This window comes from Mytilus trossulus, chromosome 5 (assembly GCF_036588685.1).
Source record: "Mytilus trossulus isolate FHL-02 chromosome 5, PNRI_Mtr1.1.1.hap1, whole genome shotgun sequence".
NCBI lineage: Eukaryota > Metazoa > Mollusca > Bivalvia > Mytilida > Mytilidae > Mytilus > Mytilus trossulus.
Genome location: NC_086377.1, coordinates 56,752,193 through 56,881,278, shown reverse-complemented (window position 1 = coordinate 56,881,278; position 129,086 = coordinate 56,752,193). Strand labels below are relative to the sequence as shown.

At 32.2% G+C, this 129,086-nt stretch overlaps 5 protein-coding genes across 6 annotated transcripts; 3 read left to right on the top strand and 2 right to left on the bottom strand.

The window, feature by feature from the left end:
- The first annotated feature begins 2,467 nt into the window (after positions 1 to 2,467).
- Positions 2,468 to 41,975, top strand: LOC134718949 (zinc finger protein ZFP2-like). 2 transcript variants are annotated; one of them, XM_063581819.1, is made up of 9 exons: positions 2,468 to 2,555; positions 21,031 to 21,129; positions 22,216 to 22,425; positions 23,506 to 23,646; positions 25,945 to 26,259; positions 33,858 to 33,951; positions 34,290 to 34,534; positions 37,591 to 38,148; positions 40,100 to 41,975. In XM_063581819.1, the coding sequence occupies exons 2-9, from the start codon at positions 21,061 to 21,063 to the stop codon at positions 40,643 to 40,645; spliced, it is 2,178 nt and encodes a 725-aa protein (XP_063437889.1). In that variant the 5' UTR covers positions 2,468 to 2,555; positions 21,031 to 21,060; the 3' UTR covers positions 40,646 to 41,975. The 2 variants fall into 2 exon arrangements, with proteins under 2 accessions (XP_063437889.1, XP_063437888.1); XM_063581818.1 differs by lacking the exon at positions 2,468 to 2,555 and adding an exon at positions 14,729 to 14,814.
- Positions 41,976 to 58,193: 16,218 nt separating this feature from the next.
- Positions 58,194 to 61,511, top strand: LOC134718109 (zinc finger protein 418-like). The gene is made up of 3 exons (XM_063580602.1): positions 58,194 to 58,222; positions 59,997 to 60,665; positions 60,715 to 61,511. The coding sequence occupies exons 1-3, from the start codon at positions 58,194 to 58,196 to the stop codon at positions 61,433 to 61,435; spliced, it is 1,419 nt and encodes a 472-aa protein (XP_063436672.1). The 3' UTR covers positions 61,436 to 61,511.
- LOC134719740 (zinc finger protein 239-like) lies at positions 61,511 to 62,241 on the top strand. Its single transcript, XM_063582701.1, has one exon. The coding sequence runs from the start codon at positions 61,675 to 61,677 to the stop codon at positions 62,116 to 62,118; it is 444 nt and encodes a 147-aa protein (XP_063438771.1). The 5' UTR covers positions 61,511 to 61,674; the 3' UTR covers positions 62,119 to 62,241.
- A 1,439-nt stretch (positions 62,242 to 63,680) lies between these two features.
- Positions 63,681 to 67,833, bottom strand: LOC134719739 (uncharacterized). The gene is made up of 5 exons (XM_063582700.1): positions 67,530 to 67,833; positions 66,918 to 67,016; positions 66,057 to 66,179; positions 65,486 to 65,513; positions 63,681 to 64,688 (listed from the first exon to the last, which is right to left on the bottom strand). The coding sequence occupies exons 1-5, from the start codon at positions 67,819 to 67,821 to the stop codon at positions 63,767 to 63,769; spliced, it is 1,464 nt and encodes a 487-aa protein (XP_063438770.1). The 5' UTR covers positions 67,822 to 67,833; the 3' UTR covers positions 63,681 to 63,766.
- A 7,914-nt stretch (positions 67,834 to 75,747) lies between these two features.
- LOC134718108 (ZP domain-containing protein-like) lies at positions 75,748 to 125,204 on the bottom strand. The gene is made up of 13 exons (XM_063580601.1): positions 125,123 to 125,204; positions 108,066 to 108,104; positions 107,640 to 107,669; positions 107,382 to 107,411; positions 106,866 to 106,895; positions 106,334 to 106,363; positions 95,276 to 95,389; positions 93,799 to 93,825; positions 88,335 to 88,388; positions 85,171 to 85,373; positions 80,588 to 80,988; positions 79,268 to 79,539; positions 75,748 to 75,926 (listed from the first exon to the last, which is right to left on the bottom strand). Exons 1-13 carry the CDS (start codon positions 125,202 to 125,204, stop codon positions 75,748 to 75,750), a joined length of 1,491 nt encoding a protein of 496 aa, XP_063436671.1.
- Positions 125,205 to 129,086: the final 3,882 nt, after the last annotated feature.

The following is a 129,086-nucleotide window of genomic DNA, read 5'->3' as shown; positions in this document are numbered from 1 at the left end:
TGTGCTTTATAAAGAATATTTCCATAAAAAATTGGATGTGAAATACCTGAACGTATAAAAAGTCTGCATGTTGAGCTATATTTACGAATGATGTCTTTATACCGATGATAAAATTTAGTAAAAGTTTTGACTAGTTTGTGATATCGAAAACCCTGGTGTAATAATTTTTCAGTAATACATAAATTTCTCTCGTTAAAATCTAAAACATTGTTACAAACACGAGCGAATCGTACAAGTTGGGATATATAAACACCGTAAGATGGTGACAAGGGAACGTCACCATCTAAAAACGGATAATTAACGATAGGAAATGAAAAATCATCCCTTTTATCATAAATTTTAGTATTCAGCTTTCCGTTAGTGATATAGATATCAAGATCGAGGAAAGGGTAGTGGTCATTATTAGTATTAGCTTTATTTATTTAAAGTAAGTTCAGCAGGATAAATTTCATGCTTTAAATGAGTTGCTGCAAATAAATCTTTATTCAGCTTTATCAAACGACCATTTAATTAAATAGGAAAACTTTTGTTTAATAAATGAGTGTGGACGTGTAGTGTAAAGAGTAGAAAAATCAAAACTATTAAAAAAATCAAAAGGACCATCAAAAGCCCTTAATTTATCTAAAACATCCAAAGAATTTTCAACACTCCAAAAATAGGTTGTACAGTAGTTGTCGTTTGTTTATGTAATATATACGTGTTTCTCGTTTCTCGTTTTGTTTATATAGATTAGAGTAGACCGTTGGTTTTCCCGTTTGAATGGTTTTACACTAGTAATTTTGGGGCCCTTTATAGCTTGTTGTTCGATGTGAGCCAAGGCTCCGTGTTGAAGGCCGTACTTTAACCTATAATGGTTTACTTTTTAAATTGTTATTTGGATGGAGAGTTGTCTCATTGGCACTCACACATCTTCCTATATCTATATACCACTATGTTCATATATTTTATTACAATAGTTTACGATAAGCTCTTTAATAGTACTGTAGCTAATGAACTAGTTAAGAGCACTGACAGATTATTTAAAGGTTGAGGATGAAAACGGATGTGGCCACTTTCATTTTTGACAAGAACCATCTGAAAAGTGACGTTTTTGGTATATTTGATAGATTTTTCATATTTAAGCTTGAATTGGAGCGTTTTTGTCGAGCCTGCAACTTTTGTTCCAGAAAGCTCGACATAGGGATAGTGATCCGGAGGCGGCTACGGCGGCGACGGCGTTAGCTAACTTCGTAAAAGGTTTGTATTTTAGAAGGTGAAAGAGCTGGATGCTTTATACTTTGTATATAGATGCCCCATTTTACGAAGATTCCGTCAGTTACATGTCCAATGTCCTTGACCTCATTTTCGTTGTTCAGTGACCACTTGAAAAAAAGTTCAGAATTTTTGTAATGTTGAATTCTCTCTTATTATAAGTAATAGGATAACTATATTTTGTATGTGCGTACCTTGCAAGGTCCTCATGGCCATCAGACAGTTTTCATTTGACCTCGACCTCATTTCATGGATCAGTGAACAAGGTTAAGTTTTGGTGGTCAAGTCCATATCTCAGATACTATTAGCAATAGGGCTATTAATTTTGTGTATGGAAGGACTGGAAGGTGTACATCTCCAACTGGCAAGTGTCATCTGACCTTGACCTCATTTTCATGGTACAGTGGTTATAGTTAAGTTTGTGAGTTTTGGTCTGTTTTTCTCAGTCATACTTTATGCAATATGTCTACTATATTTGTTGTATGGAATGATTGTGAGGTGTACATGTCTAGCGTACAGATGTTATCTGACCTTGACCTCATTTTCATGGTTCATGCAGTGGTCAAAGTTAAGTTTTTAAGTTTTGGTCTTTTTATCTTATATTATATGCCAACGGTCAACTATATTTGGTGTATGGAAATATATTATCTATATGTCAGTCCCGCAGGTTTTATTTGACCATGACCTCAATTTCACGGTTCATTGCACAGTGTTAAGTTTTTGTGTTTTGGCCTATTTTTCTTAAACTATAAGTAATAGGTCAACCATATTTGTTGTATGGAAGCATTGCTAGCTGAATATGTCTGCCTGGCATTGTTCATTTGAACTTGACCCCATTTTCATGGTTCATTGGTCCTTGTTTAGCTATCTTGGTTAATGTTAAATTTATGTGAAAGTTGTCATAAAGCTTTATATCTAGGACTATCAACATAATGTCAATGATTAGTAAAGAAGGCGAGACATTTCAGTGCGTGCACTCTTGGTAATGATCATGAGTATATCAGTTAAAATCTTTCAAGTAAAATAATTGAATCAATTGAAAAAGACACTTAACATGCTTAAGAGTTAAAAAGTGTTCAAAATCTTTTGTTTGATAAACCTGAAATTATCTGAAATTTGAGGCCAAAATCGGCCCTTACCGGACCTACTCCTTTATTGGTTTTCAAGACACGCGAGACTTGAATAATAACAAGGGAGACAATACAGCATTGTATAATGTCAACCGCGACACCTACAGAATACAGAATTTTCAAGAGCCAAATTGGCATCGCGTTATCCCTACAATGGCTCCTGTTTCTACGATTGTGAGTATGAACTTGTGTAATTGGGAGATAATGTTGACGATGTAGAACCCTGAATATATGTCTCTGAATGTATGTACAACAAGTCAATACAGTAAATGATAAAATTGCGTTCCATAGGTACGGTTTCACTAATTAGCGATATAATAAACTTGCAAAATGCATTATGTGTTTGCATCCGCATTGTCCAGAAAATGCATGCACAAATTGTGAAATACACAAGAACTGAAATCAAACAAGAGGAACACATAATTAAAATGTGATCTTTTTCATCATTTTATATAGTGTATTGTCTTATCTAACGATATTTATCATGTTTATGCATATTGATTGAAGCACATTTTAAAGGAAATTAATGACAATCTTGAGTTTTCAACAGGCGTTCACTATTTACAATGATTGTATATTCTGGCGCGTCTAATTGTATAGTCTGACGCGTGAACAAAGTTGTTGTGCCGAGAGCATACCTGTCAATTAGTGTACTGTATATACTCGTATAATGTGGAAATTATTTTAAACATTGCTAATTCAATGATGCATAGAGGATAATATGAAACATTGATATATCTCCGTACTCAAGTGTATTATATAATTACCGATAATGTGTGTAAAATAGTGTACATAGATGTGGTGGTGGAATATCGACTACTCAAATGAGGTTGTCCCGAAGTGGACGGAGAAAGATTTCCTGGCAGGCAGAAGGTGTTAATTGGATGTTATTGTAACAAGGGACACGCGCCTCGTTAATCTCATTTGATGTTCTACATTGTTTATTACCTTATAAGGGTGCAGCCACAGCTAACGTTGGTATCCGGGGAAAATTAATTGTACAGTTAAAAAGGAAATTATATTATATGTTTTTGTTTCAATAAATCCTTCAAACTTTTGAAAGTAAATAAAAAATACACAATCCCTTCCTGATTTCTTTCCTCACAAATGTTTAATTTCTTCATCTATCAATACATTAACAATGAAAATTATCAATTCATTGCCCGCATATTAAAAAAAACTAAATGCATATTTATTTTATATTTAATCAAAAAGAATATTTTTCTTGTCGCTAAATAGCTTCTTTTTTCTTTTCTTTCTTGTGTATAAGCTTCTTATCTTATTATTAAAAGTTAATTACAATATGAGTTAGAAAAAAAGAAGACAAAAGATAAAGGTAAAAATAATCGATAAAATAAAATAGTGTAAAGAAAAAAGGTCCAGTAGACATGCCGCTCTGTACATATGGTGGAAAGGTTAAGAGATAAAAATACCATTTAATTGGGGATGGAAAAATATTCACAGGATGAAAAAATGTACATGTTTGGAGACATAAAATCAACTTATCCAACATAAGTAAAAAATAAATACTTGATTAGGTACAAAAGTCACTAAAAGTACATTGTCTATACTATTTATTCCTTGAATTCACATACTTCCGTTTGAATTTCACTTGATTTTTAAGTTCTTTAGAAGCTGTAAGCGGCAGATATGTATTTTATAACAGAAGTCTCTAGTCAGTGACTCGACATTCATCTTCTGGGTTTTACTGATCGAGGTTTTGCAGATTGTGGAAAACTGAAAAATCTAGCAAAAGTGCTACAATGTTTTGGTTGATCCTCCCTATAATAATAAGACACAGCAGGCAAGTTGCATTTATCTTGTATTGGCTAAATTTCAACGTTATTTGTCGGCCTGTACCAAGTACTATGTACCAGTTAGCATACGAGCTTTAATCATGCTTTTCCGTACATCTAATAAGCTCTGTGATGCAAATTTCCAGACTGGGTGGACAATACCTATCTCTAAGATGGTTGTGTTGAGTAAACTCAATGAGGCTTCTTGTCGCAAAAATTATTCTTCTCGTCGCTTCTTGACGCTTCTTGTTGCTAATTAGTGAGACCCTAAAACGCGGAAGTGAAAAATGGGTGTATTATTACTAATATCTCTGGAACCGCTTAAGCTAAATCGATAAATAAAACTGATTTTGGAAGCTATTTCAATAGTCTATTAGATAAAATTAACAATATATATATTTGAAAATGATTTTTAACCGAAAAGTTGACCGGAAGTCATTCTTAGTGTGACTCTGGCAACACATTTTTGAACATTAAAACTTAAATTCACGAAAAAGCATATAACCCGGTCAAAGTCTGTAAATTGATTCTTGAAGACATTTAAATGACAAATAATATGATATAAAGGAAAAAATTAATATATTTCTATAAAAGGGCAAAAAGTTGACCGGAAGTCCCCCTTGTACCCAAATGTTGAAGTGAAATTTCCAACTTTGAATGAAAATTCACAAAAATATAAAAAGCCCGGTCAAAGTCTGTAAATTGATTCTTAAAGACATTTAAATGACAAATAATATGATATAAAGAAAAAAATAAATATATTACTATAAAAGGGCAAAAATTTGACCGGAAGTCACCCTTGTATATAAATGATGAAGTCAAATTATCAACTTTGAACTAAAATTCACAAAAAAATAAAACGCCCGGTCAAAATCAAGAACATGATTCTGAAAGACAATTTAATAACATATAATATGGTATAACGAAAAATATAAATACATTACGTAAAAGGGGTAAAAAGTTGACCGGAAGTCACCCTTATATATAAATGATATAGTAAAATTTTCCACTGTGAACTAAAATTCATAAAAAACATAAAAAGCACGGCCGGGATATTTTTCAGTTAACCATTTACCAGAGTGATTTTGTATTGCCGGAGTTATATATCTATTGAAATGTTCGTTAACTACGGGTGCGTCGACTCCAGTGTTCCTTAGTGTTTTTAACAGAAAGTAAATGTACTAATTTATAAGTTGACGGTCTAGTCCAATTACATTTATATAACTCCGGCAATACAAAATCACTCTGGTAAATGGTTAACTGAAAAATATCCCGGCATGTTTGATCCTTATTTTGAGTAACAAGCTAGAGTTCTGAAAGTATGTATGCCGTTTTAAAAAGAGAAAATAATTGGAAAGAGCTACCAGTAGATTTGGGCTGGCTTTGTTTTTTTGTGACATTGTTTTTATTTTTTATCATTATGAAATATACGTTGACGTTTTGTAAGTCATTTAAGAAGTACTTGAATACTTAAAAAAACGATAAGCCATTTTTTCAGTCTAATTCTTTCCAATCTTGGATACTGATCCTTAAGGCAATCTTATTTCACAGGAAATTATAAAACAAACAAACTCTGATGAAAACACTAATCATGCCTTATTAGATAAAAATGAGGTAGTAGTTAATCAACAACCTGTCATAAATTACCCGACAATTAATACTAATTGCAGTCAACAAAGTTTGGCAGGGTTTATTGTTGACAATACCCCTAGAATTAATTAAAGAAAAATGTCATATTGAATTACATGTACTTTTAGAAATTTTAGAAGAATGAATGAATGATCTTTATTCTCATAAACCAAATACATAGTTACAGAGAAGATATTACAATAATATATATAACATATATAAGACATAGACGTCGCGTACGGTGTTGGTGATAATACGGGTTTTGCAAATCCAGTTCGCCTTTATTGCATTTGTTAGAAGTTTCGGAATTGATAACTATATAAATGTATATATCAAAATGTGCGTAATTAAAAGTAGAAATGGAATATGCCTTAAAATCAATACTTTTATTCATTTTGTTACTCGAATGATCCCTAATAACACTGATTTTGAGCGTGTGGACAAGTAACACCGCGACATATGATCAGCCTTGCTTTGAAGTTATTTTTGCCATTTTTTAAACTTATTAAAAAAAAAGTTGTACTCCTAGCAAGAGTAGTCATTGGGGTTAATGGTGTATGTTTTATTTATGACGTCATCGTTAACTGGACGCATCTGACCAGGACGAAAAGTGCACTTTGTTTGGTGGTCAAGCCGAAAATTGAAAAAAAATATAGATGGGGGTGAAGTTAAGAGTGATTTTCAAAGGTAATTCAAATAGATTATCCCAAAATTGATATGTCTTTTCATTCCGTATATAATTAGGAAAAAATAAATAAAAAATTTTGTTACAACATTTCAAAAGATCGTGGCATAATTAATGATTTTATTGAAATTTGTATTTCTGTCACTTTGTCAAAAAAACATGGCGGGCTAGACAGAAGTGGGTAATGGGCGCTCTCACATGAATGTCTTATATTGTGTACTTAATGCAAATTCATAAGGAATGGAGTACCTGAAGTTGAATTATATTGATACAGATATAATATTTCACCTGTAAATAGCAAGTATATACAAAAACGTGATAAATATTGATGAACTGACACTCTCTATTTTGTCACAAAATGGCGGAGACACCAAATCATGATGTAAACAATAGACCTGCCACATGTCATACACCTGTTGGGAATAGTATTCAACAGGCCCGACAAGTATTATATGGTCATACATCACAATATAACGTCCCGTGTAACACACCAGCAGTCGTGGCTTCAAATGTTCAACAAAAACTGTCCTTTTCTGACCAGCCCTCCCCCCTCGACCCAAGACAGATGACCAATCTCGAGGCGGTATTAAATGATATTTATTCAAAATTGCAAAACATTGACACTCTACCAAACTTACTGCAAGCATTATCTTCGATTGACGCAAGACTTGGCGGCATAGAAAATAGATTTTCCAGAATGGAGAATGAAATAGTACAGATGAGAAATGATGTAAACAGACTGGAAAATAGGGTTAAGGGAACGGAAGGTAATAACTCGGAATTAAATGAAAGGTTGAACTATATCGAAATGGAACGAGATCAAATTAAACAAGAAAATTATGATTTAAGAGAAAGGGTTGTGGAGATGCAAGCAAGGTCTATGAGGGAGAATCTTTTATTCGGGGGTATAGAGGAGGATACATGTGAAAAAGAGGACCGTGACAATATCCAAACTGAGAAAGTTCTCCAAAAATTCATAAAGGAAAAGCTTAATATCCTTGACAATATCAAATTTCATGTGGTACATCGTCTACGTCCACGACAAGATGGTAAACCACGCACCATTGTTGCAAAGTTTGAGCGTAGGAAGGATCGTGATAGGGTATTAAAGGCTGCACGCGACAATTTGAAAGACACTCATTACAGCATTTATGAGCAATTTCCGAATGAAATTATGGAGCGTAGAAATATATTATGGCCCATATTTAAGAGGGAACAACGAGCAGGTAGACGAGTCCGATTCAAGGAGGACAAGCTTTATGTGGACGGACGTAGGATTTTTCCACAAGATGTAACCTATCAAAACAACCGTCAAAATCATTCAGCCCCTAACAAACAGATGGACAGAAATGATCAGCAAGACCCCCCTTTTCTGCTAAAACACTTTGGACCTCCTACTGGTGTAAATCAGCAACCAATTGTACAGAATATGTAGGACAGGCATACAAGAGGACAGTCATCTCAGATTAAATTATCTTGTCTAAATGTATGTGGACTTAAAAAAAAGCTTAATTACCCTGAATTTCAGGAACTCATTAAATCTTATGATATTTGTGTATTCTGTGAATCAAAAACTGATGATTTAGATATCTTAAATGTTCCGAAAGGGTATGAATATTTTTCCAAAAACCGCAAAAAATTTGACAGAAAATCTGGGGGGATAGTTGTTGTGTTTAAAAATTTATTAAAATCACACTTAAGTTACCTGTCTAGTGATTCGGAGTATGTTCTTTGGCTGAAATTTAACCTAAGACATGAACCAAAGTTTTTACTTGGTTGTGTCTATATACCCCCTGAAAACTCGAGGTATTCCTCTGTAGAGGCATTTGATGAAGTAGAAAATGAGCTCATTTTTTTTCAAGAGGAAAATATTCATACTATCCTTATTGGTGACCTAAATGCCAGATGCGGCACAGGTAGAGACTTTATATATCCTAATGATGATTTAGCACAAATTTTGAACTTTGATGGTGCAGATGTAATAGATAATTATTTTCATAGCTTCCAAAAATTGATATTGTATGATATCCCATTAGCCAGAGCTAATGAGGATACAGGTAGATGTAATACATTTGGATCAAAGCTATTAAGTTTCTGCAAAAATAATAACATGTTTATTTGCAATGGACGAGTGGGTTCAGATAAGGGGGTTGGTCGTGTTACGAGTAGTCAGACGAGTCTTATTGATTATTGTATTGTATCGCCAGATCTATTTCCACTTTTGTCGGAATTCGAGGTCATTGACTTTGACCCTTTATACTCAGATGTTCATTGCAGGTTACATGTTATATTCTCAACAGGTGTTACTACTGATTTGCATAACAATGATTCTACTCCAAACACGGTAAATATACCTGTTCGGTGGAACAATGAGATGAAAGATCACTTTGTTAACATGGTTGAGGACAAAATTTCGACTGAAGATTTGTTCAAAAAACTTGTCACATTAAATGTTGAAAGTGACACGTTTCAATCAGATATTGACAATTTTGTAGATTTTTTTAACAGCATATTTATTGATTCAGCGCATAATTGTTTTGGTGAAAAGGTAGTTCGAAATAACCAGCCGAATAGGCAAAACAAGGTGTTTCAACCCTGGTTTGATAAAATTTGTCATCAAAAGAGATCTGAATTCCACAAGTCAAAGAGAAAACATTATCTCTCTAAAACAGACGATTCTCGAGCTGATTTGAAGTATCGCGCGAAGGCTTATAAGATTGCAATGAGCAAGGCTTTTAATGACTTCCAGTTTAAGGCAGAGAAAGACTTGCGCAGTGCATCTGAAGGTGAACCACGAGAGCTCTGGAATATTCTAAATAATTTGAATAAATCTACTTCAAAAAGAGATGAAATTGATCTCGATAACTTGTATGAGTATTTTAAGAATTTGAATATTGATAAACATCCAGATGATGATGATGACGAATTTATCTTGCCAAACTGTGATGATGATTTTGTAAATAATATACTCAATGGTGAAGTTTCAAACGAAGAAATTTTGAATGCTGTGAAAAATTTAAAAAACAGCAAGGCCCCTGGGTTTGATAAGGTCATTAATGAGTATATTAAATCAACCATTAATGCTACTTTGCCTATGTATAAAGAGATTTTTAATATGATTTTGAATACTGGTGTAGTTCCTCAAATCTGGACGGTTGGAATAATTATTGCTATATACAAAAACAAGGGCGATATGAACAACCCAGATTCGTATAGAGGCATTACATTAGTGTCCTCACTTGGTAAACTTTTTACAGCAGTACTTAATAGTAGGTTGACAAAGTATGCTGAACTGATAGAAACTATACCAAAGGCACAAGCCGGATTTAGAAAAGGATATAGTACAAATGACAATATATTTATACTACATGTTTTGATAGAATTATACTTTTATAATAATAAGAAACTTTTCTGTACTTTTGTAGATTTCAAGAAAGCTTTTGATACTGTTTGGAGGGTGGGGCTTTGGAAAAAACTTATAAATTGTAATATCACGGGAAAGATATTTAAAGTTATTTATAATATGTATGGCAATATCAAGTCTTGCATCAAAAAGGGGGGTGAGTTATCAGGATTTTTTCCTTGTGAAGTTGGTGTTCGTCAAGGGGAAAATTTATCTCCTTTCTTATTTTCTGTATTTCTCTCGGACCTTGAGACTTTTTTCAGTGAAAATGGTATATCTGGACTCCAAACCGTATCACAAAAAGCTCTTGAACACTTAAATACGTTTTTGTTGTTATTTATACTATTGTATGCTGATGATACAATAATTTTAGCTGAATCAGCAGCTGCATTGCAAAAGTGTTTAAATGTATTCGAACAATATTGTAATATATGGAAACTGTCAGTAAATGTTGAAAAAACTAAAGTAATGGTATTCTCCAAAAGAAAGTACACTATGCGTGATAATTTTAAACTATATGGTTCAATTATTGAAAGAGTGGAGTCGTACCCGTATCTTGGTTTGCTTTTAAACCAAAACGGGAAATTTGTTATAACAAAAAAGAAGTTAGCAGAACAAGGACAGAAAGCACTTTATGCTCTATATAGAAAGATTAGGAATATATCTATTCCAGTAGATCTACAGCTTCAGCTATTTGATTCTTTGATTGATCCTATACTTTTATACGGGAGTGAAATCTGGGGATATGAAAAATTAGACATATTGGAAACTGTGCACTTGCAATTTCTAAAAAAAGTGCTCTCTGTCCGTAGATCAACGCCAAACTTCATGGTGTACGGCGAAACAGGTAGATATCCACTAGACATACATGTAAAATTACGTATACTTAATTTTTGGGTAAAGCTACTTTCGAATGATTCTAAACTGTCTAGTATTATGTATAAGTTATTGTATGAAATGCATTGTTCAGCAAATATGCAATCAAAATGGTTATTGAATGTGAAATCTATACTGAATGATGTTGGCTTATCGTTTGTATGGGATAGCCAAGAAATTCTTAGTAAAAATTGTATAAAATATTATGTTAAACAAATCTTACAAGACCAATTTGTACAAAAATGGCACAGTATGGCTGAAAGTGCCTCAAGAGGGGAACTTTATTTATCATTTAAAAGGGATTTCTGTCTTGAAGGCTACTTGGTAAAACTAAATAAACAACGCAGAGTACAATTGAGTAAACTGCGATGTTCAAATTTAAAATTCCCTATAGAAACCGGTAGATGGTTAAATATACCTCGTGAGGACAGAATATGCACATTATGTGACATGGGGGTGATAGGAAATGAATTTCATTATCTGCTAGTATGTTGTAACCCTAATATTGCAAGAATTAGAAAAATGCATATACCAAGATATTATTTTTTTAATCCAACAGAGGACAAGCTCTTTGGTTTGCTATACTATTGTAATATAAAAGTACTCAATAATGTCGCATTATTTTTGCAAAAAATCATGAAGTATTTTTGATCAAAGAAACTGTCTAGTACTTACCTAATTCAAGTTGTGTGTTATAATCCAATTGATCATATTAAATATATATATATGTATGTATGTCATGATATGTGTATTTGTTTTGATCGTTTAAATCACGTGTCAAACAACCGTATGTTACGGTGTGTTTGATGACCTATATTCAATTGACCTGTATATATGTTTATTTCAATTTTATTCTGTTATTATACAAATCTTATACCACTTCTGTCAAGCTGTATATTATGTATATCTGCCTCTTGTAACAGTGTAAACTGTCAGAGTGTACAATAAAATCTTGAAAATCTTGAAATCTTGTCACAAAACCCAAATCTCGCATATTTTTTGGAGCTCTTCAAAATTCGAATGAATGCTGCAGATCAAAACCACAATTTACATATCCACCCTTCCTGTGTCAAAATTATACAATAAATATACAAATTTTTATGTCTTCACTTAGTTGGTATTGTTTAAATTATGTCCTAAATTGTTCATTTTATTAAATCCGTTGAAATGTCACACTCGCCGTTTTCTGACGTTTTGGCGTATTTGTTAAGTGTCTTATGAAAAGTAATAGGCAGTTGCAGTCTTTTCCACGATATGAAATTTTATTCAAACGTGGAACTTTTTTTTTAAGTGTATGAAAAAAAATTGTGTCAAAATTTTTATGAGAAAATATTGAAGAAAAAACAAATGCGATCTTTTTGTTTTTGTCTAGTCAAAATGTCACAAAACGCCGTTTTTTACATTTTTGTTACAAGTATGATAAGTCATATTATACAGTTTTGGAGGGGGGAATTTTGAAATTATAATAGCACAAAAAATACTATATAATATAAAAATCTACTGTTCAGGGATTTTTTTGCACCCATTACATTCAATACAGGCGATGAAACAAACGATTCAACTAATAAAAAATTTATTCGGAAATTATCAAAAGCGGATAAAAGAATAAGCCCTTGACACCATTTGCGAGTATGATGGTCTTGTGAAACAATGAAAGTCCGTCGGAAGGGGGCGATAAATGACTGACCTGTGTTAATAGCGAGCAATATCTCTTGCACATAAAAGTCAACCTTTTAGATTTCGAAAAGAGCAGGCTAAGGCTACAAGGAAGAAATCGAACCCTCAAAGTGGAATCGGATTGATATAACATGTATAGGTAGCAATACACAGTTAGGAAAAAAACTTAAAATTGACACTCATAATTTTTAAACACCCTCTTTCCCCTCCTGTCTAACAAAGAAGGCTTTATATGTGTGTTATGCATGTATATACTTGTAGAAAGAGAATCTTCCATAGATTTGATTTCTAATGGTCATAAGGGTGAAATATAATCCCTTTTGGGTGTAACCATGGCACCAATCTGCATTTCTTAGATACAAAATATAGCAAAAAAGGGGGGTGAACATGTCACAAAAGTCTCCAAAATTTGGTCTAAAGGAAAATTTCAATGAATTACAGTGATACCTTTCCTGAATCCATAGGTTTATATCTATCAAGTGGTCCCAAAAAAATCATATGTCTTCCTGCTCGTTTTTCCATAAAATTGAATTGAAAAGATCGAGCTCAAAATCTTTGTTGATAAACACTACAATAATTTATTTAATTATGCTGTATGATTGAGCTGCACGAAATAAAAAAAAAAGTACGACGTTATTTATACAATGCATGAAAAATAACGTCAAAATAACGTTACCAAAACTAACACCAACACCGTACGCGACGTGATAGCATGTGTGAAATACAAAATTAATATGATAAATATTTACACAAATGATAAATAAACATATAGTTGTATTAACCAGGAGAGGATAGACTTTCACAGAAATAGATTTAATAAATCTACAAAGTTTCTCAAGTTCAAAAACGGAGAAAAATTCATTTTTCCAGAATTTATTTTCACATCGAAATTTGTTCAAGGCTTGTATTACTGGACAAGAACGACTTTTATGAGAAATAAAATCTTACTAAATGCGGATTTGTTCAAACATTCGTATCACTCGGGAATTAAATTACTGGACAAGTTCGATAAAAATGAGAAATAGTATCTAACTTTATGAGAATTTTATTGTTTGAAAAATTTATTTTGGTCAGTACGGTTTCTATACTTAAAAAGGGGCTCTATATACAAAAGCAATTAACTTCCTGAAAAGTACATTTATTTCCCTTTTTAACCTCGTTCAAGGAATTTATAACTTGACAAGAACGACTTTCTATAGGGGAATAAATCTTACAAAATGAATATATATTAAAGATGAGAAATTTAAAAAAAAATCGACCGAAATTAATAAATCACTCCCTGTGAATAAAAGAAAAATCGGTGATATCAACTTAGATGAAATGGAAACTAAAAGAAACAAAAACTTTATCAGATCAGATATTTAAATGGAATACATGAAATATCAGGAATGTTAAGTATGTTGATACTATTGAAATTGAATAAAATAAGATAAAATAATCATGTTCTTGATTTTGACCGTGCTTTTTATGTTTTTTTTATGAATTTTAGTTCACAGTGGAAAATTTTACTATATCATTTATATATAAGGGTGACTTCCGGTCAACTTTTTACCCCTTTTACGTAATGTATTTATATTTTTCGTTATACCATATTATATGTTATTAAATTGTCTTTCAGAATCATGTTCTTGATTTTGACCGGGCGTTTTATTTTTTGTGAATTTTAGTTCAAAGTTGAAAATTTGACTTCATCATTTATATACAAGGGTAACTTCCGGTCAACTTTTTGCCCTTTTATAGTAATATATTTATTTTTTTCTTTATATAATATTATTTGTCATTTAAATGTCTTTAAGAATCAATTTACAGACTTTGACCGGGCTTTTTATATTTTTGTGAATTTTCATTCAAAGTTGGAAATTTCACTTCAACATTTGTGTACAAGGGGGACTTCCGGTCAACTTTTTGCCCTTTTATAGAAATATATTAATTTTTTCCTTTATATCATATTATTTGTCATTTAAATGTCTTCAAGAATCAATTTACAGACTTTGACCGGGTTATATGCTTTTTCGTGAATTTAAGTTTTAATGTTCAAAAATGTGTTGCCAGAGTCACACTAAGAATGACTTCCGGTCAACTTTTCGGTTAAAAAGCATTTTCAAATATATATATTTTTAATTTTATCTAATAGACTATGAAATAGCTTCCAAAATCAGTTTTATTTATCGATTTAGCTTAAGCGGTTCCAGAGATATTAGTAATAATACACCCATTTTTCACTTCCGCGTTTTCCACTTCCGCGTTTTAGACCCTCCCCCCACAGGTATTTATTCGGGAATAACTCCCTTTGATTGGTTCTATTATCTTTTCCGGTTTTCAGACTTGGCCTGAGTGTAAACATTTGTTGTCAGTGTTGATTAATTGGTAAGTAGAGGAACTAGAATCATGTCCATTTTACAAAATGAACCTCAAAAATCTATTCCTGTTGGAACAAATATTCTATACCATTTATTCCGTTAGGAACATTCACTGTAATATTTATTCCAGTCCCTACTTTAACCTGGAGATTACTCTTCTGATATCTCTCTGGTTTGTCTGTTTCAACCGAGTGACCCGGTGGTTCTCTCCGAGTACTTCGGCTTCCTCCACCATAATTACAGACTTCCCGGTGTCCTACACGCTCCCTTGGGTAGTGTTGGGTGGGGATTGTTCTGGTGGTGGGATAATATTGTAAAGGAGTGGACACATCTCCATTAATCCTCAGGGAGTGGATATCCTCAGTACATGTATCCGCTGTACATTCAATGTACAGCGGATACATGTACTGAGGATAATGATTCACTTGCGTTCTGCAGAGCTCCAGATAAGCTGCGTATTTGCGTGATCACGCAATACAAATAATAAAAAAAACAATGCAATTGCCCATTGTTGGGTTCCAGTGGCGGATTTACCGGGGGGGAGGAACGGGGCACCAGTTCAGGTCAACAAATTTTTTTTCTGACATAATTTTAACGCTACTGAATCTTCTTATCTAGTGCGGAAATTGTCACAGCTTGATTGGACTTCTTAAACTGGCGGTTAATTAATACCAGCGTCCCCATGCGTGATTTATGACAACTTATCGGTGGGTGTGTAAACATTGACACATATGTGTGTAATGTCTCTATGCAAATGCTTTTATGTAAAATACATTTACATTATGATTGGAATAGTACGGAAGCGTATTAGCGCCACACATTTTTTTTTTTTTTTTTTCCTATGTTTGCGTTATAATGCAAAGGTTTGCGTTATAACAAAATGTTTGCGTTACAACGCAAAGGTTTGCGTTATAACAAAATGTTTGCGTTATAACGCAAAGGTTTGGTTTGCGTTGTAACGCAAGAGTTTGCGTTATAACGCAAACAAAGGAAAAAAAAAAAAAAAAAAAAAAGGCGCTAATACGCTTCCGTAGAATAGTACAAATTTGTATTGGTTTATAATACAATACCAATTAAGATCGATTACCAGGTTCTGATCTGTGTATTTTGAGAATAGGTACAAACATTTCCTTTAAATGTACGTTTTTTTCCTAAACTTTCTTTTTGTGAATTTATTCAGCAACAAATTAAACTATTTATTTTTTGATAACTTAGAAGATATGGTTTTTTTAAAAGGAATGTAAAATTTCATTCCCCTCTTATTTTCAAGGGTAATCAACATTTGTTTTACTCCCCCTCCCCTTTCCCCTAATGCATCTAAAAGACAAAGCATGCAGTTATATTTGTTTTTATTGTTCTTGTTTCAATTACCATGTACATATGTGAGACTATGCAAAAGGTCACCAGTTGTAAAGATATGAAGGTGTTTTGCAGATATTTAAATAATGTGCAAAAAAGTAAGTCTGGAAGCGTGGCCAAAAAATATAGATAAAAGAATATAGAGGTGATGAAATATAAAGAATGTTATGTATTGTTTGATTGTTGCATGGTTGTTAAACGGTCAGTGGCAAATATTTGATGCATGTATAGGTCGAATAAAGATCAATTGGCAGTAAAGTGAAAAAGTAAAAAAACTTAAAACATATCGAAATACAGCAACAATGATTTAACCCCCCCCCCAAAAAAAAACAAAAAAACCCAAAAAACAAACAAAAACAAACAAACAAAACAAACCTTGCACCCACTCACACCTTCATATATATATTTATAAAAAAAAAAATTGGTTCATGGTGCCCCCCCAGACATCGAGGTCCTGGATCCGCCCCTGGGTTCTATAACCCAATTAATTCAAAGGGAAACCAAATTATATGCCAAAAACATTAGTTCTCAACCCTTTTATTGGCTACAGTTTACGTTATTTACCCTTATCTGTTTACAGTCGTTGCGTAAATCTTTTTTTATAATATTCATAATTGGAAATTTCCTTTCATCCTAAAAATAGATCCCTGCATCAAGTAGCTGAAATGGGTCCCTGTTGGAGTTTTCCATTGCTCAATATTAAAGTATACACATGTTTTTGAAAACATATCAATCTTCTCAGCGTTTATCCATAATAAATGTAGCATGTGTCATGAAGTCATATTTGTTTCAATTGCTCGGGATTTATCATAACATACATTCAATTCAAACGAAAGTGAATGTCCGATAAAAATATTGAATAAAATCATGTTTTCTGCTTCTTTTGAAAAGCTGAGGGAAAGTTCTGATGATAACAAGACCCAACCAGTTTTATTAGGAAGCGTCCATCGAACGCACGGGCGTGTATGCATACCTTAAAAAGAACATTGCAATCAAACATCGGGTTTTCGTCAAAAACAAAATCAGTTGGAAAAAGTGAAAGGCCAAATCAATTATGACATGATAAAGCACCAGAAACCTAAAGTTCTAATAAAAGACAACTAAACCTAGATTTATGTAAATTGAATAAAACAAAAACATTCATGTATAATTAGAGTTCTTATACTATTTTTATTTCATTTTACAGTTAATTTATGAATACACATACAGGCACTGTCACTGGTCTCAGAATTTATTATATAAAGGTACAAGACGAGTGCCTGTGAATACACATATCCATTTTTGTGAGAAAACACAAAACTGGCAGAAGGTTTAAAACGGGACACAAATTGAACCTACTATTGCTCCTCAGTGAATAAACCAAATAAAACAGCTAGCAAATAACCCTAAACCAAATAAATAGCTAAACAAAGAAAGAAACATATTTAAGATGGAAAAAAATCTAGGGTTGATATTGCCTAAATATTCAATATTGTGTTGATGAAAACACCCAATACATTAAGGAGCTTGGTGGTGAAAAACCCAATTTGATATTAACATGAGGGGTGAACTGGAATTGATAATGCAATAAAAAAACTTTATCACCCAATTATATAAGAAAATGGTGGGTAAAAACCCCAATTTGTGAATCCTTATCTGGAGCTCTGATTCTGTATTCTTTTCAATAAGGACTATATTCCACCTTTTTTGATTGACTTGCAGTCAATCGAGGCGTGCGTCTAAATTGGCGGAATCTCGAGTACATACATACATTATGACAGTTAGCCACTTTTAAGGTCTAATTAAACATTCACTGTATATAGTTATTTCCAAATTCCACGGTTTTACAGCAAAATTTAATAACTTGGATGTCTTCTCTTGCAAATGGAAATGTTAAATTGTGGTCTCATTTTGGGGTTTCGATCCTGGATCCCGCTTACTGTTTTGTCAGATTCCTGTATCCCGCTTACACTATATATATGTATGTAAGCAATTCTCATTTTTTGTCATTTCCCAGATTCCGCCAGACATTTCCCGTTTTCACACCACAAAAATTTGACTTTCACGTGTCACGCTAACAAAAAAATCGGTAATCCCACGTCACACTTAGACCCCAATGAGACCCACTTTCAATGTCAATACCAAAAGTACATGTACATTGTAGAAGGTTGGGTTTCATTTTCGGGTTACATGTGTATGGTGCCAACAGTTTGGGAATTAAAGACCAAAAACAGGCATTTTTGTAGTTTAAAGACGATACTTATAAGAGGGGGATAGGACCTTTATCGGGACTTCAGGGTTGAGTGTTCTTAAGCTCAGGATTTTTGAATTGACTCCTTAGGGATGCAAGAATTCAAATTCCAGTTTCTGGATGTCAGGATTTAAATTTATTTAAACATTTAGGATTTCATATTTTAAGCCATGGATTTCAGGATCAGAACCCATCCTCAGATTTCTTCAAAACTACCTCTACCCTGTTTTTTTGGGAAAATATGCCCATTTTTATCAAATTGGGAAATTTATAATTATCCATGAATTTGACTGGAACTTCAATTTGCAGACCCCTCATTTGAAATAGGACCCCTTATTGTCAGTAATGATTCATAGATACAATGTAGAGTCTCAAATCTGCTCATTATTCATTTTAGGCATGAAAAATGTTTAAATTACTGTTTTGATACAACGATTTTTTTTTGCATGATATAATGCTATCATGTCGTCTGTGTCGTCGTCTGAAGACACATTTAGTTTCCGGACAATAACTTTAGCTTTGTGAATGGATCTCTATAAATTTTTACCAGAAGGTTCAATACAACTTAAGAGGAAGGTTGGGATCGATTTTGGGGGTTATGGTCCCAATAGTTCAGTAAGTAGGGACCAAAAGGGGGCTAAAATGAGCATTTTTGCATTTTTCAAACAATAATTTGAGTTTAGTGTACCGTTATGAATCTCTCTGAAATTATTCCACAAGTTTCCATACCATGATGGGATTGATTAGTATTGATTTTGGGGGTTATGGCTCAAAATATTTGGAATAAGGGCAAAAAATGGGGAAAACTAGGTTTTACTGGTCAATGGACAATTAAGACAATTTAAAAGCATACCTGTCAACCTGTGACGATGAAAATTCAGGTCATGACCTGCATTGAAGAATAAAATCTCAGGTCATAACGCGTACAAACTTTTTGAGCTGAATTTTAGTATTTATGGTACATTTTCTTACAATGTATATCAAAGATACCAAAACATCAATGCATGTTCACTTGGTTAATCATTTTAAATCTTATTAATTATTTTTTCATTGCACTTTTAAAGATTTTTATAAATTTGTGTAACAGAGTTTTGTGTTCTTTACTTTTTGTAATCATCAAACACTAAGTTGAGTGTACTGCCTATGTAGCTTTTAAGCACTCCACCTTATAAATGATAAGGAAATTAGACTATGATAAAATATAGAAATACAGTCATTGAAAGTTTAAAAAAGGTAGTATATATCATGTATATGTAAAAAATAATTTTCAACTTTTTAAAAGAAAATTGTATAAACAATGATAAAGGTATAAAAATAATGGAAAGTTATTTTTCAACATGTTCAATATGTATTTGAATTTTATATTTTTATGATTTTATCTTTTTCACCCTTGAATGGTGACAAATAAGGGGAAGTAACTCTTAGTTGAAATATATGTTTGTAAACCAATAGTGAAATTTATTTACAACCTAAAGCTAAGGTAATTGGTGTTAATTAACAGTGTGTTTGATACCAAAGCTGTCAAGTGAAGCCATGCACTTAATGGGTCATTTAATTTGACAGTTTACATAGCTAGATGAACTTCCTGTTCAAGGAAGAATTACGAATTTGTAGGTTTTTCAAAGGAATATTACTTATAAAATCAATCTCAAGGCATTTTCAGAATTCCCGGGTTATTTCAATGACCCGGCGGGTGTTCCTGGTGATCCCTCAGAATTGTGAAAATCTCGGGTGTGACCCATAGAATAAGGGTCAGTTGACAGTTATGTTAAACGTGGTGTAAGGGAGGTAATTCAAAAACATTAAAGTACAATTTTTGATATTTTCATATATACCTCCCTTACACTTCTTGTAAATTATGTATAAAGGAATGTCAGGATTTGGACTTATTGCAAAGAAAGGGGGTGGTAGTAGTTTTCAATTTTCAATTCATTCAAATTCAAATTTTTTTAAAAGCTACATTTGTAGAAGAAGAAATCTTTAATTGCGCAATAGATTTGTAAGATCTTGACATTATTTTTTTGTCAGAAACTCATACATGTACTATGTCAAAAATTTGATCACAATCATAATTCAGAGCAACTGGTTCAGTTTGTATTGATGCACAATTACTGCTGAGATTGCACTGAGATTGAGTTTCGGGGGTATTAGCACCGAGGGTGTTTCAGAAAGTTGAAAGGGGGGGGGGAATTTTTTCTCAGATCTTTTTTAAGGAGTCAAAATTTTTCATATTTTTTATAAGTTTCAAGATCTTTAATTGCACAGTATTGTGCAATAGATTTGTAAGATCCTTGACCACATGTGATTTATTTTGTGTCACAAACCTATATTATGTCAAAATTTTTATCACAATCCAAATTGAGGCAGTATCAAACATGAAAATTGTGTCCAAATTTGCCAACACTGATCAGGGTTAGAGTAAGATATCTGTGGTCGTATCAGGCTGTGCTCAGCGAAGCATTTTATTAAAATTACATTTGTTATGGTTTTTGGTGACCTGCCTACAGTGCTTACAATGCTTTGATACAAGTTATGTTTGTTGTTCTTCAAAATTGTACTTCACGAATCACCAATATAAATTCATTTTGAAATTGTTCAATGTAAAGATTGAAATATAACTGGTTTATTTTTTAGGAAATAAAAAAAAGTCTTAACAGTTGAAAGATGCCACGAAGAAAGAAAAAATCTGCTGATGTTATAAGGAGGGAGGACAGAGAAAGAAAAAGAAAAAAGGTAAGAATAGACCACTTTTGAGTTTTTCCTTCACTGGAAAAATTATCAATTATGAGTGTATGAAGTCACTTACCAGATAGAGAGGAATGCCTGTATTCCTGCACTATTGACATTCATCAAGCATCTAAGTGATGTCATTGTGCTGGATAAACTATAATGATAATGAATGAAAGATACCAGAGGGACAAACAAACTCATAAATCAAAAAATAAATTGACAAAACAAAGGCTTAAAAAGGAAAAAGACAAACAGACAAACAATAGAACACATGACACAACATAGAAAACTAAAGAATAAAGAACATGAACCCTACCAAAAACTACATGTAGGGATGATCTCAGGTGCTCTGGGAGTGTAAGCAGATCCTGCTCCCGTCGTGTTGCTGACATGTATGTGATAATAAACAATGTTTTTCCTTAATCACAATTCCCCATTGACACCACTGATGATTGTCAATTATGAGAATCCAACTTGCAAAATAATTTGTGATAGATAGACAGTTTATTCTCAAAAAATATAACAAGTACGAATGTTACCATGGTTACAGAGAAGGTAAAAGATAATAAACATAATAATAAAAAAGCATTAAATATAAAAAAACCTCAATATCATGATACAAGTAATAGCATCATAGTTTTCAAGTGACGATGCCCCTAACGGATGAATGATCTTCACTAAAACCAAAGTTTTTGACTTAAATGTATCAAACTCCAAAGTTGTTTATTGTGTCAGCATAAGTCACACATATTGTAAATACAAAGAGAATAATTGGAAATAAAAAAGGATAAAAACATATATGGCTTAAACAATGGGTAAAAAGAAAAAAAATATTTTTACAATAGCTTGTGTGTCAAAACATAAATTTGTTATAAATATACAGTGAAACCTGGCTAAACTGAATCTCTTTTGGACTAAAGATTTTGTTTTCTTTTGGCCGATGTTTCAAGTTTATCAGGTTCACAAGGCACATTATTTGATAGTCGACAGTGCTTACAAACATGTTTGGCTTATACAGGTTTTCCGTTTATAAAGGATTCGGTATAGTTAGTTTTCACTGTAATATGAAATTGTTTCCTTTATTTGCAGAGTTGCAGCACATATGAAATTTCTAATTCCTGTATAAGTACTGATACTGGGAAAGCATTTCATCAAAGTGAACAATTAGTGACAGCAAAAATAAAAAGAATGTGTCGCAAAACTTCAGAAACAAAAGATTCCTTTCATCAAATTGAAAATTCGTTAGCTGTTAAAAGGTTAAACATTTTGTTAAAGGACAGAGAAAGTCAAAGAAAATTGGTAAGATTTTTTTTTTAATTGTTTTAGCATATATACATGTATGTCAAACATATTGTAAATTACAAAGAGAAGTTTTGGAAATAAACATTTATTTTACCTCCTATACATTTCTAAGAATATGATTGGTTAAGAGCAACCACATGGAGACTGTGTGTATTCCATATCAGGTTCTCACACCATATGTTTCATCTCATTAATTCAACAAAGAATCGAATTATGCAAAGACCCTAAGTATTTGCATCTTTGTGCAAAGCCTTCAAAAATTGCCCCTTGGGAGCTTGTAAATGAGCATTGTTCTGAAGATAACACACAATGAGATTTTCATTATCCATGAAGTTACACTTAAAGGATTAATAAAGAAATCTTCAAAGGACAGACAATATACATTCTATTAGAGCAAATTTAAAGGAATTCTAAGAATTCAAGAAAAGAAAGATAACTTTTTTACTTGTATAAGTAACAATATTTGAATGTCTAAGCCCAATTTGTTGTTACCTATACAAGTTGATGAAATACATTTTGTATAAGTATCCTACAAATACTTTAGAATGTTGGTATTTACTTCTTTAAGTACATAAAAATTACTTGGGCTAATAAAATATACAGTGAAACCTGTTTAAACCGAACCTCTTCAGGACTTAAGATCTTGTTCAGTTTTGGCCAATGTTTGGTTTAATCAGGTTCACAATTCACATTGTTTGATATGACAGTGCTTACAAACATGTTTGGTTTATACAAGTTTTTGGTTTATATAGGATTCAGTTAGCCAGGTTTCACTGTAGTTTAAAAAAGGAAGTAAAACATCAACGACTTAATCAATGAATGACAGGCAAAAATTAAAAATATTTTTATGATAGCAGATTTTCAGTACACATGAAATCTCTAATTTTGTATCTAAGTACAGATACTCGTGAAAGAATTTGATCAAATTTAACAATTAGCAAAAGCAAAAAAAAAATTGTTGCGAAACTTCAGAATCAGAAGATTCCTTTAACAATATTGATAACCTATCAGCTTCAAAGATGCATTGAGAGAACATTTAAAACAACGCATAGTGTAACATCCAATATGTTTAAACAGGGTATAGAAAACTGGCCTGAAATCCAAACCAATCCAATAAGACAAAGAAACAGTGACACAAGAATTAAAGACAGTATAGCAATAATACCACAACAAAATAATGAATCAATTAAAGAGGAAAAGTTGGAGGAAGACGTAGAGGTAAGAATCATTTAACATTGTAAACATAAAGTACATGCAAGAAACTAAGATAAACATGATAGACACATGTGATAAACATGATAAGCATGATAAATATGATTAACCTGATAACATACAACATCTTTATTTACATGATATAATTTAAAAAGGTTAAGTTCAAATGTTTGTGCATGTTTCTTTTTGTTAACTTCATGAAAAGTTATAGAACATGTTAGCATTTTGTTCCAGTATAATGTAGTTTTTATCTGGTGCAGTACTCTCAAATTGCTTGTTAATCCTTATGATAACTTTCCAAAATGATTTTTTTGTCAATTTTCACTTAAGCAATGTTTAAATCCAAAAGGTTCTCCTATAGACTTCTAATTATGTTGCACTGTTATACCACTGTCCCAGGTTAGTGGGAGAGTTGGGATCCAACTAACATGTTTAACCTTGCCACGTTCTGTATGTATGTGCCTCTATAAAGTCAGGAGCCTGTAATTCAATGGTTGTTTGTTTATGTGTACAACCTTTGGAATTTAGGTTCTCAATTGCTTTTCAACTTTGTACTTATTAAGCTTTATAACTATTTTGATCTGAGCGTCACTAATGAGTCTTTATAAAAATGAAATGTGCGTCTAGAGTGTTTAATTATTATCCTGATACCTTTGATGACTATTTGTTTTTCATTCATTTTGATACGACTGCCAAAATATAATGGTATGATGTCATTGTCCTTTGAGTCTTTGTCTACTTTGTCCTGTCAGAAACACATTTGGTGTTGGGACAATAACTTTAGTTTACACTAATCAGTCAAGGGACTTACTGAAATAAGTGATTTTTAAATCACTTATTTAAGTAGCAAATTCGAGGTTTTGTCACAAATTGGGATTTTGTAGTTTTTTCAAAATTTTAAACACATAGGTTTAAATAATATCTTTTAATTAGTGAAATTAAAAAATATGAACTTTTTGCTTCTTTTAAGTAGTAAGATTTATGCCTGTGATGCTATCATTTAGCTAAAAATTCTATTTTAGTTGAAAAAATGCTATAATAATGGCTTTACATAATGAACTGATACTTTCTTAATAGATTTTTCACAGCAGTGGGAGTATTTTTCCTGTGAAGTTTAAGGTTTCATCTTTCAGATTATGTAATAAAATTGTACTGTTTGCGAAAAAAAATTTCACTGTTCAGGGGTGTTGAAATTAGTGGGGGTTATTAAAAGAAGTGATTTTTGGGAAGGAAATTGAGGTCTGATACTTAAACAAGTGATTTTTATGTCATTATCCTAGATTCAGTACAAGGTCATCACCTGAGATGACCTAGTCATCCTAGACAACACAGATGTTGGTTCTGATAAGTTTAGAAACATAATTAGTCCCTGGATCATTAGTATTCTATATTTAAAGCTACAATAGAATTAAATCACTTCTTCTAGTGATTAATTTGTACTACTTAAATAGGTGATTATTAAAGAAAGACAACTCTAACTTCCAACCTTTATGGAAATAATGTTACTTGAATCAGTGATTTAGAAAACCACTTGTTTAAGTAAGTACCCTGACTGCTAATGGATCTCTTTGAAATTAAATAAGAAGGTTCAAAACCACAAAAGGAAGGTTGGGATGGATTTTGCGTATGATGGTTTTGATAGTTTAGGAATAAGGGCCCAAAAGGGGCCTGATATAAGAATTTTCTACTTTTGCTCTGAAATTGTACTACACTGTTTGAAACCACATGTAGAAGGTTTGGATTCATTTAAGTGGTTATTGTGCCAGCAGTCTAGGAATCCAGGGCCAAAAACAAGCAGTTTTGTAGTTTCTGGACAATAACTTGGGCGTAAGTGTATGGATTTCTCCGACATGATTTCAGAAAGTTCAAAATCACAAAAGCAAGGCTGGGATCATTTATGCAGGATTTAGGGGATACAAAAGGGACAAAAACAAGCATTTTTCTAGTTTCCACACAATAACTTGTGTTCAAGTGTATGGATCTTCCTGAAATTGTACTACACGGTTTCACTTTATACTACAATGGAAAGGCTTGGATCAAGTTTTGGGGAGAATTGCTCCCAGGGGGATTAAAAAAGTTTGGTGAATAATGTGTCCATACTTGCCCTAAGTCTTCAGGATTCAACCTCTGCAGTCATATAAAGCTGCGCCCTGTGGAACATCTGGTTATATCTTGTAATGTTAAAAAATCAAAAGCCATTAAATGAGAAAAAATCCTTACCCAATTTACATTTTGTTTAAAATGAACTGGAACCACATAGTCACATATTTTAAAATGTTGATGTATACATATTTTGTGTTACAGATGTACATAAAAACAGATGCGGAAGATGAACAAAGTAACTATGTGAAAGGTAGTAATGAGTTTACTCAGTTTAATCACCCACGGGAACAGACAAGAACACACATAAGAACACACACTGGAGAAATGTTCCACAACTGTGATTTATGTGGGAAGGAGTTTCTAAACAGATATGACTTACAGATACACAGGAGATCCCACACTGGATTTAAACCTTTTAAATGTTTAATATGTGGTGAAGAATTCAGTGTAAAAAGTAGCTTTATCTTACACACACGGAGGCACCAAGGGAAGAAATATAAGTCTTTAGATTTGAAGGTATGATTTTCATTATTGATTTTTCTATTCTTGTGGGACGTGATTTAAAGGAGGGGGATCTCATCACTATTCACAAGTTGATTTTTTTGTCAATCAAGATTCACAGAAAATAAATTTCCATAATCACGGATCACGAAATATAAAAAAAAATCTGCAGAAAAACAGATCACGATAGCAAAAATGCGAGGATCACAAAGAATGAAAATAACCACTCAGGCCCCTCATTCTGTGGTAAATTGTTTGAAGGATTTTATGTTGTGTTAGTTATTCTATAAAAACTAATTTACTGAGTGATATATAAATGTACATATTTTGTTGTGTCTGGTGAATTTTACCTGATCCTGTTTAGTGTTCCAGATTTGAAAATTCATTTAAGGAATGACTGTAATATTTTTTCTGTCTATGAGGAAATAACATAAAAAATTTGGTGCACACTGAATAACGCGCGTAGCGGGTTATTTAACAGTGTGCACCATATGTTTGATGTTATTTAGAATATTAGACAGAAAAAATATTACAGCCATTTCTTATAATTTAATTCCTAAATTCCATTTTAAACGGTAGAAAAGCATGAAAAAACATTGATGACGTCATGGTCACATATACATACAAATAATGTCTATGGGCTTATAACAAAATAATGTCAGCCAATCAGAAGACGTGTTATGTCCAAAATTAAATTATTAGATCATAATCTATTATTTTTAAACTAAAAATTAAAAATGTATATAAGACATGTAAGATAAGTTGCAGATCTACAATAGTATTAAAGAAATGAAAGAAGAAATATTAGAAATCAATTTTTGTTTCATCTTGACGGAGTCAAAAAGTGAGACATCGGTATGCTGTTTCCAACGTTAGTTATTAGGTCTAGTTTATGGTGAACCCAAGTGGTAGGGCAATCATATTTGGTATGCAGTTGTATAAGCATGAGCACATCTCATTTCCAGGGAGATTATTTGGCCCTGTCCTCTCAGTCATGGTCTATTGACTTCAAAAATTTGCTTATTTTACATGTATTAGTTTGTGATTAGATCAGTTTGTTGGGAACCACAAGTGGTAGGTCAATAATATTTGGTATGCAGTTGTGTAAGCATTAGCATGTCTTATTTCCATGGAGAGACTGATAATTTGGCTCCGCCCCCTTAGTCATGGTCTATTGACTTTGATTTTTTTTCTGAGTTACCATGTATACGTAAGTTTGTGATTTGGTCAATTCAAGGGAAACAATAAGTGTTTGGCTAATGTTAATTGGTATTCAGTTGTATAAGCCATATTCTAACAACTTTAAAACTTATCTTAGTTTACATGTATAAGTTTGTGATTAGATCAGTTTAAGATGTACTGCTTATGTTAAGTCAATGATATTTGGTATGCAAATTTATTGGCATTTGTAAGTATCATTTCCATGAAGATTACCGGTATATAGCATCACCCCTTCTTATTGACTTTAAAACTTTTCTATAGTTTACTTGTTAATTTTTGTATTCAGATTTGGGAACGACTTATAATAAATCAATGGTCATGATGGTATTTGGTATGCAGTTAACAGGCTATTATTTGAACTTGGAATTATTTTTAATTATGGAATTTGCAAACTTTCTTGAGTTTTAATAAATTCCATGTTTATTTGGTATTATGATCTTTTGAGCAGTTAATAACACTTTCCTTACAATGTATTTTGGTTAGATAGTGTCGTGCACAGCACTATACATTCTATTGAAAATATACTATTTTCTTTGTATTATAGAAAGTGTTGTGCGCAACACAGAACATTTCAGTACAGAATAAACATGGAATTTATTAAAAATTTCAATAACAAGAAATAAAGCAAATTCCATAATTAAAAATAATTCCAAGTTCAAATAATAGCCTTATAGTTGTATAAGCATTGGCAAATCTCATTTACATGGAGATTGTTTAGCCATGTAACTCAGTCATGGACTCGTGGTTCATTGACTTTATAATATAAAAAAGAAGATGTGGTATTATTGCCAATGAGACAACTATCCACAAAAGATCAAAATGACACAAACATTAACAACTATAGGTAACTATAACTTGTGTAATATCTTTTGATTTCAACATTTGCATAATCAAAATTACAAAAAGGCGAGACATATCTCTGTGATAACAGTTTATATAAATAAAGTTTGATTTTGATTTATACACTAATTGATAAGATTACACACACCTGGTAAGTGTCAATGCAATCACCCAATTTGAATTATAATTGGAGTGACAGATATATAAACGACCCCAATTTTTTGGGGGATCGTATAATGTCGTTGTCTGCGTCGTGGTCGTCCAAAGACACATTAGTTTTGGGATAATAACTTTAGTTTAAGTGAAGAGATCTTTATGAATTTTTTTCCGAAGGTTCAATACCACAAAATGAAGGTTGGGATTAATTTTGGGGATGATGGTCCCAACCGTTTAGGAATTAGGGGCCCAAAAGAGGCCCACAACAAGCATTTTTTCTAGTTTCTGGATAATAACTTGTGTACAAGTATTTCAATCGCTCTGAAATTATATCGCAATGTTTTTTTTTTTGGTTTTTTTTTAAATTGATACTTGTTTATTCCAAATATTTCCTGTTTACAATTTCCTCAGTTGCCCAGGATGCAAACTGTGGATTCCCGTTTACATTTAAACCAACTGTCCGGGAAGCAGGAGGTTGAAAAATGTGCACTATATTATCCGAAAAAAATAGTATACATGTAATAATACTTATATTCTTTTATATGACAATGAGTGAAAAAGGAATATCTTTATAGAATGTACTAGTAGTGGTAAATAATATAACATTATAAAATCATAAACAAGTGCACCTATAAACCAGATTCACATAATATTTTAACATAATCAAGTGCATCTTTAAACCATGGATTACCGTAATCAATATAAATTAAAGAGATATAAAAAAAGACAGACAACATGACTGCTATCTCCTGCAAGGTATGTACTTATAGTATGAAATTAATTAATGTGTTTATTTTCTCTTTGTCTAATGTATTATTTGATAAGTAACAGGGTACAGATTTCAGATGTGTTACCATGTATGATTTCCAAAGATTTAAAATATATGTAGAGGACATTTTTATCCCATCATATTTAATTATATCGCAATGTTTAAAACCACAAGTAGAAGGTTTGGATTCATTTTCAGGGATATGGGACCAAAAATTAGGAATGAAGGGCCAAAAAGGGGCCAAAACCAGCATTTTTCTAGTTTCAAGACAATAACTTGTATGTAATTGTATGGATATCTCTGAAATTGTACCACAACGTACCATATAACAAAGGGTAGGCTGGGATTAAGTTTTGGGTTAATTGCCGGAAATATGTAGGATTAAGGGGCTTAAAAAGGGCCAAAAAGAAGCATGTTTCTAGTTTCCAAACAATCATGACAATAACTTGTTTTTAAGTGTATAGATCTCTCTGAAATTGTACTACAAGGTTCAATACTACAAACGAAAGCATGGGATTGAGTTTAAGGGTAATTGCTCCAATGGGGGTTTCAAAAAGGGGGAGGAGGTTTGTTTACCATTTTTTTAAGGGATTCTTATTTTAGCTCACCTGGCCTAAAAGGCCAAGTGAGCTTTTCTCATCACATGGCGTCCGTCGTCCTCCGTCGTCCGGTGTTAACTTTTACAAAAATCTTCTCCTCTGAAACTACTGAACCAATTCAAACCAAACTTCATCTGATTGATTCCTAGGGTATCTAGAATAAAGTTTGTGTTTTAATTCCCATTTCATAAAAAACATGGCCGCCATGGCTAAAAATAGAACATAGGGGTAAAATGCAGTTTTAAGCTTATAACTCAAAAACCAAAGCATTTAGAGCAAATCTGACATGGGGGTTAAATTGTTTATCAGGTCAAGATCTATCTGCCCTAAAATTTTCAGATAAATCAGACAACCCATTGTTGGGTTGCTGCCCCTAAATTGGTAATTTTAAGGAAATTTTACTGTTTTTGGTTATTATCTTGAATATTATTATAGATGGAGATAAACTGTAAACAGCAATAATATTCAGCAAAGTAAGATTTACAAATAAGTCATCATGACCAAAATGGTCAGTTGACCCCTTTAGGAGTTATTGCCCTTAATAGTCAATTTTTAACCATTTTTTGGTAAATCTTAGTTAACTTTTACAAAAACTTTCTCCTCTGAAACTACTGGGCCAAATTTTACCAAACATTGTTAGAATCATTATTAGGCTATCTAATTTAAAAATTGTGTTTTGTGACTGGGCAAACCAACCAAGATGGCCGCCATGGCTTAAAATAGAACATAGGTGTAAAATGCTGTTTTTGGCTTATAACTCAAAAACCAAAGCATTTAAAGCAGATCTGACACGACTAAAATTGTTTATCAGGACAAGATCTATTTGCCCTTAAATTTTCAGATGAATCAGACAACCCATTGTTGGGTTGCTGCCCCTAAATTGGTAATTTTAAGGAAATTTTACTGCTTTTGGTTATTATCTTGAATATTATTATGGATGTAGATAAACTGTAAACAGCAATAATGTTCAGCAAAGTAAGATTCAAAAATAATTCAGCATGAACAAAATGGTTAGTTGACCCCTTTAGGAGTTATTGCCCTTTATAGTCAATTTTTAACCATTTTTCATAAATCTTAGTTAACTTTTACAAAAATCTTCTCCTCTGAAACTACTTGGCCAAATTTTACCAAACATAGCCAGAATCATTATTAGGCTATCTAATTTAAAAATTGTGTTTTATGACCAGGCAAACCAACCAAGATGGCCGCAACGGCTAAAAATAGAACATAGTGGTAATTTGCAGTTTTTGGCTTATAACTCAAAAACCAAAGCATTTAGAGCAATTCTGACAAGGGGTAAAATTATTTATCAAGGTCTATCTGCCCTGAAATTTTTAGATGAATCGGACAAGTTGTTGTTAGGTTGGTGCCCCTAAATTGGTAATTTTAAGGAAATTTTGCTGTTTTGGGTTATTATCTTGAATATTATTATAGATAGAGATAAACTGTTAACAGCAATAATGTACAGCAATTTAAGACTCAAAAATAAGTCCAAATGACCAAAATGGTCAATTGAATCCCTAAGAAGTTATTGTCCTTTATAATCAATTTTTAACAATTTTCATAAAATTTGTAAATTTTTAATAACATTTTCCACTGAAACTACACGGACAAGTTCATTATAGATAGAGATAATTGTAAGCAGCAAGAATGTTCAGTAAAGTAAGATGTACAAACACATCACAATCACCTAAACACAATTTTGCCATGAACTGTCTGCTTCCTTTGTTTAATTCACATATACCAAGGTGAGCGACACAGACTCTTTAGAGACTCTAGTTTTCAAAATTTTTCAAATTTAAAATTTTGAAAAGTTTCAAGAAAAAATATTTAATTGCACAGTATTGTGCAATAGATTTGTAAGATCTTTGACCACAATAATTTTGTGACAAAAACCCAAATTATGTAATTTTTTTTATCACAATCCAAATTGAGACAGTATCAAGCTTGAATATTGTGACCAAATTTGCCCCGACTGTTCAGGGTTTGACCACTGGGGTCGTATATAGCTGCGCAATGCGGAGCACCTGGTTTATTTTCTTCTTCAAATAGATTCTAAAAATAGAACATAGGGGTAAAATGCAGTTTTAAGCTTATAACTCAAAAACCAAAGCATTTAGAGCAAATCTGACATGGGGGTTAAATTGTTTATCAGGTCAAGATCTATCTGCCATAAAATTTTCAGATAAATCAGACAACCCATTGTTGGGTTGCTGCCCCTAAATTGGTAATTTTAAGGAAATTTTACTGTTTTTGGTTATTATCTTGAATATTATTATAGATGGAGATAAACTGTAAACAGCAATAATATTCAGCAAAGTAAGATTTACAAATAAGTCATCATGACCAAAATGGTCAGTTGACCCCTTTAGGAGTTATTGCCCTTAATAGTCAATTTTTAACCATTTTTTGGTAAATCTTAGTTAACTTTTACAAAAATTTTCTCCTCTGAAACTACTGGGCCAAATTTTACCAAACATTGTTAGAATCATTATTAGGCTATCTAATTTAAAAATTGTGTTTTGTGACTGGGCAAACCAACCAAGATGGCCGCCATGGCTTAAAATAGAACATAGGTGTAAAATGCTGTTTTTGGCTTATAACTCAAAAACTAAAGCATTTAAAGCAGATCTGACACGACTAAAATTGTTTATCAGGACAAGATCTATCTGCCCTGAAATTTTCAGATGAATCAGACAACCCATTGTTGGGTTGCTGCCCCTAAATTGGTAATTTTAAGGAAATTTTACTGCTTTTGGTTATTATCTTGAATATTATTATGGATGGAGATAAACTGTAAACAGCAATAATGTTCAGCAAAGTAAGATTCAAAAATAAGTCAGCATGAACAAAATGGTTAGTTGACCCCTTTAGGAGTTATTGCCCTTTATAGTCAATTTTTAACCATTTTTCATAAATCTTAGTTAACTTTTACAAAAATCTTCTCCTCTGAAACTACTTGGCCAAATTTTACCAAACATAGCCAGAATCATTATTAGGCTATCTAATTTAAAAATTGTGTTTTATGACCAGGCAAACCAACCAAGATGGCCGCAACGGCTAAAAATAGAACATAGTGGTAATTTGCAGTTTTTGGCTTATAACTCAAAAACCAAAGCATTTAGAGCAATTCTGACAAGGGGTAAAATTATTTATCAAGGTCTATCTGCCCTGAAATTTTTAGATGAATCGGACAAGTTGTTGTTAGGTTGGTGCCCCTAAATTGGTAATTTTAAGGAAATTTTGCTGTTTTGGGTTATTATCTTGAATATTATTATAGATAGAGATAAACTGTTAACAGCAATAATGTACAGCAATTTAAGACTCAAAAATAAGTCCAAATGACCAAAATGGTCAATTGAATCCCTAAGAAGTTATTGTCCTTTATAATCAATTTTTAACAATTTTCATAAAATTTGTAAATTTTTAATAACATTTTCCACTGAAACTACACGGACAAGTTCATTATAGATAGAGATAATTGTAAGCAGCAAGAATGTTCAGTAAAGTAAGATGTACAAACACATCACAATCACCTAAACACAATTTTGCCATGAACTGTCTGCTTCCTTTGTTTAATTCACATATACCAAGGTGAGCGACACAGACTCTTTAGAGCCTCTAGTTTTCAAAATTTTTCAAATTTAAAATTTTGAAAAGTTTCAAGAAAAAACATTTAATTGCACAGTATTGTGCAATAGATTTGTAAGATCTTTGACCACAATAATTTTGTGACAAAAACCCAAAGTATGTAATTTTTTTTATCACAATCCAAATTGAGACAGTATCAAGCTTGAATATTGTGACCAAATTTTCCCCGACTGTTCAGGGTTTGACCACTGGGGTCGTATATAGCTGCGCAATGTGGAGCACCTGGTTTATTTTCTTCTTCAAATAGATTCAACATGCTCCATACAAAAAAAACAACACTCATAAAAAATCCCTCTCTTAACATTTTGTTTTTAGATGTTACTGGAACCACACATGCTTGGTTTAAGGAAAATTTTGATATATAACTTGTGTTACAGATGCACATAACAACACATGCTGTAGATGAAGAAAGTGACTATGATGGATGTAGTAATGAGTTTAGTCAGTTCAATCAGCCACAGGAACAGACAAAAAGGGAGAAGGTTTGGGCCCATTAAAACGTTTAATCCCGCTGCAAATGTTTGCACCTGTCCTAAGTCAGGAATCTGATGTACAGTAGTTGTCGTTTGTTTATGTAATATATACGTGTTTCTCGTTTCTCGTTTTGTTTATATAGATTAGACCGTTGGTTTTCCCGTTTGAATGGTTTTACACTAGTAATTTTGGGGCCCTTTATAGCTTGTTGTTCGGTGTGAGCCAAGGCTCCGTGTTGAAGGCCGTACTTTAACCTATAATGGTTTAATTTTTAAATTGTTATTTGGATGGAGAGTTGTCTCATTGGCACTCACACCACATCTTCCTATATCTAAGAATGCTTCCAATATTAAAAACTGGAGAAATGTTCCACAACTGTGATATATGTGGCAAGGAGTTTTGTAGTAAAGATGACTTTCAGAAACACAAGAGAATACACACTGGGTTCAAACCTTTTAAATGTTTGATATGTGCTGAAGACTTCAGTGTGATAAGTAACTTTAAAATACACATGAAGAGACATAAAGAGAAGGAAAATAACTCTTCAGGAGATAAGGGAAATAACCCTTCAAATTTGCAGGTATGATTTGTATACTACTGCAAAAATAAATACTTTTTTTTGGTCATACTTTGGTAACAAGTCGGCGTCATCAGCTTCATCCGAAGACAGTTTGTTTCCGGAAGTAACTTTTGAAAAAGTAAATAGTTACCAATAAAAATTTTAACACAATGTTAATAACCACAATAGAAAGCTTGGATTGATTTGGGGGTTCTGGTCCCAAAAGGTTTAGGAATTAAGGGCCCAAAACAGCATTTATCTAGTTGCAGGATAATAAGTTGTGTATTAGTATTTCAATTGTTCTGAAACTGTACCACACAGTTTAATACCATCAGTAGAAGGTTGGGATTTATTTTAAGGGGTTATAGGGGCAAACAGTCTAGAAATATAGGGGGCCAAAACAAGCATTTTTCTAATTTCCAGAGAATAACTTGTGTGTAACTGTATGGATCTCTCTGACTTTCAACTACAAGATTACATATAGCACAGGGAAGGCTGGGATTCAGTTTGTCTAAATTGGGGTTAATTTTTCCAAATATGTAGGAATAAGGGGCCCAAAAAGGGCCAGAAAGAAACATTTTTCTAGTTTACAGACAATTACTTGTGTTTAAGTGTATGGATCTCTATAAATTTTTACCAGATGATTCAATACTACTAAAGGAAGGTTTGGGTTAATTTGGGGGGTATCTCTGAAAATAAACCACCAAGTTTTCATAGCATGAAGGGATGGTAAGTATTGACCTTTGGGGGTTAAGGCTCACAATGTTCCAGAATTTGGTGCTAAAAAGGGGAAAAACTAGGTATTTCTGGTCAATGGACAATTAAGACAATTTAAAAGCAGTGTAAGGGAGGTTATTATAAACCATTTAACATACATTAGGTTAGGTATGGTCCGATTTGCCTCCCTTACACTACTTGTATATTATGCATAAAGAATTGTCAGGTTTTGAACTAATTGCAAAAGAACCGAGGTGGTACATTGTAGTAGTTTTCAATTCATTTTTTTTCAAATTTCTCAAAATTTTTGAAAGGTTAAAAAAGAAGAAATCTTTAATTGCATTTTATTGCTTAATACATTTTTAAGATCTGGACATTTGTTTTGTGTCAGAAACTTAAATTAAGTTTGATTCCAATCCAAATACATATCTGTATCAAGCTTTAATTCTGTGTCCATACTTGCCCGAACTGTTCAGGGTTCAACTTCTGTGGTTGTATAAAGCTTCACCCTGCTGAGCATCTGGTTTATTATTTTAGGTAAAGATTGTATGAATTGCAATCAAAACCTTATGGGACTGACTTCATATCTAAATCTTCCAAGCCTTATCACTATCTTTTTGATACACAAAATAAAGTGCATTGATCAAAACATTCCATACATCCTATCCATGAACATATTAAATTTACTACAACAAACATTCTATGCACCCTATTCACATTTCAAGAAATTTATGGATGTAATATATGCTCAAATATTCAAGGCACAGACTATTGATAAACTTGTCAAGAACATTGCATTACTTTTGCAAGGTGCAGGAATCCAATATCTTGTTCTTAAAATCGAATGATTTCAGAGTTAACATCCTCTTTATAAAATGAGATTTATCTTCCTTTTTCTAGAATTGCTGTTAAAGCTACTACAACTAACATGGCCAATGCAATAATGAATTTTACTTCCCATTGATAAATTGAATCAACTATTGCTTTCAAGCACTTTGATTTTTTTCTTTTGTTAATTGTTTGAACAATTGCATGTTGTGTTTGTCATTTTAAATAAAAAAGCTTAATTTTGAGTGATATATACATTTATCCTGCAATTGAGTGTCCTACTATACAGATACATCCCTACAGATATCGCTATGCTGTATCTGTATACTATACAGGTAGGCTATAAAGCTCTGCCCACTGCCTAACTGAGTATTGTTTGAACCTGTGTGACCTTAGAATGTGTATTCCAGTTGCATTCCAATGACAATCACAATTGTCGATTTCAAATCAAGAATATGTGATTGTGTTACAAAATCAACCATGTCAATTTCAGCATGCATGTTTAGTGAATGTCAAGTCTGACGCGTAGGACAACTTGTACACTTCTGTTCCAAATTTGACAATGTTTTGTTATTTGTTTTTACTGTTGAAACTAGTTGTTATGTTAAAATAGATAATTATTCACCTTGAGCGATGTATTATTGTTGACCATTCAAGATTCTTTTTGAGCAAACCCGTCTTCAGCATAATGTGTGATTTTGATATTACTACGCAGGCCTTAAAGGATCATGTTTGGGGTTCCAGATTTGAAAATTAGATAATAATCTATTATTCATAAGCTAAAAAGTTAAAATTATGATAAGATATTCTACAGATATATACCAGTATGATACAAACAAAAGATAAAATATATGAAATCTATAAACAATATATATTAAGTTTTATTTTAATTCATGCACTTAGAGAAAATATCACACACACCTGGTACATGTAATTGTCAATGCAATCACCAAATTATAATTGGAGTGAAAGATTTATGAAAAAACTGTTAATTGTATATGATGAAATCATATTTTATTTAATATTTACATTTGAACTAAAATGGTTAGACTGAGAAGTATTTCAATGAAAATTGAATTCTTGGAGATCTTAGATATATGCAGATGCACTTAGATTTTGGATATATGACCATTATAGGTTATTTCAATTTCAAATTTTTCAGTACTTTGATCACACATATTTTGGGTTACAAACTGATGCTGTATCAAATTTTCAATCACAATTTAAATTCAGAGTTGTTGTAAGCTTACATGTTGTGTCCATACTTGCTCAACTGTTCAGGATTTGACCTCTGCAGAAGAATTAGGTTTCTGTCTGTCCTACTTTTCAATCCTAATAATAACCATGCCTTAATAATACTTTTAGTCATTTTTCATTATCAGGAAAACAATGTTTAAGTCCAAATGTTTCACCTATACACTCAATGTAAAAAAACAACACCAATAAAATAAAAAAAAAATCCCTACCTTAACATTTACTGGAAGTGATATACTTTACCTTATGAAAATTTTGATAAATAATTTGTGTTACAGATGCACATAAGAACACATCCTGAAGATGAACAAACTAACAACTATGTGGAATACAGTAATGAGTTTAGTCAGTTCGATCACTCACAGAAACAGACAAGAATGCTCCCAATATTAAAAACTGAAGAAATGTTCCCTGAATGTGATTTATGTGGCAAGGAGTTTCTAAACAAATATGACTTACAAATACACAGGAGATCCCACACTGGATTTAAACCTTTTAAATGTTTGATATGTGGTGAAGACTTCAGTGTGATAAGTAACTTTAAAATACACATGAAGAGACATAAAGAGAAGGAAAATAACTCTTCAGAAAATAAGGGAGATAACTCATCAGGATATAAGGGAAATAACTCTTTTGGACATAAGGGAGATAACCCTTCAGGACATAAGGGAGATAACTCATCAGAATATGAGAGAAATAACTCTTTAGGACATAAGGGAAATAACTCTTCAGGAGATAAGGGAGATAACCCTTCAGGAGAGAAGGCGAATAACTCCTCAGGACATACAGGAAATAATTCTCCAGGACATAAGAGAAATAACCCTTCAGATCTGCAGGTATGATTCTCATTATTGATTATTAGGGTAAAGATTGTATGAAATTCAATCAAAATCTTTTTTTGGGACTGACTTGATATCTAAATTTTTCAAGTCTTATCACTACCCTTTTTGATACACAAGATAAAGTGCATTGATCAAATCCTTCTACACACCTTATCCATGACCATTTTAAGAAATTTATGTATGTAATGAATGCTCAGATATTCAAGGCACAAAGTAATGATAAACTTGCAAATAAAATTGCATAACATTTGCAAGGTGTAGGATTCTTATATTTTTCTAAAAATAGAATGATTTCATTGTTAAAATCCTCTTTATAAAATGGGATGTATCTTACTTGGTCTAGAATTGCTGATAAATCAACTACAACCAAGATGACCAATACAATAATTATTTTTTCTTCCCATTGACAAACTGAATCCAACTTTACCATTCAATACTTTCAAGCACTTTGCTTCTTTTCTTTGGTAAATTGTTTGAAGAATTTTATGGTATGTTTGTCATTTTATATAACACTGGACATTAAGCAACCAACAATCAATTAATCAATCATCATTTACAAGACTTAGTTATTGAGTGATGTATGAATTGAGGAGGTAGACCTAGGTTAAGGGAAGTAACTCTTCAAATCATCAGTTCGTTTATGTCAACCATTTTCATCAAAATATTCTAAGCTTCTAGGTTACATAGATTATTTCCAATCTGTTTCAGGTAAATGCTTAAAATACATTGATGAAACTTGCCTTTTACAAACCCATCACTGAATTAAAGAGTTATCTCCCTGAAGCCAGGTCTACCCCCTTAAAACGTTTTGTTGTGTCTGTTAATTCCAATTTTTACTTGATCATGTTTGGGGTTCTAGATTTGAAAACTCATTAGATATTAATCATCTTTTATTTATAAGCTAAAAAGTTAAAATTAAGATAAGATTAGTTGGAGGATTAAACTAGTATGTTATAAATGAAAGAAAAAATATTGGTAACTATAAGGCCATTGTTATAATATTGTTCGTTTCTGTGTGTGTTGCATTTCAATGTTGAGGCGTTTGTGTTTTCTCTTATTTTTGAGATATTGAGATATTGAGATAAGACGTAGCACGGTACTTGTCTATCCCAAATTCATGTATTTGGTTTTGATGTTATACTTGTTATTCTCGTGGTGTTTTGTCTGTTGCTTGGTCCGTTTCTGTGTGTGTGTTGCGTTTCGGTGTTTTGTCGTTGTTCTCCTCTTATATTTAATGCGTTTCCCTCGGTTTTAGTTTGTTACCCCGATTTTGTTTTTTGTCCATGGATTTATGAGTTTTGAACAGCGGTATACTACTGTTGCCTTTATTTATGATATATGAAATAAAGTTTGATTTTGATTTATACACTAATTTATAAGATTACACACACACCTGGTAATGATCAATGTAATACCCGAATTACAATTGGAGTGACAAATTTAGAAAACTATAAATTATATTTTATTATAATTTTAAAATAAAATTTACATCATAAATTATTTTAGAGTCTATGGTTTATTGTATTTAATTTTATATTTACATTTTTAATTTCAAAATCTTCACTTTGACCACATTTATTTTGTGTTTCAAACCAATGCTGTATTTAAAAATATTCAATCACAATCCAAATTCAGAGCTTTAAATGTTGTGTCCATACTTGCTCAACTGTTCAGGATTTGATATCTGCAAAAAAAATCAGTTTACTGTTGACCCTACTTATTAATCCTCATAACAGTCATGCCTATTTTAGTTATTTTTTAGTCATTTTTCATAAGCACTGATATAGTCCAAATGTTTCTCCTATAGGCTCAATACACAAAAAACCCCAACACCCATAAAATAAAAAAAAACATCTCTACCGTAATATTTTGTTTTTAGATGTAATTGGAACCCCACATACTTTACCATATGAAAATTTTGATGTTTACATAATTTGTGTTACAGATGAACATAAGCACACATGCTGAAGATGATCAAAGTAGTGATGGGGAATGTAGTAATGAGTTCAGTCAAGTAGATCACCCACATGGACAGAGAAAAATGCTCATAACACACACAAAAACACACCCAATAACACACATAAGAACACACCCAATAACACACATAAGAACAATCACAAGAACACACCCACTACTAAAAACTGGAGAACTGTTCCATGACTGTGATATATGTGGCAAGGAGTTTATTAGCAAATCTAGCTTACGGGACCACATTAGATCACACACTGGATTCAAACCTTATAAATGTGGGATATGCGGTAGAGACTTCAGAGTGAAAAGTAGCATAAACAGTCACATGAAAATACATGAAAGGAAACCATACAGATGTGATGTATGTCGTAAAGGATTTACATCAAGTCAGGCTTTAGACAAACACATTAGAACTCATACTGGTGGTGATAACAAACCTTACACGTGTGATGTATGTGGTAACAGTTTTAGTTCAAGTCAGGCTTTAGACAAACACATGAGAATTCATACTGGTGATTGATACGTATAAAAACCTTACTCATGTGATGTATGTGAAGAGAGGATCTAGATTAAGTCAGGCTTTAGACTAGACAAACACATGAGCATGATGAGAATTAATACTGGTGATTGATACATATACAAACCTTACACGTGTGATGTATATGGGGGAGGGTTTCTATTAAGTCAAAGTTTAGACAAACACATGAGAACTCATACTGGTAATGATTTCAAACCTTACACATGTGATGTATGTGGTAGAGGGTCTAGATTAAGTCAGGGTTTAGACAAACACTTAAAATCATATACTGGTAATTTATACAAACCTTCCTCGTGTGATGTATGTAGGAGAGGGTTATTAATTCAGGCTTTTGCCAACCACATGGGAACTCATACTATTACTGGTGATTGACAAATATACAAAACAAACACATTAGAACATATACTGTGAATCTAAAATATAAAGCTGGAATAAACATTTATACAAACAAAGCAAGCAAACCAACCACAGTTTAACTCTACAAGCATTATAGTTATACATTCATACTTCATATTACTTCGAATTTTCAGCTCGATAAACACATAACTTCTAAGATTTATAGATACTGTTTAAAAGAGAATAATCCTTTCACAAATTATTGATTGCCTCTCATATTAACTATTATTATTTTTCTGTTTGTGTTTTCCTTTTTTTTTTATCCATGGTGTTGTCAGTTATTTTCATATCACAAGTTTGACTGACCATCTGGTATTTTTCGTCATTATTTTCATACCACCGCAAAAAAAAAAACCAAACTGCACCATAAACATTGTTATGATATTGTCGTTGGCGTCGTCCGAAGACACACATGGTTTCTGGATAACGATTTTTTTATACGACCGCAAAAATTGAGAATTTTTTCGTCGTATATTGGTATCACATTTGCGTCGTCGTCGTTGTCTTTGGCGTCCGAATACTTTTAGTTTTCGCACTCTAATGTTTGTTTTAGTCAATAGAAATCTATGAAATTTGAACACATGATTTATGACCACAAAGGGAAGGTTGGGATTGATTGTGGAAGTTTTGGTCCCAACAGTTTAGAAATTAGGGCCCAAAAAGGGCCCAATTTGGCATTTTCTTGGTTTTCGCACAATAACTTTAGTATAAGTCAATTGAAATCAATGAAATTTAAACACAAGGTTTATGACTACAAAAGGAAGGCTGGGATTGATTTTGGGAATTGAAGTCCCAACATTTTAGGAATAAGGGCCTAAATTAAGGCCCAAATAAACATTTGTCTTGGTTTTCAGATTTCATAAATAAAAAGAAAATTTCTTCAAACATTTTTTGAGAGGATCAATATTCAACAGCAAAGTAAATTGCTCAAAGGCAAATTTTTTTTAAAGTTCATTAGACCACATTTATTCTGTGTCAGAAACCTATGCTGTGTAAACTTTTTAATCACAATCCAAATTCAGAGCTGAATCCAGCTTGAATGTTGTGTCCATACTTTCCCCACCCATTCAGGGTTCAACCTCTGCGGTCGTATAAAGCTGCGCCCTGCGGAGCATCTGGTTGATATTTATGACCGGTTATCAAATTGGTTCACATTAAGGTCTAAAGGGTCCAAAATTGAACCTTAATTTGATTTCATCAAAAATTGAATTCTTGGGGTTCTTTGATATGATGAATCTAACCATGTATTTAGATTTTCATGATTTTGGATATTGGAATACCACAAAGGGATGGTAAGAATTGTCTTTGGGAAATAAAGGCAGCAGTAGTATACAACTGTTCAAAACTCATAAATCGATGGACACAAAAATAATCGGGGTAACAAACTAAAACGGAGGAAAACGCATGAAATATAAGAGGAGAACAACGACACAACACCAAACGCAACACACACAGAAACGGACCAAGCATAAGACAAAATCCCACGAGAATAACAAATATAACATCAAAACCAAATACATGAATTTGGGATAGACAAGTACCGTGGCACGTCTTATCTCAATATCTCAAAAAGAAGAGAAAACAAACGACACAACGTTAAAATGCAACACACACAGAAACGAACAATAATACAACAATAGCCATCTTCCCTGACTTGGTACAGGACATTTTTAAAGGAGAAAAAAATGGTGGGTTGAACCTGGTTTTGTTGCATGCCAAACCTCGCACTTTAATGGCAAAGTTAAATATAAAATTGAAATGACAACATAATATTACAGGACTACAATACAAATAAATAGGAGAACATATTAGACAAAGAAACACATGATTGATACATTAAAAAAAGCATCAGGTTTAAAATTCAATACGCCAAAAACGCGCCTCGTCCACACAAGACTCACCAGTGACGCCCAGATATAAAAGATCGAAAGGGAAAAAAAAGTACAAAGTTGTACAGCACTGAAGATCAAAAGTTGAAAAGGTTGTACCAAATACGGCTTTGTTTGTATGCTTTGGATAAGAACATCCTTATTATTTAGAACAACTAATGCTATTGCAAACAGTTAATTTTATCAAATGAATATGAAAGAGATATACATAATGAAACTGAAGTATTAACTAATTACAGAAAACTAAACCCGAAAACATAATGCTAAGACCAACAAAGAATAGACACACGCGACTCAGTCCAGGCCTCAACGCAATAAAGCATAAGTTATGGCTTTAACCGTTAAGGGATTAGGTGCAAAAAAAGGGGGGAAAAGGGTTTCCAGGTTAATGGACAATTACAAAACATTACTTGAAAGCAGTGTAATTGAATCTTATTTTAATATCTCGCATAAACTGCTCTTTAATAAATTATGTTTATTGGAAATTGGCCAAAAACTTTATAATGAATAAATTCTATTTGAAATTTGCCAAAAACTTTAGATTAATGAACTTCATTGAAAATTTGCCAATATAAAATTTGCATTGGAGTTATCTTTCTTTGTCCAGAATAGTAGTTAAATAAACTTAAATCATGACTTTGACATTTTATGTTTATGATGTATTTAAATGAGTAGTTATTGTTGAAAACTTCATAAGAAATTTGGATTGAGATCATCTTTGGAATAAGGGAAAGGGGGAGGTGAAAAAATTGTTGGTGTTCAATTTCTTATTTTAGATTTCAGAAATGAAAAAGAAAATTTCTTCAAATATAAAAGGATTTATATTCAACAGCATACTGAATTCCTCAAAAGCAAAAAAGGGAGTAGTACATTGTTGCACAATATCACAGTATTGCGCATTGCATGAAATCTTTAATTGAAAGGTAATGCAAATATTTTAACCCTTATAAAAATTTTAACATCTTTTATGACATTTATTTTGTATCAGAAATCTATATTATATTAACAAAAATGATCACTATCTAGATTCAGACCGTATCAATCATGAATATTGTGTCCAAACATGCACCAGCTGTTTAGGGTTCTACCTCTTCAGTTGTGCTCTGCAAATTATTTTTTCAAGTTTATCTTTCAAAGAAATATTCTTGCAATAAATGTTCAGTGTTCTATTGAGTTATATTTGAGGGAAAACGTTTGTTACCCGGATATGTTTTTATCTCTATCAGTTTATGAACTGTGAACATTGGTATACTACTGTTGCCTTTATTTATGTTCTGTTGTGTTGTATTTTATTTTATTATTATTTGATTGTTATTACAAAAATCATTGTACATTGGATTAATAGAGTATTCTTAATCTTCTTATTCTTAGATGGTTGACCGTTATGGAATAATCGTTTCCAAAATGATATTGGATGTGTTCTTTACGTCGTAACTACAATCCCCTTCCATTTCATGAATGTGACCTACCGAATTAGACTATTTACCAGATTTGTTATAACATGAACAACACAACGGGTGCCAAATGTGGAACAGGATCTGCTTACCATCCGGAGCACCTGAGATCACCCCTGGGTTTTGGAGGGGTTCGTGTTATTCTTTAGTTTTTGTCGAGCCTGCGACTATAAGGTAGCAATACACAGTTAGGAAAAAAACTTAAAATTGACACTCATAATTTTTAAACACCCCCTTTCCCCTCCTGTCTAACAAAGAAGGCTTTATATGTGTGTTATGCATGTATATACTTGTAGAAAGAGAATCTTCCATAGATTTGATTTCTAATGGTCATAAGGGTGAAATATAATCCCTTTTGGGTGTAACCATGGCAACAATCTGCATTTCTTAGATACAAAATATAGCAAAAAAGGGGGGTGAACATGTCACAAAAGTCTCCAAAATTTGGTCTAAAGGAAAATTTCAATGAATTACAGTGATACCTTTCCTGAATCCATAGGTTTATATCTATCAAGTGGTCCAAAAAAAATCATATGTCTTCCTGCTCGTTTTTCCATAAAATTGAATTGAAAAGATCGAGCGCAAAATCTTTGTTGATAAACACTACAATAATTTATGGACCTATGAACGGTACGGATAGGAAAATACGGACTGTCAATCATTGAAATGGCCTATAAAATATGTTAAAATCAATCTAAATGTTCATATAAACCCACTAAGAAGGCTATATTATTCTTCAATTACCTAAAAATCTATTTTATTGTACAAAAACTTTCATATTTAAAAAATTCACAGGGGCCATAATGCGAAACTAAACTTCTAACTGTGTATTGCTACCTTTGTCGCAGAAAGCTCGACATAGGGAAAGTGATCCGGCGGCTACGGTGGCGGCGGCGGTGTTAGCTCACTTCTTGAAAGCTTTATATTTTAGAAGATGGGAGACCTGGATGCTCCATACTTACATATTAATGCCTTATGTTACGAAGTTTCTGTTAGTCACACGTCCAATGTCCTTGACCTCAATTTCATGGTTCAGTGACTACTTGAAAAAAAAAGTTAAGATTTTTTGTAATGTTAAATTCTCTCTTATTATAAGTAATATGATGACTATATTTGGTATGTGCGTAGCTTGCAAGGTCTTCTGTCCGTCAGACAGTTTTCACCTGACCTTGACCTCATTTCATGGATCAGTGAACAAGGTTAAGTTTTGGTAGTCAAGTCCATATCTGAGATACTATAAGCAATAGGTCTAGTATATTTGGTGTATGGAAGCACTGTAAGATGTACATGTCCAACTGGCAGGTGTCATCTGACCTTGACCTCATTTTCATGGTTCAGTGGTTATAGTTAAGTTTTTGAGTTTTGGTCTGTTTTTCTTATGCTGTATGCAATAGGTCTTCTATATTTTGTGTATGGAATGGTTGTAAGGTATACAGGTCTACCTGGCAGGTGTCATATGACCTTGACCTCATTTTCATGGGTCAGTGGTCAAAGTTAAGTTTTTGAGTTTTGACCTTTTTTTCTAATACTATATGCAATAGGTCAACTATATTTGGTGTATAGAAATATTTCATGATCTACATGTCAGTCGCGCAGGTTTTATTTGACCTTGACCTCATTTTTTACGTTCATTGCTCAGTGTTAAGCTTTTGTGTTTTGGTCTGTTTTTCTTAAACTATAAGCAATAAGTCAATTTTATTTGTTGTATGGAAGAATTGTTACTGTACATGCCAACCTGGCATGGTTCATCTGACCTTGACCTCATTTTCATGGTTCGAAGGTCAATGTTTAGTTTTCTTGGTTTATGTTAAGTTTATGTGACAGTTGTAATAAAGCTTTAATATTAGGACTATCAACATAATATCAATGATTAGTAAAGAAGGCGAGACATTTCAAAGTGTGCACTCTTGTCTTTAATTGTTGTGTCATGTTTACTACTTTTTGTCTTTTTCATTTTTAGCCATGATGTTGTCAGTTTATATTCGAATGATGAGTTTAACTGTCCCTCTGGTATCTTTCGTCAATCCTTTAAACCGATTTATTTAAAGAGGATTGGGAAACAAGTTATTGCAACTTATATACCATTTCCACTTTGCGGATACGAGTACTGCCTTGTAGTGGCATTAGCCTGCTTTTTCGAAATCTGAAAGGGTGTCTTTTACGTGAAGGAGGTATGTCTCTCTCTCAACACTGGTCAGCCATTAATCGTCCCCTTCCGATGGACTATCATCGTTTCTCATGACCATACCCGCAATTTCAGTCCCTGATTATTTCTCCACGGAGCGGAGATTGAACCAGGATCTTTTGGTCTGGTAATATATAATAAAATTCATAAATGTGTTGTTTATGATAGAGACTAAAGTATGAGTCAAATCATGTGATACATGTTTCAGAGACACAATAAATGTGTTATTTGCGATAGGGACTAAATGAAGGGCAACAGTGTTGTACCGCTGTTTGAAATTCATAAATCGATTAGAGAAAAAACAAGTCCGGGTTACAAACTAAAACTGAGGGAAACGTTAAACTACGACACAACAAAAAAACAACATAAACATTTAACACACACAAACGAACTATAATATAACAATGGCAATTATCCTGACTTTGCACAGGACATTTTCAGAAAAAAAAATTATAAGTTGAACAGTCCATTAGATTATGTAAAGGCAAATTGTCCAACTTTACAAACATGAATGAGAACATTCACCGATATTTGTTTTTTTTTAAATCTAAAAAAAAACTGAACTCCGGGGAAAATTCAAAACTGAAAGTCCCTAATCAAATTGCAAAATCAAAAGATAAAATACTTCAAGCAATATATGAAAACAACTGTCATATTCATGACTTGATATATACAGACATGTAGAAAATGGTGGAGAAACCCTGGTTTTATAGCGACAAATAAAAAGGTAACCAGCCATGTGTTTTCTTGCGGTTCCTCGAATGACCGAATAACATATTTTTTTTATGAAATTTGATTATTAGCAAATATTTGTGACATTTAAACATTATTTTTGAATATTAATATAGTTTAAATGTTTTTATAACTTAAAAATGATATATAAAAAGCAGATAAATTCATACCGATAAAGATCTTTATAAATATAGTGTTTACATCCAATATGGTGACCAAGGATAGTAACGCAAAAATACCATATGACATGTACATGGTCGCCATGTTGGATGTACACACTTATTGACACTATCTTATACGCTGACATCATCAATAATATCTTCTTTCACAATAAACAACGACGTTTGCCACATGTGGAACAGGATATACCTACCCTTCCGGAACACCTGAGATCACCTTTAGTTTGTGGTGGGATTGTGTTGCTTATTCTTTAGTTTTCTATGTTGTGTCATGTGTACTATTATTTTTGTGTTTGTCTTTTTTATTTTAAGCCATGGCATTGTCAGTTCATTTTTATTTATGAGTTTGACTATCCCTCTGGTATCTTTCGTCCCTCTTTTACAACATACGAATTCAAAGAGACAATATTGTATAAATGTATTCATGCCAATGAGACAAATCATGAACAATTTCATCAAGTTTATGCATTTTTGCGATATATATGTCATATATATATCTGTTATTTTCATGAATTTTGTTGTTTTTTTATAGCCGTTATATTATGGTTACACATGAAATTACCCAAATATTTTGATGGGTTCGTGCTGCTAAGTCTTTATGTTTTGTTTCCGTACTCACACTTTAGTATGCCTCAACCAATTGAAATGTTTTGAAACTTACAACATATTAAGTTTGAATTTTAGTGGCCTCACTTTAACGGTGTTGGAGTTATGCCTTTTGTAAATGCAAAATTTGCAGGAAACTAATATTTGTTCCAAAGTATCAATAATGGAACTGTGAAAAGTAATTTTTATATGACTGCAAAAACATATTGCGTTCGTATATTGGTATTGCATTGTCTCCGTCGTCGTCTCCGTCGTCAGCGTCGTCCGAAGGCACTTAAGTTCCGGACAATAACTTGTATGTTAGTGTATGGCTCTTTCTGCAATTGTACCACAAGGGTTCTATACCAAAAAAGAAGGTAGGGATATATTTTGGGGATTATGGCCCAAATGTTTTAGAAATAAGGGGTCAAAAACAATACTCTTCTAAAACTATGTATACATTGCTTATTTCTTGACCAATTTCAATGTGGTTTTATTCTTGAATTCTTACGTTCTTTAATTTGCTGGATCTAACGGTGTATTAAGTTTTTTGTCTCGCCTTAACGGAGTAAAAAAGCGAGACATAGGTATGCTGTTTCCGGCGTCGTCGACGGCGACGGCGTCAACAATGTATTAGTTTGTGATTCGCTCAGTTTTATGGGGAACCACTAGTGGTATGTCAATGATAATTGGTATGCACATGTATTACTATTGCCACATCTCATTGCCCTGGAGATTATTTGGCTCCGCCCCCTCAGTCATGGTCTATTGACTTTGAATGGTTTGCTTACTTTCCATGTATTAGTTTGTGATTAGGTCAGTTTATGGAGATCCACTTGTGGTACGTCAATGATAATTGGTATGCAGATGTATTACCATTGCCACATCTCATTGCCATGGAGATTTGTTGGCTCCGCCCCCTCAGTCATGGTCTATTGACTTTGAATGGTTTGCTTACTTTACATGTATTACTTTGTGATTAGGTCAGTTTATAGAGATCCACTTGTGGTACATCAATGATAATTGGTATGCAGATGTATTAGCATTGTCACAACTCATTGCCATGGAGATTATTTGGCTCCACCCCCTCAGTCATGGTCTATTGACTTTTAAATGGTTTGCTTACTTTACAATCAAAATTACTAAAAAGCGAGACATATCTCTGTGATAACAGTTTATGGAATATTGTCCATGTTTTTAAATTGTTCAACATGAGGTCCAAAGGGTTCAAAATTAAACTTTGTATGATTTCATCAAAAATAAATATTTTATTAATTAATATGTGAGGTTCTTTGATATACCTAATCTAACCATGTATTAAGATTTTGATTTTTTGGGCCCGGTTATCAATTGCAAATTGGTCAATATTGAGGTCGAAAGGGTCAAAAATTTGAATTCTTGGGTTCTTTGATATGCCGAATCTAGGGCCTCGGTCACACCTTACCGGATAGCTCGAACGGACGCCTAATGGAGAACTTTGTTTCAATCCGTTCATGTCCGTAAGATGTCCGTTCTTATCCATTAGGCGTCCGTTCTTATCCGTTAGTCGTCCGTACATATCCGTTCCATGTCCGTTAAGCGTACGTTTTATCCGTCGACGTCAGTTCTGTCCGATGGAAAATTTTGAGCATGTTCAAAACTTTGAACGGACGTCCGTTAGGCATCCGTTTTGTACGGTACTCGTCCGTTTCGTTTCCATTTTATATCCGTAACGTCTCCGTTATACATCCGTTTGAGGTCGGGCAGATAAATTTACCAAGAACATACTTCTAACGGACGTCTAACGGATAAAACGGATGTTGAATGAATGTGAAACGGACTTCTACCGGACGTAGAACGGATAAAACAGATGACGAACGGATTTGAAACGGATAAATGCCAATTGAAAACTTCTCGTAAGAAATGCCAATTAGATTTCTTAAAAGGTTCATGAATTCTTATTATTCATAATCGATCTTAGAATAAGTGCACATCTTCACAATCAAGTAGCTGTTATTCAGGTCAGACATTGCCCTTTAGCGGCATTTTGAAGATCAAACCAAAACCAGTTACACAGAACATGTTCAATATTAATGCGATTTACATGTATTATTATTGTCGCCTTTAATTTTTTCGTATATCTTGTTTATCCATTTTATACTGTACGCTTCCGTTAGGTGTCCGTTTTATGCGGTACTCGCGATCGTCCGTTGGATGTACGTTCGCCATCCGTCTCCGTTTCTCGTCCGTTACATGTCCGTTATGCATTCGTTAGGCGTCCGTTTAAGTTGGTCAGTACATCAACGGACTCTCAACGGATAACAATTTTGTCAACGGACAACTTTTATTTTCATCCGTTAGGCTTCAGTTCGTCTTATCCGGTAAGGTGTGACCGAGGCTTAAAAATGTACAATGATTTTTTATTATTGGCCTAGTTTTGAAGTTTGTCCTAATTGGGGCCCAAAATTTAACTTTATTTGATTTCAACAAATAATTAATGTATGAGGTTCTTTGATAAGCTAAATCTAACCATGCATTTAGATTTTAGATTTTCGGGCCCTGTTATTAAATTGGTCCACATTGAGGTCAACAGAGTTCAAAAATTAAAATTTGTTTAATTCCTAAAAAAAATGATATCTTGGGATTCCTTGATACGCAGGATCAATATTTAGATGTTGGATATTGGGCTATAACAGGTATTTTAGTCAGAAACCTATGCTATGTCATATATTTAATCACAATCCAAATGCAGAGATGTGTCAAGCATGAATGTTGTGTCTATACTGTGTTTGTACCAATTGTTCAAAGAAAAGTTAATTCCCCAAAATACTGAACTCAGAGGAAAATCAAATCGAAAAGTTCCTAATCACATGGCAAAATCAAATGAAAAAAAACATCTAAAATGAATAGATAACTGTCAAAGTTCTATCTTGCGGTCGTATCAAGCTGTGCCCTGCGGAGGATTTTATTACACTTGGAGTTATGTTTGTCCATAATTGTACTTAGTCAAATGAAACGAGTGACTTGTGAAATATAATATTTAACCAATTCTGGAACCAATGTAAGACAGTGAAGTTTTGTAAAAAGTAGGGACCTTTTTTTATTGTATTATTATAGTTACAATTTCAATACAGTTGTTTAGGTGATTTACGGTATCGTGTGTATCCTGCGAGATGCATCGGGATTTATCATTATATTGCTGATAAGCCGACATACCACTTATAATGAAAATGTATTTTTGATTTTTTATTCTTTCCCAGGTAAGAAGCTTAATTTTATTATATTTTTCATTTAAAGAAAGTTATAATTACTTTTAAACTTTTTGGATATTTTTGAAATTTTAGTTAATTTTAATTGATTAACTGATTAATTTAACTGGTAACATCTTTTTGTGTTTTTTTAATTATTTTTCATATTAATTATTTTCACTATTATTATCAACATATATCTTTTAAAGCATTAAGTATTTACTATGAACCAGTTTAAACTGTCGGTAGAAAGTATTAGTTTTGTTGATAAGTGTATTATTGTTTGTCTCATGAAATGTTTGGGAATGTAAGAAGTTTGTACCAATTGTTCAAAGAAAAGTTAATTCCCCAAAATACTGAACTCAGAGGAAAATCAAATCGAAAAATTCCTAATCACATGGCAAAATCAAATGAAAAAAAACATCTAAAATGAATGGATAACTGTCAAAGTTCTATCTTGCGGTCGTATCAAGCTGTGCCCTGCGGAGGATTTTATTACACTTGGAGTTATGTTTGTCCATAATTGTACTTAGTCAAATGAAACGAGTGACTTGTGAAATATAATATTTAACCAATTCTGGAACCAATGTAAGACAGTGAAGTTTTGTAAAAAGTAGGGACCTTTTTTATTGTATTATTATAGTTACAATTTCAATACAGTTGTTTAGGTGATTTACGGTATCGTGTGTATCCTGCGAGATGCATCGGGATTTATCATTATATTGCTGATAAGCCGACATACCACTTATAATGAAAATGTATTTTTGATTTTTTATTCTTTCCCAGGTAAGAAGCTTAATTTTATTATATTTTTCATTTAAAGAAAGTTATAATTACTTTGTAAACTTTTTGGATATTTTTGAAATTTTAGTTAATTTTAATTGATTAACTGATTAATTTAACTGGTAACATCTTTTTGTGTTTTTTTAATTATTTTTAATATTAATTATTTTCACTATTATTATCAACATATATCTTTTAAAGCATTAAGTATTTACTATGAACCAGTTTAAACTGTCGGTAGAAAGTATTAGTTTTGTTGATAAGTGTATTATTGTTTGTCTCATGAAATGTTTGGGAATGTAAGAATGACACGTGTCCTCAGAGAACAAATGAATTCACGTGACATCTCGATATAGAGCTCTGCTCTAGTAGAAAATACATTGAATGCTTTATTACATTTATATTTGTGTTATTAGATTAGTTTTTATTTATTTTTATGTAGCCCTATACCCGTCATTACTCAATAAGTTATCATTTTGTATTATTTTTCCCTAATTGACCCTCATGTTCACTACGAATTGGTATCAGTGAATGTACGTTCTGAGAAATAGAAGCATAAATATGATTTACTGAAATCAAGACGTTTTTCGACTATATGACGGATATTTGTAAGTAACAAATGTTTTCCCGAGTACAATGAATAATTCGGACATTTTCATTTGTTGATAAAGTAGGCGGTTCTTGATAATCAAGATGTTTTTTAGAAAAAAATTGCCGATATCCTGCATGTTTGACCTAATTCCTGAAACTGGTATCGAAGTGTTTGCAAAATTGAGATAACCAATGATATTGAGCGATGGCTCATTTATTTGCCCTCTTTATATAGTCTTTGGTAGACTATTTTGTATAATCATAACCCTCATATAACTGGCATAATAAATAAGATTCTTACCTTGAAGCGACAAGATGGTGGTCCAATTTCAATCGCCGACACCCTGCGCGATGACGTAGATTCCCCTCCTTGGAAATACATATATTGTTTTGATGAAAGATAGATTAGTTAATTAAATAAATGTTATATCAAGTTATTTAAAATAATTAATGAAGTTCGTGATTATATGGGGCTAATTGATTCCTAGACATAACAGAGAACCGAGTTTAAGAAATGTATTAAGTAAATTATTCACCAAGTACAAGCATATGGTCAGATATTATGTTATTTGTAAAACCTATGAACAGTATGTTAAATGTATTTATAATTCTTTATTCTGGTACCAACCAGAACCGGGTAACACCAATACATATATATCACAAACTCAGTCTTTTGTTGTCTCATTGACAATCATTCCACATCTTCTTTTTTATATTTTGTGCACGATATGTTATCATTATTATTTACTCAAACATTTATTATCGTTTTTTCACTTTGTCAGTTATAATGTGAAAATATTGCAGCTATTCAGTTGTCGTGTTTTGGCCGTAGTTTACCGATTGTCACATTATTTTAAACAAGCAAGGTTATTGGGAATATTAATAACTTATTCGATCAGATAACATTTTATTCAAATGACAGATCTGTGCGTATTGCGATCACCGGATTTTTACGAGAACGGTCCGCTTAGATCATTTGCATACGGAAAATATGTCGGTGAATTACTTCCTGGACATGCTGGAAGCAAGCAATTAAACTTGATTAAATTGAATTATACTTCTTCTATCTAAATGGGGACAAATGAAATAATTGTTTTCGAAAAACTTTATTTACATAAGTTTTATAATGAAAACAATCCATTTAGTTATAAAAAAACATATGCATATTATTTTTTTTTTAAATTGAGGTTTTATATGACTTTATGTCAACTACAACCAATGCTTATACGTGTTATAAAATGCAATGTTCACTATAAAATCAATCTTTACCATTCAGTGCTTACATGTATTGGGATACCCATATCGACGCATTGCTGCAAAAGCAAATAAGATCTTAAGCTTTCTTAAAAGAAACTTAAAAAAAATCAGAATGAAACAAAAAGTTTATGTTGAGTCTTATTTAGACGAAACGCGCGTCTGGCGTACTAAATTATAATCCTGGTACCTTTGATAACTAATAACCATACAAATCAATACTACGAACAAAGGAGTAGGTCCGGTAAGGACTCATTTTGGCCTCAAATTTCAATTTCATCTGACGAAAGATTTTGACCACTTTTTAAACACTAAAGTGTCTATTTCAATTGATTCAATTAGTATAAGTGAACGATTTTAACTGATTTAGTCATTAAAAACGATCCGAATCAAGCTCAAATATGAAAAATCTCTCAAATATGCCAAAAAACGTCACTTTTTAGATGTTTTTTGTCAAAAATGAAAGTGGCCGCATACGTGTTCATCCACAACCTTTATATATATTATGTTTTATCATAAATACAACTTACATTTCAATATTAAGGATGAACACGAATGCGGCCACTTTCGTTTTACAGGGAAACCGTCTTAAATTTAACTAAAATGATAGAATTTTGAAGATTTCAGTAACTTAGCATGACTTAATGGTGCCACAACCCGATATATGTGTATTGTATTGTCAAAAACAGCCCATATTTATGTTGCTGAAGCATTCAACTGTCCAATAAATAACTAAAAGTTCACATTTTAACAATTTTGTAAAACTGTTATATTTTTGGGCCAAAAAGGGGTCTTATCGGACCTACTCCTTTTGAATACTGCTCTTCAGTTTGGTCACTGCACATCGATTTAAAAACCAAAAAACAATATCATTGAAAAATTACAAGGAAGGGAAGAACACTATATAACCAACAGGTATCAATACTAGAAGTGTCACTTCCATGATTGGCCATCTTCAATGGAAGTCACTCAATGGTAATTGGCCGTTTCAGAATCTGAAGCATCATGGGTAATTTCATTGTTCGTACCCCAAAGTGAAAATAACGTTACGTCATTGGTTGAATTTCCATTGTTTATAACGTTTTAAACCAATCAAAACGCTTTGGTGAACGCTTTTGAAAATATTACCCAGGATGCATTAGATTCTGAAACGGCAAATTGGGTTATGATACAGTACTAGTATGATTGACAACTGTGATTATCAACAAAGTAGACCATGAATTACAATGCCCTACCTCCTAAACTGTCAATCAAATTGACCACATTACATTGTACCTTTCAACCTCTGTCTAACATTATAATACATACCCATAAATATACAATTTTATATACAAATATTTGACCTTATAATTGAATACACAAATGTATATATTAGATGTAGATGCTAGATGTAGATGTTGATATAGATAAGGATGATAAATTTATTTTTTGCCTATTTCTTTTGATCTACATTACTTAAAGTGATTCTGTAAATTATGTCTGAAAGATAAATGATTAATGGATTAACAATGCAAGATCATAAAAAAAAAATGAAGTATGAATATAAACATGATAAATATGAATATGAATATATAAATGGTATTCAAGTAAGCCCTATAATTTACTTAATAAATTTCCAATAGTCGTATGTAATTAATCAACAGTTCAGATTTGTTCACTTATTGTTTATCAAGATTTGGCTTGAAACAGTTTTCAAATGTTAAGACTTTTAATTATAAGGTCACACCAATTTAATTCGTTGTTCGACGGACCCGCCCCATCCTATTTTTTTTCAAAACATATTTTTTTTTAATTTTTATTATGTTCCCGCTTCCCGCATCCGGAAATGAAATCATGTCAATTTCCCGCACGGTATTTTGTAACTTTTAAAAAGATCTCAACATTTGTTTTTAAAATCACAGTCTAGCCTTTATATAACGAATTTAAACCTATCAGCACCCCACACCACTGTAAATATCTACGAGAATATTTGTTTCAGCATGAAACCAATTTATTCCAAGTGGGAGTGCTCCGAAATTACATAAATAAAGGCAACAGTAGTATACCGCTGTTCAAAACTCATAAATCCATGGACAAAAAACAAAATCGGGGTATCAAACTAAAACCGAGGGAAACGCATTAAATATAAGAGGAGAACAACGACATAACACCGAAACGTAACACACACAGAAACGGACCAAGCATCAGACAAAACACCAAGAGAATAACAAATATAACATAAAAACCAAATACATGAATTTGGGATAGACAAGTACCGTGCCACGTCTTATCTCAATATCTCAAAAATAAGAGAAAACACAAACGACTGAACGTTAAAATGCAACACACACATAAACGAACAATAATATAACAATGGCCATCTTCCTGACTTGGTACAGGTTACAATACACCATTAGATTTTATGGGCGCAGCCATTTTATGAGCATAACATGGTATTCAGAATTAAGAGTATGGCGAATCCTGATTGGTCGATATGTTGCCCGTTATTTTTTATTATTAGAGACTTCGTGCACTCTGCTTTATACAAAAGGCAAAATAAAAATTATTCCGTAGCCCTAAAGGCACTGAGATGACTTTTCAACGCTACGACAAGACCCGTATTTTTAAGGGTAAAATTGATAGGCATGGGAGATAAGTACAAAATACGCTAAGAAAAGCAACGCGAACCTCTATTTTTTGGACCAAAAAATACTGTCCTAATAACTTTTCTTTGATTCTAGCAAGGTTTCGTTAAGAAAATCAACTTTCTAAAGTCTGTATCTCGAAAAAGGCTACCATTGTCGCCTATGGGGAAATTAATTGTTTATTTTAACCTATACAGCATCGACATTTCTTTATCATAGTGCTCAAAAAGTGTCAAAAACAGTCATTTTACTTGACATTTGATGTGAAACCGTATTTTTTGGTGACAAATGAAATATTGATTATCTAGTTTTTAAGCTATAGTCTGTTTCATATTGGTATTGCGTTTTACCTTAGAAACAAGGGTGGGCTCGACTTTTGACTTACTGTGGAACGAATATGTCATTTTCTGAAGTTCTGCTGATTTGTTCGAAAAGAGCAAGTACACGTCTAGAGTTTGTGAATATAAATCGATTTTTAAATATAACAATCTCGACCCAAGTGCTGTTATCGAGATTACCAAATTCAGCGAAAATGTACGGAAATGATCTCCTTCGAACATTGAAATGTTCACACGAATAACAAACTAAAAGAATAAAAAAAGCACGCCATTTTGTAGTTAACAAACAATTATCGATGTCAAAACACAAATATTAACACATATTCTATATTTTGAAATGCTATAGTCTGTTTCAAAAATGTACTTTTATACGAAAATGGTTTCATTTAAAACTGTTATTCAAAATTCACCATAGTAGTAATATATTGGATTGGTTTTGTTATCAATATAATCAGTACTTAATGATATATAAAGAATCATCGGAGAAAGTGGGCATAATCTTCAGTCCTTTTTTGACAGAACCGCATTTACTCAAAAAAACAGATTTTTTTTCTTCACATTTTTCGACTGGGGTCACCTCCGATAAAAAATTGTGAAAATTCAGAGAGTAAAGCCAGAACGGTTTGAAGATGATTTATTTGTGGCATATATATTTGTGCATCTAACGCACTATGAATTGCACGATACAAGAAAGTATTAAATACCGTATAGGTTACAATACACCATTAGATTTTATGGGAGCAGCCATTTTATGAGCATAACATGGTATTCAGAATTAAGAGTATGGCGAATCCTGATTGGTCGATATGTGCGCCCGTTATTTTTTATTATTAGAGACTTCGTGCACTCTGCTTTATACAAAAGGCAAAATAAAAATTATTCCGTAGCCCTAAAGGCACTGAGATGACTTTTCAACGCTACGACAAGACCCGTATTTTTAAGGGTAAAATTGATAGGCATGGGATATAAGTACAAAATACGCTAAGAAAAGCAACGCGAACCTCTATTTTTTGGACCAAAAAATACTGTCCTAATAACTTTTCTTTGATTCTAGCAAGGTTTCGTTAAGAAAATCAACTTTCTAAAGTCTGTATCTCGAAAAAGGCTACCATTGTCGCCTATGGGGAAATTAATTGTTTATTTTAACCTACAGGACACTTAAAAGCGGAAATACCAGTACAGAACAAAACGTTAGTTTCTTTCCCCCTTACTTACATTCCCTATAAAAAAATGTTCGTTGTTAAAATAAAGTACAAAGAACTTCTGAAGGATTTGCCTTCAACTGTAATTATAATGTATGGTGACGGTCATACCTGCTGCAGGTTTGTTCACCTGTCCTGGTTGATTCAGGGACATGCAGTTCAGCAGTTATCGTTTGTTGACATGGTTCATTGTTTTTTTCCTGTTTGGAAATATAATTTAGATCGTTGGTTTTCCTGTTTGAATTGTGTACACTACTAGGTTGTTGTCCCTTATAGCTTGCTGGTTGGTCTTGATCAAAGCAAAAGCAAATGTTATGAATTTCATGATATTGTGTAAAATTTTATTCAGGCATTAACTGTAGTATTTTTTTCTGTCTGATAAACATAAAAAAAAAGTGCATGTTAAATAACGGGCGAAGCGGGTTATTTAACAGCGTGCACCTCATTTTTATGTTAATTCGAATAGACAGAACAAATATTACAGTCATTTCTTATCATTTGATTCTAAATTCCATTTCAAACCGTAGAAACCACAAAAAAAAGTTGATGTCGTCACGGTCACATGACTAAATTATGTATAAAGGCTGATAAAAAAATATGGGCAGCCAATCAGAAGACGCGTTACATCCAAAATTAAATTAAAAAAAATATCTATGATCGTTTTCAACAACCATGGTCAACCATGCTTCCTACAATCTTCAACATGTCTTATTATCTTGAAATAGATCATCTACTTGTTTAACTTTTCTTCCTTTCTATTTTTTGAATTACAGATTTGCATGAAACTCTGTTAAGCTATCCAGACAGATTTGTTCATCCACAAAAGCAGTTTCAAGCTGCAAGAACATAGACTTTTCAATAAAGAATAAATAGCTCCTGATTTTTGTAAACATATTGAGACCAATTTTAAGGATCACTAAATTTTATTTTATTTGATCATTGTTGTTTTTATTTTACAAATTTTACAAATTTTCAATACAAAATAGAACACACCCGCGAAATCGCGGGCATTCAGAACGTAGTGTAAAGTAGTTTAAAGTATGTTAAGGGTTGTTGGAAGAATTTTGTAAAATATTGAATGACTGGAGAAATTCAGCAAAAGTATCATAAGTCATAGGTTATTTGGGACAGGAAAATGCTTTTTTTTTTTTTATCCCTCCTCCTTTATTTCCAATATTCCCATTGTTTGGTTTTCTATCAATTTTATATGATGTCTCAACATGGCAATCATACCACATCTTCTTTCTTTTGTAATCAATGAATTTGGTAAAATATTTAATGACTGGAGAATTTCGGAAAAGGTATCAAAAGTTCACATGAATATTTTTAGCGCTTATTTGTATATTATGAACATTCATTACTAATATAAATATGGTGTATTTACTTTCAATTCTAAGTTTACTAATCGATCCATAGTGGTCATTAATATAGTATACAGACCCTCTCTATTTAATAAACTCTGTATCTGCCGTGGTTAGTAAACTTGAAAATGATAACAGATAGGATTCTGAAAATATACTTTATTCTTTGTATATGTATGTTCAACGTATACAGTAAAACGCAAACCGGAAGTCTAATATGACTTAAAATTTCGTCCAATGACGGGACAATATCCGGATGACTTTTTTTCCGTTTTTCTCCAAAAATAAATCAATCTGAATAATCATATGAATGGATGACAAATGGCACTATGCACTGTCTTCTCGTTTAATAGTATAGATATTAAAATCATTATACACGTCATAGAGATATTTCTGACATCATGACACATTATTGTCGTGGGGATAACCTGCGGATTAACGTTTTTTTTTCTGCTTACATAAATTATTCGTGTTTATCTGATACACTGATGCAAACAAATGTTTTCTTTTCATATTTTTTTTCTTTTTATCAGAACCAGGCTACTCGAAGAAAACAGTGAAGAGATTGATAAAGTGTCTTACAACAACAACTCTGTAACACCAATGATGGTCTCCCTTGATCAGAGTAGGAATTCTCACAACAACAACACGGTTACGCCAATGGTGGACTCCCTTGATCAAAGTAAAATGCCTCACAACAACAACATTGTTACACCAATGATGGACTCCCTTGATCAGAGTAAAATGCCTCACAACAACAACATTGTTACACCAATGGTGGACTCCCTTGATCAGAGTAAAATGCCTCACAACAACAACATTGTTACACCAATGGTGGACTCCCTTGATCAGAGTAAAATGCCTTACAACAACAACATTGTTACACCAATAGTGGACTCCCTTGATCAGAGTAAAATGCCTCACAACAACAACATTGTTCCACCAATGGTGGACTCCCTTGATCAGAGTAAAATGCCTCACAACAACAACATTGTTACACCAATGATTGACTCCCTTGATCAAAATAAAATGCCTCACAACAACAACCATGTTACACCAATGACGGTCTCCCTTCATCAGAGTGAAATGCCTCACAACAACAACACTGTTACACCAAGGATGGTCTCCCTTCATCAGAGTAAAATGTCTCACAACAACAACACTGTTACACCAAGAATGGTCTCCCTTCATCAGAGTAAAATGTCTCACAACAACAACACGGTTACACCAATGATGGTCTCCCTTCATCAGAGTAAAATACCTAACAACAACAATGGACTCCCTTGATCAGAGTAAAATGCCTCACAACAACAACACTGTTTCCCTAATGGTGGACTCCCTTGATCAGAGTAAAATGCCTCACAACAACAACACTGTTACACCAATGATGGTCTCCCTTGATCAGAGTAAAATGTCTTATAACAACAACACGGTTACACCCATGATGGTCGCCCTTGATCATATTACAGGTCAGTCAATGGAAGAACCCGACAGATTTCATGTTGAAGGAAATAATAGTTATGCAAAGTTAGAGGATCAGATGGGAATACATTGTGGAGATATATCTTACAAAGGGATAAGAACATGTAATGCTTTAAAGACAAACTCAAATATACAAATCGGACTTGTTGAAGATAAATCTTACAAATTTGATGTCTGTGGTAAGGGTTTCGGTGACAACAATGCTTATCATATACATAGGAAATCACATACGGGTATTAAACAATATACATGTGATGTATGTGGTAAAGGTTTTAGCCACAACCATTCTTACAAAAGACACAATAGAATACATACAGGAGAAAAACCATATAAATGTGAGGTTTGTGGTAAAGAATTTAGTAGCAACGATACTTGTCTCAAACACATAAGAACACATACTGGTGATAAACCTTATGAATGTGATGTATGTGGTAAAGCGTTTACTGACAGCAGTGCCTATAAAAAAACACGCAAGAACTCATACTGGTGATAAACCTCATAAATGTGAGGTTTGTGGTCAAGAATTTAGTGACAACAATACTTGTATTAAACACATGAGAACACATACAGTTGAAAAGCAACAATGAACATTCGTGTGATGTATGTGGTAAAAGGTTTGGTCAGAACCGTCAATTACTCACACACGTGAGAATACATACTGGTGATAAACCATATAAATGTGATGTATGTGGTAAAGGGTTTGGGGAAAACGGTAATTGTCGTAGATACATGAGAACTCATACTGGTGATAGGCCACATACGTGTGAAGTATGTGGTAAAATGTTTGGGCTGAACCATCAATTACTCATACACATGAGAACACACACTGGCGATAAACCATATAAATGTGATGTATGTGGTAAAGCGTTTAGTGACAGCAGTGCCTGCCGCACACACATGAGAATACACACTGGCGATAAACCTGACAAATGTGATGTTTGTGGTAAATCGTTTAGTGATAGAAATAGCTTACAGAAACACATAAGAACACATACTGGCGATAAACCTTACACATGTGATGTATGTGGTAAAGGGTTTAGTCAGAATCAACACTTACAGGGACACTTGAGAACACACACTGGTGATAAACCTTATAAATGTGATGTATGTGGTAAAGGGTTTAGTCAGAGTCAACACTTACGGACACACATGAGAACACACACTGGAGATTAACCTTATAAATGTGATGTTTGTGGTAAAGGGTTTAGTCAAGAGTCAACACTTACAGACACACATGAGAACACATACTAGTTAAGATTCTCATACATGTGATCAATGGTTGTGAACTTGGATATGATGAATGTGCGTAAAGGTATTGTAAGAATTGAAACATTCAGGAACACATCTAACAACTAACTTTTGAATTACCAATGTGTACTGTATAAAAAAATGTCTGACAGGGTTCATCAGGTGTTGACCTCATTTATAGTGATAATTAATTATGTAAAGCTTATTTTGAAAGTTTTCCTGGTTACATCGATTTCTTGAATACGGTAAGAAATAACGCCAACTTTATTTGATGTATGGGATGATTGTATTAAGGTGTTTATCCCAGGAATAGATAACCTTAACCGTATGTGGCACAACTTTTTGGAATTTTGGGTCCTCGAAGCTTTACAACTTTGTACTTGGTTTTCTAACTATTTTGATCTGAGCGTCACTTATCAAATTATAATCCTGGTACCTTTGATAACTATTTGACTGGTTTCATCTGACTGTGACCTTATATTCATGGTGTATTGATCAGTTGTAAATTCTATGATTTAGTCTGTTTCTTCTATACCATAAGAAATAAAAGCAGCCATTTTTTGTGGATGTAATGGTTGTGTTTTTGGCTTGATTTATTATCTGACCGTAACCTCATTGTCTGGGAACATCGACAAGGTTGAGTTTATGTGATTCTTTAAACAAACTTTATATTTTGGTCTATTAAACATAGCATACATCATGGAAGCAGCCGAGACATTTCAACGTGTGCACTGTAGTAAGTGGACTTCCGCTTTTCGGTGCCGACCTCATTAATTCCTCTCTCTTTTTTGCTGTCACATGTTGAATTAAATAAGAGGACGTCAGAAGTGATTGGGTTTGTTTTGTTTTACTTTTTTATGAGCTAATTTGGATGATATTGTGGTAAAAAAAGAAGAAAAGGCGTTACAATATGACTGGTCGGAAAACAATGAACACATATACTTGTATTATTGCGACCAGGTTTGTCAATATGGAGAAAAGCAGTTTACTGTCTGAAATGTATGTGATAAAGAATTAATTTGCACTTAAACCTGAGTTTCAAGCATTGAAACACATAATGGCATTACAATTGATAGATATGATTTGTGTAGTATACAAAAGGGACTTTCAACTGAAAAGGTGTAATCGAATTGATAATGCCATGACAAAAATACAAACAATTATCAACAAAACACAACAAACAAAATTAAAGACTGAACAACATGAACCCCAGCTCAACATATATGATTCGAGCCTTTTCGGAAGGATAAACAAGTGGCGAAGGATTCAGTAAGAATATTAAGTCATCCCTGGAAAGAGCAACATACATCCAAAAGAAACTTTTCGATTGTAAAGGCAACAGTAGTATACAGCTGTACAGTGATTAGAAAGGCAAAAAAAAAAAACCATTACAACGTAAAACGTTAAATTTACAGGCACATCAAACTTTAATTTTATTTGTTTTTAAGTCTAAAATATGTATATATATAAAAAGAAGATGTGGTGTGACCAAAATAACACAAACATTAACAACTATAGGGCACCGTAATGTTTTCTTTGTTAAAAATGTTTTCTATTTTAAATTTGTTTTTAATTACTGTCTTGTAAAAACTACAAATTTATTTCCCCTTCCTATAATTATAGATCCTGAAATATTTTCACAGCATATATATGCACTAGATCTAGTTGCTTTAATATATGATGGAAAACTGAACAAAACTGTGCGTTCATTACCATCAGTGCTTATTCTATGCACGTTTTTAGACTTATTACACACGATTAAAACGCCATCGTTGTCGTCAAATGTCATACCCCAAGGGCCCCGCATATTGTCTTCCTCTACGTCAAATATCGTACTTCCGGTTTCTTCAGTGCATATGCACTTGTTTCCATAATAAGTAAAGTACATACGAGAGTCTACTCCTACGAGCATGTTTTCTGGAGTGAAATCGCCGAGGTTAATTTTATAATGTACTACTCCGGTGTGTATGCTTATAACATGAACGGTATGTTCACTGTCACTTATAACTTTGGTTTTCTCTTGACAACTCACGAACAACTGCATATTATTATATGCTATTGCAAAACATGACGCATATAGGTCAAATTCATCTATTGATTCTCCTGATGTGACGTTTATAAGTCCCACTTTCATTTCGGAGCCAAACGAAACAGCAATTGTTTCTACGTCCGTGGCTGCCATTCGGAACGGTTTCATATGTAACATTGTTTCCATTCGGTCGCTTCCATCTATTCGGCACGTGATTAATTTGTTTCCTTTGCCATCAGCAATAACCAGTAGTTCATCATTTATCATTTTTATGTCTTGAATTTTAATTCCCCTGATTTTATATGTATCTTTCACTTTATATTTAAGTGGATCAATGTATTTGGTTTTATGGTCTATAAAAGCTGAATCAGTGTTGTGTTTTGCATTACACAGTTCACACATGTACTTATCGCATTCTTTACAACCGTAAAAGGCAGGTATCTCCTTATCCAGACAAGATTGACAACTGAAATGTAAATGTATTGCTATGAGGCATGATTGTTACACTATATCAAAACGAATCAACATTTAAAGCTAACGGTTGAAAGGTGTAATTTAAAAGTCGACCGATAAACCTTAGCAAAATCTATTTCGATGATTATTATTGATATAAATAAGAAGATTTTGGTATGGAGGCAGAGGATGACAATGCATAGTGTTAAATGATTTTCCATCATTGTTATGTATTAAAAGTACATGCTTTTAGGCGATCAACCGTCTGGCTAATAGAACAGCATGAATAGAAAAGTCGGAAGAAAAAAGTTTGAAATAAGTGTAACCTTACCAATTGCATAATGAATAAAGACACACCATTGGGGTCTTAAAATAGTGATGTCTACTTCATTTTTATCTTAAACTAAAAGTCAACATATCTTTGTGTTGTGGTAAATAAAGTGAATAAATCATTAACGCAGACTTTCATCTTTAAATAATTATATAAGATGTATGTTTCATTATAATATGTAATACGTTATTCTGAATGTCTAACTGCACATCACGTGTTATTCCTTAAACAATGGCATTACACAATAAAACTTATCATTCATGATCACACGAGGTCCCAGGTGAATTAAACAAAATGATAAAATTCGTCTTTGCAAGATCCTATCTTACAAATGTAATTATTAGTAATGAATTCTGCTTTTTGTTACTTCATAGGGTTGTAAAAGCGTTGACCGCTACAAAGTGTACTTCGGTCAATGCTTTCACACCCCTATGAATCTACAAAAAGAACCATTCAATTCTTTATTGTTAAATGCTCACCAAATTAGTGACTCTTGTCTTCTTAGTCCTGCAAAGGAACAAAGCAATGAAATGATACAAATTTTGCCAGATTGCTATCACTTATTCGGACTTTATATTCAGTTACCAAATTTTTATTTCAAATGAATTATCCTCACCAATTTTTCCCAATAGTTTTGATACAGACTGCAAGTTTGGATTTTACAAGATAATAAATAAGATAATTCGGCCAAGGGGTACATATTGAATGATAAATATCAGTCTACATTGTAGTGTGAGCAATTGATTCATCTTGTTTCACAAATACTTATATTTAAAAAAATCAGTAATTCTTTACTACATAGAGTTATAATAAATGAAATGTTAGGACCATAACTCTTGCTCGATAAAAGTTCGAATCGTCAATATCGATATAGTAACAACATATATAAATTTGGAAAAGCATTTGTCATTTTTTTCAACTTAATTTACTTAACCCATGCTTTGACTTTGTTGAAAACCACGATTTAAAATAAAATCAATGTATTGAAATAGTAGGTCTTGTGTATATTTTTTTCATGATCTTCACAGTTCTGTTTTGTGAACTACTTACTAGGTCTCAAGAATGATATCTCCTTCTCCAATGATGCTATTTTCAAGTCTTTTGAACTACAGCTTTGACATGTTAAAAGAGGATCAAAGTTTACAGATGATGCCACATCCTCTTCAAGGTCACCTGTTTAACTCAAAGTTATGTCAAATAAAGTAGTATTTTCGTTATTCTACTGTTTTCGATACTATGATAAAGATATCCCGTAATTTCACTAGTATAGAAGTTTGGAAAGATAACTTTAAGCATTAACATTTTTTTTATAATTCATCGTTTATCTTTTTTTTATTGAAAGTGTTACCCCAAAGTATATTTCAGAACATTAGATAAAGTTATGATTTTGAAAACACTTTGAACATCAAATTGTTTTATATCTCTTTCTGTGTGACGTTTACACTCTCATGTCAAACACGCGACTGTACCATAGAGTTGATATGAACATTTCCTTTCAGTCACAGTACTTCAAATATTTCAATTCTTTATAAGTTGATTTAAAATACATGTTTAAGTCAGGACTGAATGTGGTTGTAAAATTTGATAGTTGCTTTTTTGTGCTTCTTTGTAGAATATTTGTTTGTTTTTGTTTTAATTGATATATTGTGTCACGGTGATGACTGCTATACCCCTATTTTGACAATTTTACCTATCATGTCTGGTTTTTCACGCCTCGTTGTAAATATAATGAAATTTGATGTGATTGTCATAAAAGTAAGAGGTTTGGCGCTATAAAACCAGGCTCATTCTACTATTTCCTACATTTTAAAATGTCTGTACGAAGTCAGGAATATGACAGTTGTTTTCAATTTGCTTGATGGTTTTTTTCATTTCATTTTGACATTTGATCAGTATTTGTGCGATTTTTACCTCTTTTCGATCTTCTTGTATGCACATCAAAGTGATTAAGAACCGTTTCCTGTCTTTCCCAGTCCGGTGATAGCACAGAAGATATAACTAGCAACTCCTCTACAATTTAATTCCAAAATATACACATGTCACATGCATTAAACACGCTGACATATTATCAACCAATTCTAAATTTTTAATTACTGTTTAATAATATGATTTATGTTTTTTTTTTAATATACAAACCAAATATTTTCTTTATTTGCCGTGGTTTTCAAAAATTAAAACCAAAAAAAAAAAACTGGTTACAAATTTTATTTTTCTGAAAAGAAATGTTTCTTGAAATGACATTAATGCCACTATTCGTGTTTACATTTGATGACGTCACGGTCACATGCCGAATTATGTTTATGAGCTTGTTGACAAAAATTTTTGTTAATCATAAGAAGTGTTACCTATAAAAGTAAGTTATATTTTTTTATCTAAAAAATAATTGCCAAAGGATAACGTTGATGATTGTACTCTAGTTGACGTTTAGTCTGCAGTAAATCAACAACCAAGTTGATAGAAATCTTATGTCACCAAAAATGATTTGAATAATCATAGGTCATTAATGTGATAGTTGTCCTATACCTTTTGTAATCTGGCCTTTAATGATCAATTCCATTTTAACTGTTCTTTTAATTTTTGTATCAATATTTCCAGTCTTAATTATCTTTTTAATCAGCCTATTTACTGCAAACTCTAGTGCTTCTTTACTAGTCAGTACTAGTCTTGAAACCTCGAGAGCTAGAAATACACATTTGTTCTCAATAGATTTTATCGCAAATTCTTCACTGGTACTTGTTGGTTGGTTTAGATTATTTGCTGCCATAATTTCTGCATCGAATTCTGGGTCATCTACTCGACAGTTCGCATTCACCATGTCTGTGATACCTTTATCTACATTTAGAAAATATTAGTACAACATAAATATCTTTACACACTTGTTTTCTGAAAGGGTTATTGTTCAAATTATTGAGACTCATATTTCATAGAATAAATTTTAACTTGAATATTAGCAAGATTCACATTAATATCTTTATTTCGATATTGTTTCATTCAAAATTACACAGAGTACCACATAAAACATATACATCTGTTTATATAGCCAATGTTAGCTAATAACAATCCTAGACAGTAATAAATGAAATGTTCACTTTCGAGAAACTATAAAATCTGTGTATCCATCAAAAGCATGATCTATCATTTAAAACTACTGTGGATTCATTTGTTTTCGTGGGTACCAATTTTCGTGGTTTGAGGAAAACTTACATATTCGTGGATATTTAATTTCGTGGTTTTGGCAAAGTCTACACTCATTCCTTTACAAAATGTGCATTTCGTTGAACCTTTGAATTCGTGGTTCTCCGGTACCCACGAAATCCACGAAAATTGGTATCCAACGAATATAAATGAATCCACAGTAGTTTAAAAGGGTGAAATTAATAGACCTACCTTTAATTTGCGGAATTTGCACAAACGTATTCAACATTACTTTTATTTCTTGCAAATTTCTTTCTACTCTACCTGGATAAAAATTATAAATGTTATTATCCAATTCGCCGTTTCAGAATCTAATGCATCCTGGGTAATATTTTCAAAGGGTACACCAAAGCGTTTTGATTGGTTTAAAACATAATAAACAATGCAAATTCAACCAATGACGTAACGTTATTTTCACTTTAGGGTACGAACAATGAAATTACCCATGATGCTTTAGATTCTGAAGAGGCCAATTAGTTCAGCAACATCAAAAATATAATTTTGATTTATTAGCAATTCATTTCAATATGTTGTATTTCATTTTACAAGTCATTACACTAAATCCGTGTTCTTTTATGCATATTAATTGTGAATGCTTTCTTTCAAACCTACTACTTCAACAGGTCATGTTAAATGGATATCATTTAAGCAAATGATTCGAGAAATTGCATACTTCCTAAGATATTTAGGTAGGAGAATTTATAAGCCCTCTTTGATATGTATGCAGTGCAAAGCACAATTTTGAAAAAAATCTTATATTGTTCTGTTATCATTTTTTATCTCTTGTTATTTCTTGATATTTCTCATTTACATAATTATACAGTTGTCCGTCTCTCGTTCAAGAATGGTGTGTTTTGAATATTCATAACACTATCAAAAATTCTTCTGTTTTAGAAACAGGTAAATGGTTTGATACCATTAAAATGTTTAATCCCGCTGCAATTGTTTATACATGTCCTTAGTCAGGAATCTGATGTTCAGGTAGGGTAGGTGTTGCATCAGGGTTTCCGCTGGCAATAATAATTGTGTCGATAAAAATTCGTCATTTGCGAAAGAATTTGGCGAAATAAATAAATAGAATGATTTATTTTCCTCCATCTTGTTTGTTTACTTTTTTCGAGTTTCTCGGACTTTACTTGATAAGACAATACTCGGAATTCACCTTGACCTCACTAAGATTTGGACAGAAAATCAATAATCAGCTGATTGCATTTTATAGCTATCGACAACAAAGGACTAATAAATAAAGGTGTTGATTGAATTGTTTGACAAAATGATATGGTTAAATTGCTTCTGCTAAAAGTCACATACAGAATTTATTTACCACTTTGCCACGCACGTGTTTGAATATTTCTTTTGACGTCTCCTGACCTCTTCTTGTAAAGATAGTTTAGAAAAGAAAGCTGACGTTGTGACGAAAAAGGTTCAAAAGCAAGAAAAATCTCCGATTTAAAACTTTAATTATCCTTTGACTTAAATATAGGTAATTGACCAGGGAGACTACTTTAAAGTCGTTTGAATGACACGCGTGTTTCAAGCATAGTTTTACGTCTCAACATTTTCATTTACGATGGTCAAGAAAAGAAAACTGTTGTTATGAAGAAATCTATCCAAAAGGTTGGGAACAACCCCTCGAATGAGAGTAGCCCTTCAACGTTATGACAACACATGAAATGAGGGATCAATTTCATGTGATAAAAGCTTTTCTTTTGTTGTAAAAACCACTTCTTAGTACATAACGGTACATCAGTATTTTTCTTTTAAAGAAACTTTCCCTACGAACTATACTGGTATTATATAATCAAATCATGGATATAAATTTTGTTATATTCTAGGACTTCTATTTTCCTTATTATTAAGAGAGAATAATCATAGACACAATTGTGCAAAATCACCTTATTTAAGGAAAAGGGTGGTGGGGTAAGAAAAAAAGGTAAATTTTAAACGAAAAGTATAGTTATGTTACTTGGCGAAAAAAAAATAATAAAGTGGCGAAAAATATATTGTTTTGGCGAAAGAGGTGGCGAAAAAAATAATTGACCCATTTTTTTATATTGTTTAATGCATCGATATTTGGCTTTGTTTTTCTTCCATTCATTCTACGCCGTAGCTTCATGTATTACTACTTCAACCCCCACCCCCCGAATGCCCCGAATTATTAAATAAATAAAGAAATACAATACCTAAATCTATTGAGTATTGGTTTTTTGTCTGTTCTAGTTTAGATAAAAGAACCTGAAAAAAATTATTAAACAACATATAATACCCCTAATAAACGTATCCATGTGTGAAAAAATAAAATCAAACCGAAGAATAACGAATATTTTAAAGAAAGGAGATACATCATATATTCATTAAACAGATATTAAAAGCAGATGAGAGCCGTTATGTGTCAGAGGACAATGTGAATTATGTTAGTTGGAAGCGACAGGGATCATTGACGGTATTTAATATTGTAGATTAAATTATATTCAAGGTGCTATTTATATTTATTTCATTTCGATAACATTTCACCGAGAAAAGGGGTTATTACTTACATATATTTAGAAAGTAAAAGCGCAACAGTACTGAATCCAAGGAAATTTTAAAACGGAAAGTCCCGTATCAAATCGCAAATTCAAAACTTTAAACTTACCAAATGAACGGATAACACATGCCACATTAACGACTTGGTGCAGGTATTTTCCAAAGAAGAAAATGGTAGATTAAATCTAACTTTATAGCTAGCTAAACTTCTCATTTATATTAAAGTCGCATCAAATTCCATCAAATATTGCATTTTAATTAACCCTAAAATATTTCAATCGATATTGGGCAACATTAGTGTAATACCTCTTGTATATTTTCACTGGAATGTTTAACGACTTCTTTCAAATGCTCAAATGACGTTTCTTCTTTTAGTTTTTGTATCTCTGTCTTTACTTTCTTTTTGTGTGTTGAAGCTACAACACCGGCATAATTTAGTACATTATCCTCTAGAGCTTTCCATAGATCTTCAAATTCATTCAGGTCCATACTACAGGTACCATGATGGACGAGAGCATTTCTAATATCTTTTATTTTTGTCAGCCAATTTGGGTCTCCTGGAATGCTGCCAACTGGACAACACGTCCTAATTACAACAAACATCAATGAAACATCCATACAATCCACGCTCATTTGCTGTTTAACAGTATACTGACAAAGACAGTATTCTTTAATATCGCCTTTACAATCTTTGTGCTCATGTGCAGTTGCTATCTGGCCTTTGGATTCGTATAGTGTATTGAATTGACTGTTATTCATGTTTCCACGTTTATTTGACGCTGCTAGAGATATATTTTTACATTCGCAACACGGTATTTTCGGGATGAATTGATGAAATAAAACATGCTTGTGTTGATTTAAAAACATATAAAATTCCAAACCATTTAGAACTTTCGTTTCGAAATATAAATGAAGAACGTCCATTGCTGGCCCAAGTGATAATGTCAACAGCCGAAAATATAACTTTCTTCCCTCTATATCCATCTGAAAAACTTCGGAATAAATACAATGTACCTTGTATGATAAATTCCACAAATAATTTAGGTAAAGGCAACAGTAGTATTCCGCTGTTGGAAATTAATAAATCGATTGAAAAAAAACTAAATCCGGATCTTGTTTTTTCGTCACTTGACGGGCTTAAAACCTGGTCGTTGTTAAATATATATATATTTGGTAATTTAACTATAAGTGACTTCATACTTTAAAGGGAGTTAACTCGTGATAGTTGAGGTACGACAAGGGATATTTACTGGGAAATAGTCAGTTAGTTCGATAGGGGTTTCAATCTACCGGGGTTATTCCCTTTGGGGAATAATATAATTATTCGTTGGAAGCACGATTTGTCGGGGTACCTGTTATTGTTCGTTCCTGTTAATTTTTGAAAATAAAACATTGAAAATAAAATATGACACGTGACTCGGTATAAGTCAATCAAATAATTCAAAAATAATATAAGATAAAATAAAAGCAGATATTAGTTTTCCATAGAATATTATTCAATTTTGATGACTTACTTGCTATCAATTTATGTGTCCGTATATTCTTGTATAGATTTACAGCATCGAACATTTCATGTATCAAGTGAGGCATTTAAATTGTAAATCTGTTCTTTTAATATGAATTGATTACCTTAAATTAAGTATACAGTTTCATTTAAGATATTAAAAGACGTGCATTGTATGTTATCGTACTTCCTATACATATCTGATCTTCATAATGTTAAACGTACCTTTAAAAAGAAATAATATGTATATCGGTAAAGTTAAATTCTAATACTTTACGGTTTGATGCATAAATCATTTGATATTGGGTTATCAGTTTTAACAAAACAGGTCTTCTTTTGTTGTTACTATTTAAAATTTGACAAGTAATATTTTGAATATAAATAATAACAGTGCGTATGTCAACAAATTCAATATAATATTCATCGCGACCTAAGAAGAGGAAAGGAAATTAAAAAAAAATTGAATTTCGTATCCTTCCCAACTATGGTCTGAGTCGGTTCGCTAATTTTAATATTTCGAAAAGCACATATCAATTAGCCTATGTGACTTATTAGCAAACCAGCGACAAGCAAAGTTATTGAACGCGGTTTTAATGCAAACAATTAGATACTCATGATCAACTTTTGATTAAAATAAATAGAGAAACATCCTTTAATAAAATAGATAGTGTTCGATAAATCATGTGATAAGTTCTTTTTGAAGCAGTCAAGTAAACATACGGATCCAAGATACACACTGGATTTTCAAATAACATAGAAAAATGCCCGAAAGACAAACGACAGTGCACAAAAACACAACAACTTTAAGATATCGAGACTGCGTTACATGAACCCCACCCAAACAACGATGACGATGTACAGACTTGTTTTTACTGTTACGAATCACAGTTTATGACTGAACTCAGTAAAGTTTAAGATCCGTCGAAATTGCATGTAATTGATAATTGATAAATTCAACAACACTTACCGTTATCTTGATGATATTTTTTCGTTAAATTTTCTTGATATACTGCTGAAATTTACCCCCAAGGAACTTACTTTGAATAATCAAATGTATTCGGTAATAACTGTCCTTTCCTGGATTTAGATATTTCGGTTTTAAACAGGAAACTACACACTAAAATTTACGACAAAAGAGACGATTTTTTGTTCCCTATTGTTAATTTTCCATTTTTAGATGGTGATGTTCCTTTGGCACCATCCTACGGTGTTTATATTTCACAACTTGTTCGCTATGCCCGTGTCTGTTATGACGTTTTTGATTTTAACGAACGCAACCCATGTTTTACTGGTAAATTATGAAACCAGGAATATCGTTACCATAAATTACTTAAGACCTTTACAATTTTTTTTCATAGATATAAAGATTTGGTTTTGAAGTGTGGTTGTACCTGTGGAAAACTTATTTCAAACGGGATAGTACATCCTCTTGTTTACGGAAATGTTTTTAATCGTGCCCGGAAGTTTTAGAAATGATCCATGTAAACTTGTTGCTCCTTAAAATAAACTTATTCTAAAAGGTAACCTATTCAAAATTGTAATAAGATTATTGAATATTGTTTTCATTGGTATAAGTATTGATTTTGTTATCAGTAGATTAAAAGCTTGCTGAATATTACTAGTATGTTATGTACATAAACATTTTCATGGATCAACAATAGGTCGATACCTGTAACTTGGCATTGCACAAGGTCATATTTTTCTCTTGCTGTTTATATGACGACGTCTTTACACTAAATCCATTGTATGTTGGATATGTACGGATTAATTGTTTAGTCTTACATTTCGTAGAGGCATGATTTTTTTATTAGTTGTTAGTAACTTTGAACTAGCTGTCAGATAAATGCGAGTACGCTCAGATCTGTACATTGTGCCTTTTGTGTCGAGATGTATAAGTACCCGGCCACGTCCACTTGTATTTTTGTCTTTCTGATGAGTTAAGCCTTTTTCAACTGATTTTAACAGATCGTTCTTATGTTGTACTGTTATACCAGTGTACCAGGTTAGGATCCCTCTAACATGTTTAACCCCGTCACATTATTTATGTATGTGCCTGTCTCAAGCCAAAAAGCCTGTAATTCAGTGGTTGTCGCTTGTTAATGTGTTACATATTTGTTTTTCGTTCAATTTTTTTCATAAATAAGGCCGTTAGTTTTCTCGTTTGAATTATTTTACACTGTCCTATCGGGACCCTTTCTAGCTGATTATGCGATATGGGCTTTCCTCATTGTTGAAGGCCGTACAGGTACCTATAGTTGTTAATGTTTTTTGTCATTTTGGTCTGTTGTGGATAGTTGTCTCATTGGCAATCATACCACATCTTCTTTTTATATTAGGTGCTCCTCGATGCTAAGCATAGCTAACTTTAAAACTATCCATTTAGTCATAAATATTTTTATAAGATGTGTCGATTATTATTAATCTAGAATTTATGATACATCTGGTGATTTGAAATTTGAAATTTTCAACTTTTCAACATTCCTCATCCATAACACACCCTCTGTTCCATCGTATTGAACTGAACTTTAAATTGTCAAATACTTAACATGCATTAATGTTCAGACTGTACGAACTATATAATAATTAACAGTAAAATGGACCTAATACAGACGCTACTTCAACAAACAAGTTTTACAGAAGGCATTACAAAAAAAGAAAGAACTCTCCATGATGTTGGAAAGCTCATCAACAATTGTTTTAGCAACGTGGCGGATCCAAACTGTTGCATAGAAACCGGAGAATGAACTTAGATCTCAGAGATCAGCACTCATCTAATAGAAGAAAATAATATAAACTAATACACTTCGAACAGTACAACTACAAAAATATATTTAACTATCGAAAATCATACCAACATCACAATCGACACAGTACATAAAAAAATTCTATTGCATAGTAACACCCAATGATGAGCATTTATAAAACACAGTTAGTCTACGAGTTCTGAAAGACATTCAACGTAAAGTATACCATTTTTGAAAAAACCTCCAAACTGAAAGTCAAAAACTAATTGTTTCTCCATAAATGTAAATAACAAAAAAATGTTTTTGTTTATTTACACATACGTTTAATTGATAATAAAGAACATAACATTTGACTTAGTTTGATGAATTTATGCCATAGATTAATTAAAGGGTAAATTGAAAATATTCGAGTTCTGCAGACAACAACATGATGAATACTTTACTTTAAATCAATATAATTTTAATGGATACACGACATTAAATAATTACAATAAATTTATTGAAGAATTAAATAATGAGTATTATTGTAATTTAATGGTGCAATTCTAACATTTTTCGAATTATTCTATTTTTTACACAGACATCAATACAATTTCAATAAGTACATTAGGTTTGATTTATCAAACGTTCTAAATAGTGAGTATTTAAAATTGATTAATTTATATTATATTTCGAATATATGCTAAATGACGATTGTAATAAAACAAATCATTCTTTTGAAAAGATTAAGCATGTATACATTACACATAAAATATTAAGAAACTGTCAAGTTTCAAACAATTCTGGATGTATGTCGAATCTTCTTTCTTCTGAAATAAATCGATAAAGCAACCAGGACACATATCATTGATAAAGCAATAATAATTACTCCAGCTACATACAGGGGCCTAAATGTCGACGAAGATTCATTTAATGAATCATTGTTTAGGCGATATTCCTTTGCAGTAGAATCTGAAAGTAAATCATAAAGGTATTGACTGTTTTGAATATAAATAATATGGTCATTTTTTTTTCCTGTTTACAAAATTTTGAATTTTTCGAAAAACTAAAGCTTTTCTTATCTCAGACATAATTTAGACACATCGAAAATAGTGGGATAAATTACTTTTGGAGTGTCAAGAACTCGTTGGAAGTACTTGATAAATTGCATGCTCATATTGGTGATTTTGAATCTGTTCAAAGTTTTGATTTTTCTACCCTGTATACCACATTGCCTCACATTCTCATTAAGAAAAAAATTCACACACCTAATTAAATGGGCATTCAAAACATCAGAATGTGAATATATATGTTCAAACTCTTTTAGGTCATTCTTTAGTAGCAATAAACAAAAAAACTATGTTAATTGGACATGCTTTGATACTATATATGCCCTTGAATTTCTACTAGATAACATTTTTGTTCGCTTTGGGGATTCCGTATATCGTCAGATTATCGGAATTCCAATGGGGACTAACTGTGCACCACTTATTGCGGACCTCTTTTTGTATTGTTATGAGTTACAATTTATGACAAAAATAAGCAAAGACCCATCAAAACAACATCTGATAAACAAATTTAATAATACTTTTAGATATTTGGATGATATTTTGGCTCTCAATAATGACGACTTCAGTATGTATATTAATGAAATTTATCCTGCTGAACTTACTTTAAATAAAGCTAATACTAATAATGACCACTGCCCTTTCCTCGATCTTGATATCTTTATCACTAACGGAAAGCTGAATACTAAAATTTATGATAAAAGGGATGATTTTTCATTTCCTATCGTTAATTATCCGTTTTTAGATGGTGACGTTCCCTTGTCACCATCTTACGGTGTTTATATATCTCAACTTGTACGATTCGCTCGTGTTTGTAACAATGTTTTAGATTTTAACGAGAGAAATTTATGTATTACTGAAAAATTATTACACCAGGGTTTTCGATATCACAAACTAGTCAAAACTTTTACTAAATTTTATCATCGGTATAAAGACATCATTCGTAAATATAGCTCAACATGCAGACTTTTTATACGTTCAGGTATTTCACATCTAATTTTTTATGGAAATATTCTTTATAAAGCACAAAGGTGTCAGTATTCACCTCAGAAACTTACAAAACCTTTAAATAGACTGATTAAGAAGGGATATAATTACGATACTGTTGTCAAGTCATTAAAGATTGCATATTTTGGCGTTAATATTGAGTCACTGATAAGGTCTTTGCGTCGGAACAAAAGACATTTATTCTAAAAACAGTTGTTGGCATGACACGGGTTATTTTCTTCTCATATATGTTATGATGGTATGATACTAAACCCCTAACGGGAAGGATTGTGCCTGATGTTCATATGATGAAATCATAATCTTTCAGTCAGTTTAATTGAAGTCTGGAGCTGGCATGTCAGTTAACTGCTAGTAGTCTGTTGTTAGTTATGTATTATTGTCATTTTGTTTATTTTCTTTGGTTACATCTTCTGACATCAGACTCGGACTTCTCTTGAACTGAATTTTAATGTGCGTATTGTTATGCGTTTATTTTTCTACATTGGTTAGAGGTATAGGGGGAGGGTTGAGATCTCACAAACATGTTTAACCCCGCCGCATTTTTGCGCCTGTCCCAAGTCAGGAGCCTCTGGCCTTTGTTAGTCTTGTATTATTTTTATATAAGTTTCTTGTGTACAATTTGGAACTTAGTATGGCGTTCATTATCACTGAACTAGTATATATTTGTTTAGGGGCCAGCTGAAGGACGCCTCCGGGTGCGGGATTTTCTCGCTACATTGAAGACCTGTTGGTGACCTTCTGCTGTTGTTTTTTATTTGGTCGGGTTGTTGTCTCTTTGACACATTCCCCATTTCCATTCTCAATTTTATTAACCTTAGCCGTATTCAGCACAACTTTATTGGAATTTTGTATCCTCAATGCTCTTCAACTTTGTACTTTTTTGGATTTATGAATATTTTGATATGAGCGTCACTAATGAGTCTTATGAGACGACACGCGCGTCTGGCGTACTAAATTATAACCCTGGTACCTTTGATAACTATTAACACTACTGGGTCGATGCCACTGCTGGTGGACGTTTCGTCCCCAGGGTATCACCAGCCAAGTAGTCAACACTTCGGTGTAGACATGAATATCAATAATGTGGTCATTTTTATAAATTTCCTGTTTACAAAACTTTGAATTTTAGAACAGCATATGCGAAATAATAAACCACAGGAAGAAATACTAAACAAGGATACAATAACCTATGTGAAAATGAGGGTAGCTTCTAAACACTAAGTATGTATATATGTTTCATCAAATACAAATAATTTAAATGTCTAAACGTAAAATATTTTTGGGGAAAAATAGCTATTTATTTTTTTTGTACCCTTTTGATGTTTCATTGCTATAACTTCGACGAAAAAATATTCATACTTTTCCTTAACAATTTTAGTATTACTGAATGCAGTGCTAGCAATAATTTCCTCGTTTTCAAAAAAGATATACATATATTATTTAAGACAAGTACAAAATTCACCTATTCAACACACTTCCTAAGGTGTGCTCGTTTAAGGTGACAAAGAAAGGGGTTATCGCGATTCTAACGGTTGTTTTTTATGCTTTCTAAAAAGCATTGCAAGCACTTAATTAACAAACATTTCAGTCATCTTTTTAACTAGATAAAATAAGGTGGTGGTGTGATTGTCAATGAGACAACTCTACATCCTAATAACAATTTATAAAAATAAACTGTTATAGGTCAATGTACGGCCTTCAACACGGAGCCTTCGCTCACACCAAACAATAAGCTATAAAGGGCCCCAAAATTACAAGTGTAAAACCATTAAAACGGCAAAACCAACGGTCTGATCTGTATTAAAAACGAGAAAAGAGAAACACGTTTAACAATGTTTAAACTACAAAAATAACTACTGTACATCAGAAATAACGTCAATTTTGTGTTAAAATGGTTCAATTTTCTGTAATTTTCTTGATTAGCCGAATAACCCAGTTTCTATTTTAAGTTATAGAAATCAAAATAGTGTGGCTTTTAACGATGTTTGATGGCACGTCTCGCTATCATGACGTACATAATCACTGAACTTGTATAGATATTTGTTAAGGAGCCAGCTGAAAGACGCCTCCGGGTGCGGGAGTTTCTCGCTGCATTGAAGACCTATTGGTGACTTTCTGCTCTTGTCTGTTATATGGTTTGGTTGTTGTTTCTTTGACACATTCCCATTTCCATTTTATCTTATATAGATAATATTTTTTTGTTTTTATATTGCACATATAAATGATACAGAAACTTACTTCTTTTCTCAGTAAATAGTATTTTTGTTTCGACGTCAGAGATCTCAATAGGCCCATTCAAGTTCGGGACTGCACTTCTATGATGCCCTATCCGTTTACTATGTTTGCACTGTGGTTCACATTCAGACGAATAGTCATTAGATTTACAGAATGTAGCGTTACAATGAACAAACATTGAATCAGGATGTCCAGCATACTCAAAATCCTGGAAATGGAATCGGGTTTCGTGGGTTGACTGAGATGTAATATACGTATTCCGATCCACAGGACATCTGAAAGGCAAAGTAAAAATATCAATTAATACTGAGATGTCACGAATGTACTCCGATCCACAGAACATCTGAAAGGAAATAGTTAAAGTATCAAAGAATATTGAAATCTCACGAATGTACTCCGATCCACAGGACACCTGAAATGCAAAATTTAAATTATCAATGAATACTGAGATGTCACGAATTTACTCCGATCCACAAGTCATCTAAAAGGCAATTGTAATGTTACAACGTTTTTCAGTGGCTGAAAGCTAAAGTGAAATCTACGGTTAAGCATTCGTAACTAAAGTGGGACCCACCATTTTGAGTTGATTGAATCAACTTGTTTTTGATTGCTTCAATGTAATCGGAAATAAAACAACAGCCACACGTCGCCAATAAAACTGCATTTGCGACCGTCAATTTGCCAATTGACGGTGGCAACTATACAGTACTCTTATTCCTTAAATATTTCTATGAAGGTTATGTTTATTTCAGGTACAAAAGGCAATTTAGTAAATTTTCCGAACTTTAATCATTTTCTGATGTTGAAAAACCAACTGTATTAATTCACATGTTTTATTGTAAATCAATCTTCATGGAAGTAATGAATGTTCTTTTTTTAATATCTCGAAACACTGTTTTATATGGTATATTAACTAGCCAACTAAAGTAACGGTACACAAATTTGAACTCCAATTTTTCATAAATAAAGCTAATAGGAAAACTGTTGAATTATCCATTGTCATTGACAATATTCATTTGAAAAGCATATGCATATAATGAAAATACCTTGTCATTGAACAAAGGGGTCAAATGTATTTTGTAAAAAATTATGACATCAGCGCAGTAGTCAGTATTTCGGTACTGACATGATAAAACAAACTTTACTAAAATCGTCCGTTTACAAATTTTGAAATTATTCAGAAACTAAGGTTTCAACTCTATCAAGCAAAAATGGCTTTAGATAAATTTGGCTTTGTTTTAGGCATTTTTGACATAAAACTCTTCAACGTGTTCGGTACTTATACATATTCGGATAATAAATGTTTGGCTTTGCGGTACTTACCCATTTTGTATTAAGTAGTATGTGTAGACTGTACTGGCGTGCTCAGAGGGCTTTGTATAGCAATCTGACAATCGCATCTTAATGTCGTAATCATGCATGCTTGTTTGAACTTTAACATAGACAACATTGCCAACTTCATATGATGGCGGAAAACCATTAAACCGATTTTGATAATTTGAATCACTGTAAAAGTTCAGATGGATCGAAAAATGCCCAGTGCCGGCGGCAGTGTGGTCTTCTTGTCCATGATTATGTTTAATGGTGTCTACGCCATGCTCTCGTTTTGACATATCGCATTCTACCTTAACTTTAAACCTGTAGTCTCGGATTAAAAATCGATGGTCAGGATCATGAAGTGCATACACAAGTGTGTTTGTGTAAATAACTGCGTCGCTGGATGCCTAAAAATAAAACAACATTACATGTATATTGATATGACACTTTTAACCGTAATGTTAAACCTGTAGTTACGGATAATAAACCGATGGTGAGGCTTATGAAGTGAACACACAAGAGTGTTATTGTAAATAGCGACATTGCTGGAAGTCTAAACAGTTATAACTTTTCACATGTTACATTCAATACCAATTGTTAACCTGTAGTCTCGTATAAAAAAACGATGGTTAGGATTACGGATTGGTAAACAAATGTGTTTGTGTTCATCACTTCGTCCTTTTTAGTAAGGAAAATGTAAGTTTGAATTAGAAGCTGAGCAAGCTTATGAAATACACATCCAAGTGTCTGTGCAAACACGTCTCTCTTTCTTTTTGTTTTATTTTTTACCTTTTTTGGTTTTCATGCTGTTCCTTCATATTTTCCGTACATTAATGGTTGATTTTTCAAATTTGATCTTAGTTTAAACGATTTCGCCTTGTACTTGTATTGAGCTACAAAGAATATAATCGGCAAATACTATCTATTTGCTACTATGTTGATATGTATACTCTAAGATTTGTAATAAAAGCGAAATATATCCTTATAAAAATCAAAATCATTTAATGTGTCATCTAGAGTTAGTTTGAAAGTTAACATTACATGCGTTTTGTAAGTTATTATTTTCTACTAATTACTGTAATATAATTGGGAACAGAAATTGGGAATGCTTCAATGTGACAACTTAGCCACCAGAAAGCGCAGAAAACAACTGAAAGCCACCAATGGTTCTACAACACGGCGAGAAAATTAGGTTCCCGGGGGAGAGCATCAGATATCCCCCACTCAATAGTGTGTACTACTTTATAGATGCATCCAAGTAATTTCCGAAATATATAAACGAACCAACAATTAGTAAAAGCATTTAAGACTAACAAAAGCCGGAGAAACCTGACTTAGTACAAGCGCACAAATGCAGCAAGTTCAAATACATTTTGTGAGTTTAAAATAGAGTACAGTAAATTCAGAAATTATTTCGAGGTTTTTATTATTGCAAAAAAAAGCCACTGGATGGGTATCGCAATAAAAAGAACACGCATTCTGATAACTGAAACATAGATCTGAACGCAGTCATTTCTAAATCGCGATAATTAAACTCGCATTGTTGTCCATTTTTGAAAAATCGCAATAATAAATGCAAACATGAAATGCACTCAATAAGTTCTGAATTTACAGTATATAAAAATAAGAAGACGTGGTATGATTGCCAAGAGACAAAAATCCACCATCATTCAAGTGAAGTGTATTTAAGCAATAGTATGCAACCGTACGGCCTTTTACATTGAGAAGACCCCATACCATATAGTCTGTCATAAAAGTCTCTGACAAGAAAAAATTAGCAATTCGTCAATAGAGAAAACTAACGACATAATTATAACAAAACAAACTACGAGAAACACATACAACAGACCTGGATCAGCGAAAACCACTGAACTACAGGCTTTTTATTTGGGACACACAAATGTTTAATGATCCAGTGACAAACATGTATATGAACGCTCAATAACTTCATACTGGTATAGTGACGTAACAGCTCAAACCATTAAAATCAGTAGAAAAGGGTTTAACTCATCACTTTGACACAGAGAATAAATCAAACAAAATCACTGAAAAGACATCAATGGGATGTTTGCTGGTCTTTTGTTTGTTTCCTTTTCAAATTCTTGCAATCTTTTGGTTGAATTCATGCGGTCAACTGATGCCGTCTTTTCTTTTTGTAATTTATAACATATAGTGAAAAAAAAAGCTTATCAGGTGCCAATTTCATAGATGGGTAATTTTAAAAAAATGTCGAATTTTCAGTACACCCATGCTATTTTTTTTTTTAATTTCTAATGGAAATTTCAGTTGTCATGGTTAAAATGAAAGAATGTCTGATTTATGATTTAGAACATTGATAATAAACACGATTTACATCTATTTTGAAAATATTAAAATATATTTAAGGAGGTACCTAACACTACAGTGAGATGTAGAATCAGTTAAACGTTTAAATTACGTCGTGTTGTCAATGTAATATTAAGCTTCTAAATGATCAAAATCGGTGTTTGTCAAATTGCTATATAACCAGTGTAATTTTCCTTAAAAAATGATTGGTTTAGTATTTTAGAAATTTTCATATTTTTGTCACAGGACCAAAGTTAATACTTTGTCAAAATTTTAAGAAAATTAAACGAGCCAAATTAGTTTCAGTTAATGTGTTGGGTACCACCTTAAGTTCGATTTGGAAGTGGGGTATTTGAGAGCGTACAATGTCAGAAAAACTCATTCATTTGACAAATGATTTTTTTTCCGATTTTCTGATCGCCTTGATAGCTGCAAAAGGGACTTTTAAAGAGCGTTAATAATTACTTTAACGAAAAAATGTAGCTTCTTAATCATTATATGTAACATATTATCCGCAAACTTAATTCAATCAGCGAACGGGAGGTTCGTGTCCATCCTGATATAGCTACTTAAATCAGCCATGATATTATTCTCCCTTTGAATATCGAATCATCAGTCAAAAAAGGCCGTTAGTTTTCTCGCTTGAATTGTTTTACATTGTCTTATCGGGGCCTTTTATAGCTGACTATATGCAGTATGGGCTTTGCTCATTGTTGAAGGCCGTACGGTGACCTATAATTGATAATGTTTGTGTCATTCTGGTCTTTTGTTGATAGTTGTCTCATTGGCAATCATACCACATCTCCTTTTTTATATTTACATTTAAAACACCACGTTTCTTGAACGACAATGTAGAGAAAAGAAATTTTGAGACATTTAGTGAAAAAAATAAAGAGTTCTTTTTTTCATGTCTATGCTGGTACCAACAATTTTCATTAATTACACCAACAGTATACTTGTAAAAAGTGCAATAGTGCAATAACGTGTTGATAATCATCAGCAAATAATCTATTATTTTACAGAATGAATATATATAGAAGTTTATTCGCTTGAAAACCATCTAATTGGCTACATAAAACAAGATTATTTTTTTTTCTAAACCTTTTTGCAATAACCCAAAATTTGTTTTAAAATTGGCATCAGGAGAGACAAAATTGTGTACCATCTATCAAAAAAATGTTTCAAGATATTCTTGTATGACATTATTAAGATTGCTTTTTTTATATGATATTCTGTAAGTACTGTTTGTTTTGATTTGCTTTTGTAGAGGGTTGTTTGAATAAGTAACTTTTAATAAAAAAAAAAAAAAATTCTACTTTATTTGAAATTTGACCCATATAAGACAATTTTAGAGAGAAATATTTCCACCTAATTGCCATTGGCCAATATTTTAAAAGTAGGATATATACTTTTCCATTTTTTTCTGTTATTTTAGTTCCCGTTTTCTATAAATTATCAATGTAATCCTTTCTGTTAAGAAGCGTCATTTGAATTCCAGGTATACTCTATAATATTGTTTGCAGAGACACTGTTTCAAAAATAACTATTAATGACGTTTTTGTTTGCCATTTAGTGCAGTAATAACGGGTAAGTCTGTGTTTTTTAAACCAAGTACCAACGATAGCGAGCAGTACATATAAACTGCAGTCCTTTGATGGTGTAAAATTAAAAAAATATTGTATGGTGTAAAGGTGTATGGCATATAGTGCAATGGTAGATGGTGTTTGGTGTAAGGAGATCGATGTAATCGTGTATGAAGAATGGTTTGATTGTGTAACGTGTATACAAAGTATGATTATAAAAGTTGTAAACTATGCAAAATATTCATCAGAAGTAATCTTTAATGTTATACATTTATTTACAATATTGTGATCAAAATTCGTCCATTAGAATACAAAAAATTATTTAGTAGTCTCACATATATCTTTGAAAATGAATTGCATGATGAGTAATTTCGTAAGATGTAGATAAAATGTTTAAGGTGTATAGTGCAAAAATGTTACGTGTATGGTGTAATGTCACAAGGTTTATGATGAAATGGTTTATGGTGAACGGTGTAATGGTGAATGGTGTAATGGTGAATGGTGTAATGGTGAATGGTGAATGGTGTAATGAAAATGATGAATGGTGTAATGGTGAATGGTGTAATGGTGTATGGTGTTAGTAATAAGTTTACACCATCAATGAATACACGTATACATGAAGTGGTGTTATGACAATAAAAAAATATATATCATTTGCTGTATTTAGACACACATACGTACCGCCTTATCAGTTAAGCATGAATTGTATTCCTCGCTGAAAATAATATAATCACCAGATTCATACCCGGTACACGTATCACGTCCTAGATAAACATCTCTTGCATTAAAATCTCTGAATTGCTGCTTCAAAGGTCGTGTATGAAGTCGTATGTACCAATTGCTTTCTTGACAGTTAACATCAACATAATTTTCATAAGAAGTATCTGTAATATAAATTATAATCTATATTTTTTCCTTCTTATCGTACCAATTAATGTTTGAATTAGTGTTGTTGTATATTGCTTGTAATAACACTTTTTATTTTGTAATTAATAACTTTTTCCGAATATAATTTAAATTATATAACGCTATTTTCGTTCTCGGATTTTTTTTCCGGAGCAATTAATGGTGGGGATCTAAATTCAAATCCATACAATGTTTTAAATTACTTTTCAAAATATTGTTAGTTCATGCTTTTTCAAAAATGTTATAAAAAGTAAGGGTCATAAGGCTTTTTCAGGCTTCTAGTTTTCAGATTTTACATTATATTATACCTTTTGATGTCTATTACTCGTTTGTTTCTCTGTCCTATATTTTCCCCATTAATCTGTTTATTTATTTTAATCTTGTCGTGTGATGTTGTCATTTTAATGTAATAGTAAACACTGTCATGAAAGCGAGAGGTTTTGGATGCCAAAAAACAAGTTTAACCCACCATTTTGTCATAAAATGCCCTGTACCAAGTCAGGAAAATGAACATTGTTACATTATAGTTCGTTTCTGTATGAGTTATGTTTCGGTGATGTGTCGTAGTTCTTTTATATTTGGTACGTTTCCCTCAGTTTTCGTTTGTAACCCGGATTTGTTTTTTCTCTATCGATTTATGGATTTTGAACAGCAGTATACTTTTTTTGTCCTTATTCATGGAGAACCCTATAATGTGTGATATAAAGAAAACTACACTATATAGTTTAAGATTCAATATAGAAAACTAGCTCTTATAATATTCTTTTAGATAAGAAATATTGGGTTCACATGACTTTATTCTCTGAATCAAACTCATGCGTTGTTCATTATTATCTTTCTTTGTATATGCATCAATAACCTACGTCGCAATGCATTCCATATCAATACCAAATTAACGTTTTAGGCTTTTTCAATTGTTTTTTTATAATATTAAACACAAACAATTTTAGTTAGTCTACATTCCTATTCACTCAAACATATAAAATAAGTAATGCAGTGTAAAAGTTATCTATTTTTTATTTTATTTTTTATTCAAGAACAGTATTGCTCGCTGTTAACAATTACTGCACTGACATAGCTATTTCAGTGAAGGTCCCTGTTTCATTAGTACCAGAGGTTTATGGATTCTTCAGGTAGGTGATCTGCATATTATAAGTCGTGTACAAAATATTATAAATATAACATCAATAGAGAAAAAATGCTTTTCCAATTATATTAAAGTATCTAAATCATCTGGCGTTATGTTCAAAATCGATATATTTGTAAATATATACAAATATTTACATGTTTGTGTTCAATTTAAGATAATAAAAAAAAAAAAAAAAAAAAGAAAAAATAGTACGTGAGAAGATTACATTCAATTTGGTTTTAATGAGCATGGGATTTTATATCTTCTTATCACATAAGGTTAGATTTGAAATAACGTCTTCGTTTTGACGAAAAAAAGAATCAAATTTATCTGGAGTGACTGAAACAAATCCTAGGAATAGATAAACATAGTAGTTAGTAGTACTTTAAATGGCTATTTTGAAACAAAAACCAATGAACTAAATTATAAGCTTTTTTTTGAATTTTTGCTGGGAACTGTATTACGTTACTTGTCAATTACTTTATTTTCTGTTCAATCATGCAAAAAAGGAATTGTTCACTATATAACTGTCCTTTGATAGGCAGTTTTATGTTAAAAAATGTACATTAAAAGAAAATCTTTTTGTTATATTTAAGATTTTCTAACATAATGGTATTGTTGGTGTTGAAGATGTTGGGAAAATTGAGGTCCACCAGCGTGTATAAGTAGAAGTAGCTGAAACGAAAATATGTTTTTCCCCTGTGGTATTAAAATGTATACGATCTTACAGTATTTATTGACACTTTTTATAACGAAAATTTTCAACATTTGCTTAATTGATACATATGTTTTATTTTGAATGTATATACATCAAACATTGCGTATGCTGTCTTCTGAATGATGTGTTTACTATACTAAAGTTTGTTTTATACGTGATGAACACACAATACATGAATTTAACAATACAATAACAATTATTCAACAAGTGTGCTAACTAGAATATGCTGTATTGTTTTTTCTTTCAATTTGATGATAAAATAAGCCATTATTTTGATGACGTTGCCGCATTGATAGCATTACTTGTCTACCAGGTCAGTACAGAAACATGCCATTTTAATTCATTGAATAAAAGTTACTATTCTTTTTCCGGTTGATATTATCTACAAATCAAATTGTCGGCAAATATTTTAAAGCAAACGTTACAATGTATATTCATTATTTGTAACTTGATTAACACAAAATAGGCATAGAAAAAAAAACATATTCCATATACTTTGTTCTTAAACGGAAATATCTCATAGGCATCCTGAATCAAACTATTCATCAATGTCATATTATTCTTTATCTCGAACTTTTACTACAGCACATATGTAAATGATGCATGCGAATGGTTAAAAGTCTGACCTTATCTTTTAAAATACATCAATTTGCTTTATTAGATAAATTTCATGAAAAAAAGATAAAGTAATATGGTGACGAGAAAACTAGTTCTTCAAAATTAAAGTCAATTATTTTTTGTTCTTTATTGACTCCATTTAGACAACTGGTTATAGTATGCATATTCAGTGTTGTTCAGGATTTCATATTTGACCTGATATTTCATCGTTGCATTTGAAAAATGAAGATAACAATATAATATGTCTTAAAATAAGGAATAATATTAAAAACGGTACATAACTTTAAACAAAAAGTTTGTAAAAAAATTAACTATAAACCAATTGACGTTTGATGATGTCAAATCACTTTCATTGAAATATATGTATATGATTATATAATTCTCAAAATAATTACCAATGTCTCACACCCAAATGTTTTGAATAAACTTTTTTTTAAATAAATTTTCAATTTTTTATCGTTATTATTTACTTACATATTGTTGTATCTGTTATTCTAGCATTTGTCCACCAGCGACCTGAGGTGCCGGCTGAAAACAAAATATAAAACCTTCTCATATCGGAAAAAAGTCAAATCACAAAAATACTTAACTCTGATCCCTTGACCTTTGCAGACTCGGTGCAAATAAGCTTACCTCGAATTTATCCAAAAGGATTTTAAGCGTAAAGATTGTGTTAGAGTTTTGTTATTATATCATTTATATTTTTAATGAATGTTGGTTTAAGTTATGCAATGTAAAACTATCTTTATCAAATTGTATGATAACGCCAGCTTGTCCAAGATACAGTGAAAATCTTTAATTGTACGGTCTTTATCAGGGATACTTCGATAACGCCCTACAGCAAGCTATAACGGGTTCCAAAAATTAATGATGTAAAACTATTCATGTCATTCAAGCGGTTATATCATGATTATGTCATGACTTCATCGATTAACAGTTGTAAGTTTGGGAAAGCTCATATTAATTATTTTCATTAAGTATCATTAACATTAACAATAACTTCCATAAGCTTGTTGTTAGTGTTGAAGATGTTGTAAAAATTGAAGTCCACTAGCATCTTAAAGTGGAAGTCGCTGAAGCGAATATACAGATTTTCAATTTTATTCAAATTCGTATTGATTCCATCTTTTAACAACTATATGATATGTTATCCGGTGTCATCAACATGGTTTAGTATATCAACTTTCATTTAATGTTTTATCGGAGATAAATATGCAGTTTTTAATAAAAAAAAATATTACAAACCTGTGAATCAATGTAATCAGTTTAGCCATAACGATCGTAAAAAGGTTAACCATTTGATCTATCATTATATACTTTTCTTAAGAAATATTGATTGTAATGTACAATAATACGAAACTAACATATACACGGAGTAACAATTTTGATCAAACGTTTTAAGTTGAATTAAGTTTACCATGTTTCACACCTGAATGTTTCTAATTAACCTTTTTTCAATTTCATTTTTTTTTTATCGTATATAGTTACTAACATAACGTCAAGTTTGTTGCTGTTGTCGGATGTGTCCACCAGCGCCTTGTGGTGTTGTCTGAAAACAAATATTACACACTTTCATATTGGAGTAAATTAATATTATAAACATAAAATATCAATGTTCACATTTGAATTAAAAACAATTGAATTTAAGTGATATTAATAACCAACAAAACTACGCCAATGAAAAACATTGACATATAAAATTGAAATAGCAAATTGAAATAGTATTTGTCTAAAAGAGAGTATTCTAACAACTTTTTGATTTTCCTTTTCTGAACGTTACAATATCTTAATGCATAATTTGTTAAATTGCAGTTTTTATACTCTTCTAAGGACCTTAAGTTTGTTTTTTTTTATCAATCAGTTTGTTTACTTTTTAATCTTTCAAGTATTATTACATGTTTCCTTTGTTAAGAAGTTTTATGTTTAATAGGGCTCAATTTAAAAAGTTGTATTTAGTATCGCTAACATTAACTAACACGATGGTGTAGTGGGTGTTGAATATTTTGTAAAAGTCCACCAGAGTCTTAAAGTGGAAGTCACTTTTATAACTCAATTCTATCTAAATTTGTATCAATTCAATTAAACAACTAGTTTTTATAAAGTATTTTTATATAGTTTATCCATTGTCATTAACATGATTAAGTATTTAAACTTTTATCTGATGTTTTCATGGAGATAAGTATGTAATTCTTAATAATTTTTTATCATAAACTTGTTAATCAGTACATTAATTTTAGGCTAAACGATCATAAAAAGGTTGGATATTTCATCTATCCTAGCTTTTCTAAATAATTCATGGAAAAGAATGATGATTGAAATGTATAATAATAGGAACAAACATATATATGGAGTAACAATTTTGATATCTCGTTTTATGATAAATAAGATTTCCCATTTTTCACACCTAAAGGTGTCTTAACATAACATCGTGTCGGTTGTTGGTGTCAATGTTATCCACCAGCGGTTTGTGGTAGTGACTGGAAAACAAAATATTCCATTTTAACATATGAATTATACACAATTAAAATCTAAAGATTGTTTTATAAATAATGACTAGTACTTGCATACATGTTTCATTATGATACGTTATTTTTATTTTGCTAACAGTTATATCGCATCATCCTGCAATTGACATTCAATACACAATGAGATTTAGCATTCATGATAACACAAGGTCCCAGAATAAAGTGCACAGGTAAATAAAAAAATCGTGGTTTTATGATCGTCGATTAAATAAACTCATCAAAGATACCAGGACTAAACTTTGTATATACGCCAGACGCGTATTTCGTCTACAAAAGACTCATTAGTGACGCTCGAATCCAAAAAGTTAAAAAGAATGTAATTATAAGTATTGAATGCTTCTTTTATAACTTCATTGGGTTATAAAAGTATTGACCTAGCACCCGCTTTTAGAATAAAGCCCTTCAGCGCTTCATAGAAAATGTACTTCGGTCAACGCTTTTACATTTCAATGAATACAAAAAGAAGCATTAAATTCTTAATTTAATGAATATACGTAAATACAATACGGATTTATAGTTTATTTCACAAAGTTAGAATTTTATTTACCTTTACGTATCAATATCTTTATTACGACTCATTAACGATTAATTAGGAATAGTAAACAAGGTCTCTTATGAAAGTTGTCTTATTGACAATCATTCAGCATCTTCTTTTAGATATTTACTGCAGAGTTTCTTACTCGTTTAATAGTTAAAAAATAAAACTACCATATAACTGAAGTAAAAACTCGTGGTTTCAAAGATGAATAATGATAATGTTTCAGTTTCCCTTTGTTACGTTTTGAAATTGTTTTTGCAATTTTCAATTAGCGTGATCGTGATTTTTATCTTACAAATAGTCGATGTAGGTGCTGCAGATTTCCGTTTTGAATTTTCCTCTGAGATATTTGTGATTTTACTATTATTAACCAGCTGTATTTGCCCACGAAGATATTCTAGTCCTGAGTTCAAATCGCTTCAATCGAATTTATACTATGGCCATTATAGAAACAACTATTGCAAATAACATATAGATAAATGACATATTCAAGATATTGGATTTAAATCAATTATAATTTTTCTCGTTTTTATAACGAAATCAATTTAAACCACTTACAGTAATTTGTATTTCTAGCGTGAAGAGGCATCTCATTATGGAACATTTGGAAGATGGAAACGAGCTTATTAATAAATAATCAAGAGAAAAAATAAGTGTACGCATCGTGTAAAAGAGGGACGAAAGATACCAAAGGGACAGTAAAACTCATAAATCTAAAACAAACTGACAACGCCATGGTTAAAGTTGAATAAAAAGACAAACAGAAAAACAATATTTCACAAGACACAACATTGAAAACTAAAGAATAAACAACACGAACCCCATCAAAAACTCGGGGTGATCTCAGGTGCTCCGCAAGGGTAAGCAGATCCTGCTCCACATGTGTCATGGTTTGTTATAGCACTCATCATGTTTAATTGGACGTTTTTGTTTGATAAAGTTCGTTAACATAATATAAACTCATCATAGATACCAGGACTAAATTTTGTATATACGCCAGACGCGCGTTTGGTCTATAAAAGACTCATCAGTCACGCTCAAATAAAAAAGTTAAAAATGCAAAAAAAAGTACAAAGTTGAAGAGCATTAAGGACCAAAAGTCTTAAAAGTTTTGCCAAATACAGCCAAGGTTATATATGCCTGAGGTAAAAAAAAAAAAGCCTTAGTATTTCAAAAATACAAAATTTTGTAAACAGTTAATTTATAAATATAACCATATCAATGATAATTCATGTCAGCACAAAAGTGTTGACTACTCGACTTGTGATACCCTCGAGGAAATAAATCTCCACCAACAGTGGCATCGACCCAGTGTTAGTAAATAAACTTATAATAGATACCAGGACTAAATTTTGTATATACGCCAGACGCGCGTTTCGTCTACAAAAGACTCATCAGTGACGCTCGAATCCATAAAAAGTTAAAATTGCCAAAAAAGTACAAAGTTGAAGAGCATTGAGGACCAAAATTCGTAAAAGTTACTGGCAAGATAATCTATGCCTGAGGTAGAAAAGCCTTAGTATTTCAAAATTACCAAATTTTGTAAAACTGTTAATTTATAACATTAACCATACCAATGATAATTCATGTCAGCACAAAGTGCTGACTACTGGGCTGGTGATACCCTCGGGGAAATAAATCTTCACAAGCAGTGACATGTGACACTGCTATTGATGTGTAACGCTTTCAAACGGAAAATTATCCGACAGCATTCCCGAATCAACTTAACAGTTTATTTCACTTCGGACTATCAGTACAACGCAGACTTAACTTTAAATATGAATGATTAAAAGTCAATTTGTTTTTTTTCTCTGAAATACTTAAATTTGCCAAAAAAAAAAAAAAATGTATGGGCAAAGATGAGGTAATTTGGCGAAAACAATACACTCCTCATTAAAAACATCAAATAAACTGTAATGACTTATTACAATATGTATATTCAATGTTCGCATTTATCTTACCTTCTATACATTTTAGGAATATGATTTGTTAAAAGCAACCGTATATATTCTAGATTAGGTTATAAGGCGGGGCTTATATCAATACACAGTTAGTAGTGGTGTTACGTCCCTTCATTAAAACATGTTGTTAAAGGTTTCAACAGACGATGCAATTGATGATGAAAGATTGAAACAATTCATAAAACACATTTAAAGCTTACGAGTTTAATTGTTGGCATTTGTTTTTGTAAAGACCAATGAAGTAAGTCCCTAATACTAATGGTAAGGAAGCGTTGATCACTTGTATAAGCTACTAGACTAAATTACCACATGTTAAGATAGCCGGTAAGATACACTCGTTACATAGTGTGCTAGTGACGTAATACGTTATATGGAGTTCTTAAATTCCATATTGGGATTCTAGTTTCGCTCTCATCCAATATGGAATTTTCTGACCCCAAATATATCGTATAAGGTCATCAGCACACTATTTAACTAATGATATTTTATTGTCATTTAGAAAATGAGAAAGTTATTACTCTTAAATAAACTCACATAGATACCAGGACTAAATTTAGTACATACTTATTTACAGACTTTTAAATGTTTTGTATGTGATTTGGTTAGGGATGTATCTCATACCACATCTTTTTATTTTTATCTTGTAAAGTACAATATTAGTTTTTCATATACATAGATCGTTATTCAAGGTAAAATATAGTATCTTCTGATTCAAAATAAATTATTTGAAGTTATAAGAGAAAAATCACGTTGTAAAATCGTATCAAAATCAGAACAAACGTAGGAATTGAATACATATAGTGCTCAAATGTTTTATGTTTAACAAGGTATCCAATGTTTTACATGGAACTGTTCCGAATATACTTTTTTAATTTTCAATTTGTGAACGCAAAAATTTACATAATAGAAAATACCTAATGTATTTTCTGTTGCTGTTCTGCCTGAAAACAAAATATTCAAGTTAATTAAAAACCAATTGTTTAAAGAACAATTGAAGGTCTTTCCACCAATAAGGATCTATTTTGATATGAAAATATTAAAATTCAGTTGAAAATGTCAGTTCCTATGGCTAAATGATATATAAATATGAATTTCAAGCAAAGGTCAAAATCTAGAACGTCCAATTAACCTATGACCTTGACCACAATTTCAAGGTCATAAACCAAGGATTCCCAATTAAAAGACCCTAGGTCTGTATTATGTATGGTTCATGAGTAATATCACTTTACGCATAATTCTAAATATAACAGGGGCAAAAATCCCATTTATTCTCCTCCCACCCTTCCAATCAAAATTTATAAGTTACGACATGTCGCAACTAACAATTTAGTAAAAATAATTTGTTGAAATCTTATAAGGTTAATGAAAAAGAGTGAAAATAAGCCAAAATCAAAATTTAGAATTTGACCTTGACCTTTGACCTTGACCTAATTTTCATTTTTTTGGACCAAGGATCTTAAATCAAAAGACCATAAGCCTTTACTTTATAATGATAATGAGATATATTACCATACAACTAATATAAGATATAAAAGGGGGGAAAGTCGCATCAAATGTTTACGTACCCTTTTAACTAAAATTAACGTGTTACGCCATGTCGTAACATACATTTTGTGAAAATATTCAATTGATATCTTATATAATTTCTGAAAATAAGAGATAACAAGCCAAAATCATATTTTTGAACATGACCTTGACCTTTGACCTTGACCTCATTTCATTTTTTTGGACCAAGGACCTCAAATTAAAAGACCCTAGGCCTCTATCACTAATGGTTTTCCAGTAACAAATTTATTTCATTTATTTCATTACAAAAGGGGAAATAACTCTCATATGGGGTCTTCGTAAAGCTTCGGTGAAAATAAAGCGTAACATCCTGAGAATATAACGAGCAATTTGGAAAAATAAATTTGTCGCTTTCTTTTACGGTTGCGGAGGAGATCTGATAACAAGAAAAACAGTGTTTGGGGAGATAACTCTTACAAAGAAAAGTGTTCGGTTAAACAGGGTCAGTTTCAAAAGCGTATAGACTGAATGATATCATATACAATAAACTAAGCAACATCTTTTGAAACATTCTACACCGCAAGAAAAAAATTAGGCGGAAGAAAAAAAAAAATAATCAGAACAAATTCAATAGGTCTTTCCACAAGAAAGGTGGAAAGGCCTAATTAGTTGGCAAGACCAAAACAGAGGTCAGTATTACTGTTCACATATGAATGATCAACATCAAAACTAAATAAATGTTTTATGATGAATATAATAATTGCAACTGATTACCGTTTAGGTAAACTTACGACAGATCAATGCACGTTAAATTCATCTGATACTAACAACAATTATTATCTTATTTTTTCGTGACATCATAACTTTCTAACTACTGTTACATACCACACATAATTTCATCACTATTATCTGTACAATCGTTATCACCATCACACTGCCAGTTTTTGTGGATACAGCGTCCATTTCTACACTGAAAGTATGTGGATTGACATCGACCTCCTGTAAACAATCAGACTTACATATTTTAAAACGTATTGTATATAAACTGAAAATTCAGATTTTGCTTTTGAGTAATGTGTTTTATATCTTTGTATATTTTTAAGTGCAAATTTGAATTCAATATAATCCATATTCGTGTTGAGGATTTGGAACTCCGATTATGATATAAAGGGTAATTTCTTTCTAACACAAACGATGCAAACGGCTAAGCGCGCACATTGTGTGATCATTTCTTTCAATCATACGTTTGCAACGTTTACATAACTTTTGACAAACTATGTAATCGATAAAAATGCGTCTGCAGTTTGTCGTTTGATGTTTGTTAATACAAACACTACATTTGTTTCTTACTTCAACCTGATTTAACGAAGTATTTGTTTCTACGTTTGTAAAAGTCTGTTTACCAACAATATGTGCATGCGTTATTGAAAGTTCAACCAGGATCAGTAAAGACTTATTAAACGACGTATATGTTCCTACGTTTGTAGCGTTTAGAAAACAAGAATAAACGCGACACAACCTGTACCAAACTTTGGTAAGAAAGAAATGACCATTGAATCAAAAAAGGTTATGGTCAAATATTGTGAAATTTATTGGATTGAACTTTAAAATAAAATATGAGAATGTGAATTTCATCATAAGCTTTAGAAGTATCAAAAGAAAAAGGTGTCACTGAATTTTATTTTTCTTTCCAAAAGTAGAAAAGGAAATTTCATTTTCAATCCAGTTTAGAATAAATACTGTAAGAGTTATCTCTTCCTAAATGGCTAAGTTTAAAAGTGATTATAAAAAAGGAATGTATGGTATTTGTTTATACATTCTGAATTATGCAGAAAATCAATTATGTTTCTGTATTAAAAAAAAAAAATTATTGCACATCCATAAATATGTCTTAACATTTGCAAATTTTGGCAACGAACTAGGCGTATTGTGTACTGCTATTGCAAATATAGAATAACCATACATTGTCTGGAAATGTACATGTTATTTGAACAAGGCTTTGGCTTGAAAGTGAAAGAAGTGATTTGCAAAAATTAAAGTAGGGTAGGGGTTAGAGGAAGGCAAGACATTTTTCGGGACGTCGGAATCGGGTGTTTGCAAACTCGGGATTATGATATTGGTGTTTACGGGATCCGGGAATATATGTAAAACAATTCAAACGAGAAAACTAACGGCCTTGTTTATGTAAAAAAAATGAACGAAAAACAAATATGTAACACATAAACAAACGACAACCACTGAATTACAGGCTCTTGTCTTAGTCTGTCTTAGTCATTTATACAAGATTCATATCCTACCATTGGCATGTTAATAATGCTCTCAAAAGTAAAAGCACTGATGAATTATCCTGGAAGCATATTTTATTTGACTAATAATGGTCTATATATAAGAAGTTACATTTATTTCATGTTTGAAGCGGTGCAAATTTTAAATATAATTTGACTTTTACCAAAAGATGCACTGAAGCAAAGGAGAAGAATAATTGTGGTCTGAGGCCAGAAACACGAAAGTAATTGAATTTAACAGAAAGGAAATAAATATTGGACTTTGGAAAACGGGCTTTTGATACCTTTTATAAAATTCTCCATACATGATATCATTAACAAAAAAAAACATCCTACAACAGTACACAAGCTGAATATGCCCGCGATTTCGCGGGTGTATTCTTATTATTTATCAAATTCGGAAGAATAGACCTGGACGATACTTATTCAATAAGCTGAATCTAAAGTAATATGAGAAAGATCACTTCTAATTTGATTTTCCCCGCATGGCTTTCGATTCAATTCCGTATTAACCACAGCCAATTATTTTGATGTCTAATGTTATCACGAGTATTTCACAACTGATCTGCTACAAGATTTTGCATGATGATTGTGTCAATTTTTGGATATCTCATTATTCCTCTTAAATTAAATGAACCAATTGATCGTCAATAGATAAAGCCAACAGTAGCATATATAGGGTGAAAAAGGGGAACATTAAGAATATAACTAAATTTAGTATATTTCACAGATTTTCACAAATATTAAGTTTTATAAATATTTAATGAAGATTGATAGAATCCTGGGCCTTATATATGATGACTCAGCATAAATTCACAGTTTACAGTATGCAAAGTTTACTTAAAGTCCTGGATACAAAATTATTTCATAATATTTGCATATTTGTAAGTTTAATTATTAAGAAGTGCTTCTATTTACTCTTCACAGTCATTGAAACTTATTGATCCTTCCTGTTTATTATTTATGGAGTATTTGTGTCCTTTCGATAACCCAAAAGTAAGCCGCAACACCTAAATCTGATTTTTTGTCACCATGGCATAATAAATACAAGCTAGAAAAACAAAAATATCTCATGAAAACTTACAATAGTGTGTTCTATCCTAGAAATGTACTAGATATTCCAAATTGCTACAAACAGCAGATTTATTTAGGAAATTTGAGGCCCCAGGGGCCAAAAACATAGAAAAATGCCTACCTTCTGGGTCATAAAACAAATAATTTAACTTTTAAAGGCTATGATTTTATGATTTTAAAGTTCTTGGTATAAAAAACAATAACTATGCTTGGAAGTTATGCAAAAATCAGATGTTGGCAGTCGTCCCTACAACATTTTAAGTGAATTTATATCTCAGACTGGTATCTGCATACATACAACTATTGCACTTGGCTTTGTTTGAATACTTCCAGTATATATAGTAGCTAAATTGTGTTAGATATATGGTTACAGATGATACTGGTGTGACAAGAATTCTAAATTGACCATTTGAGGCAGAAAATGTGTTCTTTAATTGACAAATAGGCATACAGTAAGATGTGGAATGGATACAGAGGCTGGATTGGATACTTTATATAATCTTGAATGTTGTAATGATTGATTGCTAAACATTACCTTTATAATATTCTGATATGCTTTCAATATGTTATCAAAACAGTTTTTAACAGGTTCTAGGCATTTTTAATCAGAAAATATGCAAATAGGGTAAGGTGGCAATAATTAAAGTCTTGTTTTTAAATTCTTTAAAATATTGAAACAGGGGAGGGGGTATAAAATGTAAAGTAAAGAAAAACTTAGAGTATACATAGTGATTTCTTTGAGACTATAATTCTGATAAATGAGTATTAATGTGAGAAAAACTGATTTTAGAAAGTTTTCTATTTGAATAAATGTCTGTATAGGTTGCACTTTGTAAATACAAACACGCCTCTTTTGGGGAGTAAGTGAATATTCATAGAAAATTGATTTTGTGAACATACTGATTCCCAGTTATGCTATCTGTGTTCCATATGGCAGAGACAGAACTTGGGAATGTTACCAGTAAATAAACACGTGCATATTGTTTACATTGAAATATGTGGTAGGGGTAGTTAAGAAAATTAGTGTAAGTTTAAACTCTGAGAAATTCAGGTCATATAAACGTTGAAAATATGCCGCACAGCCCTATATTTTGACCTTTGAAAAAAATTGTGGTGCAAATGAACTTGCAATTCTAGTATCAGATTTTTTTTAAAACTTAATAGTAAAAGTGGTACAGTTTATGCCGTAAAGGGATTTCCTATGGGAAATTGCATTGTCAATATTTACAGAAATTCAACCTATAGGCGAGTGATATGATAGCCAAATTTACATTTTTAATGCGCCTACCTTACACATGGCTAAACTATATATCACTGTAAAGCTAAGAATGTGTACTTTCTAAATATCCCGGTCGTCAAAAGAAATTATGGTGCATCTTTTTTTAAATCGAGGTCAAAGGTCATGGATGCAATTTCAATTCACAGATACCTCCAGTTGAAAAATCGAGTCAAAACAAATGCAAAAACGAAACAATTTTATAGGAATGCTGTATTACTGTTAGGAACAAATATTTCTATCATAGTATTAATTAATTTTGGTTGATTTAAACGGTAACGCATGTTACGTAAAAGAGGAACGAAAGATGCCAAAGGGACAGTCAAACTCATAAATCCAAAACAAACTTACAACGCCATGGCTAAAAATGAAAAGACAAACAGAAAAACAATAGTACACGTCACACAACATAGAAAAATAAAGAATAAACAACACGAACCCCACCAAAAACTAGGGGTGATCTCAGTTGCTCCGGCAAGGTAAGCAGATCCTGCTCCACATGCGGCACCCGTCGTGTTGCTTATATGATTACAAATCCGGTAAAAAGTCTAATTAGGTAGGTCAAATTCATGAAAGGGAAGGGGATTGTAGTTGCGACGTAAGGAACATATCCGATATCATTTGTGAAACGGTTATTCCATAACGGTCAACCAACTCGTGATGGCGTCCGTAAAATTTACGAAGGGATGGTTTCAACTACACCATTTGGAACTCTTGGTTTAATAGCTTCCTTGTGAGCAGTAACCCTCTATCAAGAAAATCATGATAGGAAATGCAAGCACGGGAATATCGTATCAATTGGGAGATATATACCCCGTAACGTACGTAACGTTTTCTCTCGGAGTCTTTGAAAATCAACCATTAAGTCACACAAATGTATCTGTATTCGCCCTTGCATTATCTACATCATATCATTTGATTGCACGTATTCAATTTACAAACATATGGCTCAATATCTTTAATTGTTTTTCCATAGGCGGTAATGGTAACGTTTTTTCCTGTAGCTCAGTCCATATCGTAAACTTGGATAAGTATGATAGCTCCTTTCGAAGCTGTGACATTTTCACATATGTGGTTAAATTTTCGGGGTACGAAGTGAGATTACTTTTTCCGTAAAATAGCAAACCCCGAACATCCTTTTGTGATGCGGCTCCTTGTGGTAAAATATCCCCTTTTAAACACAATAAGTTCTTTGAAAATTTAATACTTTGAACACATTCAATAGCTCCATAGTTTTTACTCATTTATTCTATGTTCCTCTACTTTCCTAATCACCACAAATAATTAAGTTCAGTCATTTGTTAAAAATAGAAACATGTCCAATATCACTACACAGAGATTTTTTCTTTACACGTGACTTTTGAGTTCCTCATTTCAAGGCGCATTAGGCATATTGTCCCATATTGCAATCCATAGTTCTGATTTTTCCAAATATTTTTAAGTGATCTTCATCGGTATGACATTCTGAATAAATTTGTGTATTTTTGTCCATTTCTGAAAAAAGAATAAAGTTGTTTCAGCACTATAAGGCAATGACACTTTTATCGCTATATTTATTTATTTTGAATACAAAGTGTATGCATAATTAATTTCTTACAGTATAACTTCACTAGTCAAAAGAAGGATAAAACATCTGAATGTAACCTTAAATTACAACACACAGACCCTGTTAAAGCATTCAATAAAATTTTCTGGTGCCTAAAAGTGCATTTTGACAGAGAAATTATGCAAAAATTAAGATTTTTAAAAAAACCCACCAAAATACTTAATTATTCTAGCCAGTGGAAACCTGGTGTTTTATACTGTAGAAACCACTATAAACTACTGTAAAAGTCATTTGAATCATATAATCAGAGTGCAATGAAGTGCAAATTTTCAAAACTTGTTCTTTCACATAAGTATATTTGAGAAAAAATGTTTTTTTACATGTATTTCAGTGAAAATCTTTTATCAGTGAGATATCGGCATGAGGTTTTAAAGGAAACATTGTGACATCACACGTAATATGGCGTCATTAAATAACGACATATCAAAATAATGCTAATTATAGTTTGCAGTTTTACATGAGGAACAGTTGCCGCCAGGTTTAACTTGAAATATGGAGTAGAAAAGATCAGTAACCAAGCATTTTAATTTAATGCCAAGACCATAGCAATAGTTTTCATATCAGTATATTTTTAACATACCGACTGTAATTTGAATTGCATTAATACCATAAATAAACAATTTAGAGCTTGCCAAATAAAACAAAATGCTTACCAGTTATTCAGGACCTTTTAAAATCTGTAGTTTGTCATCTCAGGTTGAAAAGTAATGATATGTCTGGAACTGAAATAAGACAAAAAAAATACTCAGGCTGTGTTATTATTTGGTTTAAATACATAAGTATTATTGAGAGAGGAAAAATCAAATTCTTGAACGTTTTACGCAAAGACAGAAAAATGCTTCTCCCTTGTGGCTTATCAACCTTCATTTAAATCTTTTATATTAGAAGCAACGAGTGGTAGCTAACTAGCTTAATAGTTGAAAAGGTGCAGCAATATTGTTTTCAAAAGGTTTGTTGACCCTCTCCCTTATTCACTGAGAAAAGACAATATCTTGTGATTTGCTAGTGTGCATTACAAATAATAATTCATGATTTCTTTAATACATGTACATGTTTGTCTGTTTATTAACTGCATATGATATCTACTGACTGACCATGGGTCAAATTATTGGATATTAAGAGCACATGATGATGATGTATTTCACTTTACTCGTATGAAGTGTGTTATCTCCCTTGATTATCAGTTCTTCCTGTAAACCGGAGTGATAATTATATAACAAAGACTATATTGTGTCATGTTTACTTACAGATAAAACTACTATGTTAGTTCATGCCTTTTTCAATTCATAAACAAATTCCTTTCGGATCTCTCTGGGGTGTAAACAAAGTTAGAATTGTGCCTAAAAAAATTGTTCAGCCCCGTGCCTGTAATGCTTTCTAAAAGCGAAAATTTCATTGAGTATCTGCTGGTATTTATCTATAATGGTTATCTGAAATCATCTAGAATATCTAGGTATAAATAAAAAAATACTTACTATCATTTTCACTATTTCCCCGGGTGTACAAGGTGAAATCATCCATAGATTACTCTGAAAACTTCTGATTTATCTTTCTGTAAATTGGCTCAATATCTTTAATTTTTTTCCATAGGCGGTAATGGTAACGTTTTTTCCTGTAGCTATGTATGATAGCTCGGTTCGATGCTGTGACATTTTCACATATGTGGTTAAATTTTCGAGGTAAGAAGTGAGATTACTTTTTCCGTATACGGCTCTTGTGGTAAAATATCCCTTTTTTAACACAATAAGTTCTTTGAAAATTTAGCACTTTAAACACATTCAGTAGCTCCATAGTTTTTACTCATTTATTCTATGTTCCTCTACTTTCCTAATCACCACAAATAATTAAGTTCAGTCATTTGTTAAAAATAGAAACATGTCCAATATCACTACACAGAGATTTTTACTTTACACGTGACTTTTGATATCCTCATTTCAAGGCGCATTAGGGATGTGTCCCATATATCTGCCAATTTGATATAAATAATCCGAAACAAAATATTTGAAGCAAGGGGGAAATATAACATATGACGTGTTTTTAAAGTCCCATGATGAGCTGAACAATAAAATTGAGGAAGCATATGGTCTCCTGTTAGTTTGAAAGCCTGCCAACCGCTTCAAGATCATACAACCATAGGGCAGACTTTTTTTTATTATTGTAGTTGATGTTGAGTCTTGATCATACCGCAATTTCATTTACATCACTAAATCATATATGATAATAGTACTAACTTACATTACTAAAAGAAGTAAAGTGCTTCTAGTATATTTATATCAACAAATTGGCTAATTTAATATAAAAAATCCCAAGGAAAATATGATCACTCATTGTACGTCAAACTGTGTTTGATTTTACTTTAGTCGGCTGTCTTGTATCTTGAGATATCTAATTAATCAGACTAACTTGACAAATTAGTTGTACTTTTTTAAAATTCCGCTAGTGATGACGTTCGGCTATTTTGGAACTAAGTATTACTTTTTTATATTATGTTTCACCAATTAAAATTGGAGGACAAGGATATCCTAATATTGAACCTTTTATTTGGCTTTCTTTTGTTAAAATCCCGTTAGCGTATAACCTGAATGATCGAAACGTCGGACCAATGGGATGTTGGACCATTTAGGTGTCGCATTATTGCGATATCGTAATATTATAGCTTAATTTTGACATATCATCTCATCATTCTTGTCGGTCAACATATCCGTTCAAAGACAACGTCCCTGGCATTGGCATATATCAGTACAGCAGAGGTATTGTTCAAAGCGGACACAAGATCTACTATACACAGATTAAATTAAAAATTGGGAATGGACATGAGGGATTTGTCAAAGAGACACCAACCTGTTCAAAAAGCAGGCAACGGCCGAAAATTACCTATGGGTCATCAATGCAGTAAGAAACTCCCAAACCAGGAGGCGTTCTTCAGCTAGCCACTAAACAAAAAACTACTAGTTTGAAATGTTAATGGACGTCATACTTTCCTTCGAAATATACTCAAGAAATTAACATAAAAAATCATACAAAACTAAAAAAGGACAGAGGCTCCTGGCTTGGGATAGGCGCAAAATTGCGGCGGGGTTAAACATGTTTTTGGAAATCTCAACCCTCCCCTATACCTATACCAATGCGTGAACAAATCAAATCTTGTAGAAAGTTGGATGACATCATACCGGACCGGTGCATTTGTAATGATTACTAGTAACCTAAATGAGGAGCAAAAACAAATATTTACAGATAATATACGTTCTACTATAGCAATACATCTAAAAACTTTGTCAATAGGAATATTGTACGTTTTATTAACTGACACAGATGAGCTATCATCAAAAAGACAATACAGAAATATTTTTTAAAGCAGTTGGCATAATTTCAATTGAATAATCCAGTGATATTTTTTTAGATAATAGATATTCATCTGATTGGATTAAAACTTTACCCTATATCTGCTTCCGTAAAATACTAGTAGCTGCATAAAGTGCTTGCAACCAGTTTCGCAGTCACTGCTCAGATCTTTAAAATTGACAGACTGTATATCACAGTCATTTTAAACGGGCAATATTCCGTCATTACGGCATAAGACAAAACTATAGAGCTACTGTATACAATATTGGATGTACCTTTGCCTTGTTGAGGCTGTATACATGTAACTATAAATTGACGATATATTTTTTAGTTTTTGTTGAAGCTGATAATATGTTGTGTAGTTTTCTCGGCGGCGATCCTCAGGCAGAAATTAAGCCCGGTTAACTGATCAAGTAAATAAAGTTGTTAACCATAATGCTCCTTTGTATACAGGCACGTGTCGTCATCTTTATTTGTCGAAATGTTAGTAAAAGCTGTTGTATGCTCAGAATTAAATAGCTCTTTACTTTCTGATTTCAAATTTTGTAGCAAATATTAAGCGATGCAAGCTCCATGGTATAAAGATTTAATAATAAAATTACCATGAGCTATTTTGTAAGTCAGATCATTGTAGGAGATATATGTAGTAACGCTCAATACAGCTTGAGTTTGCTCCTGAGATGATACCTTATGAAGTTGTGTAACTTGCTTAAAGGCTTTATACATTTGCAAAATATACAAACAAAAAAGTCAGAATGAGATGTAGATCTACTGCCCTCGTTGATATATGAGAAGAGACTGGTCTGTAGAATTGGTACATGTAGTACAAAGTCTTTTTACAGACAGATAGGTTGTGATTACTTTTTAAATATTTAAAGCAACTCTTATGATATGTTGTATTTTCAAATGGGATGTTTTGATTTTTTTCATATTCATCGACCAGTATTCTGAAACTTCATGTTTTCGTTTTCCCACTGCGGCAAAACAACTGTATCTTCATTTTTAAAAGTGTTTAACTGAATAATTTCTATGTAGTAAATACATGACAGACTATGCATCTGTGTCAATCAATGGAGAGTTTTTGCTTTTTAGCATAGGAAGGGTTTCATTGTGAACTGGACTGTGAAAATTTGACACGACTAGGAAGATTTTCTACAATTTTCCAATACGATTCCTTACTGTAAATTCAGAAATTATTGCGTGCATTTATTATTGCGATTTGGTCATTTTACACTTGAATGCGATTTTAATTTTTACGATTTTGAGAAAAAGTCATGCTTAATTCAGTTAAAACATTACAAAATGCGAGTTTTAATTATTGCGTTTACAACTCAGTCGCATTATTCGCAATAATAAAAACCTCGCAATAATTTCTGAATTTACAGTATTTAGAAAGGGTTGAATTCTACAAAACTCAAAAACTTTGTTTTACTTTGATTTGATCTTAATTTCGGACGATTTTATATATATTTAAGCTACACTGAAGTTAAAGATAGAAATAAAACCGTTTAAATATGATTTATCGTACTCTAATAGCACTATTTAGTACACGGAAATCGACTAATATATTCAGTAAAAAAACGGTAACGAAATAGATAAGGGACTCCGGAAACAATAGTGATTTTACCCAAAATCATAAAATTACAGAAATTCGTGATTTTAAGAAATGTTGAGATAAAGTCTTGATCTTGAATGATAAAAATGATAACTGATAAGTAATTTGGTGTGTTCTAAAACGGATAGAGTTCAAAAACATTTGATAAAAAAATTAATTGTAGATCCGAAAAGGTCAGGCGGACTTACAGTTGTAAATATTGTTCTTCAATATTTAGGAAAATATGTCGTTATTTTATAATTTTCAACAAATTTCTGAAATAAACGTCAATTTAATAAAAACTGCACCGTACGATTCCTTAACTAGACGTCTTTTTCAAATATTACACTCATTTAACACCGCTGTTTGAAAGAAAAAATCGATCGAGAGAATATAAATCCAGGTTAGAAACAAAAAGTGTGGTAAACACATAAACTATAGGAGGAAAACAACAAAACAACAGAAACACAGAATTACAACCCCCCCCCTCCCCCCCCCAAAAAAAAACCCAAGGCAACACACACAGAAACGAACTACAAAATAACAACTGCCATTTTCTTGACTTGGTACAGGACATTTAAATAACAAATGATGGGTTGAACAACAATAAAAATTAACACATTTGAATACATATTGAAACTTGAATAAAAATATAGAGATCATATTTTTTTCTTAAAAATGAACTAACAGTTTCCCTTGTGTTAAATGTTATGTATAGAATAGAAATGTTCTGCTATCAATTTGTTATCAGTAATTGGTAACTCACCTGTAATTGTTGTTTGTGCTGTAGTTAGGTCTGAAAAAATAAACAAAATGGAATTTCCCTTGCGTTACATGTAATGTACAGAATGGAAATGTTCTTGAAAATGCCTGTTCCAAGTCAGGAATATGACAGTTCTTGTCCATTCGTTTTTCATGCGTTTTGTTATTTGATTTTGCCATGTGATTATGGACTTTCCTAATTGATTTTCCTCTGAGTTCAGTATTTTTCTGATTTTTACTTTCTGCTATCAATTTTTAATGAGTTATTGGTAACTCACCTGTAATTGTTGTTTGTGCTGTAGTTAGGTCTGAAAAAATAATTAAAATGGAATTTCCCTTGTGTTACATGTAATGTACAGGATAGAAATGTTCTGCTATCAATTTTTAATCAGTTGTTAGTAACTCAACTGTAATTGTTGTTTGTGCTGTAGTTAGGTCTGAAAAAATAAACAAAATGGAATTTCCCTTGTGTTACATGTAATGTATAGAATAGAAATGTTCTGCTATCAATTTGTAATCAGTAATTGGTAACTCACCTGTAATTGTTGTTAGTGCTGTAATTAGGTCTGAAAAAATAAACAAAATGGAATTTCCCTTGTGTTACAGGTAATGTATAAAATAGAAATGTTCTGCTATCAATTTGTAATCAGTTATTGGTAACTCACCTGTAATTGTTGTTTGTGATGTAGTTAGGTGTGAAAATATAAACAAAATGGAAATTCCCTTGTGTTACATGTAATGTATAGAATAGAAGTGTTCTGCTATCAATTTGTAATCAGTTATTGGTAACTCACCTGTAATTGTTGTTTGTGTTGTAGTTAGGTCTGAAAAAATAAACAAAATGGAATTTCCCTTGTGTTACATGTAATGTATAGAATAGAAATGTTCTGCTATCAATTTGTAATCAGTTATTGGTAACTCACCTGTAATTGTTGTTTGTGATGTAGTCAGGTGTGAAAATATAAACAAAATGGAATTTCCCTTGTGTTACATGTAATGTATAGAATAGAAATGTTCTGCTATCAATTTGTAATCAGTTATTGGTAACTCACCTGTAATTGTTGTTTGTGCTGTAGTAAGGTCTGAAAAAATAATTAAAATGGAATTTCCCTTGTGTTACATGTAATGTATAGAATAGAAATGTTCTGCTATCAATTTGTAATCAGTTATTGGTAACTCATCTGTAATTGTTGTTTGTGATGTAGTTAGGTGTGAAAATATAAACAAAATGGAATTTCCCTTGTGTTACATGTAATGTATAGAATAGAAATGTTCTGCTGTCAATTTGTAATCATTTATTGGTAACTCACCTGTAATTGTTGTTTGTGCTGTAGTTTGGTCTGAAAAAATAAACAAAATGGAATTTCCCTTGTGTTACATGTAATGAATAGAATAGAAATGTTCTGCTATCAATTTGTAATCAGTTATTGGTAACTCACCTGTAATTGTTGTTTGTGATGTAGTTAGGTGTGAAAATATAAACAAAATGGAGTTAGTTTTAATGCAGTTTATATATCAGCGGAGACCTATCTTATAATTGAGTATTATATCTAACATTTTGATAAAATAAAGATTGGGGTTGAACACCAATAAAAGTAACATATTTTGAATGCATATTGAAAATTGGATTAAAATATAGGTATCCCAATTTGTATTAAAATCAAACCAACAGTTTTCCTTGTGTCTCTTTTTAAAATTCGGAATAGAACAATTTCAATCAGTTATTGGTTACTTACCTTTATCGGTTGTTGGTTGTGTAGTTGATGTAGTTGGGACTGAAAATTAAAAAAAAAACGGAGTTATTTCTATTTGAGTTTAAATATCTGAGGAGACCTATCTGTTTTGTCAGTATAATAATCCTGGTACTTTTGATAACTATTTACACCACTGGGTCGATGCCACTGCTGGTGGACGTTTCGTCCCCGAGGGTATCACCAGCCCAGTAGTCAGCACTTCGGTGTTGACATGAATATCAATTATATGGTCATTTTTATAAATTTTCTGTTTACAAAACTTTGAATTTTTCGAAATACTAAGGATTTTCTTACCCCAGGATTAGATTACCTTAGCCGTATTTGGCACAACTTTTTGGAATTTTGGATCCTCAATGCTCTTCAACTTTGTATTTATTTGGCTTTTTAACTATTTTGATCTGAGCGTCACTGATGAGTCTTATGTAGACGAAACGCGCGTCTGGCGTATAAAATTATAATCCTGGTACTTTTGATAACTATTTACACCACTGGGTCGATGCCACTGCTGGTGGACGTTTCGTCCCCGAGGGTATCACCAGCCCAGTAGTCAGCACTTCGGTGTTGACATGAATATCAATTATATGGTCATTTTTATAAATTTTCTGTTTACAAAACTTTGAATTTTTCGAAATACTAAGGATTTTCTTACCCCAGGAGTAGATTACCTTAGCCGTATTTGGCACAACTTTTTGGAATTTTGGATCCTCAATGCTCTTCAACTTTGTATTTATTTGGCTTTTTAACTATTTTGATCTGAGCGTCACTGATGAGTCTTATGTAGACGAAACGCGCGTCTGGCGTATAAAATTATAATCCTGGTACTTTTGATAACTAATTATACCTAAATATAATTAACACAAATCTTTACCCTCAAAGGCATATGGTTACGTTAACATTATTTGACGTAGAATCGCGTTAAGGTATGAACAGATTATAATCTATAGTTCTTTTAGACATATCCTCTGTAGAAGTTTAATTTGTTTTTCTTGCTGCTTGTCTGTATGCTTATTGTACATTGCTTCTAAACACAAAAAGTCATATAGACGAGACACATAAGCAAATTGAAGTGAAAGGTAAAAATAAGATATTTTAAAAACAATAATAACACAATAACGGGATTCATAAATATATACTCAACTCAAACTTGCGCAACAACCTTTTTGATAACCAGGGGCTTGCAGTGAAAGCTGCAAAATATATTACACTTGCCAATACTTAACCGTTTTATATCTTTTTATATACATGTATATTTATTGAGCTTCAATTGCTGATTGGGCTAAATAATCAATCGACTATTGCACTAGCCTGTCAACAAGGAGTTTGTGAGTTGAAATTCCACGCGTTCTGTAATGTTTTAATTGTGGACTAATACAGGTTTGTAGATAACCGCTCTTTTTTTAAAGATTTGTTTTTAATGTTGTTTTTTTTTTCATTGAAAAAGGAGAAACACAAATTGCATTTTAAAACAAAGACCTCTACTGGGTCATCACATATAACAGCTTAAAATCTGAACTGTTGGTAAAACCGTAAGGCAGTCGTTTAATTGTCATTTAATTTTTCCAACAACTCATATGAGGAATGCACACTGGAATGATACCGTCCCCGTAACTACGTGGATCTCATAGTTTGTTTGCATGTATCACCTTCCATGTCAATTGAAGTTGAGCCCTTTGATACCTGTGAAGCTAGTAACATGGAATTTTACAATCTAATTACACCTTATATAAGAAAGTCATATTTTGATTGGTTTTATAGCCAGTGTATCCTTCGCATATTCTTATATGTTTTCCTCAATTCAAACGAATTTGCATAATTTTCAATACTGCCGGTGAATTTGCCTCAAATAACATAGTATTTTGGATTCTTCTTTGTTATCCTACGAGCATCTTCCCGCCGAATCTTTTCGGATATGACAAAACGAGCTAACAATAACTACATGTATATTCCCGAGGTTTTGTGATGATATCCTCTTATCCTCAAAAATATGCATAAACATGTTAATGAATTACAGCTTTTAAGTTTAAAACATTTATCTTCACCTGTACAGAAAGCTTCTATCGAAATATGTTCGATGAAATTGAACAGATATCTCATTCTATAGAGGGGTATTTGCGAAATATATCAGTCTTAGGACCGAATTTCCGTCACCTGGCGGCTCGGGAAATTTTACAATTTCTAAACGGGTATGTAACGCAAAAACCCCTCCATAACATGATATATTAGTTCTAATTACACCTTATGTAAAGAATCCGGGGTTTTGAATGGTTGATAGCAAGTGTATTTTTCACCAATTTACTGTTATCAAATGAAGATCGTTCATTTAAACGCCGCCAGGGTATTTGCTAAAAAGATATGCCTTTTTTACCTTCTCTGCCGAGGTATTTACCAAAAATACTCTATCCGACTGGACGCTTTTAACGTCACGATCATCAATGCGTTTAAGTACATTAACATTCGGTGTAATTAAACAGATGTATCATGTTCATGAGGGGGATTTGCGAAAAATACCTTGAGAATGAATGTTCCTCGCCTTCTGGCTTCTTCGCAAATACCCCTCCTTAACATGATATATCTGTTCAATATTCCAGCATGTCTGACCATACTTGATGTAACAAGAGAAGTATTCAAGGAATCTGAATTGACTTTAAAATCAATATCTAGAGAATATCATTTAAAATGTGCATTCTAAAGACCACACGAAATCAGCTGCATCTAATTAGTTTCTGACTCAGATATCCAGTTTAAAAATTCGTATGTGGTATCGTTGATAATATCTTACAAAATGTTGGTTTTTGTGTTGTAATCCACCGGATTGTAGTAGCCGCTGAAAAACACTCTCTCGTATAGGGTTAAAGTTCACATTTGAAAGACACATGATTAAAACAAAAACTAAAATACTTAAGAGATAACTGTATTGTATTTGAAGCTTTGCGGACGTCCATCGGTAGTTTTACTGTCGCAAATTTAGTTTACCTGGCGACGCGGAGCGCAGACAGGTAAACGGGTATTTGCGACAGTAAAACTACCGATGGACGTCCGCAAAGCTTCCAATACAATACAGTTATCTCTATTCTAATGTAAAACAAGTTCATAATTAAATTTCAATCATTATTTTAGTGTAAAATCTTCATTAAAGAAAATTCCGCGAAAAGATGTTATCTTCTTTTGTCCCTACACTAGGTGACGTCATAGGTATGCTTCCGGCGTCAAACATAAACACCGGGCGTTTTCTGGCTTCTGCGCCGCTTCAAAATGTAATAAAAATTGATAAAAAGAAGATTTTAAGGCGCAACAAGTGAGTGTTTTGTTTATTATTGTATAAATAACATGTCAATACATTCCGAATTTCAAAATGTCGGCTTCCTTAGTTACAGACAAGGAGATAGAGAATTTTAGGCTTGCTGTAATCCAATCAGAAAAATTGTTACAAAATAGTTGCATTAGAATTGTTTTTGTACCGTCTTTTGCCACTCTTGAATAATTTGAACAAAAAAAATATGATTTAAGTCAATGAGACATTAATCCGTTGACATTTTCATTTTTATTTAACACGGGACTTTTTTACTAAACAAAACGCGTTCAATGTTACTTGTATTTTTATGAAATATACAAAAGAAATATTAATGACATTAAGCTTGAAAACACTGGCAAAGTAGATAAAGGTGAAGATTTTCATGTCATAAGAAAATTCGAATAAAAAAAAATGTTTTAAATACACAAATGACTCAATATTTACTAAAACAAAAATAAGTGTATTAGAATCTTTTTGTACAGACAAATTATTTATCTTATCAAAATCATGAGAAATTTTCTTCTTTTAAATTATTTCTCTACTCTGTACTTCGCCGATTTTTTTCCATATACAATTACCTTCATTTCGAGACGTCTCGATTGAATTTCGACCACCGAAAATTGCAAGTGGGTTGGAAAAACGAAAAAATACAAACAAACGTGCACAAACATGTAAGTAGCAATAATTCATTCCAGATTAACAAATACTTAAACAACTGTTTATATAGCTAAGTTTAATCAACAAATGAGAACGCATGGAAAATGTAAAAAAAGAACATCACGCTTTCAACTCTCTTATTTCTTATATGATCCACGATTCTGTGTTTATTGTTTATCAATGTCACGATCCGGTAAACGTCGGCACACATGTATATGTAATGCGAGGTTTCATTATTACGAATAATCTGCTTGTGATAGGCCTGTAATAAAAAAAACTCTTATCCGAAATATAATAGTGAGAGATATAAGCAAGCAAAATCGAGGTAATTGTGCAAATGATGATACAAGCATGAAAATTACCACAAGCATCATTATTATATACTTTTAAAGAATTAACTGCTGGCCATTAAAAAAAATTGATATTTCAAGATGGCCACGGCCATTTTCTAAAATGGCTATTTTCTTTAATTTGAACATACTGATTTTTCTGGAAAACTTTTCTTTGAACTTCTTTTTAGTAAAAAACAATCACCAGGTTCGGTAGATACATTCTTTACATCACATATTTATTAAAAATGAATATTTGACATTTCTAGTATTTGCGCATGCGCTAAAGTGTCACAAAATTCTTTCAAAAACATTTGAACTATTTACTATATATTTAGTGTTTTGGCATTTCTAATAATATTATGAATTGGTTTAATAACATTTTTCAAGGTTATAATACACATGTGTTTAACACTTTTGCGTATGTGCAAAATATGTATAGACATCAAGAGAGATCTGTATGTGTTCCAGACCTACTATCGTAGGTGGGGCATAATGAACAAACGAACAATTGAAATTCGGTATTTGTTTAATTGTATATCTGAATCCTATTTTGATTCGCTCGCCCAAGGTGACACAATTCAAGTAACGTATTATTTTTTAGCATTTTCATGTATGCAGTTCAGTCATGTTGTTTTGCATTTGCATTTTTTGGTAAAGTTGCTAAATATTCTAAAACACTTTATGTTGACTTCCGATACTTTCAAATCATAATGCAATTAATGTATTACTGATCGCCATGCTTAATACAAGAGATTAACATATTTAATTAGCGTGAATTAAAAAAGAGTTAAAATATAAAGTTTTTGTTTCAATTACAATTGAACTTTTCAAGTTATATTAATTTGATAGTTAAGGTATGTTGATCTGTTATATGCATTTGTATCTAATAAACTTGACCAACTTTTTAATATTTTGAAAAAGTACGCATACGGTCCAGACCGTACGCGTACGGTCCAAATACTCATACGGTCTGGAACATATGCACTTCCAGGCAATTATCAGGTATTCGATGATTAAGGCGAAAATATGGTTAATCCCGGAAAAAACATCAATTGTAACTGCAGATAACCCACTTTTTGAAATTCAGTGGGAATGGCCTGATTTGTACGGGAAAGATAAGTGTATCGTCATGTTTGGTGAATTGTACATTGAAATGACTTGTTATAAATCTCTAGGATATATATTTCGTGAAAGGGAATGGACATGTTGTCTTACTGAAACCAATATTGCAACACCGAGAACGGCAGCTTCTTTTTATGAAGTTCAAATGTATCTAGAGCTAGACAGGCCCATAAGACAACCGCATGTAGTTTGCTTGAATTGTTAATTTCAGATTATGAAAGCTAGACTAAGAATATATAATTATGTCATGACTCTGTGGCGCTCACTGACTGTAAGGAAATAGAGTCATCTCGACCACAGTTTAATTCCTGGCGTTCAATTATTAATTAAGAACTTCCCTTGTTTTTTTGGTAATATGCTAATTTCATCAGTGAGATTTCGTATTTTTCAAACAGTCCATATAAGGTATGATACTGCAGACTTGGGGTAATTGTAATTGTTTTCATTATTCAGCTGTAATTGATTACAATTTTTCAAGTAATCATTGTAATCATTAATCAGTCAAAAATCTGATTACATGTAATTTAATTTAATCAATTACTTTCCAAAATGCCCTGTAATCCTGATTTCATTTTGATTACATTTTGATTACAATGAAAAAAATCTTGAACTGTGTTTATGGTCAATAAATGAACCTTTTTGTTATTCTTATTTATTAGATATTAAACAAGTTAAGATAGTTTGGTGTTTATCAAGCATGTTAATTGATTTGTATACTTCAGTAAAAAAAATAAACTGTTATAATATTAAATTATAATCATAAGAAGGCCTTAGTAAAATATAGTGTACATATATTCACAATTTAAAGATGTACATGAATATATTTAATACAAACTGTTATATTTAAGCAATATATTATTTTTTTCTTTATCCCTGAATTATAATCTTTTGTTAATAATGTGATTATTGTAAACTTTGCATTGAGAGGTAGGAAACCAATTAAGATTTGTTTATATTGCAATTTCCAATTGAGTCTAGCTGTAGGACAATATATATGATAAAAAGTTATGACATGTGAAAATTTACCTAATTAGAACAAACTAAATTAAAGGTTGGACAATTATCTTTTTTAGCTAAGCAAATTTTTTTTTGTATGTACTTGGACTGAACATGTAAAATCGTCTACTTATAGTTCTTGTATTTTGTTTACATTTTTTAAAACAATTCTATTAAATTTTTACATACTTCTTATCTGGTTACTTTATTTCATTCATATTTTAAATTCCAAAAACTGCACCTTGAAATAGATATAAAGTCTGGAAGAGGTCAGAAGACAAACAGCAAACTCTTTATAAAGCCATATTCAATTGAAGTCAAAATAATTCAGAGATCAATGATGGGTGACACAATGTTCATGTTTGTCTGTAGTGAACTTTTGTGGCTAATTAAATAAACGAAGTTTGAAGTTATAATTTTAAAATATACAAAACAAAATCCTTTCTAAAAAGAAATATAGTCATTTGATAGTTATATTAAACGTTAATTGATTCACATCATTTTAAATGTTTTTTTTTGTTTTTGTAATTCATTGTAATCAGATGTAATAGTGATTAATTTGCCAATGCAACCATTAATTTAATCAGGAACTTCCACAAATGATGTAATCATTAATTTAATTTAATCGTACAAATGACAAAGTAATTGTAATTTAATCAATTACATTGAAAGTAATCGGACCCATCTCTGCATGATAGCATATTGTTTTAGGTCTTGATCGTGTGAATTATTCTCGATCGTTACCGACCAGTATCCGAGATATGACTTCCCTACCCGAACATCAGCAACAGGTGGCGATGGAATTTGAAAATGATAATTTCACTGTACGTAAGACCAGCAAATTTCTTTCTTATTACACAATTGATCAGACACAAAAAACAGAATAATACAATCGTGAAGGGCGATGTTGGTGCCATAGGATTAACCAAAGATCACTTTAAGAACAAATGGATGGTAGCTGGACCAGGAGTCAGTATATTAGAATATATGAATTTGAAATATCTAGTGGTTTGGGTCAGTCTACAACAGACGAACGACATAATTAAGACTCTACGAAAACACAAAAATATTTCTTTAAACAGCTTTTAAAGATTTGTAAAGTGATGGACGAGTCTTAAAATTGATTTCTAGAAGTGTTTATTCGGAAAAAGGTAAGATATGTAAATAAATACGAATATCCTTTGAAGTAAAAGCAAAACGTCTTTGTCAAAAAGAAAGCTAGAGAACCTTGAAAGTGATTGCGATATCTTTTCTAGACTTTTCATTTCTTATCACAGTAGACAGTTTTACTTGGCATATTTCTTTATCCATAAAAACTCAACTGCTCCTCCGTCTTTTTCTGAGGATGTCACTAAAAAAAGTTGTATTTAATCGCTGCAAATGGGTTTACTTGAAACATTCTCCGATTTTCTGATCCAAATTCGGACGCTTTTATCGTTGGTGGGGTAGCAACGATTATTTCCAGGTCACAACTGTGGGCGAACATATTTGCCGATTATACTAATGATGTCATACTGCCTTATATAAAATCTTGCATCGATAAATATTGAAAAGTAGACATCATATTTGATGTTTACTAAATGTTATCTCTGTGAAGATGACAAAGAAACGAAATTGTTCAAGTTTCTTGCTGAAAAATTGCTTCTAGGAAGACTAATACAAATATGTATGTTACTCATGGTAAACATATTCTTTGCAATTTCAATAAAGATACTTCCTATCTATCCTCTTGTAATCATGAAGAAACAGATACACGAATGTTTGTCCATGTTCGGCATGATTAGGAAAATTGTTGTAAAATGTAATTTTAGGTAGTACTGACACAGATGTAAAAAAGGAACGAAATAGTATCAATAATTGCAGCAATCGGAAAATTAGGTAGAACAAATTGTAGAACAATTCCGCCTACAAGAGGTTCTTATCCAGAGCACATCAAAAGAGAGGTATATCAAGGAGGAGTTGTTTGGGCTCAGCCTGATTCATGTATTCGACAGGTACACATACCAAGTAATAAACATTGGGATTGGATTAAAAGAAAGAATCAATGACATTTGGAAACCAAAATGGACTTCTTTGACTGCCGTTGCATCCTCGTTTTAGGAAGCGAAAATCCAGCTGTGTTGGTAACTGTAGAAGCTGCCGTTCCGACCTTCCTTGTACGGGTTGTTGTATAGGCAACTATCAGATAATTACAAAATAAGCAACCTGTCTTTCTAACCAAACTAGGCATTTAAACTTAACAAAGAGTGTAATCAATTGTTAAGTTTATGGAAATTATACAAATATTTTCTACGTATTTGTCGCCATTTGTTTTTACCAGACGCCACTTTTTTTCAATTATGTGTTGTTTTGTCGTACTTAGGTACTGCTTGTAACGTGTTATCATAACTTATATTGGATTATACCTATAACACATCTTTCCAGGATTAGCATCCCCTGTGAAGTTGCTTGAAAGTATGAAAATTGAAATTTTTGCCTTTATTGTCGGCATTTTGAAACCGGAAGTCACCTTTAGTTTCATTAATGTGTTGTCTAGTCGTAATTTAGGAACTGTTATTGACTTTTTTTTTATCAAATCTAACATTGGATTTTACATATAACATATCTTTCAAAGGTTTGACAAAGTATTGCCAATTTGTAATGACGCCATTTCCGAAATGTGTGGTGTCCATTGTATATGAACATCAGGATAGCATTATACACTCCAATTAAGAACTTTATAATGAGTATTATATCTGAATCAACATGGGCAACTCACTTCAGTAACTGCGAGGCAATATGTACACTTATAGTAGACTGTCAAAGCTTCGCAAATCTGAACATTATACGGAATAACCCAGAAATACTTGGAAAGATTGAAAATATGTCCAGAATATACTGCTATGACATTCACAAAAAGAGACTATCAGCCGAGATATAACACTTCCATAGGTATCACAGCTCCCCAGAAAGACACTATTGACAATATTTACCACCATGTGTCTATATCTGATATATATATCATAAATAGTAAAATAGTTGCCGTTAAAATACTTTAGTGTGATGTTTATGCATATCTATTTAGAACTTTAATATCTGCTTGCTTAACTATAATATACACCATATATACAAGCCTGAACGTGTGTACTGCAAGACTTTAAAAATTGAGTACAATGTAGAACTAACTCTTATAACGCAAAAATATATCATTGCTTATTAACAGAGGTATCAACATTAGATAGCAAATAACCATCTGTAGCATCTTCTAAATGCATAGTATTTTGGCTTGCTCTACTTGGCTCCCATATGAATGAAGACCTTTTAATTCATTAACTCTATCCAATGAATTCAACAGCCAAAATAGTTAATTGATCTTATTTAACTAAACATTGCTTTTATCGCCGTATCTACATCCTGGATAATGAATGGGTAATCCGTGTATATAATATGTACATTTCTGTAAATAAATTGTATGCATGTGCAACGTTCTGGTGGAGGATTTCATTACAATTTGGAATAACTTGTGAATATGTTAACATTTTTAAAAACTAATCCGTTAAGGGAACACAGCTAGCTGTGTGTGCTCCAACGCTGGAGGGATTTACATAAAGAAGAAGAAGGTGGACATTTTGAAAAAATGATTTTTTTTCTGGCCAGCAGCGGATTTGTTTTAAGTATCATTTAGTCAACCTTTATACCAAATTTCATGCTTGTATCACGATTTACACAATTATGTCCATAATATCTCCCACTATAAAGCCCATATTTGCATTCATCCTTTTATTTAATCAAACCATAAATCAATGTGAGACAGTTTTTTCCAGCTTTTGATGTAGCCGATAGCTGAATTTTTGTCAGATTTAGGACTTCTCTCTTTTTGAATTTTCGGTATATTTGCATTGTTAACACGTTTTTATGAGATAATTATTATCTAATATCACATACCTGATATACATTGTCCTTGCACGGATACTGAAATCTGTAAACTAAAACAATTTTTTTTTATAATGGTTTATCGATGCTAAAAAAAAGTAAATACTTAAAACAAATCTTTTCGAATGGAATTAAGCCATACCTATATCGTTATTCTTAAAAATTTGATAAAGTTTCAGGTATAAGAAGAATCATTAAACTATACCCGTTACAAGAGTTCACGTTGTCATTCAGAAAACGAACTGAAAAACAAATGGGTAAAACTTGTATTTTGAAGTTTTGTAACATTTTGTTCCGGTTTTTCCGGTTTTAATTGTCATTATTATGAACAGTTTAAGTACAACAATAAAATATACAGAGCTTGTTTAATAGGCGATGTGAGTATATTAAGTTTATGATTACCGTGTGTTGTGTTGTCCAGTCAAAGTTCTCTCTAATTTCCGAGTCTGGCAAACATCTGCTACATTTATGGCGGTTTTCAAAGTTGTAAGGATCTTTTTAACATGAAAAAACCCACTGACATCATGCACTGTGATACTCACATAAAAATTAGGCTGAAAAAGAACACAAAAATTCAAGAATCGAAATATTTAACAGAGTTGAAAAAGACATAGGTGTATATATTTATTGAAAAGACATAGTCATGATTTTTCCACAATGTGCTTAAAACAATTTTAAACATAAGGCTGACAATGCAACTAAACATTTATATTAGTTATAAATAATCTCATTTTATTAACTAAACATCTAATTGATCCAAAACGATCTCCATAATTTCCTACTGGTTTTACTATTATATACACTAGAACACACCCGCGAAATCGCGGGCATTCAGAGCGTATTTGAAAGGATGTAAAGTGTTGTAGGAAGAATTTTGTAAAAGATTTAATGACTTGAGAATTTCAGGAAAAGTATCAAAAGTCATAGGTACTTGGGGACAGGAAAATGTTTGTTTTAACCCTCCTCCTTTATTTCCAAAATGTTTTCTATTAATTTCATTATGAACATACATTTAGTGTACATGTATTATGAACATTCCAGTCAGGAGCCTGTAATTCAGTGGTTCAGTGATATTTGTTTTTCGTTCATTTTTTGTGCATAAATAAGGCTGTTAGTTTTCTCATTGGAATTGTTTTACATTGTCATTTCGGAGCCTTTTATATCAGACTATGCAGTATCGGCTTTTGCTTATTGTTGAAGGCCGTAAGGTGACTTTTAAATGTTAATTTCGGTGTCATTTTTGGTCTCTTGTGGAGAGCTGTCTCATTGGCGTTCATACCACATCTTCTTTTTTTTGTAAAACATTTAGTGACTTGAGAATTTCAGAAAAGGTATCAAAAGTCATAGGTAATTTGAGACAGGATAATTGTTTTTCTAGCCCGGCTCCTCCTTTTTCCACAAAAAAATCCTTTTTTGGTTTGTTTGTTCTCTATTAATTTTAATGACACATGAATAATTTTAGCGCTTATCTGTATATTATGAACATTTATGAAAGGAGGGTCGGGGAAGAGGTGGATTCAGCCCCCCCCCCCCCTTTTCTGGAAAATAATTGGTTGCTTATAAAGGGAATCACTGAAGCATGACCGGAGCGGGCCCCTCTTAGGCAGTCAACGGGCCCCTGTGTATGAAAATTTCTGAATCCGCCACCGCGGAGGGGCCCTAATCCCAATATCCCGGGCTTAAAAACGTGAAATCCCGAGGTTCTGAATTTATTATATAAATTAAATATCTCGACATCTCGAAATTCGAAAAAAGAATTCCCGGATCCCGAAATGGTAAATCCTGAAATTTCGATCTTAAAAACACCCGTTCCAGACGTCCCGAAAGTGAATTTTCTTTTTACAGTCGATTCTCAGTTTAATAATTGATATATTATTCAGACCCTCTCTATTTAATAAACCCTGTGACTGCCGTGGATAGTAAACTTGAAAATGATATCAGAAAGAAAATACACTTTATTCGTAGTATATGTATTTGTTTCAAAGTAAAAAGAAAAACGCAAACCGGAGGTCTAATCTGACTTAAATTTCGTCCAATGACGGATATAAGACAGAAAATACACTGTATTCGTAGTATTAATGTATGTTCAAAGTATACAGAAAAACGCAAACCGGAAGTCTAATCTGACTTAAAATTTCGCTCAATGACGAAAACATATCCGGACGTCTTTTTTCTCCTTTTTCACCCAAAATAACTCAATCGGAATAATCATATGAATGGATGACAAATGCGATTATGCACTGTACCCATAGGACACAGAGGCATGATGATTAATTTATTGTGGAAAGAAGAGAAGCGACACTCGTTTAATAGTATAGATTTTCATGAATAGCGTCTATGCCCGTATTCGTTTTCATATCTTTAATGTCATTGTATAGAACAGTGAAAGTGAAAGTACATATATTTATGGAAATGCATTCCGGATTCGCATTCATCTTTTTTCTTTTTATGTAGGACAGTATTTCTCAATGGATCATTTTCTTATTAATTCTCATTAGTTCCGTTGCGTTATCGAAACGCTGATAGAATGACAAAATAGGAAAAAAGATGATTTGATCCGGTGCATAAATTAATATGTTCGCTAAGTTGATATTTTTCTTGGACTTGAATTTTGTAAGTGTAAGTCCCTGCTCCACATGTAGCACCCGTCGTGTTGCTCATGATAGTTCAAAGCAGGTAACAAGGGTTACTTGGATATGCTTTTCCTTCCTGACCACCAAAGGTCTGATATTCTTTAGTGTGCATAAATTTTTTTGTTGGGGCTTTTGTTGCTAAATATTTTTTTTTTTATCAGGTTTATGTCATGAAAAAGGCGACCTTTCCTGATGACGTCAAATGAAAAGAACATCTTTTTACATCGGACTCGGACTTCTCTTGAATCGAATTTCAATGTCCGCATTGGTACTTCTCTACATTGGCTAGAGGTATAGGGGAGGGTTGAGATCTCATAAACATGTTTAACCCCACCGCAATTTTGCGCCTGTCCCAAGTCAGGAGCCTCCGGCCTTTGTTAGCCTTGTATGATTTTTAATTTTAGTTTATTGTGTATAATTCGGAGTTTAGTATGACGTCCATTAACACTGTACTAGTATACATAATTTTAGGGGCCAGCTGAAGGACACCTATGGGTGTGGGAATTCTCGCTACATTGCAGACACATTGTTTGCCTTCGGCTGTTGTCTGCTCTATGGTCGGGTTGTTGTCGCTTTGACACATTCTCCATTTCCTTTCTAAATTTTATAACTGAGTGCCAAATTCATCAGATGTACAGGCTCCACTACTTTAACTCGTGTATTATGATATTTCTACACTCTCAATCAAAGCAAGTGTAGTTTTAAATGTTAACTGTCTCGAGTGCTGAAATACAATAACAAACTTGTTTCAGTAGTTAAATTAATATTTCTCTACTCTCATTTTTCCCGATTTTAAGTATTTTAAAAGGCTAACATCGACTTCATTTAAAATGTGAATTCACATAGGGTTGCCAGGATTATTGAAATAAAAGACCGATTATAGGAGATTATTTTATGCCTAAAAACTTTTTAATCATCTGGTTTGTTCATTAAGAACAATATCCTCCATACAGTTACATGATTAAATTAAGAAGCTTCAGCCTGTAACGACATAGTTATAACACAACAATGTCACATTACTAAATAAAAATTTAAAAAAAATCTCTCATACTATTAGAAACAAGTCAACAAAAGTGGATAAGTGCACAGAGGTGTCGACCATGTGATTAAGACAACTGACATCAACCATGAAATTTTAATGCACCCACCTAACATACGGCTAAATAATATACCATTCGAAAGCACAACATCTGCACTTTCTGTTTTTCCCGGTCGTCAATAATTCGCACGGTGCAGTTCCTGTCATGTCAAAACGAAAGGTCAAGGACAGACAACTTTTAATCCTACAAGATGTCAGCTTTTTTGCCTATTCCCTCTTCTGAATATAAATAACATGTATGGACATATGTTATTCTTTGAAATGCCTAAATGGTATTTTTTTGCTGTTATACGTGCAAAAATGTTAAGGAACAGTATACCCAGGTCATTCATGATTTTAGTGAAAAGATTTGGAGCGAAACCTTGATATTTAGAAATTTTTTAACATTTCATTTTTTTTGTTTTCTTGTTTGCCTAAACTGCATCTTGCATTGTCTAAGGACGCGAAAATTATAACAAGCTAGCCACTGAAATGTGTGTATGTCTGGGCAAGGTTTTAAGTGTTATCAAACTAAGAAATTCTGGAAAATAAATTCAGACTTTCGCAATTATATATATATATTTAAATTAATATTTTAGATAGAAATTATAGCAATTCGCAATAACAATATGTAGAGCTCTAAAGTGCGATCGGGACGCTAAAGTACGATGGCCACGCTAAAGTGCGATGGTGTACGCTAAGTTTCTATATGCTAAAGTCCGATGGTCCGCGAAAATCTAGACGCTTGATACGTAGTTTGATAATAACGTTAATAGTCGTTTATACAAACCAAAAATGAACATACCGGAAGATAAATTAGGAATATTTTATTAACAATTTGTATAACAAATGTCCATTTATTAGAAATTGATTTAAACTTGACCATTCTTTGTCAACTGAAACACAATATTTTTTTTTGTGTCTCTTTTTTTCAAGTGCTGGAAGAAGTACTTCATCCTACAGTCGACTATTTTACTAAATAAATACAAAACAGAATACGCATATTTATTCTGCTTCTTTTGTATGCGAACGGATACATTTGAATCAATGTTTGTGTGGCTGTTTACTTTGTGATACCCGTTAAAATGCCGTCGGTAAAATAGAGATAAATTGTCAAATTAAAAAAATAGTACTGTAGATTTTAGGAAAATAAATCATGTATTTGTACTCGCTACGAAAAAAGAGAAAGCTGGGAGAATATTGCCTTCCTCTCGCATTTTGATTAAAGCTGGTAAATTGTAAAGCCTATCGCATATGTTATTCCTTATCATAATAGCTTTAGCAAAAATAATTTTTAACCTAGATGTTTAAATCCCTCGAATCTTATCTTTTGGACCATGGCACTTTAGCGTGCTTTACCATCGTACTTGAGTGAACAAACAACTATCGCACTTTAGCTTGAGACACCATCGTACTTTAGCGGAGACCATCGCACTTTAGCGTGATCATCGCACTTCAGAGTCCTACCCATATACTCTATAACTCCCCGAGTATTTTAATTATACATACATTGTAATATAAAGACGATTGGTGCATTGGTGGTTTCAGCACTGTGTGCTTCTTAAGTATTTGGTGCCGATAAGTTTTTATTGGTTAAGGCCCACAAGCTGCCCAAGACACAACCGACAATTGGCAGGAAAACTTTTAATCCCCAATCAACAAAACATTAGTAAGTAGAATAAAGTACTGAGTATGTGTCAAAACAAAAATCTAGCAATCAGCATCAATTTCGTACAAAACAAAGCAGTTTTGATATTAATGTTTATTTTAGCTAAATGTTCCTTAAGAAATGATGCTTAATAGAAACAGAAACGTAAATCCATTTGAACCACTTTTATTTCAAATTTAATTGGCCATGGTTTTGCATTAAAATTTCAGTGTTGATGTGCCAAATAATATTTTAAAACATTTTTTAAAAAGAGCATTATTTGAGTAAATCATCTGTTTTACATTGTGAGAAATGATTTATCCAGTGGCGGTTTGTAATCTAAATAACTCTTCATCTCAATACGTCCTTTTTTCGTAGGCCACAATGATTTCTGCGGCTAGTTTAGGGGGAACTACGTTCTAGTACGGTTACATCACGTATTGGTAAGGATCTACAATAATATTTTTTACGAATTTTTCACGTAACGACACGATGTTTTTCAGTTGCAATAAGGATAACTAGGTATGTAACCAGGGTTCTGAAAGTCTGTTACGGTTTACTACGTTACAACACGACAAAACACGGACTGCTGTGGATTCTTTTTTTTTTCGTTGGTACTAATTTTCGTGGATTGCGGAAACCTTGAATTGTCGTGGATATTTGATTTCATGGTTCTGCCAAAGTCTGGATACAACTTTATAGGAATTTGTTTTTCGTTAAACCTTTAAATTCGTGCTTCACCTGTACCAAGAAATCCATGAAATTCCCGAATATTGGTATCCAACGAATGTTAATGAATCCACAGTATTACGTCTGTAACGAAGACAAACTAACATAAGGTTAGCTTCTGTATAAATACTCCATACCTATAGGGTCCTACTTATTCTGTGTCTTGACGTTGAGGTATACATAATGGTTATCTAACATGAATAATCAACAACTGATGCTTGCAATTAATTGACTGAAATTGCATATTGATATGGCACAAAATGACAGAACAGGGACAAGAAACTTGATTACAGAGACTAAGAGATGACAGGAGGCAGAGTATAGGGTGGACTAGTGACTGACCTCCCTATTCATGGCCAGTTTGAGCCCGTTATGACTAAAATATGTGTGGAAAATTCAGCTACATTTAAGAACTTTGACAGATAAATAATTCATTAAACAACAACGAAAAATAATCTACGATTAACTGTCATATAGAATTGATGAATAACGAGTAAATCATAGAAATGTGACGGTTCGTATTCTTCCGTTTTAGACCGTTCTCATTCGTACTAACCCTTATTTATACCGTAGAAAATAGTTGTTTACCCGCAGTAAATACGTCACGACACGTGCCATTGCGTACTAAACCGTATCTTACCGTAAGAACCCGTATCACTCATGTCACCAAATGAATCCCGTGCTTGATTATCCGTGTTAGAAACGTCAAAATCTGTAGTCATACCGTTGTGCATCCGTATTAGATCCGTTTCAGACTATGGAAACTGCATTTCCGTGATCCTCCGTGAGATTTTATCCGTAGCGGATCCGGCAAGGTGATCCATGAATGTGTGATCTATGCACAATACAACCTATGTTTGGTACCGTGCATTATTTTCAAACGCATCACTTGACAACACTATATATGAAAAAGAATCATGTGGTCTGAATGTTTATCTGTGTTGACGTCACCTATGCTAGTTATTTGTGTTCAGACATAAATTTTCTATGAATCAATAATCATTCAGCAAGGTATATAACGAAAGTGCTTTTAGAAAAAATTTAAATAGATAATAAAAATAACGAGAAAGTTGTTAAAACCTTACGTTTATAAAGAAATCAGTCAGTCAGTGTATCTTGAACTCTCGATATGATTAATATACACAGATTCGATCATACCGATATTAGATAATTATATTCTTTCGAGAGGTTTCTTTAATTTCAGGACTGTGTTACCAATTTTATGTCAAATAGTATCAATTCAAATAAAATAAAAATTCAATGCAAGAATAAGTCATCATTGACAAATAAGTATTGCGTATTTAATTTCAAATGATCAAAACTGATGATAAATTTGTGATTTTCATCATTATCTTCAAGCTTTACTAGCTGAGTTTAAGATTAATAGCTCTGTTCATGCCATAGACACTGTAAGATAAGGCACTGGAAGGTAAGCAGCTAGGTTTATATAGTAAATGTTAAAGTCATATGAAACGAGTGAGTGCTGAAAAATGATGTTTATCCAATTCTTGTGCCAATGCATGTATATAGCACACTTAGTCCTCTGTGCACGTTTTCATCATTTTTTACATTTTTTTTCTCTCTGTCTGTTCTGATTTAACATGTATGGCTGCTCAATAAATGCCGTGTTTTGGAATTTTGGATCCTCAATGCTCTTCAACTTTGTATTTGTTTGGCTTTGTAACTATTTTGATATGAGCGTCACTGATGAGTCTTATGTAGACGAAACGCGCGTCTGGCGTACTAAATTATAATCCTGGTACCTTTTGATAACTATTGAAGCCGAATTGTACCGATTGTCACCTTATAGTACACAAATAACAAAAATCATGGGCATTGAGCACTTGTGTAACATGTACAATTAGATAATTGATTTTTTAATGACAGATTTATGCGTATTGCGATCACCGGATTTTTACGATGAGGGTTACGCTCAGGGTACGATGCATACGGAAAATATGTCGGCGAATTGCTTTCTGGACGCAAGCTATTAGAAATAAGTAAACTTCTTCTAAATGTGGACAAATTAAAGAGTTTTCCTCAGAAAAAGGTATATGTACATTAGTTGTTTATATATAGAATTAATGAAAACTAGCCATTAAGTTATAAAAAAAACATATGCATATTTTATTTTAATTTGAGGTTTCATATAACTTTAATTATATGATAACTAATCGAAGAATTCAAATAGAGATAAACACTCAAGGAGTGACCGAACAACACACTGGTTCACGAATATTTAAATTCATTGATTAGTTATTCTTTTTACTATATTGACAAATGGCGTTCTTTTACGAAATTAAAGTCGAAGATGTAAGGAACTACACATTTTTCTACGCATTTACAATTTTTTTTCATCGAACGTTTTCGAAAACATCTTGACGGCGCATATTGTTGTATGACGTCAGGGGAGAAATAACAATGTTTATTTCACATGTGAAATTATCAATTTTTATTTCACTAGGAAACCAATGTTAAACTTAATTTATTGGTTCATTGACTCCTGAAATGACTTTGGTAGTAACACAATCTCATATCTGGTGTTTTAAAACCAACCTTTATAAAGTCATGACAGATGTGTCTAGTTCAGTGATAATGGACGTCATACTAAACTCATACTAAACTCCAAATTATACATAAGTAACTAAAATCAAAAAGGAAATTTCAAATCTTAAAAAAAACGACTTACCTGTGATATAATTTCTTTGAATACTGCAGGATTTGGTGTAATCGTAGTTTTATTGAAGTCAATGTGATTAGTATTCTCAGTGTGGTTCGTAGTTATGCACATTCTGTTAAATGGAAGAATATGCTTGTGTAATACCATGAAATAATGAAAATATTTAAGAGGTGCGATAGCGCGCGAACAATAGTTTAGTTAAAAACAGAAATTGAAAAAAGATGTATCATAGTTTCAATAACAACAGATATCAACTTGGTCATCAGAAAAAAAGACAAATAAAACAGCATATTTTAAGGCAAACGATACAGTTTTGATCCCGTATTTACAGTTTGATGAAAATTTCCATATAGGCTTTGTTTGTCTGATTAAATCAAATATGTAATAAAAATTATATTTCATGTGCTACTTTTTGAGTTAAATGACGTCTAAATTTTGTATATTTGCTCAAACTTTTCATTTGTGGCCGTATTTTCCCTTTCAACAGAATGCCATAACCTTTTTTGTTTTAAAAGATAAACACAAATTGTATTTTGTTAAATAATTTGTAATTTCTGTATTTTATAAGTATCCTAAAAACTTATGCATTTTTTATTCAGAAATAACTGTCCTTTCGGTGCCTTTTATAGTTGACTATGCGGTATGAGCTTTGCTCATTGTTGAAGGCCGAACGGTGACGTATAGTTGTTAACTTCTGTGTCTTTTGGTTCTCTTGTGGTTCTCTTGTGGAGAGTTGTCTCATTGGCAATCATACAACATTTTCTTTTTTACAAGAAAATAAAAAATTGCAAAATAAAAATAAACGAATTTGACTTATATCATGTCCATGATAGATACATTTTGCTAATACATATAGACAATATTTCAAATAAAAGCATTTAGCGGTAATGCAACTTTATACTCTTTTCAAATTCAACTGACATGTATTACTTGTTAAAAAGCACGAGATAAGTAATATAACAAGAAAGATTAAACAGAACAGGTAAAATATTGTTAACTACAAGTACAATTTTTGACAAAGTTGTTTGGTCTACATGACTGTAGTTTTCAAAATTTACCACCTTGGACGTTTTGTATTAACAGATATATTCACAAGTAGTCTATGCTATATTGTAACTAGTAAATAACTTACCCATCGAGGCAAATTTCAAAGCTTGGATCACATAATCCGTCAGTCCAGCCGCATTTTGGCCAATCAGTATCATATTTTACTAAACCAACAGTAACATGTGATGCAGTTGCATCCGTGATTGGTACACTCATCTTAATATAAAGTTTTGAAGCATTACTTTGCGACCACGAAATCTATGAGACACATTATTTGGAGACGTCAGCGTACTTCGTAGTCATAGTCGCGTGATGTTTTACATAGATAAATGATACTTCATATGGATTTTTATTTGTAATACACACGACAAACTCTTTGGAAAATAGTAACATTTCCACTCAAATTACAATGATGAAATATTTGATTTAACTTATTATGACTGCTCTAAATTGACCTAGTACCGGGATGTCCTAGGTAACATGTAATCACAAAGCAATCAATCAATCGTATAAAGTCAGGCAATACAGCTCGCGTATTTGTACACTGAATACCACATTTTTTTATAAATCGACTACTGCTCTTGTCTATTGTTTGTACCACCTGTCGTCCCATTTGCCTTTTAACGTTAAGCACCTAAAATTCAAAATTTCCCGTTGTGTCTTCCTGTGTGAATGAAGCTATTTCAATTTTTGATGTATAGGAAAAATAAAAGAAACGGACGTGTCATCAAACTATATAAGAATAAACCAATTTGGATGTGAAAGGTAAATAAATATACTGAACGAATTAAGAAACGCAATACTCATTTTTTTTTTTTTTTTACCAAATCTTGATTTTTTTTTCAACTACTTTTCATGCTCATCATGATCCTTTCTC

Excerpts from the sequence above, each read along its gene's own strand:
- LOC134719739 (XM_063582700.1), bottom strand. The coding sequence starts at position 67,821 with ATGGTGAATGCGAACTGTCGAGTAGATGACCCAGAATTCGATGCAGAA. Across the intron at positions 65,514-66,056 it reads GATATCATTCTTGAGACCTA|GACTAAGAAGACAAGAGTCA; the intron begins GTAAGTAGTTCA and ends GTTCCTTTGCAG. Across the intron at positions 64,689-65,485 it reads AGACAAGAGTCACTAATTTG|TTGTCAATCTTGTCTGGATA; the intron begins GTGAGCATTTAA and ends TTTACATTTCAG.
- LOC134719740 (XM_063582701.1), top strand. The coding sequence starts at position 61,675 with ATGAGAACTCATACTGGTGATAGGCCACATACGTGTGAAGTATGTGGT.
- LOC134718109 (XM_063580602.1), top strand. The coding sequence starts at position 58,194 with ATGTATGGTGACGGTCATACCTGCTGCAG. Across the intron at positions 58,223-59,996 it reads GACGGTCATACCTGCTGCAG|AACCAGGCTACTCGAAGAAA; the intron begins GTTTGTTCACCT and ends TCTTTTTATCAG. Across the intron at positions 60,666-60,714 it reads TCCCTTCATCAGAGTAAAAT|AGTAAAATACCTAACAACAA; the intron begins GTCTCACAACAA and ends TCCCTTCATCAG.
- LOC134718949 (XM_063581819.1), top strand. The coding sequence starts at position 21,061 with ATGCCACGAAGAAAGAAAAAATCTGCTGATGTTATAAGGAGGGAGGAC. Across the intron at positions 23,647-25,944 it reads AGTTGGAGGAAGACGTAGAG|ATGTACATAAAAACAGATGC; the intron begins GTAAGAATCATT and ends TTTGTGTTACAG. Across the intron at positions 26,260-33,857 it reads ATAAGTCTTTAGATTTGAAG|ATGCACATAACAACACATGC; the intron begins GTATGATTTTCA and ends CTTGTGTTACAG.
- LOC134718108 (XM_063580601.1), bottom strand. The coding sequence starts at position 125,204 with ATGACTACAGATTTTGACGTTTCTAACACGGATAATCAAGCACGGGAT. Across the intron at positions 106,364-106,865 it reads AGCACTAACAACAATTACAG|ACCTAACTACAGCACAAACA; the intron begins GTGAGTTACCAA and ends TTATTTTTTCAG. Across the intron at positions 95,390-106,333 it reads AGCACAAACAACAATTACAG|GAGGTCGATGTCAATCCACA; the intron begins GTGAGTTACCAA and ends GATTGTTTACAG.